The following is a 144,179-nucleotide window of genomic DNA, read 5'->3' as shown; positions in this document are numbered from 1 at the left end:
CAGACAGATATCACACTCCTCAGGAACATGAGAAGCAGGCAGGCACAGGATGCAAACCCTGTGAGGATCCAATTTTGCCTTTTTCCTAGAGCACTCAGGACATTTATCAAATAAGGCAGGCATATTTGATAAAAGAGCAGTCCAACATACCAGAGAAACTTCAACAAAGATGAGAAGAGGCAAAACACGTCGAGTGAACACACTCTAACACTTTAAAAGTGCACAATTAGTAGAAAAATTCCCACAAAAGGAAGAGCTCAATGCTCCAGGGTCCTGCTAGCAGGAGCCGGAAAAAAGAACTGAAAGTGGAGGGAGTTGCTGTGCATTCTGGGTTACCAGGAGAGTTCTGGAAAGTTTCCTTAAAGGCACTGTATCCCTTTTAAGCCACATAATGGCAGCCTATGGGGTCTGTCCTGTCCTTCCTCTCTATCATTCCAAGGATTTGGTGAAGGGGAGAAGTGTTTTCCATGGTGAAACCTGGCAGACAGGTTTAAATGTGATATTGGTGGAATATCCTTTGCATTTCTAGTTGAAGTACTGGACAGTGTAGCCTTGCATGTATAGGCTGCATTATCCGTCTTTAATTTTCTCTTAAGTGTCTATGCACTACTGCAAAGGAGACAGCTTAAGAGATTATTTTTGATTGCTCCGGGGTCCCCGCACATGAGCAGGACTATTCACTAGATTATGACTATACACAGAGATCCCCTACTACAGAACTACCGATTCCATAAATGCAATGTATGTAACACTGAAAACAGTGCACCTCAGCCTTAAGGAATCGCTATTTACCACCAACTTCAAGTTGGTGGTAAGTAGCGATTTCCTTACAAAAAGCACTTTTTTGCTTTTTTTTATGTGCCAAACATCTATGCCCTTAGGGTATGTATGTGCACCACATGTGCACACATGCACATTTCAGGGGTGCAACACGGTGTCCTTTGGACACCCTGGCACCCTTGAAATACTTCCCGCTATTAACGATTCGGTAATACCGAATCGTTAATAGTGAATCTCGTCCCATTCATTCTTTTGGGCCTTCTGGCCCATAGGAATGAATGGCTAGGTATTCCTTGATAACGAATCGGAATTACCGATTCGTCATTAAGGAATATTAAGGAATCGCTAATATTTTAGCGATTCCTTCCTACATTCCATTTACCGAGTCCTTAATAGCGATTCGGTAAAAAGCGCTATTAAGGAATCGGTAAATGGAAGTTACCTACATCTGGCCCTAAGTGATTTGCCCAGAATCACAAAGTTGAGTCAACACCAGGACTAGAACCTGGTTCCCCAGCACCTTAGCTGGCAGCTTTGGCCACAATGCCACATCTCTGCCTAATGAAATAAAAAGAACAAAGAGAACCTTTCCAAAAGAGAGTGGGATTTTAGTAAGGTGGCACCCGGCAGTTGTGATTACATGTTCATTGCAGTGCTTTGATGTGCTGTGGCTGTTCCACTGAGAAACAGCATTTTGTCTGCAATGAGTCCAACTCAGTCCACTTAAGATCCCTTTGGAGTGCGTTGAGAGATTAAAGAATTGTGGCAAGAAGGCACTGAAATAGCCCAGTTTGAATATGGCACATTCAGGCAGCCCACAGTCCACTGTCAATTACTTCAATAAAATGTAATTGATGAAATGTTACATTCCTGTCCAGGTGGGAATCTTGGCAACAGAAAAGACAGGCTACTGGGAACAGAGAGGTGGCCACGGGGATGGCAGATGGGGACTGTGGATGGAAGGCAGTACCTACATGATATTGCCTTATGCCTCTCATTTCATCCCAATTCACGCACTTTGACAATATTCGGCCAGACATTTCAAGTGATGTTTGTGTGCATTGCACTGCCTGAATTTCCCGCCCAAACACACCCTCTTGAAAGGACACAATGTGATCAGCTTAGAAGAATTGGGAAACCAGACTTGGGGAGGAGGGGAAATAGTACCTAAATCATGTCAGGAGCAGCAGACAAGCACAGATTACGTTGGATTAATTTGTGCTTGATCCCTGCCCCAACAGAGACAAACAGGTGTGATTTTTTAACAGGTGTGATGTTTGGCCTGCTCTAGCCAGTTAGGATGCCGCAAAGAAGACTGAAACTAAAGTCAACAAATGGTAAACAACGGGCGGACTCCAAGTCATTCATTGAACACAATAATAGCTTGCGAGCGCATGCAGACTCAAACCTAAACAAGCATTTACAATGCAACGGTCTCGCCTTTGCCAAAGTTAGAGCTATTGGCATTGTGAATGACAATTTATTTATTTATGTGTTGGTTTTGAAAACAGATAAATAAATGGCATTGTCATTTACAATGTCAATAGCTTAATCTCTTGCATATGGCACAGAAAGAACTGAGCGATGAAAGACATCACATAGAAAAGTAGAGCAACAAGTCAAGATAAGGGAACACAGGGCAACCTAATGCATTGCAGGCCTTTAATAAAGCGACACGGCAAACACAGACAACTAATGGGGTCAGTAAAACAACACAAGAGAACATACGACAAGACTTTAAACAAAGCAACACATGGCAAACTAAGACAACACATGACAAAGCAGGGCCCCAAAAGGGAAACAAACAGAAAATAAACCAAAGTAATATATGCCTCACATTTCAGCACAAAAAGCAAGACAATTCCAAACAGGCTAAGACACAAGGCAATCTAACGCAACACACGAAAACTACCTTAACACGAGGTACCCTGAGGTAATTAAAAGCAAACCATGAAATGCAAAGTAGGAAAAATACTTATAAGGTTCCAAAGGCGAGACCTATTGTCTATAGCAATGCTTGTTAGAGTGTGCAGTCGATATGTCTAGTCAGTGTATTTTATGCACCTGCGTTAGTTCACTTGAGGGTTGTAGTTGTCTCGTCTGGAGGTCTTCATTTTTTCTGAGAAATAATGCAGCTTTTACGTGGTTCATGGCAGCAATTTCTACACATTTTACATGCAAAAGTACGAAACTAATTACAGAGGTATGGTTTAGCGGAGCTCGTGGTTGGGATGTGTAGGACTTGGTTAGGTGGCCGACTTTTCTGCATACATTTTGGAAGACAGTTTATACAGACCGACAAATTAATTAGAGCTATGGTTGTACCATGATGCTTGATTCAGAATAAAGTTTAAACATCTTGTTTTCCCGTCCTCACCACCCCCGTGACCGACGGAAGCTTTGAGAGGGAAAGAAATAAATGGTTCAGGGTTGCAGTGTTCATGAGTTGTTGTTTTTTTAAATGTACTACTTCCTGATGTTCCCTAAATCAATAGTTTTGGGAAGTTTGAGGGGACGACACTGATCTAATTATGTAGCGCATTGTATTAAGCAACATTTGAACTCGCTGATGTAAAATTTAAACGTTATAGAAAAGTTCCATTAAAGGATTTGCGCTTTGCAGAAGGCTTTCACTAGTCAACATTGATCTTGTGGCATTGGGCAGATACCCATCAGTAGTATTCTGTGATTCCCCGTTTCCTGGATGTTTAAGTTGGTGTCAGAAATGCTGAGAGTGAATGATGTATTAGTATGTTATGTGAGGGTATAGCTAGGAGACAGACCGTTACATGAAGGATGAAGCTCTGAGGGAACATATCTTCTGTTTCTATAACCTAAGGGCCCATCATGAAATAAAGATCTTAATTGAGTGGCTCTTGTATGAAGATCCTGCCCTCTGACTTAAACGTTTTTGCAACATGCCTGAAACATAAAATACAGTAAAAATCAGTATCCTTTGTGCCCCGGTGTCACTGCACCTGCTGCCCCAAGCCTCGCCTCTGGGTAACACTAGGATTGCAGAGACGGGTCGGGCACCATGCGCCATAGAATTCTAATTCACGCGCACTAAGACACGAGCGCTCAATCGCATCTGCCTTCTACGTGGTTGTCAAGGATCAGCAGAGGCGTCAGTTCTGGATGCTCAAACCGCGCATCTGCTTCCAGCTACAGCCAGAGCACACGACTGCAAATGCCCTGCAGTCCTGTCCGTCAGAAAATAATTTGCAGCAGGATACAGGGTGCAGGGTGCGGGGATAGGACCGCGAGCACGTGCACTTTGCACCAGTACAATAACACTTTGAACGAACGCTTCTCAGGACTAACTAGTGCAAAATCTGCCAGATTCTCCGAATACGCGGAGAATGCAGTGTTGTTGTAGGAGCAGGACACAGTGTTTACTTTGTGCAAGAAAACACTGGTTTAATTTTGGGAATCGGACTTAATTTCTCACCAGACTGATTCCGAGAAAGGGATAGAAAGGCAGAAAAGAGCCGATTAAGAGAAACCCAACATAACAGAAAGTGGGAGATAGTGATGAACGCGAACATGAATTACATATAAAGAGGGAGTTTAGAGAGGTGTACGACAAAGGCATGAGGTGAAATAAAAGAATCACAAGTGTGTACTTATTGTCAGTGGTGTGCAAATCGAGTCGTGATTGGTTGAGTGTTTCAAAGAAGCTTTTCATTTGAACGCTCGGGCACACAGTTTTATTTATTTTGCTTAATATACCAGGTGTGGTTCATGAGCACACAATTTTATTTATTTTGCTTAATATAACAGCTGTGTTTCAGCGCCCTGAATACTCGTGCGACTCTGCTGGCGCTGAATACTGGTGGCGCTGGTGGCTGCGGAGTGACACGACAATGAAAGCTCAGCATACCCTTCTAGGCGCAAAAGGAAGGCCAGGGCCAGGTGCGGTGAGCCAGGGTTATCAGCGGTCCTACATTATTGAAAAGTCAATATTAGATGTCTCACTATTGCCTGCCGCCTAGCCTACCTCTGGAGGCATCCCACTGACTCAACTCCACAGCATCCGCGTGTTCGGTGACTCCCAGGACGAGCCCGGGCCGCCTGCTCGATTTAAGGCAGGCAGTGTCATCGTCAGGCGCAGCTCTTCACAGAATGCTTCCCCGCTAAACACTCACTTCAACCATCCAAGGAGCGCTACTGAGGCTGCAGGCCTCATTAATAATGGATCAATGCCTATCAATAGATTTAGACAACTGGTATTTACGTATCGGTTCTTATTGGAGTCAAGGAACTGCCGTATGCCCCCATCCCTCGTCTAGCGGCTACATAAAAAAAATTAAACAAGCTGTGAGAGTGCACTCTCCCGAACTTCCGGTTTCGGGATGTGCACGCTCACGGCTGTCGTGGGGCAGGACTTGCGTCTTTGCGAGAAGCCCGCGCCCACGGAGTGGATGGCCCAGAGGAGCGGTGGCAGCAGAAGTCAGGAATGGCGGCTGAGGCCGCCGATGCGGTAAGTGGGGCTTGGCGCGCGTGTGTGTGTGTGTGTGTGTCTGATCGTGTGCGAGTGTGTGTGTGCGAGTGTGTGTGTGTGTCTGCGTGTGTGTGTGTCTGCATGTGTGTGTCTGCGTGTGTGTGTGTGTGCGTGCCTTCGGCCGGCCTGCGTAAGCGCGTCCACAGACCTTGGTAGGCTCGTGCACCGCTCTGTCTCCCTTGAGAGACAACTCGGCGACAATAGGTCTCGAGAGCGAGACCTAAAATACAAATGTGTTTATTAAGCAAATGGGGGCATGGAAGGGACAGAAGCAGTGGTCGGACTGATTGGATCTAAGGGGCATGCCATGCCCAATAGTTGCTTAAATTTAAGAAAAACAGTTCCCCTACTTTTTATGAAAAGGCATCCATCCAGTGACAGGTAATTCTGAGAGTTATAGAGCTTCAACCGAAGAGTAAGGTAGGGAGTCTCCTGGGCTGTGAAACCCAGGGAGGGGCGGATGGCAAAACAAGCATTGTTGCCAGGGTGTCTGCTTGCCTGCAAGAAATGTAAATGTGAACAATTTGTTAATCTGCAATTTAAAAGGGTGTCTAGAAACTGCTCAAATATGAATTTACCTTAAATGAATGAAAAGACAAGAGGCATTTGGCAAAGCAGGAACAAGTTGGTTTAATTAAACGCAGCAGTTGGGAGAGTATCGTCAGAGGTGCATCTGAAGACAGTCTCGAGTACAGACATTTTGGCCGCACATATATACAGTTTGCTGGTACCATAAAACAGACATTCTTTGAAAAGCATCATAGTCATAAACAAGTACAACCATCTGATAAAGGGGACACAGATGGCTCTCAACCTCAGGGAGAGCTAGTGTGGGCCAGTCTGTACGTGTCCGGTGTGGTGAGCGCGTGATCACCCCATATGGTGTACATGTTGTGTCCTAAATGGCTGAGCGTTCCTAACTACATGTGGCATCTAACTTTGTGGTATTTTCAGAATGCGCACTTTTCCCCAAATATGTTTTATTGGGGCCAATTTTCTTGGTCCAGTTTGTGGTGTAACTACCTATCTGTGGGATTGATTGGGGTTTTCCCTAGATGATCGCTCATCTTTGGGCTAAGTGTAACCCCACCTATGACCTGTCATTCGATAGGCTTTGGTCGCTGGGCCAGTCTGACCACAAATTTCTGACTAGAAGTTGATGGGGAGGTCATCTCTAAAGAATCGGACAGCAATTATATGAGTTCCTGAGTGCGTGCACTTGTAACATGGCGGTCACTGATATCCTATTTAGTGATATTCTCATTATACTTATAGTCGGTACATCATTATGCGTGCATAAGTTACGGTGTACATCAACATTGGATTTACTGGTATTGACATCACTGTGCCTGCATATTATAGAGTACATTGATATTCCATTTACTGGCATTGACATCATTATGCGTGTATAGATTTCAGTGTAAACCTATATTGCATTTATTGGTACTGCTGTGCATGTATACATTACGGTGTACATTGCTATTGTATTTATTGATCTTAACACTCCCCCCTCTAGTTACATTTTCAACTACATAATTTGCCTTGTACATCATGACAGTCATATTATTTGAAATGGTGTGTAGCTGTGGTATCCGTTATCCCTTCCCTAGCTATTTGCATAAAACCTAGTTTGCGAACTGCGTCTTTACAGCAGGAAACTCCTACCTATAGGAAACCACATAGTAATAGTACAACCATGACAACAGGAAGCAGTGATGTCCATAGCCTGGTCACCAATAGGGGGAGTCAGGCAAAAATATTTGGAGATCAGTCCTGCTCAGGGGCACCCCTCTCCTCCTTCATGTCCATTTGTAGGCAATGCAGTGCTTGGATAGCGAGTGTTCCATTATCGAGTTCATTCCCAGGAATAAAAGTACAACATGAAGCAACGATCTTGGCAAACACCCCTCCCTCCATCATGGTCATCAAGTCCAACACATACCGATGTTGCATCACAATGAGGCATACAGTTCTCAGTTATTCCCTGATAGCATTAAGGTCACGCTCGGTGTCATGAATAATTTCCCACCAGGTAATTTGTAAACAGCGGACTTTTGCTTTTGTTTGAACGGACAAGAAAGGTATGGACCCTCCTGCATTGATTGTCCATGTACTGAGCTCAACCAAAATAATCAGCAGTTCTTCTTCAAGTCTGATGCAACAGAGTGGTTTTCTTGTGTAGCAGATTTTGGAACACCTCGGACAGATCTTCTCTAAGGATGACCGGGGTCAGTGAGTGTATGACTACAAGGGCACAGAGGCCCCACCATCTGGGAAGGAGTTGGGCATAGGCAAAGTTGCCATAGTGGCAGTAAAAATTAATTCGCGTGGAGGTACCACACTGCAGGTCTGGTATGGCCAACATCGCTTCACAGTTGATATTGGTCCCGGGCAGTATCGTCTCTGAAACATAAGGAATACCATGCAAGTTTCCGTACAATTAGGGGTTGTCCCTTGCCTTCCAACCATGTGTACCTATTTATCTTAGTATCCCAGATTTCCTGGAATGGGGTGTCTGAGCTGGAGTTGCAACCCTTGCCATAGGACACTTTTCCCTAGTATTATCGAGGTGGATGGCCCTATACTGGAATTCCATGCAGGGGATCCATTTTTTATTTAAAAAGGCGGCCCTAAATATGTTAAGGGTCATCTGGCAACCACAGAAAGAAGCGGGCGGACTCAATTGCACACTGGAGAGGTGGTTTTGCTACCTCTAAGAACCTCTTTTCTATGAAGTCTGGGGACCAGTGCCCTATCTGCGCATCCCATCGAACTCGGTTTGAATGTCGCTACGTTTAGTACAAAAGGTACGAAGATGTGGGATTGGCCTTGTATCCTGAGATGTTTACTACTGCTTTATGTGGATCTACTCTACTGGGTTGTATCTTTGACCCAATCCTACAGAGCTACAGGTGGATGAGACATTTGGTTTTCTCGGGGGTATCAGTAAGAATATGTAACATGATCTGTTCATGATTTGAGTGCCCATGATGGTCATGTGTTGATACCATGTGTGGTGTAGGAGCGCGCTGTGAAGTGCATGTGGGATGCTAGTGTTGGGGGGAGATGTCTGTCTTCTGGGCATCCAGAGGTGTCTTATATTGGTGAAGAGAGTTAGTTATCAAAAAAACTGCAGTGAAGCCAATTTGTAGTCTGTGCTCTTGAGCAGTTGGCTTGTGGAAGTCCTTTTGTAGGCTGTGATTGAAATTTCTTTTGAAGGCTTCAGCTGAAGAGGTGGGAGCTGCTGCAATGATAGTGCGCATGTGGTTAGATCACCGACCTGTAGGGTAAGAACTGCGCGTTGTTTGTTAGCTTGGAAAAAAAACACACTCTTAAGACAGATTTTATAACAATTCCTGGTTTTCTTTATACTGGTAAATTCTATAGCATTACTGGAGCGTGAAGCTATCTAGCAGGGTGCTGAAGAATGGTGGAAGCACTTTTAGGGAATGGTGAGTTTTAAATTTGAGGGCGTCCTTTAGACCTGCATGGGCTGTGTGCAATTTTGGGAAGCAGCAGACTCTTAATTATTTGGTAGTCTGTCTTTCTCTGGTCTCTGTAGGTAGTGAGCAATGAGGTTCTCTCTAAATGGTGTTGGGTTACACCTTCTTTTTGTAAGGCTTGAGAATTTTGGGCTGTTTCTAGGCAGCTTTGTGTTGGTTCTGGTTGACACCTGTGGTATGGGTGTTGCCTTCCTTTAAACAAAGAATACAGGAGGTGGTCGTAGGGTCTTTCATAAACCCCCATTGGGCTTTGCAGGGAAATGACTGGAATCGCGTTTGTTTGCCATGTTTTCCAACAAGGGTCAGGTGTGCTGCCGAGACTCATTGTGCTCGGCCCAATGTGGGTGGTGTTAATTGACTCAATCGATTATCTGCTACAGACTGGGGTCGTGTGATTTTTTAAAAAACATATTTAATTGATTTTAATCATCATACAAACCAATACAACTTCCACCACAGTTACAGTCGCCAAATATGTCTTCAGGGTTACTCCCAACTAAACCCTCGGATCCCTCCCCCCTTTTGGCGTTTGGTGTGGGCACATTTCAGGAACATTGTTCAGATCATCGTACCAGCTGTACGGACATTGCTCAAGACTTAATGCGCATTCGTAAGTATCACATGTACAGTTCGGACAGTTCAAGTATCCTCCTCCTGCTGGAGCCCCCGCAGCGCCTGCACCAACGTGTCCCAAGCCTTGGCCACATCTAGAGCCTTTTCATTGGCCGTACGCTTAGCCTGTCGAAACCTAATGGAACTTTCGCTACTCGCCCATTTGTATAACTCCGTCCTCCACCTCTTGCTCGACGGCCCTCCCCGTGACTTCCAATGCCAGGTGATTTCCCGCTTTGCTAAGAATAAGCCCAAGTCAATGAATTTACTGGTTACCTTAGTCTTGGGCGTGTGTGGAAACCAATGCAGCAAACACAGTGCCATGTCGAAATCTAATTGTCTATCGGTAATTTCCATTAGGAGCTCCCCTACCTCCGCCCAATATCGTCTTAGAGCTGGACAGTTCCAAAGCATATGTTCTAATTCCACCCCCTGCTCAGAACACCTGGGACACGCTGCGTCACGCACCCGGAAATACCTCCGAATCCTCTCAGGGGTCAAATAAGCCCGGTGTAAGATGAAAAATTGCACTTCCTGGAAGCGCGCGTTCCTACTCCCCTTCCACGTTCTCCTCAGGATGTGACCCCATACCGTGTCTGGTATCGGTTTGCCTATGCTCTCCTCCCATTTGAGTTTAAGGCCGTCTAGTGGGTGGAGTCCCTCGCAACATTCTGGACTGAAGGCAAGTAACCGCCTTGACAGTTCCCGCGGCCATCACAACGTACTGACAGGCCATAGTAGTCGTTGGTTCCACTTGCCCCTTCTGCCAATGCTTTCGAATAGCCGCTGTTACCGCCGCATGAAGCAGAAAGCCTCCTTCAGGGAGATCATATCTCTCCTGTAGAGCACGGAAGGGCAACAGCCCTCCATCCTCATATAGATTCCCCACCATGTGAAGTCCTCGTTGTTCCCATTCCATAAGGGGGGACCAGTCCCCACCGTGCGGTAGATCAGTCAGCATCCCCAATGGGATTTCCGGTGCATACGGTTGCTCCGCCCCAGCTCTGCGCCGACTCCTATTCCAGCTGAGCCGCAGGGTGTTCTCCTCCATCGTCAAGTCTTGTAAATTAAGTTTATTCTGTAGGACTATGTACGAAAGGATATGTCGCTGTATGCCTGCCCCTCGCAATTGGTCAGGACCTGACTGGGGTCGTGTGATTATGTTTCTTTGGGGTTTTGAGGATATCTTTGCCCTTTGCATGTGAGGAACCAGACTCCAGAGAATTTGTCTCGTTTTGGAACTAAAGGAGGACCTCCATTTGGTGCTCAACCCTGAAATTGGTGAGACCAACATAGCCCACCCTAAGTTGGACTTGGGTGAGAGGTCCCAAGTGGCCACTTTTATGCACCAGTCGGGGGGCCTCCCTGCTCCCTTGTCAGATTGTCCTCCAACTGGGGTGTGGTCAGCTAGCCCTTCCCTAGGGGACCAACAGCAGAGGAAGGCCTAGACCCTTATGGGCACTTGGATTGCAGATTCTATTGTGGCCTCCTGATTGACCTAGCATTTGGAAGCTTAAACACCTGTTGTGGATGTAGGTAAGGAAATGTATTTGCACAATGGTGAGAGTCGGATACATCCTGTTGGGTGTTGATCTTGTGCTACTGTGGGTTTGCATGTTGTGATTGTGTAAAGAAGTTTCCTCCCCAAACAGTTACCCCTCCATCCGGCGGCTGTGGCCCCGGCCCTTTCTGGACTCCCGGTCTGCGGTGACTTGCCATGAGCTCAAACAACCTTCTGGACCCTGCTGTGGCAGGGCACTTGCTGCCTGATTACCCTGGGGTTGATTGGAATCTGCAATGGAGTTGCTCTGGGCTTGATTTTGTGAATGGGTATTCAGTGTGGGCTTTCCTGTGATTATGCCTTTTTATTCGTGATATGCTTTTAGGCGTCAATAGCCGGTTCTGTGGTTTTTTCGGTAGCAATAGTGACATTCTCTGGGACCTGCTCGCTTTGTTGTTCTCTGGTGCAGGCACTCCGTCGGATCCCTCTGGGAGTCCTCTTCCAGCCAGATGCCATTTTCAAGCTTGTGGTCACCATGGTCTTGCGGAGGCTGATCTCACCTGCTACTTGGTCATCCCAAGGGGACCCCTGCATGGAGTGGAGTTGGTAGCCTGCTTGCTTTGGGCCCTGGAGCTTTTCCCGTGTGGCAGGTCAGGATACCTACTTGAGGTGTTGCCTTGAGGGTCATGTGTGCTGGACTTCTTCCAGGGGTCATTTGCTGGGATACCGCATTAGACTGCAGGTAGGGTACCTCCAATGAGGGGAATGCGCCGCTCAGGGTTGGGCCACCTTGTCTGTGCCACTTCTCTGCTCAGGGAGTGTTGGGGTGGTGCCAGAGGCTAAAGCAGGCAACCTGGGAGTGTGTGCGATCTGGTTGCTACAGTCATTGTCCCTATGCACCTTGGGCCGGCTCTCCACCTAGCCTTGGGGGGACTCAGTGGGCATGCATGCGTCATGGCTCTGCATCTCCTGATCCTTGTGTACTTTGCATGCTAGCCTGTTGGCCGCTCCCACCAAGAGGTGGTGTGCGCAGCTGGCCCACTGCCGCTCTAACCCGTATAACCCACAACTGTCTCCTTGAAGGGGGCCCAACGGACTGGGATCACCCTGGCAGCGTCCATGTAATATGGGAGCTGGCATGTGCACTAGGGGAATAGGTTTCAGGCTATAGTCCCATTCTCGATGAACATTCTTAGATTAGACAATAGGTCCTGTCCTAATATATTGATCGGAGAGGAAGGATAACACAGCAGTTGTTCCCACACCATGTGTTCTCCTATTCCCAACTCAAGGGGCTCTCTGTAAGGTGGGCCACAGAACCAGAGATTCCCTGGCAGTAATCTTTGATATATGGCCTGCTTCTTACTGCAAGAATGGACTTGCCGCCTCTGTATCCACTAAAAAGTGGTATGGTGTTTTGCCTCGAAACATGATGACTAAAGTGCTCTCCTCAGTGCAGCCCGGCATGGACAATGGGATGAGCTCGGTTTTTAGTGCATGGGTGATCTCTGGCGTGTGCGCCCTTTTTCCCCCCCCAGGTTGATGGGTCCCACTTCGAACTTTTGCCCTCGCTATCGTACCCCAAGGAGCTAGAAACAGTTTTCCAGTTGTCACTAGCTCTCGGTTCATGTGGGTTGCAAGTTGGGGGCACTGCCGTTGTCCCATAGTTCAAGGAGGGCTTCTCATTTAGCCCTCTTCTGACCTGTATACCTGGTCTGCGTGTGTCTTTGTGTGCTGTATGATATTGGTATCAAATGTTCTTCGCCATGGGAAAGCACATGCTTTGGTATGGGTGTGCGACTCACAGCAATGTTTTCCTAATTTTCGGGCCAATGTGGGGAACCTAGCTTGCATATGGTTGAGTGGAGTCTCCAAGATGGATTAGGGAACTCAGTTTAAGGAAGTTACAAACGTTTGATTGTCTTGAGATTTTAAATGATTACAAATTCTACTCTAATTATGGGGAAAACGGAGTACACAGGGTAGTACCAGAAACAATCTACTGGTTAAGAGCTCCAAAAAAACGCATGCATCAAACAACGTTTAACAATTTGACAATGACAAGTAACATGAAATAATAACTAGTTACTAAGTGCAATGATTAGTTCAGAACAATACGAGTTGACTTTTAGCAATGAAACCGTAAATGTGGAATTCTGATTTATAGAAAAAATAGTTATTACTCATGAAACTCATAAACTTAATAACATGACAACATTTAAACATTAAGCACAATCTTCAGAATTTCTACATCAGTAATGCAAAAAATGGAAAAATCTAACTGAGACTAGAAGAGAAAAGATTTGACAGAAAAAATGGTTACTTTGTCCAGAAAACATTAGTCCCCTTCCAGTGCCTACATGCAGAGGAGAGGGATGCTCCTTGTAACACACAAAACTAAGGGAGCTCAACAGTCTGTCAATATCGGCTCGGACGGCCTACCCGGGGACCTGTTCAAACAGGAGCCCAACATCTGGGCCCCCTACCTTGCTGCCCTGTTTAATGGAGTTCTCAGTGGTATGGAAATCCCCAGTACTTGGCTGGGGGCGGAGGTGGTCCCCATATTCAAAAAGGGCTCGCCTCTTCTTCCAGCCAACTACAGACCAATCAGTCTAATCGATGTGTCACAGAAGCTGTTTGGTAGGGTATTGTTGAACCGACTTCAGGATTGGGCAGAAGAGCTGGGTGTTCTAAGCCCGTATCAGGCGGGATTTAGAAAGGGAGTCTCCACAGTGGACCAGGTTTTTCGATTGAATATTATCTACTGGAGGGCAGCGATATTCGAGGGCGGCAGCCTATACACAATTTTTGTGGATCTGCGGGCCGCTTTCGACCTGGTGCCCAGAGGGAAACTTTGGAGTGTTTTGGCTGAGATGGGCGTTCCACCGGACATCCTGATAATCTTGCAGAGATTACACCATAACAACTATGCTCGAGTGAGGTGCGGGAGGTCCGGGGCACTGACGGATAGATTCCCCGTTGACCGAGGGGTTAGGCAGGGTTGTGTGCTGGCACCAACCCTGTTCTGCCTCTTCGTCAACGGGGTAATCGCCCATCTAAATGCCACGGAATACACTGACGCCCCCAAATTGAACGGCAGCAGGGTGCCTGCAATCATGTTTGCAGATGACACCCTGCTGCTGTCCAAAACCCCAATGGGGATACAGAGGATCCTCGATTCATTCGTGTCCTTTTGCACTGACAGGGGCTTAGAAATTAATGCGGCTAAAACCAAGTTTATGGTCCTGAACCCAAAGCAAAACCTGCGGCCGAATCCATTATTGGGAGCCTCACGGCTCGAGAGAGTCTCCACCTTTGAATATCTTGGTGTAACCCTCAATGAAACTATGTCTTGGGGACCACATCAGAGCAGGGCCAACCTCAAACTGGTACAGACCACAGGGGGTATCACGCGGATGAAGAATGGCTCCACACACCGTCCGCTGGGGCCGCTCATCCAGATCTACAAGGCACAGGCCAGGGGCGCTACCATGTATTGTGCGGAACTGTGGGGACATACATCTTGCCGCAGTTTGTCCTTAACTGAGAATAATTTCATCAGGCAGATAGTTGCACTTCCGCCCAGCACCCCACTCCTCCCCCTGAGGCTAGATCTGGGTCTGCGACCAATAGCCGACGAACTAGGTTTGAGACCCATAGCCTTCTGGCGAAGGCTGTGGAGTAGTGAAGAACTTCTTGCCTATAGGGCGGAATTGATGGAGCTATTAACCCACCCGAAAGCGCTATTGATCCCCTGGATAAAATATATCCAGAAATCCTGTATGACCCTGGGGTTTTCTGACCTTTGGTCTAACCCCGCTAATGCCTCACTAAACATCTCAAAGAGAGCTTTGGCCATCGCTTATCATGAACAAAAACTAGCCCTGGCCCTAGATAGCCAGGGTGAAGGGTCACTAACCTCTGTATTTGCGCAAAACAAGGATTCGTACAGGTTGGAAAGGGTTTTAGACGTTATTTTCCCCGTGCTGACCAGGAAGCTGTTTCTCCAATGGAGATATGGCACATTGCCCCTACGATCTTTTACTAGCTCCTGGTCAGCACCCCCTTCCACAAAGCAGTGCCCGGCCTGCGCAGGTGCGGAGGAAAGCGATCTACACGTGGTCCTGTTTTGCCCAGCGTATAGGGCAGCGAGGAAATATTGGCTCCTACCATTGATTAGAAACCTGGGTTGTAGGGAGTATCTCCCAATGTATAGAATTTTAAAAACCGATGCTTCAAGCCTAATTGTGTTTGCAATAGCAAAATTTCTTACCAACGTCTGGTACACTCGCACCCGCATTTTGAAGACGCAGGCTCCCTCCTAATGTTAAGGTCTCCAGTTTTAAATGTAATTTTATTTAGCACGCAAATTTAAGGTCTTAGATTGTATAAGTATGCACTGATTGATTATTTATGTTGATTTTATAGTGTCTTATATATGTTCTATTGTATATCTTTGATGGCCAACGGCCGAAATAAAGATCGAATGAATGAATATCGGCTCGGTGGACAAAAATAGCAACAATCTGTGCAGAGAATAAAAAGGGACTGCTGACGACTATCCGCCCTCCGTGGCCAGACACAAGCTATACCTTACTCACCAAGGTATGTATTTTTCCTTAACATTCGAATTACACCCTATGTCTCACCAAGGGGTAGTACATACAGATTGCCTGATGACTAGCAGTCGAAGTGAAAAAGTCCACCCTTCACTTCTTTCAAGGACCAATCAATGTTAAGAAACAGACAGTCCCTAAAATAACTCCCTAAATAAATAAGATTCAGGTGGTGACCCTATATAACACCAAAGGCTTGGGGTGTGCCTGTTGCGTCAACACTCAATGGTTGAAGCGAAAAAACTGTAGCTACCTTCTGCTTCTATAGAGTCCCAACTAGGGGAAAAGCAAAAGTGCTCTATATGCTTGTCCTAGTTTGTCCCATTCCACAAACTGGGAGTAAGGATCAGATGTAGTCTCTTACTCTGTGACGGCTATCTTCAGACGGACCTCTGGCCTGTGGATTCAGCATAACTACTAATCAATTATGGCCAACGCTTCTCTAACTCGTCCTGGACCATTCCACTAAATAACAAAGCTGGACGGCCTGGCAGGGGACCCCCAGGACCCCCTCCACCGGGGGAAGCCAGCTCTGCTCCTTGCTCATTCTAGGCGGTTTTCCAGCCCATATGAAGTTACCTCAATGCTGCCTGAAGGGTCGTAATCGTGCCAGCCGGGGGTGGGGGAGGGGTATCAATGGCAGAGCCTGAAATAAAAAGAGGATCCTGGGTTAGGTGGTCATTTTTGTGGCCGCAACGCAGCCCAGTAGGGAAAGCGGGTAGTGTTGCCATTGGTCCAGTTCGGATACGACCCACCAATGCCCCATAATTTAGGACGTTTGTCCTTTCTATTTTCCGGCATAACTGGACTCCTAAATAGGGGATGGAGTCAGGCGCCCAGCAGCTTGCGTGGGCTCGCTTTAGTGCCTCCAACTCAGGAGGGGGAATTGTGAAATGGAGAGCCGGAGACTTGTGGAGATTCATACAGAATCCGGACACTCTTACGAATTTGGTTACTTCAGTAAGGAAGGGAGGCAAGCTCCTGACTGGTTTATCTAGCATTACCATAATATCATCTGCATACAGACTGATGCGGTGTTCTTCCCCATGCAAGGCAATCCCACTAATTAGGGGATGGTCTTGCACTGGCTGCGTAAAAGGCTCCATATACAGAGCGAATAAGTGAGGGGAAAGCAGGCAGCTCTGTCTCGTGCCGCTGCGTATAGGAAAGCTCTCTGAGCCCACCCCGTTGACCCTCACCGAAGCAGACGGGCCCCATACCCACTAAAAACCCAAGCTCTAAATCGCTCTGCGAATCCAAAATTAGCCAGTGTCACCTGAGGAGATGGCCAGTGGACCCGATCAAAGGCGTTCTCGGTATCCACTGAGTAACATACTGGAACCCTGCCTACGATGCGCCTTGTCTATAATATGCAGAAGCCTTCTAGTGTTGTCCATGCAGTGAATCTGTGGTAAAAATCCTGCTTGATCGAGGTGAATAAGCCCCTGCATCATTAGATTGAGACAAGCAGCGAAGATGCATGTGAATAGCTTCGAGTTCGCGTTTAGGGGAGATAGCTGGCACAAGACCGCTTGTCCTTTCCAGGCTTCAGGATAACTGTAATGGTCGCTTCAAGCATGGAGGCTGGGAGAAAGCCCAAGTCTGCAATAGCATTAAAGAGCCGGGTGAGGACTAGGGCGAGCTCCGAGCAGAAGACCTTGTAGAACCCAGAGGAAAAGCCGCCTGGGCACAGGGACTTCAATTGCTTCTGCCTCGAGATGGCAGAGATGACTTCTTCCACTCGTATGGGCTCGTCCAGAGAGGACGCTTGGGAGTCAGTCAATTTGGTCACAGGAGAACCATGGAGATAGCTTGCTATGTCCTCAGGGGGGACAGGTTGTTCAGAGTAGAACGTCGAGGTGTCACTTCTCCATTCTGTCAGGAGGGAACAGACTGTGTTGGCTTCGCTGGGCTCCGAGCTAGGTGGCCAAGAGTCTGCCGCTCTTGTTTCCATTCAGGTAGAATGAGGGTTTGAGGTGTAACAGGGCGAATTCCTCCCGGTCCCCTATAGGCCTTCAACATCTGCTGGACAAAACTAACACGTTTTCCAAAAACAACTCATTGACAATTAACTTAAATAAAACAAAAATTATGACAATCAATCATCACAGAAAACGGAATTTTACATGGCAATTGAATGGTCAGAAGTTAGAACAGGTAACCTCCTACAAATACTTAGGCGTCATACTAGACAGCAACGGCTCATTTAAACAACAATTAGGGGCAATCCGGCGGAAGGGCACGACATTCCACCTGTCGATAAAGCCGTTGCAGAAAGCTCTTCCTGACCGGACACTGGGCCCCCTCCTACAGGTAATAAGAGCTCGCCTACAGCCAATGCTCACCTACGGCAGCGGATCTATGCGTGGTAAAGACGCAACGACGCTAGACAACACCATCAGTCGAGCCTACAGGGCAATATTCCATCTGCCCACTTACACCTCGCCCGCTCAAATCCGCCTTGAATTTGGGCTGCAGAAACAATGGGTGGAGAGAAGAGGCGCATACATCAAAAGCTGGCGGAAAATCAGAGACGCAGAGAACGGATCCCTAAACTTCCACCTGTGGACGGAACTATCCATTAGAGAAAACTCACCAGCAAGAAAATATCTAATGGAATCATTGGAGACCCTAGGTCTAACAAGCTTATGGGAGTCAGCAACTGACCCGAAGACTTTTAAAAAAAATGGTATTGAAGGTCCCCAAGATGGTCTCATCCATTGAGGACAAAGCAACTCTTGCTAGGAGAGCACATGGATGGGTGGTACTGGAAGGCTACGTAGCTCTTAAGCCACAACAGTATTTAACAACGGGTCTTACACAGACAACAAAAAATACGTTCCTTAACCCCTTCGACGCTCATGACGAGCTGGGCTCGTCATGAGGTAGCCTCCTCGCACGCTCATGACGAGCCCAGCTCGTCATGAAACATGGGAATGGGTAAATCCCAGCGTACGGGCGGAATTCCGCCCGCACGCATGCGGTTAATATGCGCCTTGGCAATATACCCATAATGCCTCATCTACCACCCTGGAAAAGAGAAAACGTAGCAAACTGCTGCCGACTTTGCTCTACTGGAAAAGAGGACCTGACGCATATAATCTGTATTTGCACAAAACTTCTGGATATAAGACGCTACCTGCTTCGGCCCTTATGGATTCAGAAGGGAATAACAAGCTGCAGGCAGGCTGTGATGCTCTGCTTTGACCCAGGAGAAACTCAGTTAAACTGTGAACAACAAAATTCTTTGACATTGTGGCCAACAGACTAAAAGAAAAAGCGGCCGGGCCAACTGGAAGCACTGCTTAAATTAAAAAAAAAAAACTGTTAGCATCCAGGTGCCCTAATGGACAGCAACAAACCAAAATGCGTTTTATTAATTAACAAGGAGAACTCACCTGTTATTTTAAAAACAAAAATTTTAAATTAGTGATTGTCTTATATGCTTGTTTTAATAATTGTGAGTTTTTATTAACTGTGCAATAAACTTAAACCTTCAAACCTTCCTCCCGGTCAAGGTCCAGGCCGACCAATTGTTTCTGTGCAGCCTCCAGCTGGCGCCAGACCCTGGGGGCACCGGTACAGTGGTGAATACACTCCAGATCCCTAAACATTTCCTGCAGCTCAGCCTGCTTAAGTTTCTTCTGTCTGTTTTCAACTGCTGAAAGAGATATCAACTCCCCTCTAACCACCGCCTTTAATGCGTCCCAAATAACCCAAATATTTGGGAGTGGCACCTCCAGGTTGTCATTGGCTTCCAAATAGTCGCCAATGGCCTTCCTAAGCCGCGCCGTCCCCTCCGGTTTCTGCAACAGGGACTCCCTGAGCCGCCCGGGTCGTTGCACGTACTGCTGTAGGGGATTGCGTATTCAAAGTACTAACGCTGAGTGATCGGAGAGGGCTCTTGGATCTATCTCGGGATGCTCTCTACAAATCTATAAGCCCGGCCTCCTTTAGTCATGCGAGGCCCTCCACTGACAGAGACCCGGAACCCCCCTCCTTATGTACGGAGCGGTCCATATTCTGGTTGAGAACTATATTAAGGTCACCCCCTATCAGGACCAAACGATCCTGCGATGTTAATGTCCCCGCTAGTGCCTTCCGGATAAAGCGCTCCTGCCCTTCATTTGGTGCGTAGAGGGTGCCCAGTGTTAGCGTCTGTGAACCCAGCTGCATTTGGTAAACCAGGAGACGGCCTTTAAGTTCCATCAGTTTAGGGCCAATTGAGCCTCTGAATGTGTGCAAGAGTAAGATAGTCACCCCGGCCACCTTGCACCCTGATGAGAACAGCTGCTGCGGAAAGGATCTAGATTCAAGCCGCTGAGAGTACCCAGCCAGGAGATGGGTCTCCTTTAGGAGGCAGATATGTGCCCCAGTGTGCTCTAGATAAGAGAGGAAAGCCTTGCGTTTCACTGGGTTATTCAGCCCTTTGACGTTCAGGGAGACCACTTTTAAGTACAATGTGTGCCGCAGTTGCAGGCCTGGCAAGCTGAAAGTGCCCCCACTCGACCGTGAGGTATAGCAATTTTCAGGCTTTGGTCCAGGGCTGGAGCGGATAGTCGAGCACATCTGCTCACTCCGCCATCTTGGCCACGCCTCCTAAAATCTATATTTTTTTAAGCCCTTTTTTAAAATCTTAAAACCTTTTTACACATTTTATAGCAGTCTATCTTCTACTGTGTGGAATTAAACTTTAAAATAATGACTTACATATTCAAAGTGCTTCATGTCACAGACTGGGATCTCATAGCACTAAACACAGTTTAGGATCTAGACTGCACCAACGAGGGTTCAATTCTGTGGCTATCTGGTTACTTAGAATTCTGCAGTGCACCAAACAAAGGTTTCATAATGCACAATAGCATATCCCATGGATTAACTCAACTTACATTTATTTTTCATTTAAGGTGTGTTATTTTATATGTAGTTCTTGGAGGTGAAAGACCGAAAAAAGTTATAGAATATGTTGTGTTTTTAGCCACGCCTTTGACCCCACTCACCCTGTTTCCATTTGCATGCAGCATCACAGTTCTATACATTTTATAAATGCTCTTCGACTGCTGGGCAGAATCATAAAGAGGGGAGGGAGGGAAGCAACGCACAAGTTACTACTTGTGTAACGATATATCTGTAAGAGACATTAGTTAGTATTAGATTCCTTACCTTAGAATATCCCCAGGCGTCAGACTGGATCCGGAAATTTTTGCGAAGCAGTACCCTTGCGCGTCGGTAGGCGTCGTCTGCGGCTCCGCATCCGTCATCAGCGTCGTGGGCGCCGTGATGACGTCGTCGGAGTACTTAGACGCCGCCTCCGCGTGCTGACGTCAGTTCTTAGACACAGCTTTTCCGCGCCAGAAACGCAGAGCCATGTTAAAAACCAACACTGGTGCCATTGAAACTAGGGCCCTGAAGGGGACAACCCTAACCCTAGATATTGGTTCGCAGAACGGGGAGGATGGGTGGGTCGGTAAGGAATCTAATACTAACTAATGTCTCTTACAGATATATCGTCACACAAGTAGTAACTTGTGCATCTGAAAGAGACACGTTAGTATTAGATTCCTTACCTTAGAACAGATACCCCAGCAATACCAACCCCGGTGGTGGGTCTACGAACCAATACTTACACCAGAAAGTCCTGGAGGACGGAACGGCCAAAGAAGCCATCCCTCCGGACTTGGCTGTCCAGGCAGTAGTGTCTTGCAAACGTGTGCAGAGATGCCCACGTAGCTGCCTGACAGATGTCTTGTAAGGGCACACCCCTGCCCAGGGCAGTGGTAGTCGCCGTGGCTCGGGTAGAATGAGCCCGCAATCCAGCAGGGGGCTCCTTCCTAGCCAAAGAGTAGCATGCCTGGATACACAAGATGATCCACCGGGAGATGGTCCTCTTGTGCACCGCTTTCCCCTTCTTAGCGCCCACGTAACCAACAAAGAGTTGGTCATCCACCCGGAACTGGCGTGTGCGATCCAGATAAAACGAGAGCGCACGTTTTGGGTACAGACGATGGAGCCGCTCTTCCTCTTTAGAGGGATGCGGAAAGAAGGTAGGCAAGGTGATAGACTGCCCAATGTGGAAGGCCGTGACAACCTTGGGCAGGAAAGATGGTTTGGTACGAAGCACCACTTTGTCCGGATGGACAGAAAGGAAAGGTGGAGTACAAGAAAGAGCCTGGAGCTCACTCACTCTCCTGGCAGAGGTGATGGCAACCAGGAAAGCAGTCTTCAGAGTCAGAAGGCGAAGAGGGCAATTGTGAAGTGGCTCAAAGGGAGCGCACATCAGAAAAGTTAGAACCAGGTTCAAGTCCCACTGAGGCATCACAAACGGAACAGGGGGAAATGTGTGAGTGATGCCTTTAAGAAATCTGTTCACAATAGGGGACTTGAACAAAGAGCCCTGCTGGGCAAGAGAAAGAAGGAAGAGAAGAACCTCTGAAAGAGGGGCAGCAAGAGGATCCACAGCCTTTGCTGTGCACCATGCCACAAATCTGTTCCACCTGCAGGCGTATACCGACTTTGTGGAGGGACGCCTGGCTGCCAGAATGACGTTACAGACTTCAGGAGGCAAGTCAAATGGCCTCAACTGTCGCCGCTCAATCTCCAAGCATTGAGGTGGAGACTGGACAGGTTCGGGTGGAGGACCGTCCCCTGCTGCTGCGACAGAAGGTCCTCCTGAAGAGGCAGACGAACCGGGGGATCGACTGACATACTGAGTAGCTCGGGATACCAGTACCTTCGAGCCCAGTCCGGAGCCACAAGGATGACTTGGGCCCGGTCGCGCCTGATCTTCTTCAGCACTCTGGGCAGAAGTGGTATAGGCGGAAAGGCGTACAACAGACCGCAACTCCACTCGCGACGAAAAGCGTCTCCGAGCGAGTGCTGCCTTGGAAATTCCAACGCGCAGAACAGATGACATTGCGCGTTCTCTTCGGTGGCGAATAGATCTAACCAAGGCTCTCCCCATTGCTGAAAGAGGCCTTGCGCCACTTCCGAGTTCAGACGCCATTCGTGATCCATCATGCAGACGGCTGAGCTCGTCCGCCCTGGCGTTCAGAGAACCCGCCAGGTGTTGAGCCACCAGGGTCACACCCTGGCGTTCCAGCCATTGCCAAAGGCGAAGAGCCTCTTGACAAAGGATCCACGACCCCACACCGCCTTGTTTGTTGCAGTACCACATGGCGGTGGTGTTGTCCATGAACACCTGCACTACACTCCCCCGGACAGAGGGGAGGAATGCCTTCAGTGCCAGACGAATCGCCCTGAGCTCCAACAGGTTGATGTGGAGCCGGGACTCCACCGGAGACCAGAGGCCTCTGATCTCCGCCTCTCCCATGTGGCCTCCCCAGCCCTGGAGGGACGCGTCCGTCACAACTACGTGCTCCGGTTGGGGTAGGGAGAGGGATCTGCCGCTGACCCAATCGCGGTCCGTAAGCCACCACTGCAGCTGTCTCGCAGTGCCCTCCGAGATCAGGACATGGTCGGATTGGTTGCCCTGATGCTGGGCCCACTGAAACTTCAGGTCCCACTGCAGAGCCCGCATCCGCCACCTGGCGTGATGCACCAGCAGGATGCAGGAGGCCATCAGCCCCAGAAGCCGCAGCGTCAACCTGACAGAAACCCGGGATAACGGCTGAAAGATGGGAATCAGAGCCTGAATATCCCGGACCCGCTGCTCGGGTGGACAAACCCAAAACTGCGCCGAGTCTAGAACCGCTCCGATGAAGAGGAGCTTCTGAGAGGGGCACAGGTGTGACTTTGGCACATTGATCGAGAACCCCAGCTGATGCAGGAGGTCTGCCGTAGTCTGGAGGTGGCTGACGACTGTCAGGGGCGAGCCCGCCTTCAACAGCCAGTCATCGAGGTAGGGGAAGACTGAAATCCCCAACCTGCGCAGATGAGCTGCGACCACCGCCATCACCTTTGTGAACACCCGTGGGGCGCTGGTAAGGCCGAAGGGGAGCACGGTAAACTGAAAGTGCTCGTGGCCAACCGTGAACCGCAGGTAGCGCCGGTGGGCCGGCAGGACGGGGATGTGGAAATAAGCGTCCTGCAAGTCCAACGCCACCATCCAGTCTCCTGGATCCAGGGCAGCTAAGACCTGAGCCAGTGTCAGCATCTTGAACTTCTCCTTCCGGAGGAAGCCGTTGACATTCCGTAGGTCCAAGATAGGGCGCAGGCCCCCTTTGCCCTTCTTGGGTACCAGAAAGTAGTGGGAGTAGCAACCACACCCTACTTCTGGCCCAGGAACGCGCTCGATGGCCCCTTTGGCCAAGAGGGCCGTAACTTCCTCCTGCAGAAGTCGCAAGTGATCCCCCGATACACGGTGGTTCTGCGGTGGCATGGTTGGAGGAGTCGCCTCGAAGGGGAGGGAGTAGCCCCTTCAGACGATCTGCAGCACCCACCTGTCCGACGTGACAGTGCGCCAGTGGAGGTGGTGATGGCGAACCCTGCCCCCCACTGGCATCACATGGGCCTGAAAGCACGGACTAGGAGGGTTTTGAGGCGGATGCTGCGGGGGAAGGTGTGGACTGACCTCGCCGCTGCCCACGACCGCCCGGACGGCGGTTCCCACGGCCACCACCGCATTGGGTATTGCCCTGCGGCGCGTGGCTGGCGGCACGTGCGGGCGCACCCCTTCCATGGCCACGAAAGGAGTGATAGGCAGCCGGTTGCTGCCGTTGGCCCGAGAGGCCTAAGGACTTGGCCCTAGCCCTGGAGTCCTTAAAACGCTCAAGCGCATGGTCTGCCTTGTCGTCAAAGAGGCGACGGCCATCGATCGGCATGTCCATGAGCGTGCTCTGGACATCTGCCGAGAAGTTGGCGGACCTCAGCCAGGCGTGGCGTCTGACCGCCACCGTCGTTGCCATTGCTCTACCCAGCGAGTCAGTGGTATCCAGCAAACACCGGATGGAATACTTGGCTGCATCCCGGCCCTCCACAAGGGCTTGGCCGAGTTTGGCCCGTACCTCCAACAGACACTCTGGCAGCACTTCCGCGACCTTATCCCACACAGAGTGGGTGTAACGTCCCAAGAGGCAGGCGGTGTTGGAAGACCGCAGGCCCAAACTAATGGATGAGAAGATCTTCTTCCCATACTGGTCATACCTCTTGGATTCCCGATCCGGCGGGGCCGACGGGAATGCGGTTTGGGAATTGGAGGCCTGGATAACCAGGCTCTCGGGGGTAGGGTGGGAGGACAGAAAACATGGGTCGCCCGGGGCGGGGCGGTGGCGTCTGGCCACGTTCCTATCTACGGGCTAACCCGTAGCGGGCTTGGACCAAGTGCCCAGAAGAACGTCAGTCAAGGCCTCATTAAAGGGCAGCAGAGGCTCGGCCGAGCTTGACTGCGGTTTAAGGACCTCAGTGAGGAGGTTAGTCCTCACGGCCGCGACGGGGAGCTCAAGGTTTAAGGCCTTGGCAGCCCTCATCAGCACCACACTATATGTTGCCCCCTCCTCCGAAGCCACGGTAGGAGGGGAGACAAACCCAGGGTCTGGAGAGGTGTCCAGGCCACTGGCCTCCCCAAGGTCTTCTGTCCAGTCCTCATGAGACTGACACTCCCTGGTCAGAGGGTCCTCAGACCCCTCCCAGTCCTCTCCTTCACCCATCTCCTGAAATTCAGGGTCCTCAACCAATGGGGCCTGTTCATAAAAGTGAAATTCACCCAACGGCGTCTGGAGCGGCGCCCAACGTGTCCGCCCCGACGGCCGAACAGGAACGGAAGTAGAACCGGGGTCGGCGCCGCCCGAGGACGGCGCCGGAGGCGACACCTGAGGGTCCGACGCCGGGGAGGTCGTCAGATCCACCGGCAACGAACCAGATCCCGAAGGAGGACCAGCGGCGTACTGCGGCGCAGGGCCCGAAGGCACCGGCGGCGTCGGAACAACTGGACCCCTCGGCGCCGGGCCCTCGGCGCCGGCGGCGTCGGGATAACAGGGGCCTGCGGCGCCGGGCCCGAAGGCATCGGCGCCGAAGCACCCGACGGCGTCGGGGCCGGAGCCGCCGACCCGCTAGGGCTCCCAGACGGGTCCGCTGGGCCCAGAGGCGCCGCGGAGCTCGTCGGAGGAGAGAGTTTCCTCATGGCCATGAGGAAGCGCTCGACCTCCTCCGGCGTCGCGTCGAGCCCAGGGACCGTAGGGTATGGGGCTGGACGGGGCGCCCGCGACTCCGACGTAGCCGCGTGGGCGGTGTCACCCGAACCCCCGGCCGCATCGCGCGAGCGTCGGGGGGAGTCCGAGGAGCGATGACGCCGCTTGGACTTCTTGTGCCGCTTACCCGACGACGACTTCGACCCGGAGGAGTGCGGCCTACTCTCGGAGCTGTGGAGGCTCCGGCCCGCGACCTGTCCCTCGACCTCCCATGGGATCGGGACCTCTCGCGGCGCGGGACCGACTGCCGGAGTTCGAGTCGCCTACGGGACCGCTCCCGCCTGGCTTTCGAAGAGAGGGCCCGGCAGTCGGAGCAGGCCTTGTCGTCGTGGTCAACGCCCAAACACGCGCGGTGAGGATCCGTGACCGACATCAGCCGGTCGCAATCGTCGCAATGCTTGAAGCCGGGCATCCCTATCGGCACCGTTTCGGAGTCGAGACACTCGAAATAGTAATCAAAAAGGATCAAAAAGTTTAGTCAAAATTGACTAGGGTTACTGCTTTTTCCAGATCTGCGCTTGCTGGCGCGGAAAAAAGAAGAACTGACGTCAGCACGCGGAGGCGGCGTCTAAGTACTCCGACGACGTCATCACGGCGCCCACGACGCCGACGACGGATGCAGAGCCGCAGACGACGCCTACCGACGCGCAAGGGTACTGCTACGCAAAAATTTCCGGATCCAGTCTGACGCCTGGGGATATTCTAAGGTAAGGAATCTAATACCAACGTGTCTCTTTCAGATAAGGATGACACAGATGAGGTGAAGGAAAACAATGAGGAGCCCGCAGGAACACCATAAGAGGAAAAAAGGTAATGCACGAGTTGGATGAAAAAGCATAGAGGTGTGAAAGAGAGAGAGAGAGAGAGAGAGAAACACAGAGCATGACGGAGGGGGGACAGAAACGCGACAGATAGTGGAAATACACATGCAGTCTTTTGCAGCGCTTAAGAAAGGAATGTCCACGCGCATTAACAAATAAGCAACTAATGAAATGAGAGTAATCATGAAGCCAACATATGTTAAGCAACAGGTGGGCAACCTGTTACTTGTGGAGAACAAGCGACAATGGCCATTGGCCCATCAATCTCAGTAACTGAATAAGTGCTTGGTGTATCACCACATCAAACCAGAGGAGATTAATCTCCTCAGAAACATGCTCTGCCCAGGGGACTATTTGGTGCACCTGGATCACAGATTCCTACACGTTTTCTGAAAGGGGTACATTTTTGAATCTGTACTCTGCTCTCCGGCCTTTCATCAGCACCTTGGTGCTTTACAAAACTCCTCCGGCAAGTAATGGAGTACCTCCATGCTAGAAGGATATGTACACTTCATTGTATAATAAGACAATATCCTCTTAATGGATCAATGTCCAAGGAGTACTCAAAGCCATTTGGAAACGTTGGGGACCCTCCTGCAGGATCTGGGTTTTCTCATAAACAAATACAAGTCAGATCTGGAGCCAAAGCAAAGGATGACCTTTCTGGATTTCATGGTAGATTCAATGGAAATGCAGAGGAGTCTCCCAGCCAAGAACAGCACATACTTGCAGTGAACTGAGGAGGCAGCTGACACAGAACCGGAATTCTCAAAAACATCTTGCACTGATCATGAAACTAGTAGTTGATTCATGCAGATTATATTTCCTGGTCAAATGCACTACAGAGCCCTTCAAAGATTGAAAGCAACTAACCTGGGGAAGGGTCTGGTATACTTAAAGGCTCTAGAGTTGTCCAAAGAAGACAATTCAGATATGCAGTGACGGATGGATCACAAAGAACTTGAAGGAGATCCTCGAATTAGCTCCAGATCTGGTATCCGAGTCCAAGGCCAGGAAGTTGGGCTGGGAAGCCAAGAGCAGGGAATCCACCAGTGGAAAGCAGGCAAACACCATATATATTGCCTGTAGATCCTAACTCCTCCTTGGTTGTCAAATATATGACCAGAGACCAGATAAAGTGCTCCGTCCTTCTAACGTTGAACGATATTTAAGCAATGCGGTGCATAAATCACTTGAAGCGGGTCAGTAGGGTGACCCTCGTTTGAAGGCCCTGGAGAAACTAGCCAATGAGTTCTAGCAATTTTGCCTAGATAACCAAGGGTGACGTACTGCACAATACCTTCCAGGACAGCAAAAGAGAGGATAAGAAGTCCAGGTATCTGCAGTACTCCAGTGCATGGAAGCTGGATGCAAGAGTGTTTCAGACCCCTATGGATAGGTGGAGTCAGTCTGTGGTTGATCTGTATCTCTCTAGACTTCCAGCTTCAGTTAGAGACTGGATCTGTGAGCAGTGGCAATGGACAAGTCCATGCACGAGTGGCAGACAGTATACGAGTATGCTTATCCTCAATTTACCATGATTATAAGGGTGATGGCTACGGTGGTGAAGCAGTCCGCAAATCTGGCTTTGATAAGAAATCTGATGGGCTCAAGTGTGATTTCAGATTCTGAGGAAACTTTCTTGGGATTAAACAATCTGTTGTTGCCATCATCAATACCTACTGACAGATCACCACAGAGCTAGCCATTAATTGGTTCTGTAGTGGATGCTACCCTTCATGGCATGGATTATTAAAAGGAACAGCAGGAGCTCTCGTGATTATCCACTTGAATGCTATGGGAATTCCCCTGCTGTGCTGGGATTCCGGGATCCTCATGCTTTCATGACGAGCTGTGCTCGTCATCAGTGTAGCAGCAGGCTACTTCATGACGAGCCCAGCTCGTCATGAGCGTGGAAGGGGTTAAATAAGGGAGCTTCAGAGCTCATACAAACTAGCTGGCCAGAACACAGATATGTTGAGATGTGGATTGGATTACAGATCAGTAAATGTAGGTAGAGCAGCTGGACCCCAGTTAGGAGCAACCTATGATTGGTAAATTGCTTATGAAGATACAGTTATCCCATGTGCCGGACCCCCAACATTCTCAACTGTGCAAGGAAATAAGGTTTTTAACAATTTTATTTCTTGGCACCTCAATGACCAATTGTCCAGAAAGGAGTGTTCAGCAAAACTGGTAATGATTGTGTGTCTTGTTTTGCTGGAGGGAACATTACATGTCTGGCAGGATGTTTACCCCAGATAAGTCACATTTGCAACTGCCAGCAGAACGAAATCCAGTATGCATATGATCTCATCTCGTAGCTTAGTTTAATGTCTGAAAGCTTGTGCATAATGGAGAAGGTTTGCTCTAAGGTGTGTTCAAAAGCTAGTAATCTTTATCAGGAAATCTTATTTCAGCAGTCCACTCTCCCTTCGTTACTAAACTGCTCCGCTGGATGATGGAGAAGGCTAGCATTTATGCTTCTGTTTTTGGGTCTCACTCCTAAAGAGGAACAATGGCGTTTTAGGCCTTCCTACTAGGATGACAACTGGAGGATGCTATGAATGCTACAGGATTGTCCTCTATGACTCTACTTTTATACAGTGCCACTTCAAATTGGTGTTGGGAGTAGCTTGGTTGGATGTTAGCAAGCTTTAAACTTAACACTCATCCTGGGTCCTAACAGTCACTAGATTTCAATTATCCAGAAAAAATCAGAAGCAGGAGTAAAGAGAGACACCTATGTAGGAGCTATCTTCATGTGAAGGAGATGAGTAACAGAAATGCTTTGCACAGCTTAAAGCAATTAAATCATCATCGGTAGAAAGACAACAAAAATGATACACATCTGCGACAAACACTGAAAAAAGAGTAAGGGGATTGTTTATTCATATGTTATATTGGTGAACAGGGCCTTCTGGTTGCTTGTTTAAGGTTACCTAATTTTTTGTGGATCCTGGGCAATTAGGTTAAAAGTGTTTTTTTGTCTACATTACTGTGATGCTGCTGTACAATAAAGCAAAACAAGAAACATGCAATCTCGCCTCCACGTCTTTAATAGAATCGAAACTTTCCTTCATGCAAATTCTGAAATTTGTCATTGTTACACCAAATAAAAAGAAGGTTTTACATGCTTCTTGTATAATCATAATGGCTAGGTTATTGGTCTCTAGCACTCAAAAAAGCACACCAAAAAGTCACGCTGTATTAGAAAAAATAAGATCACCGTTTGTCACACAATCATCATCTTTCAAAACAAGAAAAGGCATACAATTGTAACTTTTTAGACTTGTAGACTAATCCAAAAAAGTTCAAGCAAACATGAGTGTTCAATTGTTTTTGATGTTTGAGAGTAAGCACGCTTTCCCCTACATACAATAGAAAGATTTAAAGAAAGTCAATTTTTTATGCTGTAGAAACATAATTTATAAGCAGTATTTCCAGAACCACAACCTGCGCAAAAGAACCATAACACTATCACAGAGTTGTCTTCAGTCTTGCCTTCAATCTCAGGCTGGGAATTGTTTATCTTATTTGTTCATGTACACAGCTATTAATAACTACAGGGCTTAAAGTGCCATACAGCATGATTTGTGGCTAGTTTCCCATTAGAACAGAGTAGCTCTTGTGGGGAGCAGGGATGGAGGAGTAAAAACAAGCAGTCTTGAAATACAATGGGCAATTAAAAATTTTCCCCATGAAATTTGATGTGGTGCACCTTCACTACCTATACCTTGGGAGGATATGTGGTAAGTTGTATAGCTGAAACAGTTTTGAAAAAACATAGAAACAGTTGTGTAAAAAATGATGCGACTGTAAACAGGAAGATCCACACAAAACCATATTGCTAGCAAGTAGGTTGTAACATATATCCATCAATTACCCTGAATGAGAAGGTGCAATTGAGTGATTTACTTTGTTTAATAGTTTAGACACCAATCAGTAGGAACTAAATCTAACAAATGCAGTGCAATTAATTCCCAAAGATACATTCCCATGTTCTGGCATGGTGGGGGCTACAACAAATTAAATATTAGCCACCGACACTTATCCAAATACAATTTGCAGGAGATGGCGCATGGGTCAGTGTAAATTGGAACTTCTTCTATAAACGCTTTAGCCCTCTATTGCTTCCCAGCATAAAGTTCATAGCCATGACTTTAGACTGTATATTTCAATCAATATCTTAAAACATACTTTTCTTCTTCTGACACACGTTCGATGTCAATAACCAATTCAAACAGATTACCACTTCGGTAAATCCATTCAGCCAATGCAGATACTGGGAGAGTTGCAAATAGACAGCCACCGGGCCTTCCAACTAACTAAGACATCTCTGTGGCAAGAAAAGCACTTGTTACAGTCGGTGTATTTTATCATGGTCCTCAAAAGGATTCAAATTGTGCAAATTGTCCCACCACTGGTAAAGAAAATTTTCAGCAATTAACTTGAACCATGGAGTGATCTGGACTTCACCATGTTTTGCTTTTTCAAAAAGTTCCTGTAGCTCTTCCTTTGTCACATAGCAGTGGCTCTTTATTTCGTTAGGATCAGGATCTAGGGTTACATTTTTTTGAACAAACAGTATATAATCTATTTCATGTTCACCCCAAATTCCATCCGACTGCGCCTTGTAGTGAATTCGGGTAAGGTAGTGAAGTTCTTCAGGTGTCACCTGGAATAACAACATTTACCATTAATAAAGCTGGCCAAATACATTTGATCTCATAAGCATGAACTGGGCATGAATACAGGTAATTTGAGATTCTTTTTTGTTGCAGATAACTTAAGTTCATTCAAGTTTCCTGTAAACAAAAACTCAGGCCAATTACTCATTTCCAGTATAAATAATGTGAGTCAATCAAGATTTTCCAATCCATCAAGGATATTTTGACTACACAGATACTGTCAATCTTAGCAATTAGGTGAGAACGTGTACATTTCAAATAAATTCACGGATCTCTTCAAAACCCTTCATGTCATGTGAGTAATTGAACAAATCCTGATTTTACTCTTTGAATTCAGGTAGTTGCAGTTTTGAATATCCACTTATCTACAAGAGGGGAATGCATGATACAGGACATTGTTACTCAAAGACCAAGCAGAGGTGTAGGCAATACTCATGCCTCCAGTAACTTTAACTCAGCTAACTCAAAAAGTTCAGGTGTATTCTAGTCTGACAATTTATTCGTTGACATGTTTTGAGGCCTGAACATACAGTGTCCCTGTAGGAAGCTGGCTCTGTATATACTATACCAAAGTGAGATATAGTGTGCACAGAGTCCAGTGGAACCCCAAAGGTAGGCAGAGGTAAAATTAGATAGAACCTTAATCTCTATTTATGGTAGTGTGGTCAGGCAGTAAGGCAGTATAAGAGGACAGTGTTAAGCATTTGGTTTACACACTCAGTCAGCAAATGAATTCACACACTCAAAGACTGAATTTCAGACCAATTGTTTTTGTATAAAAAATATTCTTTTAGTTATTTTATTTTTAGAACCAACCAAGCCTGACACAGGTAAGCAATAAATACTTTACAGTAGTAAATGCTGATTGTAAAACAGTTCAATTGCAATTGTAAATGTACTATGGTTTGACTTACAGTATTGTTTCAGAGAAATGCAATCACTTGTAAATACAGTACACAGACTTGAATTAGATTTTCAGCAAAATAGCAGGCAAGTTACTTTTGGATTACTTTTCTTACTCATTACCGTATGCCTGGCTGCAGCACTGGGACATTTCCTGTAAACAGGCGAGTAAATGCGTTTTTGTTAAATCGTACAATTTTAAAGAATTTCTTTAGGTTTCAAAACTCCACACTTGGAAACTTTTTTAGGAAAAAGTGTCAATGTTATCCTATGGAGGAAAATATGGGCATTGGTTTTTAGGTAAGTAATCGGTCTTTGGAGTTGAGGTTCTGGGGTTAGACTCAGGGGTCCCCTAGGGTCTGTGATGCACTCTTGTTACACCCTCAGCAGCACTATGGCGGCCAGGTGCAGAGTGTTGAGGCCCAATGTTATCCAATGGGGAATAGGGGGCCTCCGGTTGGTGGCTGCTGGCAAGCAGGCCATTGGGTTGTGGGAGCAAAGCTCCTGGACTTTAGCTCAGGGCAAATGGGGAAACAAATTAGCACCAAAGGTGCAGCTTCAGCGGCACTAGGGCAGCCGGGTGCTGTTTCGAGGTCGGAAGCCCTGTTTCCAATGAAGAAACTCCGGTTTGCAAAAGCACTGCAGGCAGGGAGACGAAGAACTTTTGGGTTGCGACCACCACTTCGAGAGGTAAGTTAGGGGTTGGTTAGGCACCGTCGGTTTGAGCACAAAAGACCGTGGGTCGTCAGGTGCAGGGGTGCCTTTAGGAGTTGGATTTTCTTACCAGCTCCGGGTCACGGTTAGGGGGGGCCTTCTGGGTTTAGGCTGCAGGCATCAGCTGGAGGCTTAAGGCAGGCCAGGGGTCGCCGGATCTCGGTTCAGGATGGCTGGGGTGACCTCCTCGTGGTGTTTGCCCACTCGAGCTCGGGCAGTGGACAGCGGGTGCAGAGTGGGGCGGATTCGCGGTCTCCAGCTGCTGCCAGAGGTTGCAGTTGAACAAATCCGGTGTTCACATGAGAAGGAGAAGCAGTCTTTGGAAGTGAAGGCAGGCAGGTCCTCCGGGGTTTTTGAGGTTGCTGGCTGCAGGACACACCGAGATTTCGCAGGAGCAGGTTCGAGGGGGAGACAGGCTGGTAGGGCTGGGGCAAAGTCAGTGGTCGTCTTCCTCTTGTTAGCTGCTGCACGGCTGTTCGGTCCTCCTTTTCTTCTTGTTTCTTGTCTGGATCTGAGGAAGCAAGGTTCAGGGGTGCCCCTAAATTCTAAATTTAGGGAGGTTACAGGTAGGTAAAAGGCAGGGCCCAATGGGTCCCTTCCCTGGGGTGGGTACACCCCTATTATGCCACCCTACAGTGGGAGGGGGGCATGTGCCTGTCCCTGGTTGGCCGAGTCCCCACATCTTCAAGATGGCGTGGACTGAGCGTTGTATTTCACCTCACCTCCACCACCTGAGGGGTGGAGTTGGCAGAGGTGGGCATACCTCTCTTCCGCACTTGTTTTTCCCGCCTGTTGTCCCGCCCAAAGTGGGGGTCAAAGCCAGTAGGGATCTGTTGCCGACAGCAGCTATTGGCCTGGGGAAGCTCACAAAGGCAGCAAGCCTTTGAAGCATCCCCTTCGTGAACCCTGCCCATCCAGGGGGGGCGGGGGGGGAGGAGGCTTAGCACCTCTTCCCAGGTTGTGCATTGTTTCAGGCTCCAGAGAGCAGCAGGCTCTCGACCCAAGGGTCCAGAAACATGTCTGGTGGTGGCTGCTGAAAGCAGCCACTCAGCCTGGACACTAGTGGTGGGTTAGTTTCCAGGGGGCATCTTCTAAGTTGCCCTCTGTGTGCATTTTTCATTAAATCCCACACTGGCATCAGTGTGGGTTTAATGTGCTGAGAAATTTGATACCAAACTTCTCAGTTTTCAGTATAGCCATTATGGTGCTGTGGAGTTCGTAATGACAAACTTCCAGCACCATATACTCTTAATGGTAGCACTGCACTTACAATGTCTAAGAATGGACATAGACACTGTAGGGGTACAGGGCTCATGCACCGGTACCCTCACCACTGGTATAGTGCACCCAGCTAGAGGGGTGACTGATCTATGCCAGGGCAGTGGTTTGTAGGCATGGCACACAGGGATGTGTGCCATGTCGACTCTTCACTTTGTTCTGCACCAAAACACGCAGCCTGCAAAGGCAGTGTGTGAGTGTAGTGGTTCAGGACCTCTAAGGGTGGCACAATAAGTGCTGCAGCCCTTAGAGGCCTTCTCTGGTCACAGTGCCCTGGGTACCTCTGGTACCATTTACCAGGGACTGACCTGTGGCCAGAGATGCCAATTGAGTTTGTTTTAGGGAAAGAACACCGGCCCTGGGAACCTGTTTTGCAGGGACCCAGGGCACATGAAGTAAAAGTGCATCAGTAGTCTGGCAAAAAGTGTGGGGTTACTGCAACAGAAACCGACTTTCCTACAGTCCCTAATGCATCTAGCGGTGTTTAAATCAAATATTGCTTCCGATGCAATGTATGCAGTGCGGTTCACATAGAAACAGCTAAAAAACTAGCCACCAACTTTATTTTTATTTATTTATTCAGGTCAGCAAAAAACAATACAGACTTACACAGCATAGATACCAATACTACACAATTTACATATTACAGTGACATTTCACGTATTGACATGTACATCCTACTGTTATCTTTTTAGGTCGAGCAGACGTACTCTCAATGCGTGAGCATTGAGAGTGTCTGCTCGACGACTAATGCTGCCCGTTATTGGGAATGTGGACACCAATCTGACACGAGCGTTTCCTTCGCAGTTTTCACCGCGGGAGCGCCCGCGTCTGACCCGCGCATGCGCAGAGTAACAGCCCTTGCTCACACAGACGCAGGCAGACCCCACCCCTCTGCATGCACGCACGCACACACAGGCGAGCGCATGCACACGCAGGCACACACATACAGGCACACAGACACTCGCTCACACACACACCCCTCCCCCACAGTCACACACACGCACTCCAAGACACATACACGCACGCACATACATGCACAGCCCGCCCGCCCCCGCACCCTCCCCCGCACTCGTGCGCACACATGCTTCCCCCCCCCCCCCCCCACCGCCCCGCTCAGCAACCCACTCACCGGCTTCCTTCGTGCGGCGCTCTCCTCAGCTGCAGGGCCCGGCAGCAGGACTCTTCTTCCCTCCTTCGGCACCGGGGCGCAGGGTAGGCTCCTGCCTGCTCCGGTGCTCCAAACACGGCTCCAATCGCGGCTCTTCCGTGGGAGGCGGGGTAGGCTCCCGCCCTCCTACTTCCTGTTTCCTGTTGTCGCGCCGGCCTGCCTGACTTCCTGGTCGCAGGCCGGCAGAGTGATGGCGGTGATTTGCGGTATTTATTTATTTAGTTACTTATGCATTTTTATATATCGCGGACTTTACCCGAAGGCGGTATTTATTTATTTATGTATTTATGCATTTTTATATAGCGCGGACTTTACCCGAAGGCGGTATTTATTTATTTATGCATTTTTATATAGCGCAGACTTTACCCGAAGGCGGTATTTATTTATTCATGTATTTATGCATTTTTATATAGCGCGGACTTTACCCGAAGGCGTCAGAGCGCTTCACATTAGGAACAGAAATGAAACATAATGAGAAACATTACAAAAGAACAGGTTGCAAAAACATACGTTACTTACATAAGGTAATAGTGACAATTGTGAGCAAACAAAATACATGAGGTAGTAAAAACTATAAGCAACCAAAAATACATGAGGTAGTAAAGGTAATAGTGACAATGGTGAGCAAACAAAATACTTGAGTAAAAATTGTGAGCAACCAAAATACATGAGGTAGTCAAAAGTGCACAAGAGGAAATGAAAGTGACAAGTGTGCAGTTATAAGAGAAAACAGAGTATAATTAGAGGTATAGTCCTGCAATAAGTGCTAGACACTCAGGCTCAGGAACAAGCGTTACATGGGCAAGGTGGCACTTGTGCAAGTATCAAAGGTAAAGACATGTGAGCGGTAGCAGCCGTGTGTTGCAAGGGCAGAGTGGTGTGTGCATGTTACAAAAGGGCACCGAACACCAGTACATGAAAAATACTGCAAAAAGGCAGACCCTCCAATCACAGGCATACACTGGGAAGGCACTTCCATGGTCATGGAAAGTAGAAATTATCAGTAGTGGGAAGTCTTACTCACAAATAGCAAGAGGACGTGAATTACTTTTGGAGGTGTCTCTGGAGGAGGAGAACTTTGAGGTCCCTTTTGAAGGCCTGGGAGGAGGCAGTGGTCCGGAGCTTTTTTTTGTCCTCTCGCGGTTTGTAAATACAAAACATATTGCATTACAAATGCTATAGGTATCACATTTGCGAAAGTTATAACTATTGGCATTGTAAATGACGAAGCTATTAATTTAGGTATTTAAAAAAAAGAAACATAAATAAAAACTTTGCCATTTACAATACCAAAAGCTCAAACTTTCCTAATGCGAGACCTATTGCATTGCAAATGCTTGTTTAAGGATATTACCCAGCTACATCCTTGTAACTACTCACGACCTGTCCCAAGTGTCCTCAGCCTACATGTTTTATGCTCCACCACACCCGTTTTCCACAGCTCCCTTCTCCTCTGTTGTTCCATAGAACCCCCACATTTAAATGTTAATATTGTGCTGTATTATACATTCATCCGTCAGTTTGTGTGGATTGGAGGTATTGTAAAAGTGGTTCCCAAATATCCCTAGGTCTAGAGGCCTGCGGCAATTCTTCTGAGCCACCAACTTTATAAAGCTTTCAAAATATAACCACACAGAACATATTTCCAGCATCAATACAGTTGGGTACTACTATCAAAGGAAATTATGTTCGAAATTGGTTAGAGGCTGTGTTTAAAGTATTTGCGCAACACTTCAAACAGTAAAACAATGAAAAACACCACCAGGTTAGGAAATTAGCTCTGATTTTATGAAATAAAATAAGATTAAAACGCGAAAAATCCAATTAGTAGGACCGGACATATTGATTTTTAAAATATATATGAAAAATAGCACCAAAAAGCACAAAGTGCTATTGGGGAATCAGTTCGTGCCAGACCGGGACAAGGTTACAAGTTCAGGCCGACCACAATGGAGCATGGGCCGGCTACAGGGACCAAGTTAGGCCTGCTAAACAGAGTACCTTAAATCCTCGTTGTGGAGCTTTGAGTGGATCTGCTTCAAGGATGCATTGTGCAGCAGAGGCAGATTCTGAGTTGCAATGAGGCTGCGGTGCGAAACTGTGTTGCGTAGAGAAACCTGTTGGCTTGGCCTGCAAAGTCCAGAGTCAAGGATGCAAGGGGCAGCAGAGGCGATGCGTTGTTTCTGATGAGCAGTGAGGCTGACGTGGACAAGGGATGTCGCGCAGTGGCAATTCTGAAAGCGATGCGTTGGTCTCAAGATGCGGGAGGCAGCGGTGGTGTATGTATTTTGTAACCGGTCCAATTCATGCAGCAGCAGCAATGTGTCAGTTCTGCTCGAGGATGAGCCGCTCAGCCAAGGAGATGAGTCGGTTCTGCGTTGCTCAGCAGAGAAGATGTTCCGCTGGCAAGCACCTTAGGCCTACTTTCAAGGGTCCTGACCTGGGGTGGCACCACTTGGCAAGGTAGACTCACAGCAGCACCGTTTGGCAGGGTAGACTCACAGAGGTGCAGTGGTGGGAAGCATGTTATCTCCCTGAGGCTCCAAATCAGAAGGCCAACCAGCTAGCCCTTGGAGTACCTCTGGGTTCAAGTGATGCAGGTCCAGTCCGTCTCACACAGGTAGGGAAACAACAGGCAGCAGGGCAGCAAGGCAGGTGCTGTGGCAGGGTGGTCGGAAGTCTTTGATGTCCCTGAGACTTTAAAACAGGAGGCAAGTCCTTGGAGTCGCACTCTGGGTTCTGGGGTCAAGAGATGCAGGTCCAGTCCTTCTCATCTAGGCAAAAGGACAGATCAGCACAACAAAGCATGAGTCCAGCAGAGTGGCAGTCATTCAGCAGCAAAGTAGTCCTTCCTGGCAGAGAATCCACAGGTCCAGAAGTGTACTTAAGTGGTGGTGCCTGACGTCCAGTACTTGTACCCAGATGTGCCTTTCGAAGAGGGAGCGACTTCAAAGACATGCCCTTGAAGTGCACAGATGTCTTCCCCCTTCCTGCCCAGACTCACTACAGGGGTAGGTCGCCCATTGTGTGTAGACAGGACACAGCCTATTCAGGTGCAAATGAGGCTGTACCCAGCTCCTCCCTCCCATTTTGCCAGAGATGGCCCATTGAGACGCAACCAAGCTCCCATTGGGTGTGGCTGTCTAGGAGGAATACACAAAGCCCAGCTGCCAACTATACCTAGTCATGTGACCAGAGAGAGGCTACAGGCACCAAATGGCAAAGGCAAGAATATGGCACTTTCTAAAAATGGCATTTTCAGAATTGTAATTTACAATCGGACTTCACCACAAGTTAGGATTTTAAATTAGGATTCCAAAGACACTAAACATGATTCCGTTATATCTTCACATTTGAAATTTACATTTCAAGATGTAATAATGTAATCTCAATATTATCCTATAGGAGATACAGGCCTTGCATCAGTGAAAACGAATTTAAGAGGTTTTTCGCTACCAGGACATGTCCTGCCTTTTAGATACATTGCACCCAGACCTCTGGGTTGTCCAGGGTCCATCTTGGAGGTGATATATATATATATATATATAAAAAGGGAGGGGTTGGGCCTGGCAAAAGGTTTATTTTGCCAGGTTGAAACAGCAGTGTAAACTGCACACAAACAGACTCTGTAATGGGAGGCCTGAGACATTGTTAGAGGGCTACATAAGTGGGTGGCACAAGCAGTGCTGCAGGCAGACTAGTAGAATTTAATGTATAGGCCCTGGGCACATGTAGTGCACTTCACTAGGGACATACACGCAAATTACATATACTAATAGGGTATGAGCAAATATTACCATGTTTTGGGGAAAGAGCACAAGCACTTTAGCACTGGTTAGCTGTGTGCAGAGTCCTAATACTAGAAGAAAGGAGGTCAGAAAAGTGGAGGAAGGCAAAAAAGTTGGTGGGAAGAACACCCTCAGGCTGTTCGGTCTAGCATAAATAAAACACTCTTATTAAAGAATGAATGCCTACATTAGTTTAACTCATGTATGGTTGCAACCTAAACTGCACAGTCCAATTTTCATATTCGTTGCCTTGTTCCCTTTTGTTGTATTGGAACCATGAACAGAAGGAAGTAATTCAAGAATATAATAACAAAGGTGATCCCTCCTGATGGCAGACTCTAGAGGAGGGGACTACTGAAATACACATTACGTTCAAACCACTTAGTTTAAGTATTTACATTTTATGTTTGTACACAAAGCAGATTCCTTTGTAAGTGCATACCCCTCAGACCGTTACTAACTTACGGTTCCAGACATAAAATGATTACTGTTAGAAATGGGGTCTCTAGTTGGCAGAGGTTCGCACCCTGTCCAACCAGGGACCACCACTCTAGTCAAGGTAAGTCAGATCCAATCCCTAAATTAGCCTGTGCTCACCCTCTGGTAGCCTGCCACACAGCAGTCTGGCTTAACTTGAGAGGCAATGTGTAAAGTATTTATGTAACACTTACATTACAGAAACTCACTGAAAACACCTCAAAAGACTCCACCAAGATTTAGAAAAATAGAGAACATTTAGCTGAGTAAAACAAGATCAAAAACGATAAAAATCCTATCTGTCGAACTCGAGATATGAATTTTAAAATAATAAAGGCAAAAACATTGCTTAGAAGTCAATAGCGCTAAAAGGTTACTTGAGTTCGTGCTAGACAGAGATAAATCTGAAAAGTCAAGCCAACTACAATGAAGAGCGTTCCAAACAGGTCCCACCGTAAATTTTACCTCCTCAAGTTGAGCCAAAAGTCCTCTTCACGGGCAGGAGGTTTACCGGGAGCACGGTGAGCAGGGGTGGGGGCTCTGCGCACCCCCCTCCCGTAATACAATCAAAAGGACCCGGGAGGTGTTGGTCCCCAGGGCATAAGAATTCCATAGGAGGGTGGCCCTGCGCACACCCCCTCCTTTAATTTTTTTATGTGACATGCTCCCAGGACATGGCCAACCCAGGAGCTTTTTCCAAAACAAGTGCAGAAGCCTGTCCTTGCCCCCCCCCCACTCCTTGATTCACAGCTCCTCGTGGATTTCAGTGAAAATGCTTTTTTACCCTGCCCCCTTTTCTTTTTAAAGTTTTTTTTATGGGTTTTGGCTGATATAGGCAAATCAAAAAACGCTTTTCCTATGGAAAGCCCGTCCTACCTAGTTACCCACTGGCAAACACTAATAAAAATAAAATATATATGGGGTGGGTGAGGGTTTAAGGTGGCTTAAGGTATCAAGGGTATTTTTAGGATGGGCAAAGGTATTTGGGTGGCAAGGGTACCTTTAGGGTTTAGGGGGCAAGGGTATTTTTAGGGTATATGGAAGGTAAGGGTATTTGGGTGGTAAGAGTTATTTTAGGGTTTAGGGTGGGTGATTGTATTTGGGTGGCAAGGGTATTTTTAGGGCTTAGGGTGGATAAAGGTAGTTGGGTTGCAAGAGTATTTTTAGGGTTTAGGGCGAGTAAATGTATTTGGGTGGTAAGGGTATTTTCAGGGTTTAGAGTGGGCAAAAGTATTTGGGTGGTAAGGGTATTTTAGGGTGGGTAAAGGTATTTGGGTGGCATGGGTATTTTTAGGGTTTAGGGAGGGTAAGGGTATTTGGGTGGCAAGGGCACTTTTAGGGGGTAAGTGTATTTGGGTGGCAAGGGTGTTTTTACGGTTTAGGGTGGGTAGGGGTATTTGGTGGTAGCTTATACTCAGAATTTAGGGGTTGATAAGGTAATATATACATACACACATACATTTATAAATATATATGTGCGCGCGCACACAAATATACATACACACATATACATACTTGTGTGTGTATATGTATATATGTATGTATGTGTATGTATGTGTATATATATATATATATATATATATATATATATATATATATATATATGTGTGTGTGTGTGTGTAAATATATATATACTATTTACAGGCAACTTGTTGTTGGATTTGTGAGCGGCCTGCCTGAGCCGCGGAGGAAAGCCCCATGGCTGCTTACAGCCTGACTGTGACAGCGCCAACCGACGCTGCCGCTCTGGGGACTTGGAGCTGATTTTTGGAGGAACAAGAAAACATCGGGGATTCCGAGTCCTGCAATACACCCCACTTGGTTTTTAATCCCTGAAACACTAGAGTCTCAGCACGATAACTCACTTGAGGAATACCATGCACTACGAGTTCCATAAGGCCAAGGGAGTGGCCACGCCCACAGGGGCGTCACACATCGTTTAAAAGTGCTGCCAGAATAACATCGTGCTGTTGGCTCAGAAGTCCGTTGCCTCTGAAGAAATGCTACCTGCATGAAACGCGTCAGGCTGGACTAGGCTGGACATTATTCCTGTGCTGCAGCACAAGTTCCTCGATGTTTCCCCCATTAAAGATTGATGGCTAAAGAAATTTCAAGACGTGGGCACCTCTATTTACAGGCAACTTGTTGTTGGATTTGTGAGCGGCCTGCCTGAGCCGCAGAGGTAAGCCCCTAGGCTGTTTACAGCCTGCCTGTGACAGCGCCAACCGACGCTGGGGACTTGGAGCTGATTTTTGGAGGAACAAGCAAACATCGGGGATTCCGAGTCCTGCAATACACCCCACTTGGTTCTTAATCCCTGAAACACTAGAGTCTCAGCACGATAACTCACTTGAGGAATACCATGTACTACGAGTTCCATAAGGCCAAGGGGGTGGCCACGCCCACAGGGGCGTCACACATCGTTTAAAAGTGCTGCCAGAATAATGTCGTGCTGTTGTCTCAGAAGTCCGTTGCCTCTGAAGAAATGCTACCTGCATGAAACGCGTCAGGCTGGACTAGGCTGGACATTATTCCTGTGCTGCACCACAAGTTCCTCGATGTTTCCCCCATTAAAGATTGATGGCTAAAGAAATTTCAAGTCGTGGGCACCTATATTTACAGGCAACTTGTTGTTGGATATATATATATATATATATCCACACAACTTCTGTCTCACCGGTGTAACACCACAGAATTACGAACCACCAAGCAGCGCGTAAGTATTCAAGTCAGGTTTATTATCCTTTCCAGGGTCAGTTTTGGCATAACGCGTTTCGGGTATATATATATATATATACATATACATATACATATACATATCTGCTTGTGAACAAGGGCTCCTGAGCCCGAAACGAGTCTATGCTGCCACTTAAAAATTAAAATAAACAATCTTCACCTACCTGATCCTGTGGTCTGTCTTCCTGCTTCGGCGTTCCGAGGACCGGAGGTTGCTGTGGAGTATTACTATATATATATATATATCAACGCGTGTACCAGAAGCGCGTCTCAGGAGCCCCCTCGCTACTTGTGGCTTGGAGAATCTGGACCCAGTCTCGGCTGTCTTCTTTTTCTTCACGGTAGTGAAAATCTCCAAGCCCGCCGGATGTCCATTTGAATTGATGCCGGCTTAATGAGGCATTTTTCCTCCGCCGAGCGGGTTACACTGTTTTCCCGTTCCTGCAACTTTGCCTTTTGGTCTCCGGTTTGCGAGGTTGGGGACGCGAGGCGGCACCTTCATCTTCTTGTGCGTGCCCTTTTCCTGCATCAACCCCCGCCTTTGCTACTCTGGACATTTCCAGCAGCGTCCCTCAGCCACACTTACCTGGGAACAACGAGTGCATCCTGGGTCATGTAGTCCGTGGACTTCTCCGGACCGGCTGGAAACTTCACCTGTGAGGGGCGGAGCCAATAATTTGCACCTATCAGTGTGCGGTGGGGTGTATTTTACTGCAGGACCTTTGGGACTTCCTATCACACACACTGCAGGCGATGATGAAGGCCAATCCAGGCCGAAATGCATTCGCCATTACTTGAAGATTAAAGTGTGTTGCTTCGTCAATCCCCTCTGAGGCTCCCGCTTCTTTCTTTGAAAGGAGGTTTCTTTTGCATATATATATATATATATATATATATATATATATATATATATTGCAGAATTCACCAATGTCACCCTGACCATCGGAAGTAGCCGCAAAATGGTACTAAACCTGTGAAGGCTTTTGGAGTGTTGGGGTAACACTTGGGAAGTTTGCCAAGAGCAGCATTGGAGAAAAATTGGAAGTTGGATACCGGCAAGAGGCACTGTGGGACTTGAAGTCCGGGGATGAAATGGAACTGTGAAACGCCAGGAAGTTAAGGTGAGCAAAATGATACCAATGAGACCTGTGTATTTAACATGATAAAAGAATTAAGAAAGTACTTTAAACCTTAACTGAACGAACTTATTTGATGAAATGCACAGAATAACGGACTGCCTCTTTAAAAATATTGGACGTTAGTCCTTCTTCAATGCCCAAGCCACGTTTGTAATAAACTAACGAACCCACCATTAATTGAAAGCATATGATTAAGAGGGATTCTACCTCGAAACGCGTCATGCTGTTTTTGCCGAAAATAAAGTCCTTTAAAGTACGCTGGTGTGGCCGGTCTCACGTTGCTGGTATCTGCTTGATATATATATATATATATATATATATATATATATATATATATATATCAATCGACTGCTTTGTGCGCTTTGACATTTGCCCACTGCTACGCGCCATGTCAGCAGACACGTTAAGGGGGCGCGTGGAGGCGTCCAGGGGCATGTTTACGGACCCGGCCGGGGGGGTCCGTTTCCAATACCATTCCAATTACTGTGCCAGAAAATAAAAATAAAAACGGAGCCAAGGAACTGTTTAAGCGCCTTGAAAAATGTAGTAAGCGAGAACAGTCCAAATGGTGGGAGTTCACCTCATTAACCGGTTATTTAGATGTGGGGCGGGTGCCGCGAGCACTGCGCATCATGTTAGCTCCCTCCTATGAACAGCCTGATCCACTAATGCTATCTGCCAGGGCGCTCTGCAACTTAGACAATTCTAAACGTTTAATGGCCATACTTGTCCAGTTTGCTGAGAGCGATAGAATTAAGCTCTTGGATGAAATCACTGTAATCGAAGCTGAAATTGACAAACTGCCTCCTTCTCCTGAACTTGATAAATATAGAACAGAAATGAATACACGCCTAAAACGAGAGGAGGATATTATCAAAAGGAGAAAGGCGTATAAATTTCAACGCGACAGACTGGACTACGAAAATGGCCAGATCTTCACATTTGCAAAGAGGTATGACAGCATTAAACAGAGTAAGATCACCAATACTACTGCTGCCGTTAACACTACAGGTACTACAGCAATCCCAGAGCAGATTGAATTGTCCTCATTCTCAGGGGACAGCTCGCAACCTGAAAGTGAGTCTGATACTGAAGCAAGGCGACAACAACGGTCGGGGTTTCGAAAATTCACTCCAGCGCAGGAGTTGGAGTTGGTCCAGCAGGATCGCAAACTAACCCTGCGCTCAGGAACACAGTCAGCCGCTGGCAGCAAGCCAACAGGAACCGTGCAGAGAGGCGGAAAAGTAACAAACACCGCAAACGCAAGAGGAACGCAAAGGAAACAACGCACCAGATGGCAGTGGAACAAAGCGCACCCAGCGCCTCCCCAGGAGTAAATGTCATCCCCCATGCCAACGACAATGCTCATGCAGTCATCAATCTAACTGACATTGTTCTGACCCCAAAGGAGACATCCATTTTGGCGTTAGGATTAACTTATAGTCCTCGTGGCGATTTTGATTATGCCACCACCAAGATTGATGTGTTCAAATTTGTGCGCAAATTGAAACTGCGAAAATATCATGACTCACGCACAACAATGAACTCGCATGCATCCAATAGCACTCAGCCTGTTGCATCTTCCCTGAATACAACTAATGCAACCAATGTAGCGGCCACCTTGGGAGCAGCCTTGACACAAGAATTTTTCGAGCTCCAGGAGGTGGAGTTCCCCTCCCAATCTGACAATCAAGTAGTGCTCGGAGGAGAACCTTACACTGCCTCATGCCCGACACCCTTCAAACCCAAATCAAAATTTTGCCCACTCATGATTAAGGACAATGTGGATTTATTTCATGATAGAGTAACCATGCAATTGAAGGAACTACAGATCAAAAATGCCAACAAAACTAAACGTTACAACTACAGGGACAGTGAATATCACAAATTAATCAAAAAACTTAGTGCAAACAAACACTTGGTGATAAGACAATCGGACAAAGGTGGCAACGTGGTCTTATGGCCACGTAAAATGTATTTAGAAGAAGCCCTAAAACAGCTCAATGATAGGGACTGTTACAAACGCATCACCTTACAAGATGCCCACATGGCTAGAAACGAAATATATTCCAAACTTTCAGCCTGGAGGAGCAAAGGCCTGCTCACTATGGATGAGTTCAAGTTTTTAAAAAAAGATTACCCAGTCACTCCGGTTATCTACTTCATCCCTAAAGTGCACAAGAACTATCAACAGCCACCGGGCAGGCCCATTATCTCTGCTTGTAACAGTTTGTTGGAAAATATGAGTAAATATATCGATTTTTTCCAGCAAGAGTTTGTGAAAGGACTGCCATCCTTTATCCTAGACACCAGTGATTTACTCAGAAGACTCATTGATTTCAGATGGAATTCCAACTATATTCTGGTGTCCATGGATGTCACCTCATTGTACACCAGCATATTCCATAAGGATGGACTTAAAGCGGTGCAACATTTTCTCGGAAAGAGACTGAATTGTTTCCAGGAACATTCGAAAATGTTGTTAGATATGATCTCAATCTGCTTAGAGAACAATGTCTTCTTGTTTGCTAAACAACTATTCCTACAGACCAGGGGAGTGGCAATGGGGGCCTGCTTCTCTCCTAGTTACGCCTGTTTGCACATGGGGTACTGGGAGGAGCAGGTCCTCATGCTTGAACACTGTGCCACTATGAATACCAAAGTGAAATTCTGGTCAAGGTATATTGATGATTTGTTTTTTATATGGGATGGCACTGAGATGGAAGTGAGAGATTTTATCAACAAATTGAATGTCAACAATCTCAATATTAAGTTTACCAGTAATATCAGTGCTGAATCCATTGTGTTCCTTGATGTGGAAATATATGTCCGGGCACGCAGTCTCCACACCAAGTTGTACCGAAAGCCCACAGCGGGCAATACACTGTTGCATGCTGGAAGCCATCATCCAGCACACCTGCTACGAAGCATCCCCTATGGTGAGATGCTTCGTGTCAGGAGAATATGCAGCAGTGAGGAAGAATGCCGGCTGGCACAATTCCAATGTAAGGCCCGATTCCTTCAAAGGGGTTACAAATCTGAAGTTATAGACAGTGCAATTCTGAAAGCTAATAGAATGGACAGAACAGCACTCCTGGGCTCAGGAGTGAAACAGGTGGAACCACCCGTCAATAGATCTCGAGAAGAGACCAGGTTGATCATTGGTTACAGTAATCAACATAACAGTATCCACAAGATAATCAAGGATAATTGGTCACTCTTATCCAATGATCCTGTCTTTGGCCTTGACATGCCCAAATGCCCTAGCATAACTTACCGTAAAGCTAGGTCAATGCAAGACAGCCTGGTGTCTAGCAGCCCTGAGGTGGTAACGGGATCCTGGTTAAATGAAAGCAAGGGTTTCCTGAAATGTTTTATATGTAAAGCTTGCAAAAATGGCATCAGTAAATCTGAAGTGAACACGCCACTTTCTCCGTTTCCGATCAAAATCAAGCAAAAACTGAACTGCAAATCTGGATTTGCAGTTTATGTTTTAGAGTGCCCTTGTGGGCTTAGATATGTGGGCAGTACGAGGCCACAAGTCCACAAGCGTATTTTACAGCACTTGCGAGCGATCAGTAACGTTGATCCTTCATACCCTGTTGCCAGGCACTTTGAAAAATTTCATGGGAAAGATGCTTCCCTGCTTTCGTACTATGTGATAGACTGTGTTCCTCCCCAGAGGAGGGGAGGTGATAGAGAGTCCCTGCTGCATAAATTAGAGACACGCTATATTATTCTATTAGATACCAAGACACCGCAGGGTCTCAACACTGGGGAGGATTGCCACACCTATCTATAGTAACTTTTGATCTTGAGAATTGCACATTGCACTTTAAACATCATACTGTGATTGCTTTTAATATGGCCAGTAATATGAAATTCCAACATGCATCCTGGACCCCTCCTGACCTTGAACGTAACTTTTCTCTTTTTTCACTTTATTGATTCAACAATTTTGCACTTTATCACGGTAGCACTTTTTTGCCATCTTGACATGTTTTGCACTAGTTACGCGTATTTGCACAAGAATCAATTGTACTGTTTACTTTAAATACCAATGCATATCCCATTTGGGTAACTCCCTCACAATCACATATCAACTGCATCATCAGTGTCCCATTTTTCAGATGGGGTGCTGTATTCTGATGAAATGCTCTTTAAATGGCAATGTTTAAATGTTAATATTTATAGCTTTTAACTTTTTTACTCTATTTTAAAGGTTTTTTAGTGAATATTGATAAATTATTGCCATTTCTTGTGTGTATATAGTGATTGACGTACAATGTGGTTCACCACTTTCTGGTTGGAATATGTATTTTACAGATAATGTCCAGAAACTATTGAATCATTTTAAATGTGCATTTTACAGCATTTATGCAGTAATTAACTATGTGGGGGGAAAAATGAGAAATAGTATTTTTTCAGTTTTTATGACATGTGATGGCACTATTGCACTTTAAATAGGTGGTCAGCCCCCGTGACGTTGTCATGTGATCAAGGCTATCTCTAGCCGAAACGCGTCATGGCGGACTGGTGCTGGGCTTAAAAACCTAATAAAATAATATTGCACCACTTTGGGTCTTGCTGGTTCCTGTCTGTTCGTGTGGATGTACTGCTGTGCCTACGGACCTTTTGGAACTTGACATACCTCATATATATATATATATACACACACACACACACAAATCGCTTCGTGAGTGGGAGCCCATGACCCTGCAGGGCAGCCTCGGCAGGCCACAGGAACGAAGCAGCCCGTGAATAAGCAACCAGCATCATAGCAGAATGGCCGAGGCACCGGTTAGGTTTCAGAGAGCATTTATTATGCCTTTGGGCGGGACCACGTACTTAATCATCTCTGACGCGTTTCAGCTTCTTTGCCTTAATCATAGAGGAATTACTGACATCTCAGTTCCATAATGCACCTCACGGTAAGTACAAATCCAAGCACAATGTCTTAGTCTTTCATGGTGCATAATTCAAATAAAAAGGATGCTTTTGTCGTGTCACCACATTACCGTAGCAAATGTCTCTCTTAAACATCACAAGACACAATGAAATATCCGTCTTGGCTCCCTTGCTCCTCTCCTTTCTATCTGGTGAATGTTTGGAAAATCCTGGAGAGGGTCAGTCTCCAGCATTAATATACACAAACAAATCGCTTCGTGAGTGGGAGCCCATGACCCTGCAGGGCAGCCTCGGCAGGACACAGGAACGAAGCAGCCCGTGAATAAGCAAAAAGCATCATAACAGAATGGCCAAGGCACCGGTAGAGTTTCAGAGAGCATTTATTATGCCTTTGGGCGGGACCACGCACTTAATCATCTCTGACGCGTTTCAGCTTCTTCGCCTTAATCATAGAGGAATTACTGGCATCTCAGTTCCATAATGCACCTCACGGTAAGTACAAATCCAAGCACAATGTCTTAGTCTTTCATGGTGCATAATTCAAATAAAAAGGATGCTTTTGTCGTGTCACCACATTACCGTAGCAAATGTCTCTCTTAAACATCACAAGACACGATGAAATATCAGTCTTGGCTCCCTTGCTCCTCTCCTTTCTAAATATATATATATATATATCTATATATATATATATATACGCTTTATACTTACCTGTGAAAAACTAAGATTCTCATTGTAAAGGCACACGTGTACAGGCATATACATGGTAAAACTTTGCGTGGTAAATGCATATGCATGGTAATGGAAATGTTGTAAAGGCATGGATGGTAACGGCATACGTGGTTCACTCATAAATCTGTTCCCAGTCAACCAAGGGGGGAGGGTTACAGGTGGGTGGGGGGTGGTTTGAGGGAGTGGTGCATTCCCTCAGCCGACTAAGTAAGTGTAATATAGTGTACAGGTCAGAGCAAGGCACAACCTGTATCAGAAAGCCAGGCCCAGACAGTATCTTGTCGCTTGACCAAAAATAATCCCAGTTGACACAGTATTTCAGTACCCAAAGACTGGCAGGTCGGAGAGAACTCCACTGTTCAAACCTCAATTTTATCGATTTATTTTTTGTGATGGGGAAACTCCAGACCTCATCCTACAGTTAAATTCCTACTATCCAACATTCCAACACCCTTATCAATGAGAATGGTACCCTTGTTCCTGCCCCATCTGAAAAGTCCACCCGCACCTATGGGGTACCATATTTATTGTGAAAACCATAGGAATGCAGTGTTATACATTCGAGAACTTTCCATCAGAGAAATGTAGGGAGATTTTGTTCTCGATATTTGCTGGACAATCTATGTAAGAAAAATTTGTGAGATCACCACAAGACATACCACTTTGAACTTCCCCCAGGTGTCTGGGTTTTATAAATATCTTGGGCTGGCAGCTTTCCCTTGGTGATGTACAACCCGGACCAAGTGTTGAGACTACACACATCAAAAATTCATAGCAGTTTTCTTGGCTTTTCCATGGTTGCGTTTTGGGCATATCCTGCCCAAAGTCAAGAAGTCCACTTCCAGGAATGGGCTCCCATTTTTATTGGAACAAGTATAGCAATGCCAGGTGGCAGGACGTTTGCCATTTCCAACAGATTCCAGGACTTTCCTTCTTAGAAATGTGAGGATATTCTTATTTGTGAAGCTAATTTTGTCACCTGCAGGACATTCTGAGTTAGCAGAAATAATGGCACCTGAGCAATCGCACTGATCAGATCTCACCTACGTTTATCCTTTTCAGAAATGTCTGGAGTGGAAGGGTTCCCCCAACTGCCAGATGACCCAAACGCCCAAATAAGGCTCCAATCTGCATCCGAAAGGAATGCTTTTTGAAAAGGACAGTCCTTTTTTCCAGGCTTTCCTATCCTGGGCATTATACCCTCCCACTCACATATGGTACCATTTTTTGTTTTATCACAATTTGATGTTATTCTTAACAAGTATAAAGGCTCTGGGCTCCTCGGAGTCTCTACTTTTTTTGTAAAAGTTGGAGTTGGTAGGTCTGTGTGGATGCCAGCAAACCCCAGGACAAAATACGGGAGGCAATCAGAAAAGTTTACCTTTATTAAATATTATTTAATCCATTCACATGGTCGCATTTGTAAATTTTACCTGTCCTGTGCAAATGGCCCACCCACATATATTGACACTATTTTTTATTGGGATGAAGTGTGGGAACCTAGAATGGTAAGAAATGGATCTTTTGACAACCTCTGTATTGTTGGCTTCCAATTGCAAGTCAGTGTGCACAAACAAAGTTGAAAATTGGGGTGGGGGACCCTTAATCACTTGGCCTAATGCTTAATCCAAAATTCAGAGTAGTGCTAACAACATCTAAGTAATAGATGGTCAGTATTTAATGACTAATTACTGTATGCCACACCACTTTGATACTTCTGGGTATCCTGCGATTTTGGATAACTGACATACTATATGAATCACTGCAACAGGGAAAAGTCAGATGGGGGGTAGCAGTTATCACGTTTATAATCTGCTTTCAATGTAAAAATGAACAAATTAAAACAACTTTGCTCATTTCTCTTTTTTCATTGTACTTTCACAAAATTTTTATTTCAATAATTACCTTCTTTAGGAAAAACTTGAACAATCTACACAAATAGTCCCTTGCTAAATTCAGGATTATTCCTAGTTTTCACAAATATGTAGCATTTCTGTTCATCTAAGGGTTACACACTGGTTTCCCACACCAAGTGCACAAAGCAAGAAACCGTAAAATAAGGACATACTGACAACCACTTTGCAAACTGCACAAACTTATTTTTTTTAAATTTGTTTTACAGTGTTTCTTTTCTGTGATCTAGGGAGATGGCAATTGTAGCACAACAAACCTCTTCTTGAAGCCATTTGTAGAATAGAAGAGATTTTCTTACGCAGCAATTGCTACCCCCCTTTAAAAAAAAATTAAATTGGCACGCTCTAAGGTAAATCCCAAAACGTGGGTATCTTTCTATACCCCTATATCTGTGGAAAAAAGGACATTTGTCCTGTATAGCTTTTGTAGAGAACAATGTTATGAAGGCTTAACTGCAAACTGGCCCAAATACCAAACCTGGCACAAGCAAAGGCAATAGGTTGCCAAAGCTAATATGCCTAGTTTGAAACTGAAAATGCAAACCTGACCTATAACTTGTCTCATTTATACTGCATGCTGAGGCCCAGTAATTTTTTTCTGCACCCCATGAAGACACAAGATTTAAATAAATAAATAGATAAGGTTAAAAAAAAAAAAGCTAAATATGGCATCCGCCTGCTCTCAGTTTTGAAAAACTGCAATCTGTACTTGGAGCAGACTGCAGAGCCATAATTAGAAATACTACTCTCCAACCAGGCATAAGTCCTTGCTCTAGTATGAAGCAATATCCTACTTAGGCTATTGCCATAGAACCTGGATTCAGACACTAGGTTTTTGCAGCAGTACCTTTAAGCTGTTACATGAGGTCCATGGAGTCAGACAAAAATCATTTTTAAGCAGGTTGCAGTACCTTAGGTCAGTGGTTCTTAACCTTTTGGCACATGTGGACTACTACTTAAATCCAGGGACCGTGTGTAAGCAATAACTATGATTTGAACCATAAAACAATATAGGGAAATACAGAAAAACGTTCTATATCAAACCATTCAAATAAAATATTTTGTAATTTCTGGAATCACAAACACACAAAAATATAAATATCAGAAGTTAAATTTTAAATGGGAAGGATGGAGCTTTTCAATATTTGGTTTCATTTCTAAAAGACAATGTGATGCTAGACTTATCACTTTATCCTCTTTGTTCTTAATGCATGCCCGTTTTGTCGGCACAAGTCAGTGCTAAATTTGAGGTTACCAATGGTCAATATTACATTCGGTTTGCTGTACTTGTTCTGCTCCCGGGAATCAAACTAAATATACTGACATAACTTTTAGCCTCCAATTTCGAATTTACAGATCTCTTACAGACATGCAGTTCATTTTTACGTTTGTTTTTATGTATGCAGACTTTATTATTCTGCTAAAATTGAATTTTCTAAACGGATGTGGGCCCCTTGAGAAGATGTTCTCAGACCCCAGGTTTAGAACCACTTGCTTAAGACATTATAAGAGGTGGCAGGAGCCACAACAGAAATCCTAGTTTCAGTGACAGCGTGGAATACCGTGGGGTACTAATGGAGATCGCTATAGCTTGACACAAGTCCTTGCTGTAATTTTTGCTCTAGAACCTACAGCAATTACCAAAGGACCTACAGACGTTCACCGCTGCCATTTCAATTTCAGGATACCAGAGAACTATGAACAGAAGTCCAAGAATGCCCTTAGTTGAAAGTAGAAACAATGACAAAAAAGTTCTGTGTTTTTATTTTCAGCAAGACAGATCAAGGAAAGTGTGTGACTGCTACATACATTTTCCTATTTACTTTCACTAGTCAAATCATTTTTGCTTGCTTTCCAATTCCTAAATAAAAACGCCAATGCGGGGTTATGACAATAGGGATACTCAAACATTTAAATGCAGCTTCTATGTCTTGTGGAAGAAGTGTTTTTAACACTGATGGGTAATAACATGCATGTAGATGTCGAAATAAGCCTAATTGTGCATCTGAAACAGCAAACTGTTGTATTGTTTTCTTATCCAAGTGACTGTTGACCTCAGAAGACAACAATGCTATGGTAACTGTGAACGTTGGGATGGTGTGCACTGAGGCAGTTGTAGTCCTGGCAACTGACGCCACCTGTGAAGAGTAGTGATGTGGAAAAAACAGAGGAGCTCTTCCAGGCACACAAACGGGATATACATACAATTGAGGCAGGGGAATGGTGCAAACGTGAAAGGATTTCATGCTGTATTGAGAATGGAGATCATGAAGTCAATGGGGAATGGATGAATGTGAAAGCCTCTCACGCATGTTAAGATGATGAAGTGAGTGGGCAGGGAACATGGGAGACAACAAGAAAGTCAAGGGAGTGGAGGGATGGGAACAGTGTGAAGGCAGGGAATGAGAGCACCAAAGGTCAGGAGCAAGGGAATACGAAAGCCTCGAGAGGGCAGGGTGCAAAAGTGTCCAAGACTAATTCTTGAGGTCTCATCAACAAAACCTAATGAGGATATTAACGGCACAAGTTAACTTTCCGTAAAATGCCAGGGGCTTGATAGACAGTGCGTCTAAACAATGGAAAACCATTAAAAACAGAGCCAATTGCTGAAAGGTGTTGCTGCACACAAAGCCCACTCACTCGGCTCTACTTCTTATATGTACCTCTTATTAGGTCTCGGCTAGACAGCGCTTGCTCGGTCTCGAAGAGACATGCTGTATCTACTTTGTGGGCTTCAGCCCGCCAATAGGATTCACATTTTCTGGCTCCATCATCGCTCTACTATTCTTTCTCCCCATTTTTCCATGGCACGCATTTTGTCATGCCTTGTCCTGTATTTCCTCCTCCCAGAGAACAGGGACCAAGTACACTATCCTTCATTTTATGGCCATAAGAACTTATTTTTTCTTGGGCTTCAGAGCCCTCCTCAGGAACGCTGGTGCTTTCAGTCGCTCTGAGCACAGTTTTTCTCTTTCTTATCCTGTCCTGCTTTTCATTCGTTATGTAAATGGTGAAAAGGTAACAAGAGTAGGCGGAATTCAAGTGTCTCTCTGCCTTGCTCATCACTTGGTCGAAGTTGGGCAGCAGCCACATGGCATCGATTGCGTGTTGTAGGGCATTGGCGCACATTGTGCTGCTCATGGTCTCCAGCTGATCTTCACTGCCACTTGTTCAAAAGCCTCCTTCATTCTGTGCAAGGACTAGTAAGGTTAGAAGTCATCTTTGAAAAAGGTCAGGTTACAAGATGGCAAACTGAGCCAAGACAAAGCCTAAGCCTAACGCACACCTAGCTGCCATCTTGGAGAGGTGCTACTTTCCATGCATTATGACAAACCGATGTAGTTAATGCAATTTGTAAAGAAAAAAATCCACATTTACATACAGCTACATATCTTTTTCAGATTTTCAACTACCAATCGTCAATGAAAGCATTTAATTGAGTAACTATTATACGCTTACTTCTCTAATAGAACTACAGTCGGAGATAGCCACTCAGAGGGAGAGAGAGAGATAAGCTGTCGCTGAACTCAGCAAGGTGCTGCATGTCTGTCTGCATTGTGTAGCAGTTCCAGTTACGTCGGAACATTTGCAATCATTCTTTATTACTCCCCTGTGATGCCACTGAGGTGGGTCTTTGCAGATCCTGAAGTTTGACAATCTTACCTGCGACGGGGCTGTCGCTCCTTCCTGTAGAGCCTGCCCGTTATGTAGATAGATGGGAATATGAAATATGAGCTTGATCACTATGAAATATGAGCTTGATCAAAATTTAGACAAAACACAAACTAAGATGCCATCTTGAAATTGTAGTGTAGTTCCTATATTCCCAATAGGCTCTGCGCATTGGAATAATATATCCTATAGGTTAGACGTAGGACAGAGGTCGACTAGGTCTCTATCGGATATATTAGACTTAATTGCGAGTACCAGCTAGCTCAGAGGTCACTAGAAACTTACTCGAATTCACAAGAAGGGATTAGTTTCTGACAACCGCATAAACATGACAACTTTGTTTCCCGAGATAAAAACGTATCTTCAGAGTCGTGGAAACAATAGATAGTTATTTCACTCAGTCAATCGTGCATGCTTCGTTTCACCAGAGGTGCAGAGAAATAGAGAGACGGGCGTTTTCAATAAAAACTATTTATTGAACAGTCTTCTTTCTCATGCATAAGAAATGAGTATTATTTTATATTATTTTATATAAACAGTATTATTTTATAATACTCTTCGTACTGTACGCATTGTACTTTTCAACCAGTATTACGATTGTAGCTACAATCGTAATACTGGTTGAAAAGTACAATGCATACAGTACGAAGAGTATTATAAAATAATACTGTAAAAGCATGATATGGTTTCTAAGCCATAAAAGACATAGAATATATACATTAATAAATAAAGACTAAAAGTTCTCAACTGGTGCTTCTAAAATACGCCAACCCCGGTGTACCTAACCTAGGTCTAGTACAAGGGAAGAAGTAAGTGAGGTGTAGCTTAAGTTTAGTATTCTTTGCCAAGAATCTATCCAAGAATTCTCTAAGGGTCTAATCAGCTCCGTACCTTGGTTTAGAATGAAGGAGGTCTTGTATCTCTCTCTCAGGACTCGATTTCCCAGCAACCCGCAAGGGTAGCCTGGAAACACTGGAGCTGGATTTCTCGGCCAGAGAAAGGACAGAGTCTCTCAGTGCGTCTGCTGGAGGGTCGGCTTCCTTCTGCACTTGCTGCGGCAAACTGTGTCGTGTAGGTAGATAGTCGAACTGCTCCAAACCACCGTGTGTTTGCCTGGGCAAGTGTGGGCATATTTATAGCTTGAAGGTGCAGAGTTTGACGTAAGGTTGGACATAATAACGTCATCAAAGACTCAGTTCTTTGAAAACTCCATGATTTCTTGGCTAAATTAATATTCAAGCAAGGGGAAGCCCCTGACTGCTGAAGGCGGGTTTTTCCAAGAAATCATTGTGGATTTTCAGAACTAGTGGAAGTAGCCATGCCGTATTTGGACTGCATGGGTTAAGTCTAAATATGGTTATGATTTCTATGCCTATATAAAGGATAGGGTGATTTATACCTATATATGGGCATGAATCAGGAAAATTACACTAGGGTCCTAAATTCATATACAACAAAATGACGCCCCTTTCCATTAATTACAAAAGAAACCTACATAGTTAATGTAATTATCAATGGACATAAACACCAGAAGCTTACAGTGGAAGGTTATGTAGCAAATATATATAAAAAAGATGTATAGTGACAAGTTTTAATGCACAGTTCCTTGACGTTCTTTCCTAATTAGCAGTCGACCATGAACACTGCGACTACTGTAAATTCTTAAAGTGGCGCGATGTTGAAGATGGCCACCTCATTTTATTTAATGGGAAGCCATAGCAGTTCAACATATGCTACAGTCTTGTACGGTCTACATCCATATTTTGAAGTTTCTATTCTCCACTGTCAGTCATTTCTATACTCAACTGTCATGCACTGTGGGCAGCTCTTTGTCCTCCTGGAGTTTGCAATGTTACCAAAAGCGGGGCTTTCTCGGTTTCCTGAGCTTGCATTCAGGTGATGTCGGAGGAGAGTGTGGAGGATGGTAGTTGTGTCCTTGTGCCTGAGGGTATGAACGTGGAGGCTGCAGAGAGCCGTTTGGCCAAGGACCGAGTCCATCAGTGTGATGAGTTTGCAGCAAACACAAGCTGTGACTAGGCTGCGGCTCAGTGTTACCTGGCTGTAAACAACTGGCACATGGAAAAACGTGCACACTCCTAACTCTGGCAGCCAAATAATCTTATTGAAGATCCTCCAATTATTTTCCTCCTTTTTTAGTGAAACAAAAAGTAATATTTCTCAACATTTTGTTACTTCATTGCAAAACCTATTCCCTTGCATCTTGGCAGCATTTATTATATAAAACGTTGCTGAACAGCTTACTTTGACGGATACGTTGTCGTATTATTGGTGCTAGTGGTTGTCATGCAATCCTGTGCCCATTTGTATTCATACCGACAATTTGTTTTGTCTGTTGCAAGTCTACGTTTGCTAGACACAAACACACCTCCTAGCTTAACTATAGTCCACGTCACTATTCTTGAGCACGTAAAGTTGGCATGAAACCTACCAATTTCTGTTGTGGTGTTTGTCCAAAAGATGCTATGACAAATTAAAAATAGGTGTCTGAACCCTGTGTTTATTTTTAGGTCACGGCAGTGGCTGTCGTACGCAGAATGTCAGGTGCGCTTTCATCAGATGTGTATTGGGGGTGCTTGTGGAGAGCAGGTTGAAAGCTTTGCCAACCCATAGGGAGGGTGGTTGGGCTTGCAGTTGTTTCGCTGCCGCTGATTCTTTTCCACCCCACTTCTTCTCATGGCTCCATTTTTCTCATGGCTCAGTTCTTCCATGGCTTCCTCCTCGCTCCCATGGGTGTTGTATTCCTGCTTCTTCTTGCTTACACTTCCAATTAGGAAAGTTTCGAAGGTTCCATGTTATATAGCAGTCCCAAGTATAAAAAATAGAAACAGCACTTATCCATTGCGGCATGCGAAATTATTGTAATATATGTGCTCGCCTTTGTCAAAGCCTGCATGCTAATGGTGGATTCCCCGCCTCATCGCCCCTTTCACTGACTCTGTAAGTAGGCACTCCGTGTCGAGACTGATTGGCTATGCCAATGCTCGTTTTAAGTATTGGTAACATTAGCACTGAGAGACAGCTAAAGCGTTCTGTAGTGAGGCAAAAAACCCACTCTCTCAAACTGCACTTTTTTGTAATCTTGGTTTTTAAAAATGGTGTAAATCAACCATGATGTTGCTGCAATTGGGTATGGCTAAAGTTCCCAACATGTGGGGAAACCCAAAACGCAATGCAAATTCGACCTTGATAAAACCTGTGGGGAAAAAAGTTATGAAGGCTTAAGTGCAAAATGTGCGATATGCTCAAAAAAGGGCTCGTCATTCGGGGAAAATATTTCAGTAAGGAGGTTAAGATCTGAAGCAATCCTCTCCGAATTTTGCTTACACAAATATTTAGGAGAGACTCTTTAATTAGTGAAAAACCACAGGCTATGATATCCATTTGTAGAGTGAAACGAATCACACTCTTCGGGAACCATTGCCATAGATCCAGAATAGCCAAGACCACACAATTATGCCAAGGTTTCGTTTTAAAAAATAGTTATTACAAATAGTTTTAAAATGGTATTCCTAATGCAAGTTTTTCCGATATCTCCAAGTCCAAGATTTATTTTTAAGTACTTCCAGGAAAGGATCCGTTTTAGAATATGCACCTCTTCATTTAGTTGATTAGGACCTCAGTAATTCCTTCCATTTCTAAACAAAATAAATGGCAATTTTTGTAGTACATCAGGCCCTTGTTTCGTACCGATCAGATAAATGGTCCAAGTGGTTGTGAACACCTATTAGACAAGATCAGTGTTAAGGGGCAAATAATTACTATGGCATTTACAGAAATGCTCCAGTTATGGAAGTTCTTTGACGTCTGCTACACCTACCAAACTAAAGGCATGGCATCAAGCGGCAGCTGTTCAGTGCCCCAGACGTACAGGCTGGATACATATAGGATGCATATTTTTGCTAGAGACACAAGCTTCAGGAATTCTGGGCAATGACATTTGAATTGATTAGTGTAGTATTGGGTCACGTAATAGAGATTAACCTGGAAGCGTATAAGGCTTTGCAGGATACATTAATAATCACCTGAAAATGGAAAGACAAAGATCAATCTGTTTTTGAGGACTGGCAGAATCAACTGTTTGAATATTTTCTCAGTGCCAAAACATTCTATGTTTTATTTTTTATGCTATTTCTTTGTTTTTCTTTTTGCACTTCTTTTCCAACATCTCCGATTTGTCCATCTCCCATTTTAAAACCAAAAACACACACCACAAGCATCCAACTCTGAATTCTCGATTTGATTACTGCATAAGAAACCAGACTAATCCTGAAAGCTTTTAGCAATATTCTTCAATAAAATAGCATAAAATTGGATCTTTTTCTGAGTCAGTGACTGAAACCACAATTCCCCTAACACCACATGGGTCTGAGAATGGAAGCCTCTTTCAGAAGATGAAATAAACCAATGTGGATGCTTACAATGTACACTTATCTTGGCAGCGAGACTGGGCATACTGATATAATTAGTTGGCCTACAGTATAATGGATAGGTGTAAAATATTAGGAAGATAATCTGGTGGATAAAATGAGAATATTCAAAAGAAAGGAGAGTTCTCTGTGTGTTGTGTAGTCCTATATTTGAAGCCTAAGATGATAACGCTTTAGCAGTATCTCTGTTGTGTACACCATGATGACCACTATCCCTGTGAAATTGTTCTGAAGAGGGCGGGTGGTGAAGGGAAGGGAGGATATTCTTTATCTTGCATCATGGAAAACTCAATCAAAGGTCTCTGGGGGTGGGGGGGGGGAGAGACAACCCTTCAAGTGCTGGATTGTAAAGAAGCCCGGCCCTTTGATCTGGTCAACAAGATATATTAGGCATCTAACCACTGCCAGGTCAAGAATGTATCGGTTTATGCTGAGAAAGGTTGTTATGAGAAGAGGCACAAGACTAGATAGAGTGCCTGCTATCTGTAATTTTATGTTTCATAGCGATGAAACCTGTGAACCAAGTAAGGATTGACCGTGTTCTATTTGAGATACTTGAAACTATTCATGTTTAAGAATGGCCTGGCGGTTTCAGTTTACATTAACCAAGCTGGGGGCAAGAATTGCATACTTTCAATGTAATATCAAGGCTCAGGATACATTTATGTCAGTCTGAAACTCTGAACATCTTCCTATCTAAACTGGAGGCTGCATTATGATGTTGGTGCAGTCCCATCAACAAACAAAAAATCAGTAGGACATTTGGTCATCAACATTACTGCCAACTATAACTATTAGTAAAAATAAATGCAGTTACCCTACAGCTCTTTCAGTAGATCTGAAGAGTTGAGACAGGTGTACAATGTTTGGGAATGGCAAACTGTCGCAATGAATAAGGACATCCTCCCTGGGCAGTATTTCTTTAGGTGTTACCCAATTTTAACTGTGAATACAGGCTTAAAGATCATTCAAATGTGCATCTGAGGGAAAAGGATTGAAAGGGGTGTCTAGAGATTCTGACGTGATCAACTGAGGAGGACTATGAACTGGCCTAGCTGAATATTAAAATTCACTTTTAGGGATCAGAGCTCTTCAGAATAATTTCAATGGAGGAAACATTGATCAGAGCAACATTGGCTTTATAAAATCAATCAGCTGGATACAAGGTCAACTTTATATGGAAGATCGGGTTCTCCAATAAGAAGAATATCTGCCAATAATATACTGGTGTCCCACAGTCAGACTTCTCTTGAGTATATGGGATTCAGTGAGGATGGTTACAGTTTACATGCACTCCTTTGCATGGAAAAGGGAAAAACATGTACATGAAGCAAAAAGGGATTACCAAGATTGGGATAAGGGTAAACATCCCTATTTTATGAATGTTCATACCATATCAAGAAATCCATTGAGCAGTATAAAAAGATCTTTCAGTTGGAGAGAAGGAATTCGGTACGATCATGATGAGGCATTTAAAAATGTATTCAGAGAGTCAGATAGTGGTAACCATATAACTAAACAGATCTATCAAAATGTTCAAAGAAAAGAAAACTTTGCCCCGCAGGGGCTTAATTCTTTCTTCTAAAAATTATTAAAACTTTTTAATGATACAAATAAGTGCTTTACATGAGGGTAATGCAACAGGGAGCTACAGACAATTATGAGAAAGCATGGATGAATTGTATTTGTAGAGATTAAAAGGGATGACTGGGCCCATTTGAAGCGCTACTAGATGCAAGTGGTTCAAAGACACACAAGCAGCCATAAGAATGGAATCGCAGAACTTTCCTAAGTCTTGGGATGACTTTCTAGGCAGTTTTCTAATGGGTCGATGATGCAATGTATCTATCCGTTGATCATGAATTGTACGTAGGCAAATGATGTATTCTCTAAGGAGAAGTAGCACACTTCAAACCTACATAAGCAGTATACCCGAGTGTGGAAAACAAACAGAAAACTATATAGCTAAGCAGTTCACCTATGTCGCTGTGACTGCGGTCACTTGTACTCTCTTAGTTTCTGCTAGACGAGAGTTTGCTGAAACATGAAGGGCTACTCTAGAAATGAGACAAGACTGAGTTAAACTTTTAGCAGGTTATGACTAATCAGGCAACCTATTAATGGCAATTCAGTAGACTGCTCTGATTAGTCTGCAAAGTTAATGCTTCCTATAGTAACAGTAAATTGGTAGACTTACAGACACTGCACAGCATTGTGCAACAGGTGGGATCATCATGCATGCTGATCAGTCAACCATTGAAAAGTAAATGTTTTTAACAGGCTACAGGACGTGCTTGAAACCCCAAGGGAAAATGTTAAAACATCATCATTTACTTGCCCTTTTCTTCTAATCAAAATATGAAAAATGAATTTCTGATTAACATGTTACTTAGTTGTAGCATTGCTACTTCATAGGAGGAAAACAAAAACCCTTTGTAATGTGTATGTGTTTATACAAATACAGCCAGAAAAAAGAGACTAAAGTTAATGCTATTAGATGTAGCTTACAAAAATAGGGAGTACTTCAATACAGGAAGAATGAATATTCACCTGTTCCATAGGTATTCCCAATTCTGCTTTCAAACGCCGCTGTGCTGCACGTCTGACGCCTATGGCACTGGGCTCCTCCAACTCTTCTGGATTATGTAGTGGGTGACTGCAACAGGTATTGGTGAAACAACCTGTCAAAAAATTCATGAAATCAAATACTCGCTTTCATCATCGGCATTAGAGATGGGTTGAGGAAAGACATTGTGAATGGACTCAGCCAGTATGAAAAACCAAAATACTGCGTTCTGAAATATTCCAGGAAGTTGAAGGGGGGGCAGATTCCTAGCAGATACTGCTGGGAGAAGCAGCAATGTAGTTCAGCTCCTTACATCAGACACCATCAGTTCAGCTCCTTACATCAGACACCATCTACCGCTGGTTTCCAAGGAGAAAGAGCCTCAGAGAGAAATCTGCATTTGTTGCCAAAAAGTTTTTACTACTACCCAGAAGCAAGGTATGTTCTACTTCTCTCTTTGGCCTTTGTGCAACTGTTTTAGTTGCTGGGCTTAAAGAAGACCAGGATCACCTTCTCTAACCATAGGTAAACCCCTCATTTGTAGAAGCTTCAGGTAAGCTTTTGGATATCCTGCAGCCCTTTTCTATGCACAAAACACAACCTTGCAGCAAACAACTCACAAATATGGCCCCTTGATGCACATGCACCTACATTTATTTGATTGGGCTTCCACTCTACAGCTGAGCGCTCAGCAAAAAAGCCCACCTCACTGTGGATCTGTATTTCAAAGGCAAGTGACTTTGGGCCTCACATAAATATGGATTGTGTGAAACACCTCACATATCAGACAGAGTGGACCTTTGGCTGTTGTGGCTCAGTGGGCTAAATGGAGTCAATCCAGAAGTATGTGTATGACTTCAATGTTTAAATCCTAGCCAATTCACTCAGGCCCTCATCCTTCTGAGGTTGATAAAATGAGTACCCTTTAGATGGATTACAATAACAATCTGAGCCTGTAACACATACAGCGTCCTGGGGGCGCAATAGGTCGGGGCACCGCAGTATTACATAAGGGCCAGAAACGCCTGTGTGGACCATTTTGCAATATATATAGTGCTGGCACCATCTTAAAGGTGTATTTCCCTCATTTGCTTTAGGGGAGTGCTAGATGCAAATGAGGGGAATGCATTGAATCAACATGCCACCATATTATGTACACAGGCACTGAATCAACAAGGTTTCAGGAGTCGCACTGACTGTGCAACACAAAGAAGTAGGGCACAGTCATTGCACCCCCCCCCCCCGAGCTACCCATGAACGTAGAGGAAAAGGGTTCCCATAGACCTCCGCCCCCAAAACATTTCTTTAAACCTCTGCTCCGTCATGTGCTGCCCTCGAGGGCAACGCATTGTATGTAACAGAGTGCACTGTACCTGTTTGCCATTGGGGTACCTTGGTAAACAGGGAGGGTGCACCCGAAGGTTAAAACACTCCCTGTCAGCTGCATGACTCCACAAGAGCTTAACGTGCACTTTACCAATACAAATTATTTTAAACTATATCCCAAAAATTCACAATGTATATAGGGTAAATCATGAAAAGTAGCAGAACACTATTTGCAATACAAAAGCAAACAATGTCATTGGCTATCTTTCACTCTGTTTAGAGCACCATGTTTAAGAGAACCAAAAGGTACAATAAAGAGTCATCTTTCTCTATCCATTACCAAATTCTACCACGTCTTATGTTCAGACAGGATAAGCATGTACAGCCACACTGTGAGCAAGGAGAATTCGATTTCCTGAAGGGGATCTCGTTTCATGAACAAGCACAAGGTGTTATGCACATGCCTGGAGTTACTAGAAATAATAAGTTGATGGGTATTTTGACAGCAGTACATTGGACATATTTAATGAGCATTACGAATTAACAAAGTATGCAGCAATATTAAAATCGCTGCTTTCTGGAGTACCCAAAATGTCAATTTTTCTTAAATGTGTTCCTCCATTCTGACCGTCTTCCTACTGTCTGGCAGTGTTCCTAAACACCATTAAAAGTGAAAATTGCGACAAAAATGTTTGTTTCCGGCTCTGCATAGAGACCAATACTTCTCATCCAAGAGCAAGAGATAGACCAAACCAGGCCTGAGACTTTGATTGCATTACTCTTGTTTTCTTTCCCTCCTTGGATCTTTCCCCTTCTTTTCTTCTCTTTACCCCCCCCCCCCCCCCCGATCCTTCCCCACCCTCTGCTTTCCTTACCATTTCGTTCATTTGTTACTTTGTTACGGTCCTTGTCATGTTTTAGATATTGGGGCCTAGTTAGGGTTTTTGGGCAGGGTGGGTGACAGACCTTTCCCACCCCTGTCCACAACACCGAGAGAGAGACTCTACAGGAGCGTGTGATGGGGTGGAAGGGGAAGGTGGGGGGGAGGTAGGGTACGGGTTTCAATTGGTTGCACAGTTGATGTTTTTCAGGTATCAGTCCCGGCCGAAAGCAACGGTTTTACATGCAAACATGTCCTAACACAGCTATCTAATCAGGCTGCGACACCCTGCGGCGATAGACCAGCACTGTTCCTTAGTACTAAACACTAATGCTAGATTCTGAACCTCCCTTTACTATACTAACCTGGAACGTGAATGGCCTTGGGAACAAAATCAAGAGAGGGCTAGTGACATCCTTCATTAAGCGCAGGTACCCTGACGTGGTGATGCTGCAGAAAACTCAGCTTAGGGGTAGCAAATGTGGGTTCCTGGCACGGGGGGGCTTATACGGTATTGGCGCACCTGGGCTACACCTTTGGTTCCCAGGGCGTAACTATCCTCATTAAAAAAAAATCTCCCCCCTTTCATATACATCAAACATGGTTAGATCCTCAGGGCACATATGCTGGAGTGACAGGGAGATGGGCAGACGAACAGTAACTTTTGTCTCCATCTACACACTGCCCAAACTTCAAGCTCGCACACTAGACAAGCTAACAGAGATCTTGCTAGAGACACCAGACTCCCTACACGTCATAGGAGGAGACTTCAACAAGGTTATGCATGAGTCCACAGACTGGACGGGAGGACACGCTCAAGCACCTCATTTCTCACTGATCAGGCGTCTCACTGAGACCCTAGGGCTGATGGACGTTTGGAGGCATTTGCATCCGGAAGGGAGACAATACTCTTCTTATTCTGGAGCGCCCAAAGTTTACTGCAGACTTGACTATGTGTTCCTACCGAAAGGAGAAGTACGAGACATATACGACGCCCAATACCAAGCGAGGGGCCTATCAGACCACTTGCCACTGTACGTACAAATAGGAGAGACAGCGGAACCAGAACACAGGTTGCGCTTAAACGCGTGGGGCCTCCAAAATGGCTCTCTACTGAAAGGCATTAGAGCGGACACTGCGGTCTTCTTTGCCGAAAATGGGGGGGTCCGTCCAATCTGGGGTGGTCCTATAGGAGGCCTACAAGGCCGTATTGCGAGATAGAGCCCAGAACCGCATAGCATGGGTCAAGAGAAAGGATAGAGAGGAGTTGACTCGGTTAGAAGCCCTGTTCCTAACCATGGAAGACCGAAATGTGCCACATTCCGATCCCCAGCTCTCGAGACAACTGAGTGACACTCAGCGTCAATATAAAGACCTAGCAACCTAAGCGGCTAAAGCTCAGGCCCCAGCGACCCTGCACAAACTTTATGATGTGGGTGACAAATCTGAAAAGCTCATGGCCTGGCTTGGCCGCAAGGCATTGGATACCCGATGGGAGACTGTATAGTAGACCCACGGGGAGTGCTGCAGATCTTGCGTAGTTTTGCGTCTTATTACGCGGACTTCTATAAGGCCCGCCACTTACAGGCTCACCAAGACATAACTGCCTACTTACAAACCGTAGATACCCCGGTACTGGACGATGTGGACAGGACGGGCTGGATGCGGAAATCACAATGGAGGAAATCAAGACAGCCATAGCCCAGTTGCATCCCAGAAAGACACCAGGCCCCAATGGTCTACCGGCAGAACTCGATAAAAAATGGGCGGACCTGTTCGGTCCACACTTTCTAACCCTTTTTAAAGACGCAACTGCAGACAGGGTTCTCCCACTGTACTTACGAATGGCTACAATTATACCTATCCATAAGCCAGGGAAACCTAAGAATAAATGCAATTCTTATTGCCCGATTTCCTTGCTTAACACGGGAGGTGAAGATTCTATCAAATTTCTTGGCTTCCAGATTACGTCAACTGACCACGGCCCTGGTACACCAGGATCAGTCAGGGTTCTTGCCAGGTCGGGCTACTAGACTGAACCTACGGAGGACACAACTGGATGATGGAGGTCAAGGGATGGGACATTCCGCACCTGATGCTATCCCTGGACACAGAAAAAGAGTTTGATGCAGTCCACTGGCCCTTTCTAGAAGCCACCCTGATTAAATTTGGACTAGGCCCTAATTTCAGGAAGTGGGTTGGACTTATGTATAAGGACCACAGGGCCAGTGTCCGGGTACACAACAGAACATCAGAAGACTTCCCCATAGGGAGGGGCAAGAGGCAGGACTGCCCACTTTCACCACTCTTATTTGCCCTCACGATAGAGATGTTTGCCTGCCAGGTGCGTCAACATCCGGGGATAAAAGGCTTTTCAATCACCCCAGATAACGATTTCCTTGTATGCCGATGACATACTCCAATACATTACTCATCCAGACACAACTATACCCAACCTGTTCCACACTATAGATCACTATGGTCAACACTCGGGATACACCATCAATTGGCATAAATCTGTAATCTACAGTCCGGACACATTGCATACATGGCCTGCCCTCCCAGGAGATCTACAGATTGCGGACACAGGGTTTACTTATCTGGGGATTAATCATACCACAGACAAAAACCTCTGCTATAGAAGAAACATTCAACGCATACTCACAAACTTTAAAGAGAATGCACAGCGTTGGAAACGTCTCCCCCTTACAATCCAGGGCAGAGTGTCCATGTTCAAAAAGATTGCGTTACCCCAAATTCTATACGCCCTGCTAAACACACATTTTCCCTTCCCACAGTCACTTTTCCGGGAAGTAGCTGCAGAACTATACTCCTTTCTTTGGTTGGGGAACAGCCCAGGATTGAGCTTCATACTTTACAGCGCAATCAGTACAATGGGGGAATCTCCCTGCCGGATATAGAAGCCTACTACTGGGCAGAGCACTTAACCCCTATTAATGACTGGATACGTACACCAGGGACACACCCTACATATAGGCTAGAAAGGGCAACCCTGAGCAGTTGCACGTTCCTCCACTATTTATATGGTGGTAGTGGTGTGGGAAAGCGTCTCCCGGCCACTCAGGTTACAGTTGGCCATTGGATAGGGCAATAAACCAACTAAAGAGACACCCTTGTGGCAATGAACATGGCTGAAGGAATTACATAAATTGAAGGAATTTGGAGGTTGGGACAATATCGGTATTTCCAAATTAGAGGATATCCTTTGCAAGGGATCGCTGAAACGTTTTGGAGTCCTTAAGACCGAATATTCACGACACCCATCCCAATTCCTGAAATACGCACAGCTTAGGCACGCTTGGTTGGCTGAGAAAATAGACAACTCCCCATTACCGGACTTTGCACCACTAGAGGGGAGGCTGCTCCAAGAATGCATCATAACTAAAGCTGTACCACTAATGTATAAAACCCTGAATAACAACGCTTCAGATAGACTGGGAAAGTTGAGGGCAACCTGGGAGGGTAACCTAGGTGCGCTTGAAAATATAGACTAGGAAGCTGCTTTGATGTTCCCTAGGGAGGTGGCGATCAAATCCAGACTACACCTCATACAGTATAAAATACTGCATAGAATATACTTCGATAGAGTCAGACGACACAGGTGAGCAGAGGATCCCAGATGTCGGAGGTGTGGGTATAGAGAGTGCGACTTTTATCATACCATCTGGGACTGCGCACAGATACAAGTCTACTGGGAAAAGATAACGAGGGAATTAGGCAAAATATGGAACACCACGATACCCCTAGACCCCAAACTTATACTGTTGGGTATTTCCTACGATATGGACCTAGGCAGACCCCAGTTAATTTTTCTGGCTCTAGCACTGGAAGTAGCCAAGCGAGAGGTGGCAAGGAAGTGGGGAGCTGCACACACGCCACGGATGCGAGAATGGAAGGGGGATGGACATGTATATGGCCGCTGAAAGGGTCACCTACAAAGCATGGGGTTGCCCCAGGAAATTTTCGAAAGGTGTGGGGTAATTGGATAAGATATTATGGTTTTGATCTACTAGGGGATGATTCCCAACTGGATCCTTCTGGGCTAGCCCACCCAGACACCTTACCAGCTCAACCAGAGGCCTAGGGAGGGGAATGGTTCCAAGGCATTGTTTCCCCTGCAGGTTTTCGGGAGCGAAATAAGGGTGCGTTTGTAATGTTAATTCCCATAGGAACTTTTAGTCACAGCTACAGCCCAAACCTCTGAACAGACTTTCACCAAATATGCCAGGAAGTAGATGTTGGTTTAAGGAAGTGCATTTGGCCTATTTAGTGTCAATCTGTTCAAAAGTGCCAGAGAAATTTAAGCTGAAAATTCTAGTGATACCTCTGGTCATAAAGCCTTCGTGAAAACGAGCTCGTTCAGGGAAATGCACTGCACTGATGCACTGCACTGATTGGCTGCCAACACTTCATCCAGGAAGTGTTGGCAGCCATCTTGTGACATGGTTCAACGAGTCACAGAAAATACGTTAAAAAATCTTTTTTTAAATGGGGTAGTGTAGAAACACCCTGATCCTCTAGGCCTCTAGGGTGTCCCACAGGGAGCCCAAGGCACAAAAAGCATTATTCAAAAAAATTAATTTAAAAAAAATGAATTCGGCGAGAGTTGCGACTCAGGGCGAAAATGAAAAAACGTGTGCTCCCGCGCTTCGTTTGATTTAGGCCCCAGTGGGCCAGGTCCCAGGGGCATTATTAAAATGATGGGGGGCCCACACGGGCCCCGAGGACTGTCACCTCCCTGGGGCCATGTTAATAAATACATGTGGGGGTTCCAGCCCTACCATGCAGCCTAGGGACTGCCACCTCCCCAGAGCTATGCCTAAAAATAATGCGTGGTGGGGCTACAGCCCCCCCACACAGCCACAGGAACCGCCACCTCCTTGGTGCTTATTCACAGAAATTCAGGGGGCCACGGGGACCACCACCTTTCTCGGGCATGAATGATGTTGGAGGAGGCCCCCTCCTGGAGCACTACTTGACCCAGGGGACCACTATCTGCCAGGGCCGGCTCCAGCAATGTCTCCGGGTGCCCACCCCCGGGACATTGCAGTTTTCTATGGCTTGGCGGGAGCACCTGGAAGCAAGAACAGTGAAAAGTCGTCTTGCTTCCATGAAGTGGAGCAGTACTGCTTTTGGACAGAGGGAGCTACATGTTTGCAGTTCCATTTGTCCAGAAGCAATGCAAACTCCTGCAGAAGTCGGCAGGGTGGGTAGGCAGGGACTCCAGGGGCCTTGAGGCTCCCCCGCAGTCCCAAACGAGAGGCCATGCCCCAGGAGATCGGGTCCCCAGGGCAATATCGGCCCAGGGAGGGGGGCCACGTAGCTCCCCTACTAATTTTCTTTTTTTTTAAACCAAAGGCCTTGCCTAGGGCATGGGTGTTCCCGGGGACGAAATAGGTCTGGTGAGGGGTGCCATGCAGCCCCCTCCCTTTAAAAAAAAAGAAAATGAATAAAATCCTGGCCCCGGGGATGAAGTAACCGGGGCCGAAATAGGCCTGGGGAGGGGGAGACCGCGCACCCACCCTCTCTTGCGGAACTTTCACTTTCTGGCACGCTTCTGGTTGGGGAATGAATTCCACTTTACTCCTGAGGGTCTCAGAAGTAAAGTACACGGGAGTGGGTGTGTGAGTGGCTATATGGAGGACTGATTGGGTGTGAGAGTACTGGTATAGGTCCCTATCCAAATAAAAAAAAGTACTGAGTGGCGGTTGGGCTCCTTGACCCTGGGCTGTGAACAAAGCCATAACTACCTGGGCGCATGGCTCAGTGAGACCGGCCGCCCCCTGCTCCATCTACAAAAACTGCGGCAGAAAGGGAAGATGGTCACACGCGCCCTTTGCAAACTATATGCCATCTCAGATAACCCTACAACCATGGCAATACAAAGGATATTGAGGGACAAATTATTCCTGTCACTTAATTATGCGCAACAGGCAATTCCGGGAATGTTCGCCCAAGACCTCGCAAAAAGACACTGCGTATAAAAAAACATTCCGCTTGCCCGCCTGTACAAGAAACACCTTGATCTGCCTCAAACTAGACTTCATTCAGCAATAACTAGATAGAGGGGCTGGCCACCCAGGCAAAATATTACCTGACAACTGTGGCTCTCAAGAACTCCATGAGGAGTCTTAGCAAATGCATTTTTTTTTTAAAAACGAGCAACCCTTGGTTGGACAACCTTTCTACTGCCAAAGGATTCCTAAAACTAGTGACAGAGAGCTGGGAATCAAGCCTAATCAACTATGCAACTATCAAACCAGCAACAAAATAAAGGCAATTGAGCTCCCGCTCTCATACTTTCATGAAACCCTGTGGCTCCCTCAAATTTTACACACTCACAAGCCCCACCTCATGCAGGCTGTGGGGAGACAAGCGCCCAACTGGATTTTAGCAGCAAGACTACACCCGCTCCCCTGAAATGAACTATATCCATCTTGGAAAGCACTGCCGAACATTACAGAATGTCATGTATGCAACTACAAAAGAGAGTCCCCGTACATATTTTGTTATGCTGCCCGGCCTTGTGGCAAGCCTGCTCAATATACCTCAGACGCATACTTCTCCAACTGGGCAGCCACACCGCAAAGGAGGCTGTCTGCCAGGTCTTCTCTGGATATTATGAAGAACTGAGCATCAATTTTTTATCAATCATTTTAATTACAAAGTTAACATGGGCCGTTCACTCATCTCCTTGACTACCTGGGTTTAACATTAGGGGTTTTTAACTTTTAATTCTTATGACTCCCACCTTTTGCTATATGTTTTTTATTTTTGTATATTGTAATGGTTTTAAGTAATTACACTATAAAAATTCATTCAAACTGGTATAGGTCTGTGAATGGGTATGTCAGTAGATGTACAGGTGTGTGAGTGGGCGTACAAGAGGTTTTAAGGGGTGAGCAGGTGTGTAAATGGTTCTTTGGATGTCGTCTTCAGTGACGTTATTTGAGATGTAATCAGTGATGTCACAGACCATGTCATGAATGATGTAATATGCAAGGTCATAAGCAGTGCATTGCAGGGGCGCAAGTTATAGTTCGCTAACTGCTGAATTTCTCTGGCTTTGTATGAGTAAAATCTGACCCTAACTATAACGTCCATATACCCGTTGTTTTTTTCAGTAAAAAAAAAAAAATTATAATAATATTTATATTTGGCTCGGTTTCCTCTTACAACGGTAAAAGAATGGGCCGCACTCCGTAACTTTTCAGAATTCTTCACAAGTTTATTTGTGGATTTAAAAAAAAAAAACAGGACGTGTTTCGGCATTGCGCCTTTTTCCACTGTTTGCACCAAACCGCTGTTAAATCATGTGTGAATTGTAGTTCTTCTCTTATGTTGATTTACTAGAGGATGTGACATTATTTTGAATCATGTGTAACTTTATTTAACTAAAAGTTCAACATTTGGTGCAAACAACAGTGGAAAAAGGCGCGATGCTGAAACGTGTCCACAAATAAACTTGTGAAGAATTCTGAAAAGTTACGGAGTGCGGCCCATTCTTTTACCGTTGTAAGAGGAAACCGAGCCAAATTTATCACACGGGTTCCATCACCGCGTTTACGGACACGCACCAGTTCCGGAGTGCAGCACAGCGGTTTTTGGGTGGAACCTGGAGCGAAGCTGATATCCCCATTGCACCGCCGATTGGAACATATTGCCGGATATTTGGAGGAAGAAGCAGACTGAAGACCGAGGATCGGTGAGTCGGAGGACTGACAGGTCCCCGGTTTTTCTTTCTGTATCCAACGTAGCGCATATCATTGATGCATATTTAAGCACACTATCGGCTGGAACGAGTAACTCAAACACACAGAATAATTTGCACCACTAAAGGCAAAAAGTGAATGCCAAGTTACACAAACGAAATCAAGCGAAACTAAGTAAAATTGAACAGTATGTACTCAGACCAAGCACGCCGTGATGCAGCGGATGATATTTTTTGTACTGATACAGCACAAGGCGCAGCAGCTAGCAGTACAGAGCCTCATGTTCAAAGCCCCCTCAAAACATTATTCACGCAGCTAGAGAGATTATTTGAGCGCGAGATTCGAAAATGGTGGGAAGCAACCTCGCTTCAGAAGTATCTGGAAGTACAACGTATCCCACGCTGGCTCAGTGTTTACACGGTACCCGCATATGAAAATCCAGACCCTCAATTATTGGATGAATGGGCAAGCTATACAGCGGAGATGTCCGGCGGTATGCTTAAGATTCTGATTAAATTCGCGTCGAGTAATAGGGCAAAATGCCAGAAAGATATAGAAGGATTGGAAGCCCTAATCACGCAGGACCCAGACACTACACAGGGTGATGATTTACGCGAAGCCATGAAAAAACGACTACTGGCATATGAGGATAAAATCAAAAAACGTAAACAAACTAAATTTCAAAGAGATGCACGCGATTATGCACAAGGACGCATTCTGACCTTCGCGTGCAAATTTGATGCCCCAAGAAAAGTCCTTAGAAGTGGAGCAACTAAGACAACTGCCCCAGAGGTAGTCGCATCAGAATCGGAAGCAACAGACAGTGAACAATCCGGCGATGAAAGAATAGCAGTGCAAGGAACAACTGCCACTCAGTCCCATTTTCGCGAGGAGTTTCAATTAATGCGCCAATCTCATCAAAGAGGGGCCAAAAGGAAACCCCTGGAAACAAGACAAGTACAAAGACAAGACAGACGCGACGAGGTGGCTTCAACATCAGGCAATCAAGGCATAGCTACCCGAACCAGAAGCACAATTTTTACCACGACACCATTGAATCATGTAAATTCATCTGAATTCTTGAAAGAATGCAGTCCAATGTGAATTAGAATTGATGACTGTAGACCAGCCAATTATGGATCATTTAATTAATTTTTCAATGAAAAAATATTTTTTGCCCAATAAATTAGGATGTGAAAAAACATTCCAAGATATCTTTTGTAAATAGTGTAATGTGGTTGCTAATTGTAATTTCAATTCAGTTTAATCATGTATTATCTAATGAAATTTAATTTACTGGATTGACGATTTGGTGTTCGATGAAATTTTGCTTGGATTCAAATTGGTACATTGCCCATCCAGGGCTTAATAATTTGCTGTTTTTCTTAAAGATTGTAAATAGGAGTTGTAGACAATTAATACAATACACTCCAAGATGGCCACTGTTAAATCATGTGGGAATTGCAGCCCTTCTCTTATGTTGATTTACTAGAGGATGTGACATCATGTGTAACTTTAACTAAAGGTTCAACATTTGGTGCAAACAACAGTGGAAAACAGCGCGATGCCGAAACGCGTCCTGTTTTCTGTTTATACTCCACAAATAAACTTGTGAAGAATTCTGAAAAGTTACGGAGTGCGGCCCATTCTTTTACCGTTGTAAGAGGAAACAGAGACAAATTTATCACGCGGGTTCCATCACCGCGTTTTACGGACACGCACCAGTTCCGGAGTGCAGCACGGCGTTTTTGGGTGGAACCTATAGCGAAAATTATATATAAGTTGGGGGATTAACTCCCCTTGAATACTGAGGGTCCCTGGGGTGCAACTAGCCCACCAGCTACCTCCAGTAAGCACAACAGAGCTGCGTTGCAGAGAGGTGTAAAAATGGGCTAATCGCGCCAGGGGGCGCTTTTGCAGAGTGATGCTGGTAGGGGGTGTGGCCTCAGACGCAATGCTGGTCTTTTTCTTCTTTTTTAGGTTTAAGAAGGGGGGCTGTGTGGCCCCCCTTCTTTTCTAATATTTTTGCCCTGGGGACCCCATCCCAAGGGCCTGCCCCCTAATTTTTTTTTTATTAAAAAATTCTAGAAGGGAGGGGGCGTGGCTAGTGACTAGCGAAAATGGGCGCAGCCTAAGAGAGCTCCGGGGACCGCCGCGATAATCCCGGTAATCCTTTAATTTCTCCTGATCCCCACACAGTAAAAACGAACTGCAGAAGCACCGCAAGACCTCCGGTGGCAGCAGTGAAAGTTTGGGCAAAAAGCGAGCAGCCGGCACACTTGGCGGCCGGGGGGCGGAGCTGCGGCCTGGGTCCTCCACTGAAGCCGGGACCCACATTGATTACGGGGCCCGCCCGCGGGCATTGAAAGAGCAGCGGACCACACTCCTGGCCTAGGGTGTGAGTTGAGAACAGACGCCCCGCAGTGAGGACACATTCTGGTATGAAGCAGACAGCCGGAGGAGTGCGGGAGAACACATTGCGAATAGAGTCACTAATCGACGGAGAGCCCCGGGAAAGAAAGTGTGGGCCTCTGACAACTTGGCACCGGCGGCCTAGCAAGACACAGGGCCAGACATAGAATGTGGGCATCGGCTTGGGGTGGCGATTAAGTGCGGGCACCCCCCAGCGAGGATACATCCTTGGGTTGCTTAGACAGCAGGTGGAGTGCGGGGGAGGCTGTGATCACACCGCGTATAGGGAGCGCCACAGGGGAAAAGAGCGTTGGCGTAGGACACCTCAGCACCAGCAGCATATCGCGCCACAGGACCAGACATAAAACGTGGGCATTGGCAGACCCACGGAGATACGAGGTACCGGGCAACTTGGGCACCATGAACATTACCCCCTCAAAGTTGGCATACATGGGGGTGGTGGCATGCAATAAAAGTGCGCACAGAGAAATAATGGCCTGCTGAGGAAGCGACACAGCCCCCGAACATATCACAGCAGGGCTGGGGGAATGGTATCGCCCGACGCCCGAACCATGTTGATGTTTATGTTGGGCAAGAAGATTTAATGTCTATTTTGTCCAACGGACAAGTAGACATTAAATCGCTCAAGTAATATCCGATCTGTGGCCACTCTGTGGCTCACAGCCAATAACAAATGGTGACAGAAACTCAGAGAACCTTTGGAGGCCTCTGCTCAACATGAGCACCGGACCGTGCTCCCCTCCCCGCGTCCGTGCTCCCCTCCCCGCGTCGCCATCATGTCAATAGGCACAGGAACAATCCGTGCCCCTTGCCCCTTTTAAACATTAATTGAGCGCTGTCTGCAACTCCGCATTGCAACCCCCAGAGTTAACATTGGCCTTTGGCTGCACCTTCCCATTCGCCACCACTGAGGAATGGAGTAAGTGCCAGCCGCATTGAGGGTCAGCCGTGCACTGGCCCGAGCCTCCCACCATTACTTCGAATAATCTGTGCTTTGAACAGAGCACCAAGATGGAGACGTGCAAGAAACTTGGCGGTGAGTTTCAGAGGCCGGTAGGGAGGCCAGGATTGTGAGGATTCATGCTCCTGAACAATGTAGGTGTCTACTGTGAGTCTGCTTGAGTGTTACATAGGTCTGTTCTGCCGTAGGCGTATGTGCCACCCGTAAGTGTGGGAGACTTTGTGTGTCACTTTTTTGTCTGTTAACTGTGACTTCAAATGTCCGGTATTTATAGAATGCGCCATTGACACATTTTGCTAGTTTTTCGACGGTTTTCAGGAGACGCTGGCAGGTCAACTGAAAGGTCAACTCGTTTCATCAGGATCATAAATCGCTAAAGAGAAATTCAGGATTAGACTGTTTTTTCCGAAATGCTGTTAACATTTTTGTCACTTTGAGCAATAATACTGTTCTTTTCTGGATGGGTCTATTATGAATTTCAATGAAAGAAATTAGACCAGTTTGGTATATTTACTGTTTAAATTAGATGTTCTAAGTAGTAACGCAGCAATGTGCTTTTTCTTTTCCTTTTTTCTCTCTTCTGATTTTTCTTCAAACACCGTGTAGGGGGTGGGGGTGGGCCCGTCGAAGAGCATGTTGCTCAAGAAAACAAAGAGGGTTCCCCAGGGTGGGATGGGGGGGTAGTCGGGTCACGGGGGGGTTGCAGTGTGGAAAAAAAAACCACAAAAAAAAACATGTCCTTATCGCAACGAATTGTACAAGAAATACTTACGCCAAGCAACTTTTTTTATTATATTGTTCAGTCAGGTGCTGGAGTAAGAGGGGGGAGGAGTTCATAAATATGGTGCAGGGTGATATAGGTTTTTTATCTTGGAATGTTAACGGGCTTAGATGTATCCGACGTAGAAGATTGATATTTAAATATCTGGAGCAGTCAGAAGCTAAAGTGATCTTGCTCCAGGAAACACATCTGACATCTGTAGAAGCTAAAGAGGCCTTTGGGAGAGTCAGATGGATTGATGCTTCTTGCTATTCAGATCAATCCGCCACTAACAAAGGGGTGGCGATATTAATTAAGGGCGGCTGTGGCGGCTCAATAAAATCATTCTTAACTGATCATTCAGGTAGATGGGTGCAAGCTCTGATTAACATCAGGGGGAGGGATCTTACTGTGGTTTCATTTTATGGCCCCAATATAGATGATCTGGTATATATACATAAGGTCCAGGACAACCTGTCAGGAGTCCGTTCAATGTTACTTATAGGAGGAGATTTTAATGTCCTTCTTGACCCTAGGCAAGATCGTTCTAACCATCGTCTGGTGGTAGTGGCTCCAAAGACGCGACATGCGATGAAGAACATGATTTCAGACCTGGGACTAATAGATGCATGGAGAGCGAAAAATGGCCTGGTCCCAGGCCATACTTATTATAGTAAAAAACATGGCCACACTTCAAGATTAGACTACATCTTATTAGATCGAGAAGGCTTGGAGTCAATGAAGGACATGGATATTTTACCTAGTGTATTATCTGATCATGCACCTATTCTGGTTACATTCAATATAGGAGGTGACAGGCCGAAAGTAAATTCTAGATGGACTCTTAAGCGAGGGGCCCTATATGATCAGGATGTTGTCTCTAGGATAGATTCTTCCTCTGTCAGTTTCTTCTCTGATAATTTAGGATCGACATCCCCTGAATTTGTATGGGACGCCTACAAGGCGTTTGTCCGCGGCCAATTTCATAGTGCAATAAGCTCCAGTAACAGGAAAGAGGCTGCTAAATTTAAAACAATAGAGGACAAGATCTCCTCTTTAGAAACACTGAGAATTAACCTAAATGCGGAAGACGCTCCCCGAATCTCATCTGAAATTGATCTTCTCCGCCAGGAATATCGGGGGCTTCTAGACCAGAAGGTAAAGGCTCAATGGGCCTCTTACTCTATGGAGAACTATGAATATGGAGAAAGAGCAGGCGCAGTGCTGGCAGGGAAAATAAGAGCAGACCGAGTTAAGAACAACATCAATAGGCTGATCATAGATGAACAGGGCACGACATCATGTCTGCAGATAGAGATGGAAAAATGCTTTTTTTCACATTTCTCGGAACTATATAAAGAGGAGCCATCCAGCAGTTCAGTAAATGCTATGCGTTGGTTGGAAGACAAGTATCTACCAAACCTATCGGAGGAGGGTCGTACCCTGCTGGATAGTCAATTTACAGAAGAGGAGATCAAATTACAAATTAATAAAATTAAAAAAAATAAAGCAGCCGGACCTGACGCTCTACCGGGCGAGGTCTATAAAATATTCATAGATTTATTAGCACCTAGACTGTGTGAATTGTTTAACTTTATTTATAGCCCACATGGTAAAATCCCACCCTCTTGGAAAGAGTCCACCATCGTTTTGCTATTAAAACCAGGTAAAGATCCCCTCAGGACGGAGTCTTATAGGCCAATCTCCCTGCTAAACGCCGATTATAAGATCTTTACTGGTGTGTTGGCAGGGAGACTGGCCAGGCTGGCTCCGTCCCTGATTAATCCAGACCAAAAAGGTTTTATTACGGGAAGGCACATTCACGAGCTGACTCTCCAACTCATAGGCTGTATAGATCTTGCGGTGACGCGGTCAGAGCCATTGGCGGTGGCTGCCTATGATGCCGCCAAGGCGTTTGATCGCGTCAATTGGGGATTTCTGTGGGATGTGCTTAAAACTATGAGGTTCGGGGGGGGATCTTCATTAACACCCTCAGGAGTTGTTATGAGGGAGCCTCAGCAGCAATACTGCTGAATGGCTTGTTGTCTCCTCGACTTAATGTGGGGTGGGGGACTAGACAGGGGTGCCCTATATCGCCCCTTTTGTTCGATATATACATTGAGCCCCTGGCACAGGCACTCCGATTGGATAACAGGGTCACTCCTTTTAGAATAAATGATTATTCTTCCCAACTGGCCCTTTATGCGGATGATTTAATGATTTACACCAGCAATCCGGCGGAGGTATTCCCCAGAGTAGAGGAGATCATGCTGGAATATGGACAGTATTCTGGTTACTTAATAAACAATACTAAAACTGAGGAGTAGATAACTGGGACGGCCCGCAAAGTAACCAGTTCAGATATTTAGGAGTTCTAATTACCTCCGACCTTAAGGATATTGCAAAGGTCAACCTGACGAAGGTTATGAAGGATATTTGTTTGTTGTTTTTGAAGTGGCAGAATATCCCTTTGACGATATACGGCCGGGTTAATCTGGTTAAAATGGTTATTTTGCCCAAACTAACATATATATTCAATGCTATACCTGTAACCTTTCAAAATAAAGTTCTGGCGAATATTCAGGGGAAGATAGGTAGCTTCATCTGGGCAAACAAGAACGCTCGGTTCTCATGGAAAAAACTTAAAGGAGTCTGTTGAAGGGAGGAATGGCACTGCCGGATGTTCTTTGGTATTCTTTCTCCTTCCAATTAAAAAACATTCGTACCCTCTTAACCGTTCCAGATGATTCTCATTGGGGTCGGATATTAAAGGCGATGCAAGACTTAGAAGGGGGAGGTCCGGGTTTTTTGTATAAATATGGGTCTCCAAGATTCTTCAAAAAGTCCGTCTAAAGGTTTTAAGATCTGCTTTGACGTTGTGGTGCAGACTGAAGCGATGTTGGGGTATAAAATACTATTCAGACCTGGCCCCCATCTGGGATTCCCCTGGCACGCCACTATGCCTAAAAGACAGTCTTTCCCAAGCTGTTAGAAGCGCAGGTGTAGTCACCTGGTCAGATCTTGTCACGGCGGAGGGTGTTCTTCCATGGGAAGTTCTGCGGGCTAAGATTGGGGACTCTTTTTCCCGTTTCAAATTCATCCAACTCCGCTCCTGGTACGATACAGAGAAAGATAATATAGGGGGTAATTGGGAAATCGAGGCAGCTCTCCTGTCGGTGTCAGGAAGAAAGAGGTAGCCCTCTGGTATAGTGAATTGTTGAATTCGGAAGTCACCACAGTCACCCCTCTAAACCAGGTTTGGAGTGCATCTGTCTTTGAGGCCCCTGCCGCTGAGCTCTATGAAAGATCTCTTAAATTTCTATATAGGTATGTTAAGTCGGCCTCACTGAAAAAGAATCACTATTATGTATTAAATAGGTTGTATTTTACGCCAAAAAAATAGCTACGTTTGTTTCCCCCCCCCCCACCCCCCCCCTTTGTGTCCAAGGTGTGATTCAGTAGAAGCCGATGATATACACATGTTCTATGATTGCCCGGTAATCGGCCCCTTTTGGACAAAAGTGGGAGAGACACTTGATAATGTTTTAAAAACAAATATTGGTTTGAACGGGGTGAGGGTAATGTTTGGTCTAGACTTGGAAACTACTAATGAGCTCAGTGAGGAACAGATAGCATTAGCCTTCACTCTAATTATCATCGCCCGTAGAGAAATCTGCATGTTATGGAAAGATCCAGCCCCCCCACTACATGATAAGTGGCTACAGTCTGTTCTTAAAACTGCACGGCTAGAGTTGGGGGCCATACGTAATAGAAATACCATAGTTTGGCTCCCATTGTGGGAATGGGCACTCGAGCTGAGGCTGGTATCCGATTCCGTGTTTGTCCAATGATTACACCGGGCCCCGGGATAAAGGGGTAGCCAGGACGGCTTCGGGTGCAGCAAGGACCCCGACCCAGGGCGCACAAGAGAGAAATAAAAAAAAGGGTTGCTGGTGTCTTTCTTTTGCAAGTACCAAAGGTGAGATGAGGACAAAAAAAAACAACAAAAAAAACAACATTTTTGACACTGGACTACATACCTTGCCAGTGCAACGGAAGTCATCATCAAAAGGATGTTCTTGGTCTTTACTGTTGTGTGGGTGAGATGAGATGTGTGGGTCGTGTATGAGGAATTGGTGATGTGTAAAGTGTATTTTTATTATTAGACGGGGTTCTGGGTGATATTGATTTAAGACTTGGTTACCTCAGTCTGGTGGTGGGCTTAGGGGCACACGGCAGAAAAAAGGTCTGTGCATTTCCCATGGTCATGAAATACCGGAAATCTGAATGCCCCAGAAAAGCTGCACATAAAGGAGCAGGAAAACATCGCTATAATGCTACGAACTTTCAGCATTCAGCAGTAAGAGTCTGCGGAGGGGGAGGATGGGGGAAGAGGGCTTTACATTCCTGTCATTTCGCCCTCTGCCCTTTGTAATTTGCTCCGGTGCCGTCCTCATTCTAGGGATGTAGGTTACTTTCTTTTGTTGTCATCTCCTCCCCTTAAGTATGTGTGGCCCTGTGCTCATAGATCTGCCCCCCTTGGCACTCTTTACATTGCTGAATGGTCAAAGGATATACAACAAGCTCCATGTTGTGCTGCAAGCACGAAAGTTAGTTTACACAGTGCCTACACTTCCCAGCTGTCTCTGACACGGAGGCTGAAGCTGCCAGGGCATGCATTGCAGTTTCACTTAAATTGCCTGCCTCTGATTACCTTGTGCATCAGACACTGGCGGTATTTGAAATGTAAGTGCAGATGCACAGCCACTGTAATTATCTAGTGCTGCAACAGAGTATTAGCCCCTCAACCCAATTGCTTCTGCACCCATTAAAACAAATATGAAGCTGATGCACACATGTGCAAGGATTTTTCTGCCAGTTCCTAATGACTTTGTCTTCGTCTTAACTGAAAAGAAATGCTGTGCCCTGACCCTGGGCCCTTTCGACATTAGAATGTAGTAGCTGATAAAGAGCTGGGCTAGTGGTGGGATGGTAAGAGACATTCTATGGTGTGTGACAGAAGAACACACACCAGTAAGATAGCACAGCCTGTGAGTGTACATTTGAAGACCTTTACACCTCTTATGGTTAGGGCTAGGGGGCAGGGAGAGATGGGCGTGTGACATGTTGGCATTTGTGCAGTGCGTTGGTCCGTGCTCTAAACATGGTTTGATGTACCCCTGCTCCCTTCCTCCTACATTTTGTGGTACTTCAGGGAAGTACTAGATGTGAATTAGTCTGCAGAAGGGTTTAGATGATGGTCACAGACCACAATGACAGAGAAAATAAAAACGAGTAGTGGCACTTTTGGATGTTTGTTGAGCTGAACAGTTAATATTGGATTTAGACATCCTTGTAGCTGAAGCATAAATAATCTTAATTCGTCAAATTTACCTCGAATATCCATCAGCCCAGGAAAGGGGTTTCAACTCTACTGTGACTGAGCCCAGGTGTCCTTGCTAGGTGTGACATGGAATGCGGAATTCTTTCTAGTGACTCACTACCCCTCCATCTGAATGATCCTGATCCCTATATGTCTAGATTCACTGTTTCTTTAACTTAGCTGTCCTTCCCTTTGCTGTGAGAAGGGAATATGCTGCTATATAAGAATGTGTGTTATATGTTCTACATAACGTTTATTCTGAGTTAGACAAATGTGTACATCTACTCAAGAGTTGCATCTGTTCATGTCAGTGAAGCTTACGTTGCTGCTTCCGCCATTACTACACCAGTACTGCGCACGAGAACCTTGTACTGATACTGCCAGTTTTGTATATGATCCTTGTGTGGGAGAAGAATGTGTAGATGTTGCCTTGCATCCACCATAATATAACCACATTACACCTCCCCAGGAGTGTAAAAGAAGAAATCTATTTAACTTCCCCATTAAAAGTATAGAAACCCTGAAAAGAATTGTGGATATGTTCTCAGTGAAACACAGTACCTCTGCTACGTGATTTTGCTGCCCCATGAAGAGTTTATAAGCCCGGCCAGGAAGTACAGTTATTTTCACACACACATGTTTATCAGAACATCTTACATATTTTTGAAGCTGGAGAGCTATGAGTTGGCCCTACCAAGGAGAAATCCCTTCTGTCATACAGGTTCATATTCCGACTCACTCGGCCCGAAAGGCAGCAAGAAATGTAGTCAATTACCAGCCTGCACTTTGCCTTTAGGTACAATTTCTTTACATATGAAAATCTGTCACAGACAAACTTGCTGATATATGGGTGCAGTGCACAATGACATCTTCACACATGCTATATAAGTAGCCAGTTCAACATATGCATGTAAGTATGCATCACCATTCACTGCACAATTGTACTGGGATTTAAACTATGAATTGCACATATGTTGCACTGATTGCAGTGCAGGTTCTCTGTGTGCAGACCTAGCTTAGTGATTTAGGGAGTAGGTAGGGCAATCAGATATTTACAGAGGGCAAGTAGAATTCTGTAACATTTTGTCCCTTGGCCAAGTAGATTTAAAAAAAAATTCCACACCCCTGCACAGACAGCGTGAATTAGGCATCACTGGGCCAGCACTGACCACCCCTTGTAGACACCTGTGGGCAGCTCGGCAGGGAAAGGGAGGCACATCATCCTAGTGGGGAAGTAGCAAGGCGCCCTGGACGGAATCTAACGGGCACCCACCCTAGCATTGTTGGAACAAGGACAGCGACTGGTCTAGCCGGCCTCCCTCCCCTCACCCTCGACACTGAGTTATATAGGCTGCTAGGGCGAGCTTGGCCCGTGCCGTTTTCGGCCCATCATGGCTGGTGGAGGACGGTACAGAGCAACCGTATAGATAAATACACACCGCCAAGGAAGCGCTTGAGGCGAAGTCTGCTGCCAACAAACAGTCCGCAGGCGGAGCAACCGAAAGAGGGCACCCTACATGACGTGATGTCCGCACTACAACTAATGCAAAACTCTATTGGCACCATATCCTGTGACATAACTCTACACCTAGCCAACATCTCCAAAATGAGCACGAGAGTGGCAGAGGTTGAAGCTACTAAGACAACCTTATCGACAGACACAGCCACCTTGCAGTGCCAAGTACAACAACTGGAAGCTACAAGACAGATAGCTGAGAAGCTGGACGATCAAGAAGGGAGATCGCGGCGCAATAACGTCCGCCTGGTAGGTGTACCAGAAAGTGTCAGGGGGCCGGCCTTAGATCTCGTCGTGGAGGAGCTGATCCAATCCCAACTGCAACCACAGGGACTTTCAAAATTTCTTCTCGGTGGAGGGGGCCCACCGTGTGCCGGGTGGGCAACCACGGCCGGGAGCACCCCCGCGGCCTATCCTTGCACGCATATTTAACTTCTGAGACCGGGATGCGATCTTGCAGGCGGCTCGGGTCAGCCCCCCTCTTACGGATCGATAACAGTGAGGTGACATTGTATCCGGACTATACAGCCGCAGTAACTAAACAACTGCGGAATTTAACGGAAGTCAAGGGAGCTCCGTAGCAGGGAACTAAAATATGCAATGCTCTTTCCGGCAAAGTTAAGAGTCGAAGCAGAAGGTAAGAGCTGTTTTTTTACATTAGCGGAGGAGGCACAAGATTGGTTGGAGGGCTGGCGCCCTGCCAAGGGACATAACAGACGGGAGGCCGGAAGAAGGCAGCAACCCTCGCAAGCTGCTCACCGAGGAGAGTCTGATGGATCACCTGTGCAGCGCACAGAAGCAGGACACGAGAATGGAGCAGAATGACGCCTTGTGGAGACTACCTCTGCGATGCAAGAGACTGCCTGGAAGTTGCTGGACCACCGGACTACTCCTTTACAGAGGATCGGAGCCTGCCCACTGACATGCCTACTGGCTGCAAAGCAGAGACGAGACCATTGATACTGCGGACTGAACGCAACAAATAATGGACTCAATTAGCGGGATGATTGGTGAACATTGCGCCCCAGATGGGAAGGACTGCAAGTCAAAAATCGTATTACTGTTTCGGGGTGATGCGGTGGGCCACTGAGCAGCTCTCCACCCCTCACGCAAGTACACAGTTATGGGGTTCAAGCACTCTGCTAAGTTGGGGAGGTGGGTAATTCTAAATCCGCTGGGCAGGGAGGGGGGTGGAGGGATGGGATCAGTTAATTGCACAGCTATTGGGTATGTTTCAAGTTTTTTGTTATAAGATTAACCGAAGTATTTCTCTAGGGTATAGCATGGCATGCAGATTTGAAATAGCTCAGGATAACTCCGCTACAACCAATGACTATGGCATTTACACACCAAGGTGACAGGGACGGAACCAGACAAGCGCTGACCAGCCCAGCGACAGGACCTCCCACTGACTGATTTCATGGAACGTAAATGGGTTGGAGGACCAGATTAAGCATGGGCTAGTATTACAATATCTTAAACGAAAGGCTCCAGCAGCGGTGCTCCTCCAAGAGACCCATTTACAGGGGACGACAGTCAAAGCTTTGGACCGATGGGGCTTCCGGATGGGGGTACACTCGGAGTTCACTTCGGGCTCGAAGGGAGTGGGAATTCTTGTAAACAAGCGGTGTCCCTTAATAGTGACCGGGTCCCAACATGATGAATAGGGCAGGTTTTCTGAACTCTCATTCCAATGGGATGGCAGGCAATACAATATGGTGTCAGTATATATACCGCCAACGTTGCACCAGGTTGCCTTCCCGGATCTCGGTAGGTTCCTGCTCACGCTTCCCCAGCGTGAACTGATTGTGGGAGGGGATTTTAATGCCACTATGAACGCAGAAATTGACCGACAGCCCCAAGAACCACGAGTAGTTCCACTCACAAACTCCGAGACTTTGTGGACTCGCTAGTCCTACTTGACATATGGAGAACTAGACACCCAGAAGATAGACAATTAAAATTTCATTCAGGAGTGCACAATAGCCTATCCAGACTTGACAAAATTTTTACCCTAGCCACAGGGATACTCGGTCTAGTGGAGGTCAGACACTTGCCCAGGGGCATTTAGGACCACTCCCCAATCCTGATCACATATACTCCGTATACCCAGCAAAATCAGAAGCTGTTCCCGATCCGCCCAGGGACCTCAAGGATCGTAAGATAAGTAAAGCCCTTATTAAGGCGACGAAATGCTACTTCACAGAAAACCACCACTCGGTTTCATCCCCCACTACACTATGGGAGGCATATAAGACGGTGCTCAGAGGTCATGCTATCTCCCTAATTACGGGTCATAAGCGAGAGTCACAGAAACACATTGACGAACCGGAGCTAGAGGTAGCACAGGCAGAAGCGACCCTGGCAATAACCACGACCGAGGCGGTCGCACATAGATTGCACTTAGCACAGCAGGAATATAAGACGTTCGCGCGTGAAGAGGCCGCCACTAGACTGACCAAGACACAGCACACGGTTTATGAACAGGGAGATAAAGCAGGTCGATTACTGGCCTGGTTAGGACAGAAGGAAAGAACACACAATTGGATAGCTTCGATAAGATCCACAGATGGAGACCTAGTAACTACGCCGCATAAAATTACTGAAGTTCTTGCACGACACTACAAGACAATTTATACTCCGCTGGCCACTGCAACGGTGGACGAGAACATAGCATTCATTCAAGATATATGCATGCCCGCGCTGGATGCAGAGGCTATAGAGGCCCTAGAGAGCGAGATCACCCCGGAGGAACTCACACAATCCATTAGGGCACTACATCCGGGTAAGGTGTTGGGTCCCAACGGGATCCCGATTGAGTTTTATAAGCAGGCCGCCCCACAGCTTGTGCCACACTTACTAGCCATGTACAGGGAGAGTCTAGAAAGAGGAATTTTGCCTACATACCAGAGGCTTGCCACCATAGTGGCGGTACATAAGCCCGGTAAGCCGCCTCATGAGTCCACATCCTATAGACCAATTTCCCTCCTTAATGCAGAGGCCAAAATATTGGCCAAGGCACTAGCGACTAGGCTGCAACCACACTTGGCGGCGGGGATTCACCCAGACCAGTTTGGCTGTATGCCCCACCGCAACACAGCGCTAAATCTCAGAAGGCTACACGGTGTAATGAAACGTAAGATAATTTCAAGGAAGGAGCGTCTTATTCATAAAAAAGTCTTGGGTTCAAACGCTGTGTTCCAAAATTTTATTGTTGCAAAGTTCATTCAATATCAGCAACAGAAGTTTTGTTCCAATAAACACAAAAAGTCCAATTCAATCCAAATCAATGCAATGCAAATAACTCATAACAGCCAACGTGTTTCGTCCGGGATAGACATCTTGAGGGCTCGCAATAACTGTACTCAATCAATGATGCGGTGGACTCTACTAAGTACTAAGATCCAATGTATCAACTCCTACCCGCTCAGGCGATAATTCTCAGTGATGACTTCTTATTCTACTCAGGCCTGGATAAAGTAACTTGTGTAACTTTCATATTCAAATCTCTAAAGTAAAGCGTTCAATATTCATCACCACAACATTTTTGAATAGTAACCATTTGCCTTCTATCTGAGCAAAATTCCTTTAAGCAAGATCCAGAACGGGTATGATTACATCCACTGCGTTCTATTGTTATTTAATACATTGATTTTCTCCCTGTGCTCGTCGGGTCACCTTAACTGTTATATACGTAGTTCTATTGTAATGGAATGTAAATCGACCATTGCAGAGGACGCAGCTGTACTATCCCTAGATGCGCCAATGGCCTTAGACTTGGTAGAGTGGCCTTTTCTTTTTGCAATACTTAGGCGTATGGGGTTCGGACCCAAGTTCTGTGCGTGGGTCTAGCTACTATATACGGAGCCAGTGGCACGGGTAGTAGTGAACAGCCATTTGTCGACAGAGGGACACGGCAAGGCTTTCCTTTGTCGCCACTCCTATTCGCAATAGTCCTTGAACCACTGGCGGCATGGATTAGGCAAGACCTGACAATACGAGGGATGAAATGGGCTGACGGATGGGAAGACCGCATCTAGCTATACGCGGACGATATATTACTGTACTTAACATCTCTGGCGCGATCCGTCAATTGCCTCTTAGACATTTGTGCGGCCTATGGGCGGGTATTGGGATATACCATTAATTGGGAGAAGTAGCTTCTATATGTTCTGCATGGCCCTCCTCCACGACTCCCGCGGGGCTGTACGCTCCAAATAGTCACGGATGGGTTTAAATACCTCAGGATATTTATCACACACGACCGCACACAGTTCACGGAACAGAATCTGGCACAACCCCTATCGTGATTAAATAATGATCTCAAACACTGGCGCACATTGCCTCTGACGCTACTTGGGAGGGCCGCCCTCTTTAAGATGATGGCACTCCCACGGTTCCTGTACAGCAAAACACACCATTCCCTATTCCCGCGGCCTACTACGCGCCGATTAATGCGGAAGTGACGACCTTGCTATGGGGCGGAAAGGCACCCCACATAGCCCTACATAAAATAACTAGAAGCTGGTGCGATGGAGGAATAGCTCTCCCAGGCATCAAGGTATATTACTGGGCATCCCAGCTCGTAGCTATTTATCAATGGCTCCACATCCCCCAAGAGGATCCAGCGTTTAGATTAGACAGGCACTTACTAGCTCCATCAGGGATCATGGGGGGCACAACAAGAAAAAGAAGAGACAACATAACAGGTCCAACGTCACATGCAATACGTATATGGTTTGAGGCACTGAGGGCCTTGGGCTGGAATGATGTAGTGACATTTGCGACGCCTTTATGGGACACAAAACAGCTCGGGATGCTGGGCAACACCAAGGGGTTCCGCAATTGGGACCTAATAGGTATATCCACAGTGGGAGACCTGTGGCAGAAGGGGGAAATGGTTACTTTTGCCCATTTGCAAGCCACCTACGGCTTAGCGCAGACAGAACAATTTCGATATTTGCAAATTAAGCATGCACTCCAATCCCTATTACCGCCAGGGACAAGAACTGAAGAATCTTCACCGCTAGAGGATAGACTCTTAACGGATCACTTGCACACAAAAGCGATCTCACTGACCTACCGTAAGATAATTAACAATTACTCGGATCCCACGGCAACGCTGAAGGTTACATGGGAGCCGGATCTAGGAAACATCGAGGAGGCTGATTGGCAGGAAGCGCATGCGTCTCCCAGAGAGGTAGCAGTCCCATCGAGACTAAAGCTAGTGCAGCTTAAAATTCTAGACCGCACATATTACAAGAGGACGCTTCTTCACAAAATTCACCGCGCGGACACACCACTCTGCCTTAGACAATGCGGGGAGGCAGGTACATTCTTCCATACTATCTGGCAGTGTCCCAGGGTCGTTTCTTATTGGGTGGCGGTGATGCGAACACTCTCACAGGTCACACATGTCACAGCATTGCCAGAACCGAGGTGCTGCTTGCTCAATATCTGGGAGCCCGCAGATCTCACTGGGATGGCCCAAGACTGGGTGACATTAGGCATGACAATAGCAAAACGTAACATCGTGCAACGCTGGGGATCCAGGGATGGCCCTACCCTCAGCCTATGGTGTAAGGATACGGATATGGCAATGATGGCGGAAAAATCAGTATATACCCATCGAGGATGTCCGAAGAAATGGGCACGGATTTGGGGAGGCTGGAACAGCTATAGAGGGGATATATGTGATCCACCCCAGGTGGAGGACTCCGAATCAGATGCTAGCATATGAAAAAGAGCGGTCAATAGGTCCATGTCGAATGTATGGGTATCGGGAGCAAGGGATACACAGATTGAAGATAATGCCTAGTACTCTATTTCTGACATATTGTAAAAAGAGCGTAAACAGAAAATGGAAATGTTTATTTGGATGCCATGCAGACATGTTCTGTTATCTATGCAATGCCATACGAAATGTTCAATAAAAATTGTTTTAAAAAAAATTCTGGAAGAAGGCTGCGTGGCCCCCCTTCAGAGGCCATGCTCTGCCCTGGGGACCCCATCCCCCGGGGGCTGCCTTTTTATAAAAAAAAATATTTTTTAATGAAAATACATTTTTGGGAGGGGTGCGCGTGGCCCCCCTCCCGTGCCACTTGTAGCCCCGGGGACCCCATCCCCCGGGGCTGGCCCTCTTTGTTGGGGACCGTGGGGGGGTCCCCAATCCCCCACGGTCCCAGCGGCTCCCCGCATCCTGCGGGAGCCAGCATTGCTTTTCCACACGGGGAGCAACTAACATGCAGCTCACCCTGTGGAAAAGCAATATGCTTGCTATTTGGAAAAGAGAGCAGGTTTCCTGCTCTCTCTTCCAAATAGCAAAGCAGTTTGCTATGACAGGGTGGGAGCCGCAAGGCTCCCGCCCTGCCATAGCAAACTACAGTGTCCCGGGGGTGTGCACCCCGGGACACTGTAGGAGCCGGCCCTGGCAGTCCCCAGGGCCATCAATGGCTCCAGGAGGGGGGCCGCGCGGTCCCCCTCCCACCATCTGCAAAGCCCCGAGGGTGGTGGTCCACCGGGCTGGGGGGGGTCCGTCACGGACCCTCCTAATGTAAATATTTAGTGCCCCGGGGAGGTGGCGCTCCCCGGGATGTGTGGGGGGGCTTGAGCCCCCCCCACACAGGGTACAAAGATTTTTTTTTAAAAGCCTGTGTGCCCCCCACAATTATTCAAACTTTGTCCCCAGGGGTGGCGGTCCCCAGGGCAGTGTGGGGGAGATTGGGCCCCCCCACAAGTGTTTCAAAGTCCCCGGGGCAGTGAGGGGGAGAGTGGACCCCCCCCACAAATTTTTCAAAATGCCCCCGGGATTTGGCCCCCCCGGGGGCTAATTAGCATTGAAGCGCGGGAGCCCATGCTTCGTTTTTTTCCATCGGCAGGATCCACGCATCCTGCGAGGCTTGTGCCGATTTTTGGGGGGTTTTTTTATACAGTTTTTTGGGACCTTGAACAGGCCTAGAGGTTCAGGGTGTTTCTACCCTGCCCCCTTTTCGCGTTTTGTGCGTTTGTTTTATAGGTTCAAGATGGCTGCCAGCACTTCCTGATATGGAGTGTTGACAGCCAATTAGAATACAGCTCATGCACGGCAGGGTGCGCTTAGGGTGCACGGATCCAACGCGGCCATAGATATATATGTACTTTTAAATGTCATTTTCTCAGGAACTACTGCAAGGATTTACATCATTTAAGCAAAAGGCACGAGTCTGAACTGAGGACTACCTCTTTGCCAAATTTGGTGTAATTCCGTTCAGCAGTTCGGGCTGTAGCTGCGTCAAAAGGTCCCTATGGAAAATTGCATGGGCAAAAACAGGTTTTGGGACCCCCCCCCCCTTTTTTTCTCAGCCCCCGCTTCACCCCAAGACTTTCAGGATAGGAGCGGACCGGAGCGCCCCACCAAGTTTGAAAATTTTGCGTAGATTCATCGACCAGCGCCAAAGTTAATCCAGATAGAATGTTGCGGATTTCCTATGGCCTAACTAGAACTACCTACTGGCGACTGCCAGTAGGTAGGTAGGAAACTAACTAACTAACTCTCACACACACACTTTCATTTCTTTGATTCTTATTTGTCAGCTGCCCTAGGTTTCCTTCCAATTCTTGTCTTGGTCCCTCCCTGAAGCATGTGTCCTTGCACAGCTTTTTTTTTGTGGGAGCTTTTTTAAAATGTATGTTTAATCACTGTACCACAGTGTGTCTTTTGTGCCGTTATTTTGATACTTGCCCCCTCTGTGTTGCCCAGATCCACCGGTGTCAGTCTACTTGTCCCCATGCCCTCCTTTATACCACTGTCTGTGTGCTTGGCCCGCCCCCTGCACAGTACATGGTTCTGGCAATATTTTTTCAGTGGCCCTCACCAAGAATGTAGCTTTAAAAGTAGAACTCATTGGCATAAATGTTGGTAAACTGTGCTTGGTCTATGCAGTTAACTTCCTCCACCTGCCCCGTTCCCTAGCAGTCAGCTTGTGTGGTTCTTTTCTATCTAGTACAGGTAATCTGGTCGTGGTTTAATGCTACCCGAGTAGAATTACTTACACTTACACACACACACACACACACACACACACACACACACACAGACACTTACACACACACACACAAAGTTTCTTCCGCTTTATGCAGTTCAAACCTATACATATATACAAGATCAGCTGAATGTTCTACACTGACCTGGAAAAGTGATCTTAGCATCTGACCTTTGTTGCAGCAATAGTTTATTTTCAGTGTTAAACAGGAAAACACTGAAGGCTCGGTGCAATAAACCTGAAAAACAAAGAAGATTCATAAAGTTATTTACATGTTTTAAGACATTAGTGTAGGCATGTAAATGTTTGGTTGGTTTTCAATTTAAATAAGGTGGAAGACATCATTGGAAAGCAGGAATCTAGATATAATTCAAATCATGTCCCATATTCCAATCTCTAGTGTTCCACTGCTGGGAGACTTACCTAGTAGAAAGAAGCTCAAATTCTTCAATTTACATTATTTACAGTCTCTGCTTATTATCTATAGATAAAGGTTGGCCTAAATGATGAACTCTCACAACATGGCTGTAGCAACAAAAGGTCAATGATCTGGCAAAGGCCATTTATTCATTAGGACACAAATCATAGTCTTCGTTCTCCTTTGAGCTGTTTTATAAAGTATTTAGGTAGCTCCAAAGTGCAGCAGGGTCTTTAAAAAGAAATTGTTTACTTTAGCAGGAATTTCTCAGTTGAACACCGTACACAGACCAGTTGTTTCATAGATTTACATTATACATTTAAATTGATAGGCAAAATGAAAATTTGCTCTCAATGAACAATATTTTGGAAATGTGCTGAAGAAAAGATCTGAGCTCAACGACGCATTTTCATTACATCTAGGCCTAGGAATCAGTGCACCTCCTTAATCAAACTGAGAAGGCACCTACAAAGTTATGATCATCTGTAGGAGAAAGTTCACTGTACATTATTACTGAATGTGTTTGTCAACAACCTAACATCCTGTGGGGCAAGTACATGCCACTTTACGGTCACCATCGAGTTCCACCCTATGAGGGGTGCCCTACTCCACAGATGGACGTAAACAAGTGCTGTAACAATGGAGCACATATATGCCTACCAAAGTACATCAGGCCATGAAAAATAAAAAATAAATTACCCACACCTGCAGTTCTAATGACTTGAAAAATCTATGTGCCTAACTTCTTCGTTATCACTTACGAGAATACCTTCAAATATGTGAGTTCTGTAGGTCTGCTGTATAAAAAACCTTTATATGATTTAATAGGCTAAATGTTTGCTCCATGTAGAACACACATCTAGTCCACATATTGGGTATACATGACCCCTGGCTTGCCTCTCAGGTCACTAATTCCACTATCATTCGGGTGGAGGCAGGAATAGCTCAGTTCATATTTAAAAACTCACTTTAATAAATATATGACTAAAATAGGATGTGACAGCACAATGTCATTTATAGACAGAGGTTTTCCATTGAAACTGCCACAAACTTTTTCCATTGCTCATAAAACTTTATAGCATACAAACGATAGCTTGAGAAAATTATGGTTCGGCAAATATTTATCATTTGCAAATCAACAAGTTAAAAAAATATGATTTTGTTGAGCCTATTAAAATCCTTGCTGCCATCTCACTTCAGAATTACAAAAGAGTGCTTACCCAGCTACTAAAATATATTTTGAAATATTTGTACAGTTCATTTACAATTGGTTTAAATGTTGTGTGCCCAACACGATTGTCAGGCAGTTCACTTTACAAAATCCTCCAACTTTGCAGTTAGAAAAAGGAAAGTAAACACCAATCACCAGAATAAAACAATCAGCAGTTTGTAAGAAGACATAAGCTGGCATTTGACCTCGGTCTTTGAAGCATAGCAAATGTGGCAAAACAAAATCAAGATTTAAAGCCCTCTTTATTGCTCGTTCACTTTCTGAATGAACAGAACACATATTCTTTGCCAGCTCAAGCTTTCTCGCTAGACCCGGCCAGTAGACCCTAAAAGTAGCTAGCCCCCATAGCAGTGCAAACCTAGCCAAAAGGCAGTGCAGCACTGAACATATATACCTCAAAGACAAGCACAAAGTCAACAAGTGAATGAAGAGGTATTTGGTTTGTGGATGGTATGATGTGGTCTTCTTTACAGAGGTGATTCTTCAATTCTTAATTAAATTGAAGCAACTTTGGGGCGGTCCCGATGGGCTATGGGAATGTTGTCCTAAATTCTGGGTGCACAGATAGAAAAGGTAAAATGCCTTCTTTTTTTCTTATTTTACATTACGTAGTCCGCAGACCGATTGTGTCTTGGCTGCGGGTTTGTCAAAAACCACCATATGGTGAGCTTGTCTGCAAGATAAGTGGGGCGCTGGTTGTGATGGCTTTGTAAATGATGCAGCAGGTTTTGAAGATGGTGTGTGCAGGCAAGGGAAGTGAATAGAGTTCCATCAGGATGGGGGTGATGTGATCATATTTCTTTAGGCCCTGAATGAGACATGCTGTGCAGTGTGGAAAGTCCTTGAGGGGTGCCAGTATGGAATCTGGGGGACCATGGAGTGAGGCATTACCACCATCCAGATGCAAGAGTATGAGGGTTTGAGAAGCATGTCTGAATTTGCTTTCAGGTAGAAATGATTTCACTTTCTTTAGAAAAGAGAGCTGGTACCAGGCCACCTTAGTGTTTTGGCAAGGTTTTCCTTGTGGGTGAGATTGACTTGGAATTCAGGGTAACACTTGAGGTTGGAAGCCGCCATAGTTCAAGTCATTGAGCTATATTTGTGAGGTTTCTTGTTTGTTATACTTGGCAAATAACAGGAAATCTTTCTTGGTTTGGTGGAGCTCAAGTAGGCGCTGGTCTGGGTGATGTACATGCAGTATTTGAGGCACTGGATGTCTGAAGCAGAGGAGACTTTCAAGAAGAACTGTGTATCCTTGGAATACTGACAACTCTTGATGCTGTTATCTGCAAGTACAGCACCAACTATCTCCATTTTGAAGTTTAAGACAGGAAACAGTATGGAAGCTTGAAAGACCCAGAGGGTAATAGGGATCTTGTGGGACCTGGAGGTGCACATGTGAACAAAATGGCGTAAGTTGGAAATGAAGGAGAACTAGTGGAAGGGCATTGCTTGTGAATCCCATTTGAAACTCTATTGTAAGTAGAATTCGCTCTCACCTTAAAAAACTGACTACTATGTCCATCAACTCAGGCCAGGTTCCCAAGAAATGGAAACACTATGGGGCTCCCCATACGCAACAAACACACGCTAGACCCCTCCATCCTGGATAATCTCAGACCCATCAGTTTGGTCTACCTTTCTGCGCTAAAGTTCTCGAAAAACACTTGAATAATTTGCTAACTGGTTTCATTGAGCCAACAACGTGCTCCACTCCTTCCCATCTAGTTTCAGGGCTAATCAGTCTACCGAGTCCACCCTACTCCATTCAGGAGGAACTCTCAAACAGAACGCTGACAAAGGTCAGACCTCTGCAGGGATGTGGAATTTTTAAAAAAGTCTACTTGTCCAGGGGACTAAAAGCAACAGAAAACTACTTGTCCTGTAAAAAGATCAGCTTGTCCCAGCTGTTGCCTAAATGGATTTGCTGGTCTCTGGGTGCTAAACCTATTGGTTCTTTGTTCTCACACACCATAGGCTTAAGCATCCCCATACACCTGACACAGACTTATGAGTTCCTTCCCTCAACTCTTACAGTATAGCATAAATTACCTTCACCCTCTATTTTTTTAACACACCATGCTTCCCCCCTGCTCTCCCACAACAACCTGCATGTTCCCTTTTGTCTATTCTCTCACAATGCAGTCTTCCATTTTTGCTTCACTATTCCACAATGGAGGCTCAATTCCTTTTATTGCCACTTTCTCATCACAGGTCCAAGCTTGCTTATGGTATCCACTCGGTCACCAGCAGCGCCATTCTCCATTTGCTTCCAATCTTTCACCACAGGCTGGCTCCAGAACTCTTGCTATATCAGTCACCTACCTTTAGCTACATACCAATTTTTCTTCCAATTTCTAACCATTAGCAGGCTCTCTTCTTTCTGCACACACCAGATGCCCGTTCCCATTCATTCTCCAGCATACTGGCTCAAAATCACCCTTTTGTTTCGTGGCAACTGTTCCTGCTCCCTTACCACCTACTCACAGACCTTAGGATGCTTAGAACTCCTTTTTCAACATGTGATTTGAGCTGTGCTTGCCAGTGGTAAGACTTCTTCACAAAGTGGAATGCAGTCAGAGGGGAAAACACTTGCATCCCAACGACCTACTATTGCACTGGAAAGAACGCCAAAAAGTAATTTTTCAATAGTCATCTGAAGTGGTAATAGCCACCGTGATAATGCTCCAAAATAAGTTGCTCTTTTTTTGGCACTAGACTAAGTGGGAGCAAAGTAGACAGTGTTTTGGTGTCTTGGACTTGATAAACAAATAGCAATAATTTACTTCATTTTTTCCAACAACATGGGTTTGAGAAAAATTGCCCATGGTAGTTGCTGATACAGTTAAAACGAAAAGTTGTATGAAGCTGTAGGTGCAGGATTTTTTTTAACAATATAAAGGACATTATCCTGACTGCAGTTGGAAATGGAAAAGGCATGCAAATGTTGCGGCTATAACATTTTCTGATAGTCACAATACCCGCCATCAGTCATGACACATTAATGTAGATTAACGACTGAGAAAGAACACTCCACTCTGTGCCAGATTAGCATTTGGAAACCGTGCATAAGATTTATTTTTTGTGTGCACATTTAACTGTAACACAGTTAACTGTAACACGAATTAGCATACTCTTAAATAGACCTGTAAAAAATGTACTTCCTTTTTAGTTGTGATTCCACAGGTTGAACTGGAATTTACCCTGCATGTAAAAATGTGTCAGGTGCACTTTTGGCAGTCCTTGATTCTTGCATCCTCGGTTTACAGTGTAAGGCAGAGGTCTTCAATCTTTTGGATGCAGAGACCCCTCTGTCGACATTTTCAGGTGTGAGGACCCCCTCATGAACAAAATTTCCAAATCTTTAGGCAGAATCTGCACATGCATCAAACTCCAGCTCTGGTCCAGGCAGCAAAACAAGTTTTGGTCCCAGAGCAGGAGTGGGCAAAAAGCCTGGATTCATGGCTTGGCCAGTGGCGCAGGATAACAAACGGTTTCCTAAGCCTACATACTCAGGGGCAGATTTACAAGCCCCCTGTGCCACCACTACATCACTTTTTGTGACGTATTGGTGGCGCAGGGGGCCCCTCCATATTTACAAGGAGAGGAAAAGCCACCCTCCGTGACTTTTCCTCTCCTCGTAAGTACGGCCCCTTCACATGCAGCACTGTGCGTGGAAGAGGAGTTCCATGGGTGTTGCTGTGGGTGTTCCCACACAACACCCATTGAACAAGACACATCTCCATATTTACAAGAAATCGTAAATCAGGAGATGCGTGTGAATGCTACGCCACTGAGGCGCAACGAGGAGAAATGCTTACGTGTCTCCTCATTTTTCCTCTTTCAATGCGGGCTGCATTCTACAGCAAACATTGAAAGAGGAAAATGTCTGTAATGATTGTATTTGTGCAGGAAGGTGCCCCTTCCTGCACAAAAACAATCTCCCCAAGACGCAGACTTCCTTGCACCATGGTGCAAGGGTGCCTGCGCCGGCGCATGGCTGAAGCTTGTGCGCCAGCGCAGGGGAAGGACAGAGATGCGACATATTCTTGTAAATATGTTGCATCTCTCTGCTTTCCAAACTAACAGACATGACTTGCTGCACCATGCTGTGTTACTGGTTGTAAATCTGCCCGAAAGTGCTTTAAAATCTTTACAACTCCATCACATCCACAGGAGCAAATTCTCACTAGTGCCGAGATGCAATGGGACTTGTATATAATGTTTTTATAAGATAAATTATTCTTATAATAGAAATTGGCAAAAGTGAAAAACATTTTGGGGCAGATTTACAAGCCACTTTTGCGTCACTTTTAACATGGAAAAAGTGACGCAAAAGTGGCGCAATGGGCTTGGAAATCCACCCCTTGGTGTACAGAAAAAAACCTTTTAAGATGTATGAATGTCTTTTCTGTTCTTGGTTAATTTCATTTGTTGCTGACCTGTGACATTCTTAACTTCCTGGAGTTTTATTCACAGCTGCTGCGTGATAAAACTGTTTAAATGTAAGGAATAGGCAGAGTGGGGGCCCAGGAGGTAATGAGCCCCCTGTGCGGCGGGTAGGGGTGAGTTAACGGCATTGTGCGTGTAGCCCAGTACTGGAATAGCATGAGGTTTGAGGCGCATTAGAAGAGCCACGAGTGAGGCCCAATCCACGAACTGAAGGGCTTCTACGGGGCGGGGTTGGGGTGCACGGGAAGAGATGTTTCTCTAGGTACCGTGATAGTACCGGTCCAATGTTGTGCCGCAGTAGGGATGCATGCGACTTCTGCCCGCTTTCGGCACCACTCTGGAAATAGGGGCAGCGAGCCGACACAGCAGGGTCCCGGCCAGTGAACTCATCAGAGCCCGAAGCCATGGAGACTGGCGTGAAGCAGCAGCGGAGGCCGCAGACGCCGACCTTCCTTCCTTCCAGTGCCTTCCCGGCCCCATTGCACTCTATTGGTCGAGATCGGGCGAGGCAGCTACGGAGTGGTGTACGAGGCGCAGGCCCAGCGCTCTGGGTCCCGGGTGGCAGTGAAACGCATCTGTTGCGACGCACCCGAGAACAGCATGGGGAGAGAAGCGGAATGCCCAGGTAGGCGTTGAGGCAGCTATCGGAGGGCGACGGCAGACACAAAAACGGGCGAGACATGCAGGACAATCATTTTTATATACCGACACCCCCGGACTCTGAAATCGACGCTGCCTGTCTCCAAAATGGCACCTGCAGAGGACATAATGCCTCCTGATAACTCCGGGCCATCTCAACAGCCAGTCCCTCGCCAAGGAATCTTTTCCTATGCTGCGTCCCCCCTCTGACTCTATTCCATGGAATCCTGCTCTGGATTCTTGACTTTCCTGACTTTTGTGCTTCCCGCCTGAGATGGTCTCCGTCTATACCCACCACGAGGACCCACCATTTTGTCTGACCTTTGTTCCCTTCCTTCTTCCATCAGCACTCCTCCTGATGACCCTTGAACGTTTTTCTCTTTTTGCTGGGGGGCTTTAAATATATATGTAAATATGTATTATATAATTATCCAAGCCTAATTGCTGTTAAAATTTAATCCTGTGTGAATTTACTATTTGTTTATATAGAACTCTAACCACTAGTATATGTAGTAGACTTTTGTACTTACTATCATTCCTATGTGATTTTAGAGTTTATCTGTTTGTATCTCTTCCTTGAGTGACTTTACACCTTGTACATTTGCAATTTGTTTCTGTTTGCATCTCTTATGTAACTCATGTAATCCAAAGTCCTTATGTAACGCAACTGGTTCTTTTGTAAAGCGCTCTGACACCTTCGGGTAATGTTCGCGCTATATAAAATCGCATTAAATAAGTAAATAAAAAAACTGAAAAAAAATAAAGCCGGTGTAACCAGTTTACAAAGGCATGTAAATATGCAAATGGTCTTTAAAGACCTGTCAAAATATCGGGTGTGCCGGAGATAAGACTCCAGATACTGCCCAGCACACAGTAGCCGGAGCTGCACTGCAGCGGCCCCGGCTGAGACACAGACTAGGTGGAAGGAGGGGCTGAAGCCCTTGTAGCTCTACGGGCCTGGGCAGAAGTTTGACTGGGAATGCACGACCCCCTTTGTAACACTCCACGCCCCCCCCCCCCCCCCCTACATGCCCCCCCCCCCCGTGGTCGCGCCCCACAGTTTGAAGACCCCTTGTGTAAGGCAAGACAGGGGTCGGAGCTGTAGTCAATATGGAAACTCACTTGGCACGCTGCTAACAATCGCAAGGCAGACATCTGGGTTTCCCTTGGCAGACTTGGTTAGCTAATGACAAAGCAGTGACGGTGGCAATTGAAGACTGACGGAGTCCGTTCCTTCCAGCCCTAGAACAATCCCGTTTTACTCTGTATTACATCAACAAATCTTTCATATTGCCTCCACTACTTTCATTTTTTCTTGCACCAATGCTTCACGATCTTCAGAAGCCTTGCAGACTCCTAAAAGCACAGCCCACCCACCAGAGGTGAAGGTGTGCAATAAAGAACTGCTTTACACTGGCTCAGTGGGAATAAATAAAAATCAGTATTTGGATCTTTGAAAGTGAGAAGAGTCAACGGTGTCGTGTGTAACGTCCTTGTGTTTCTTCAGTGCTCTTGTGTGTCCACTGCGCCCTGGGCTCTCTGATTTTTTTGTGAGAAAGGGAGCTACCCCATAAGACTACCCTCAGTACGTTTCGCAAATGTGGAAAAACATTTTTAAACAAAATAGGTAACCTGCACCCCAAAGGAAAGACAAGCATTGGAAATGCAATAGGTCTCGCAGCATTAGAGTTAGTGCTTTTAGAATTGTTTATGGGTTTTTTTTGTAAATCTTTAGCATTTTTGTTTCCTGTAGCCAATGCTAAAGAATTATAAATAGAAAAAGCCATAAACAAATCTAAAAGCTCTAACTCAAATGCTCCGAGACCTATTGCACTGTGTGAGGGTGAGGGGTTGAGGGTGAGTGAGGGTGAGTGAGGGTGAGTGAGGGGTTGAGGGTGAGTGAGGGTGAGTGAGGGGTTGAGGGTGAGTGAGGGTGAGTGAGGGTGAGGGTGAGTGAGGGTGAGTGAGGGTGAGTGAGAGTGAGGGTGAGTGAGGGTGAGTGAGAGTGAGGGTGAGTGAGGGTGAGTGAGGGTGAGGGTGAGTGAGGGTGAGTGAGGGTGAGTGAGGGTGAGTGAGGGTGAGTGAGGGTGAGTGAGGGTGAGTGAGGGTGAGTGAGGGTGAGTGAGGGTGAGTGAGGGTGAGTGAGGGTGAGTGAGGGTGAGTGAGGGTGAGTGAGGGTGAGTGAGGGTGAGTGAGGGTGAGTGAGGGTGAGTGAGGGTGAGTGAGGGTGAGTGAGGGTGAGTGAGGGTGAGTGAGGGTGAGTGAGGGTGAGTGAGGGTGAGTGAGGGTGAGTGAGGGTGGGTGAGGGTGGGTGAGGGTGGGTGAGGGTGGGTGAGGGTGGGTGAGGGTGGGTGAGGGTGGGTGAGGGTGGGTGAGGGTGGGTGAGGGTGGGTGAGGGTGGGTGAGTGTGAGTGAGTTAGGGTGAGGGGTTGAGGGTGGGTGAGGGTGAGGGGTTGAGGGTGAGTGAGGATGAGTGAGGGTGAGTGAGGGGTTGAGGGTGAGTGAGGGTGAGTGAGGGTGAGTGAGGGTGAAGAGTGGTATACAATTACAATAGGGTGTGGCTACACCCAATGTTTAGCCCAGGTACCACCTTGCGGGCCTAGCAGCAGTGCGCATGGAGGACTGCATTGCCCCCAGCGCGATGGTTCATATGGCAGCAGGAGTGGATTGAGAGGCGAGACCTAACAAGCTGTAGGACGGACATTGCTCACTTAACTAAATACCATGTATCCCATCCAACAATTCCCAATGTTCACGTCCCGAGCCTGCATCCGGAATGCCAAACTAGACCCCTGGGTGCCTGGTTATTCAGAGGGTACCACCTGGCTGCAGGGCCTGGTAACACCATGTTACCAAATGACCCCACTGTTTCCAATTCCTTCTCATGCATACTCAAACTGGAACTTACCTCTCTGTGCGTAGTGCAGGATTTTAGGAGAAGTTTATTTTAAAGTGTACACACATAGCCCCACAGACTCATTACCCAGACCTCGCCAATTCAGTTCTTAAGGCAGACATGCAACGAACACTTCTAATGAGTTCTTAATTTGTACCGGTGGTTGCAGAGCCGGGCTATATTTTATCTCGTCAGACTTTGGCCCAGAGCAAGCGAGAGAAAGCCAGAGAATGGGAAATAACGAGGCGGAGAAACATAGTAGAAAAAAACGGTGACTCGGACACCCCGGTGTTCGGCAACGCCTGCGCCGAGCTCCTTTCGAGAAACGTTAGACACCTGGACCTATGTATTCATGTGCACAGCATTTGGGCCCTTAGCCCTACTGCGAGCACTCTAGCTTTCATTGAGACGGGGGCGAGGCTAGCGTCCTGCATTTCGCAAAAAAACATGAGCACCTACACTTTTACAGGGTGAACAGAAGATGACGAACTGACTAGGGTTTGCGATCAGTTTACAGCAGAAACGAGCTGAAAGCGGTGAAAATTGCTTTCAATTTCTATTATTGTTCATGTTCTGCAGACAATTTGGACTGGCCTAGTGTAATAGTTTAAATTGTTCTCATGGATATAAAATGAGAGTGAAATATACCTAACAAAAAAGTTAACAAATGTATTCTTGTACTCGAATCCTGCTACTCCATTTTGTTTACGGCACTGCGCGCACCTGAATAAGGGGGGGGGGGGGGCGACAGTTCTAATGACCTACTTACGCCTGATTTGGTGAAACTCGAGGACTGCTTCGTATAAGGTACGAACCTGTGCAGGGCATGCTGAAGCTTGGGGTTACCCCGTGGCCGATTGTGCGCGTTGCTGGAAGTAGCGACCAAGTAGAGGCGTCTCTACACTTCCTGCCAAGCAATAAAGGGTCAGGCATTACCTGCTCCAGTTTCCCGGATCCACGCCTGCCGGCCTCATCCAGTCCGTATTTTTTTTTTATTTACGCTCTACATCTGGTTTTCCCTATAATCTTATGACATGAGTACTACAAGTTCCAGAATGCAAAGCAAAATAAAGGCCGAGGCGAGTGACTCGGTAACTCACCTTCGCAGTGGAAATGAATCTCCACCTTTGAAAACTTACTGAAAAGTAGAACTCTATTAACGCTCACATTGGCCTTTGGCTCTTAACGCAGTCAGCAATAACTATATGACCTCAGGAGAATGAACATATTAATACGAGGACCGCCGGAGTGCTCAACGGACCTTACTGAGGTGAAAGCTTCGGTTCAGAACGGTTTTATAGGATGAACGCACCGTAATATATAAGATTATATGGTGCATGTCAACTTGGCATCACGAGCCAACAAACACATCGTGGTTTGGCAGTATCGAACACCTGCTGTACCCTTACAAGATACTGAGACACTCGCAGCAAGCAAATGTATAGGTTCGGGAATATAATGCTAGAACTGCGTACACTAGAACAGTCATCAGTTTTTATTAGCACACACGTTTACCCGCAAAAGAAAAGTTAAATTAGAAAGTCGGAGGGTCCGTAAACTTACTCAAGAATTTTAAGAAACAGCACTTTTAAATAGGGGGGGGGGGGCAGAGAACGGCAAAGATCTTTCTAGCAGAAAAAAACGGTCCAGCAAAACATTTAAAGCAGAACTTTTTGTAAAAGAAAAATATCCATACATTACATGATCCAGATAGCAAACTCACCTGGGGGAGAATCTTCTAACAAGCTCGGCATTGCGTGGCGGGAGGGGGCGGGGGGAACGTCGGAGGGGGGGAGGAGAAGTCTGGGCAGGCAGGATGACTCAGGGGAGGGGGCGGAGCGGGGCAGAGCGGCATGTGGGTGTGAAGAAGCCGGCCCTTTGAAGTGAAGCTAAGCTTCACTTCAAAAGGTGTCGGAGGAATGCGGGCGGCTGTGCACGCGCTTTTAAGCTCAATGCACATGCGCATTGAGCTTAAAAGTCACGGGCACTGCAAGGAATCGCCACGATTCCTTGCAAGTTAGATAAAGTCTGGATGAGCCCCTATAGTCTCGCTTGCTCGATGCGCATCGACAGGCGAGACCTAAAAAACTAGTGGTACACTTTCTTAGCAACAGGCAGTTTAACCCTCTGCGCTGCCTTAGGATCAAACTTTCCACTAGAGAAACCTCCGGTCTCTTTCCAGGAAGCGGATTTATCACGGGACTTCTCTTGACATTTGAATTGATGTCTGGAAGTTGCTGGGGGCCAGGAACGAGGCAGCAGGTGCTAAAATTATCACATTTTCAAAAAGGACGCCCTCACCCCATGTCAACGCCCGGTGCATTCACTGGCCCTGGTCGGACCCTCAAGCCAGAGTGCATCAATGAATTCCAACATATTGCTGCAGAAGGAATAAAATGAAAGGGCGCTAAACTGTAGTCACGGTCATCCTACACTCTCATAAACGGAGTCTAACCTTTGGGAGGGACATGAATTGTTATGTGCAAAAATAACAATTTTAAGGATACAGGATTAAGGATACTGCGCTAACAAAGGGAGAGGAGTTGGCCTAACGGCTAAGGCGCTCGACCTCGGTTCGAGTCTCGGTAACAACGCCAAAACCTCCTGTGATTCTGGGCAAATCACTTAATCTCCCCGTGCCTAAAAATGAAAGTGTGTGTCCTCATGTAAAAAAACAAAAAAAAAACGTAACTTGTGCTATGTAAAGCGCTCTGATACCCGATTCTGTTCGGGTCTAGTTCGCGCTATATAAAACTCTATATAAAAAAAAATGACCATAGCTCTGCAACGCCCCACAGACGCCAAAGGCCACGCACAAGAGAACTACTATCTATCCCGTAAACCTTAAAACATACATCACCGAAAACCACCCAGTCAGCAATCCTTAAATTGCTCGCACTTAGTCTTCGTAAACTGCTTTCCAGCTAATTTCCCTATTATTGACTTTTTCCTTTTGTAATTCATAAATTTACAGAAAGACAGCTCAAAACAATACACCCTTGCCCCACCCACCCCCACCACTGGTTACCTCGTATGCTCAGTATTCCACCCAGTCCACCGTCCTGTCGCACCTCAAAAAAAACGGCCACCCACTCTGAATGTTCCAAGTAAATGGTCCCTGGGTTGGATTAAAATGAAACATTTGTCCCATGCCGAGGAGGAGAGCAGCAGCGAGTGCACAGAGGGAGGTGGACGACTGGGAAATAAATGGAAAAACTCGAGGCAGTGGCATGCACCAGAGTAACGGCCCGTCGGGCAACAAGAATTCAAGGCAGTCGAATTTGCCATTAAGGCTTGAGACCACTGCAGCTTGTTTCCAATACTCTGTTGTCTCCGGGCCGATCGATCGGCAGTCTCTCTTCCAGGCCCTTGGTCAGGCTGGGTAGAGTTTAATCTTATTTCGGATCCCCCAGTCCTGCAGCTTTAGTGGGCCCTCTGCTTCAGCGCTGCGCCCCGCGTTTTATGCTGCCTCAGTCATGCTCCAATAGCAGCGATGAGACCCCGCGCTTTCTGCAGCCACAAGCTACATAACATTTGACTCGGTCCGTCACAGCAGGCGCACCAGTTCTAATTTCAGTGCGATCTGCAAGCGGAGTAAAATAGAACACTTTTGAACACTAGCAGTGCCATATGGCGGGCACTATGGCAGTACTTATTTTTAGGTCCCATGGGGCAACAGGGTCAGAGCTGATTTGCATAAAGCCATTATCTGACCCAGGGTGGTGTGGAGTGCAAAAAAACGATGGATTTGGGCCCAGATCTTTGGACTGGGGGAGTGTGTGACATTGATCCACATTCAGTCCATCACTTGTTGTTTTTTGCAATTGCCGCCCTAAGTGCGCTGGGGATGCCCAGACGTGGGTCCCAGGCACTCCACACCACTTGGAGTCAAGCTAGCCGGGCTGAAGAGAGGTGTTACCTCGAAACCGGTCCGGTCCTCGGATGCTTGATTCCGGTCTGGGAAAGATATGGCTGTTGTAGTTCGGACTGGACTGTTCCCATGGGGCAACAGGGTCAGAGCTGATTTGCATAAAGCCATTATCTGACCCAGGGTGGTGTGGAGTGCAAAAAAACGATGGATTTGGGCCCAGATCTTTGGACTGGGGGAGTGTGTGACATTGATCCACATTCAGTCCATCACTTGTTGTTTTTTGCAATTGCCGCCCTAAGTGCGCTGGGGATGCCCAGACGTGGGTCCCAGGCACTCCACACCACTTGGAGTCAAGCTAGCCGGGCTGAAGAGAGGTGTTACCTCGAAACCGGTCCGGTCCTCGGATGCTTGATTCCGGTCTGGGAAAGATATGGCTGTTGTAGTTCGGACTGGACTGTTCCCATGGGGCAACAGGGTCAGAGCTGATTTGCATAAAGCCATTATCTGACCCAGGGTGGTGTGGAGTGCAAAAAAACGATGGATTTGGGCCCAGATCTTTGGACTGGGGGAGTGTGTGACATTGATCCACATTCAGTCCATCACTTGTTGTTTTTTGCAATTGCCGCCCTAAGTGCGCTGGGGATGCCCAGACGTGGGTCCCAGGCACTCCACACCACTTGGAGTCAAGCTAGCCGGGCTGAAGAGAGGTGTTACCTCGAAACCGGTCCGGTCCTCGGATGCTTGATTCCGGTCTGGGAAAGATATGGCTGTTGTAGTTCGGACTGGACTGTTCCCATGGGGCAACAGGGTCAGAGCTGATTTGCATAAAGCCATTATCTGACCCAGGGTGGTGTGGAGTGCAAAAAAACGATGGATTTGGGCCCAGATCTTTGGACTGGGGGAGTGTGTGACATTGATCCACATTCAGTCCATCACTTGTTGTTTTTTGCAATTGCCGCCCTAAGTGCGCTGGGGATGCCCAGACGTGGGTCCCAGGCACTCCACACCACTTGGAGTCAAGCTAGCCGGGCTGAAGAGAGGTGTTACCTCGAAACCGGTCCGGTCCTCGGATGCTTGATTCCGGTCTGGGAAAGATATGGCTGGACTGGACTGTTCCCATGGGGCAACAGGGTCAGAGCTGATTTGCATAAAGCCATTATCTGACCCAGGGTGGTGTGGAGTGCAAAAAAACGATGGATTTGGGCCCAGATCTTTGGACTGGGGGAGTGTGTGACATTGATCCACATTCAGTCCATCACTTGTTGTTTTTTGCATATGGCGGGCACTATGGCAGTACTTATTTTTAGGTCGAGGACCGTCCCCCACTGCGTAGCAGTGGGAGGAGTCTGAAGAATTTATGTTACTTAGAGGGGGCTCGCAACCCGCCCCTCTTCTCCATCGGATGGCTTCCTAAACGGAGGCCAGGCATTGGAGGAGACTGGCGTCACTCAGTTGAAGCCCCGTCTCTTTCGGATTCGGGGGCGTGTTTTTTGCCTTCTTTCTACTTGTGACGTCATCCGTCACTCAGGAAAAAAAACACGCCCTCGAAACGGAAAACTTTCGGCAGCCATTTCTGCCCGACCGCGTCTGGCCCTTGCATCTCCGCCGCCGCCTGCCAGAGAACTGCAGTGTGCGCTGTCTGCCGGTTTTATTTATTTAATTCACCGGGAGCCTACACCGGATTGCCGCCGCGAGTCGTTCTCGTGTCCCCCCCGCCCCCCTCCCGGGGCGCCGCGCAGCCTGCGACGACCCGGAAGTGCTTCAGTACAAAACCGGAAGCGGACGGGAGCCCACCCCGTGCTCCGGTGAGGGAAGGAGAAGAGAAGAAGCCCGCAGCCAGTGCCTCCCACGGGGCTCCCAGGAGTGAGGGAGAGCCCCGTAGTCTCACCGGCGAGTGCCTTCTGCCCCCTGATTGTGCCGCTTTCCTTCCCCTCCTGCCCGACCTGAACTGTGCTGCGTCATCCCCCTCCCACCCGCGTCCGTGTTGCATCTCTGTGCCGCTAAGAAAACGCATGCCATTAAAGGCAACAGTTAGTACCTCGCTTCCAACACGCCACCCTCCTCGCAGTCCTGGCATCCGTATTTACCACCACTAGTGCCCACAATGGCACGCGGTCCTCGTCACCAAATACCCACCGCTTTTCTGCTTTTATTCTGCATGTGGCGTGCCTCAATGACTCCATCCTCACTCTGTAATCTGCCTTGAACCGGGGATAATTATTAGCTTTTCGTCACGTCTCATCAAGCTTAAATGCCATTCTACCTGCCACTAAACTTTAGACAGCAGCGATGCCAAAGCGGGGCTGCGGCTGTTGCCTTCTTTTAATGAGCCGATTCTGTCGCCCGAACGTGAATATCACAAATGCAGAACTAATTATTCTCCGGCATCTTCTAAAGGGGAACACGTCCCTTGCAGGGACTTTCACAAGTGGAGAAATCAAGACAGACCTCTCCTCACATCCACCGCTCCAGGAGATGTTCACTTTTCTTTCAGAAAAATGCTGAGGCCTTGCTTTCTTCCGCTGGCCTTCCACGCTCAGCGCTGCAGGAGAGAACTGCTTTCTGCTGAAGCCTGCACCGGCACTGGGGAGATTTGAATGTGTGTGGCACGCACGGAGAAGATAGAGTTAACTAGCTCCCCCGCCCCCTCCTTCCATCCCAGCTATGAGTGAAAGGGTGAAAAGTACTTGTTGGCTACTGTCAAATGCATAGCACTACCCCTTACCTCTCTAACTAGCTTTAACAAAGAGTGGCGGCTGCTCCATATGGGCGTTTGGGCGCCGCCTCACTGCTCTCTCGCAGTGCGAGAAGCAGAAATATAAAATGGTAAAAACTACCATTTTATGTTTCTGCTTCTCGCACTGCGAGAAAGCAGATGTGCCTAGTTGGGGGCGGGAGAGTGGGCCGTCCTGTTCGAGGGCAGGGGCTTGCACACGGTTGTGGGTATTGACTGTTCGGTCGGCCGTCACCGCCATCAAATTCCCTATTGTAGTGCCCTGGAAAACAATCATCAGCCCAAGATCACAACTTGTTGAGCAACGCCGAGACCACACCCATTCCTCGCTCCTACGTCGGCAGCTCCCAGCTTAGCCCTCGCCGCACACCCCAGGTACCCTGCTCACACAGCTCTACCTGTCTCACAGAACTGCTCATAAGGAAACCCACTTCACGAGCACTCCTGCCACGCACCGAGGCACTTTGCACCCGGCTTTACATGCTCCAAAACACTGCTGTCACATGGCAACTTACTGCCCGGGCACTCCCGCCACACACCCGAAACACTCTACACACACATTTGACTCCATGACGCTTGTGTCGTGCACATGTAGTATCCATGCCATGCACTCTCCACATGGAACCATCCGAAAGTTGAATGTGCACCACACGCCCAATTAATCCATACAAAAAATGTTGTGCACAACAGCTTCCAAGTCCTCTGCACAAATGTGTACATCCCGAGCTCTCCACACGCCCCCAGGTCCTCCTCACATGCACGCATGCATTCCAAATGCTGTACGCCTGGAAAGGCACCCCTCAAAGATTGCACATGAAGCCCCTCGTTTCAAGCACTGCGCACCTGGAGTCACACTTCCCACCCATCCTGCACAGCCACACACCCCGCACCCTCCCCCGTGGCACTCCGACTCCCCCACCCCCACAAACCCACAATGCCTCCCATCTTCCCCTCGACACGATCGCCTTCATCACACACCTCCAAACAACCTCCCCGTCACTCGCGTCGCCCCCCTCCCATCTATAAACCTCGCGAGCCTCCGCGGCCAGCTCCTCTGCAACGCCCCTCAACCTCATTCCGTCTCCTCATTCCTGCACCCACTCGAAGATCCATGCAACGACAATGCCACTCCCCATGTGCACCTGAACGCCGCACCACCCTAAATTTGCAAACACACCGTTTATGCTGCCCCCCCCCACCGACCCTCCACTTGGTAGACACATCAACAACACACCCATCCATCCCTGCTGCATGCGTGCTAGTAAGTGCATCTTGGCATATGGCGGCTCTCAGAATAGCATCTCTACTGTTTGATGATCCAAGCAGTAAGGTGTGTAAGTTCTCAGAAGGCAACTGTCTGGATGTGTATTGTATGTTTACTGCAGGAAACAAGACTCTGTTCAACTGCTTAATATTTAAAGCCATTATAGGCATGACCCAGCTATCTTTTGAAACATCCATTCACGATGAGCAACAAATGCTTAGCCATTCAGAACATCCTTCTTCCAAACTTCTGTGCGATTCACTGAATGCCTGGGCACGTAATCCACTGGGCCCGGCTTCAACATGATCTACGTGGAGTCTCCTCGATTGATGACTGCTCTGAAAGTCCACCTGCTATGACAGTGTGATACCAACCAAAGATATCCAGGTCCTTTCTTTCATCATTGTTTTCTTTGCGTTGCCAAGAAACTCACTACCATTATTATTTGCTAGTTGGAAGTATTCTACTCATTATGTGCATTTTTGTTCATGTTATTGTCATCACTCGCCAACCTCTTTGAATGCATCCATCCATGGGGATATTGACCAGGTACCTTCATCCTGTTGCCATTCAGTGTTATCTAAAGAAAACGTTCTGATAGGAATTTAGTGAATTTATAAAGGGATGCTTAATCGATGTTACAAACAAACCGGACAGAAACACTTATCAGAGGTCAGTGACTGAATAAATCTCAGTTTTACGAAATATTACCTTTCATTCACAGTTAAAATGGCAATCTACATTTGTCTGTCATTCATGTTAGAAATTAATTCAGCTTGGACAAGATGGCGGCGCGTGGCTGACGCGGCAGACACGGCCCCTATCTCCCCCCAAGGTTGAAGAATGTTGGTCATTCCCTGCCTGAAATCTAGGAAAACACGATTGTAAATGACAATACCATTTATTTACGTTTAAAAAAAAAAAAAAATGGAAAAAAAAATGTCATGAGCAATGCCAATAGCTCTACCTTTAATAATGCAGAGACCATTGCATTGTAAATGCTTGTTTTACTTTACCTGAATGTATTTTCTTGCGTCGGCCACGAACAACAGCTTGCCGAGACGGAGTGACGTTTCACTCCCTCAGCCAATCACTGCCCAGAGCCCAGCTGCTAGCCAATCAGAGGCCTCCAAAGGCTCCCGTCAAGCTTTTCTGGTTGGCTGTGAGCCCCAGAGTGCCCGCAGCCTGATCTATTTATGTGATTTAATGTCTACTAGTCCCTCGGCCAAAATAGACATTAAATCTTCATGCCCATCGATAAAAACTGCATGGTTCGGGCGATATTCTTCTCCCACCACTGCTCTGCCTCGATACTGATGGACCTAAGCGCAGCTTTCCACACAGTCGCAATGGCCTCCTAATCCAGAGGCTGTGGGAGTGCGGGGTCAGTGGCAAGGTGCTCAAATGGGTTAAATCCTTTCTTCAGGATCGTACCTTCCAGGTTGCCCTAAAACCCTGTGCATATGAGATCTTTACTCTGCCACAGGGAATCCCACAGGGCTCTATTCGGAGTTCCACTCTGTTCAACTTATATATTAGCCCCTTAGCAGAAAGTGACAGACACAAGATACAATTAGTGTTGTATGCCGATGACACTCAATTAATTGTCACACACTCAGAATCCGAAGGTGCTCTAGTGAATCAATCCAAATCCAGCTTGTCAGCGGTCGCAACTTGGACGGCAGACAGCTGTCTGAAAGTGAGCGCTAATAAAACGGAATTCCTGAAAGTAGGTAGAGCTCCCTCGATCTGGACTTCGGCCTGGTCTCCAGACCCCATTGGCTAGCTCCCGGAACCCAAACACAAAAATCTAGGAGTGTGGTTCGACTCCAAACTCACCTTTGAAAATCAGATCAGCAGCACTACTGGTAAATGTTTTGGCACCTTGAAGGCCCTGAGGAAAATCATGGAGTTAATCTCATTGGAATCACAGAAAACCAATGTCCATGCTCTCATAACCTCACAGCTAGACTATTGTAATGTCCTGTACCTGGGTGCTACCAAGGGCAGTTTGAATACTCTTTAAAGAGTACAAAATATAGCAGCTCGACTAGTACTCAATCTTCTTAGAAGATCTTCTGCCTCGGTAGCACTAACCCAACTTCCCTGGCTCTCAGTAGCAAAAAGAATCAAGTTCAAAGCCATGTGCTTTTGTCGTAGAATTCTTCATCAGCAAGGTCATAAATATCTTCGCGCCTTGATCCAACCTTATGTCCCTGTTTGTGCTCTCAGATCTTCCACAGCGAAACTAGCCAGAATGCCCAAGCCATAAAAGGCCAGACTAGGGGTTCGCTGCTTCTCCTTTCTGGCTTCAAAAATCTGGAACTCTCTCCCACATGATCTGAGGGCATAATCACCTGAGGAAATCTTCAGAACAAAACTGAAAACCTGGTTATTCCGTTCCGCCTAAATCCTGTCACTCCCACTACTTTTCTATGTCTGCCTAAACGGGTCAGCAATATCAGGAGGTAGGTGTCATCTCCGTCTGTGTTAAGGAGGGCATGGTCTACACGCTCTCTCCTGGGAAGGTGGTAATTTCAACTACAGTTGAGCAAATGCAGACTGTGCACTATCATCTCCTTGTGTCCTGCCCTGGAAATCAAACTTTTTTTGTTTATGTCTAAAACTTGTAAAACATCTCTGGAGACTCAGCTTGATGAAATGTCTTTATAAAACACCAATATCTGAATGTACATTCCTTAAACAGGATTTCCTACTCAATGCTGGAGGCCAGTGTGGCCTGCTTCTTAGCACCACTTGAGCAAGCATCCATGCAATATATCTTACAGTGGGATTGGACCCCGCCCATTGCTTAACATAAATTGGCATTAAGTACAAGGTCATATGCTTGATTCTTATTTGATTGCCTTCCTCTTTTTGAGTTTGTCCCGCCCATGGAGCACAGCCTCTTTACTATATTTTTCACTGGATGGCTTGTAATTCTTCCACTGCGCTCATTCAGGAAACTACTTTATGTTTCCTTCAGCAGTCCAGGAGAGGCACAGGTTGTCTAGCTCTATCTCTCACGTGTACAGCTTCTTTACATCCCCATCCCAAGAATGCTCTGTGTTGGTCCCTAGAAGCTGATCCATTTCTTTCTCTGGAGCCCCTTATCTTTTCAGTTGAATATTATTTGTACCACCCTACCACCCAGGATCAATCTCAAGTGCCTCAGTTGCTTTCTCACTGCCTGCCCATTGCTTCCTTCCCATTCTCTCAGGTACTCTCCTGTTGCCACCCCAGCACCCTCAATCCTTTAATTATTTTACGTTTTTGGGATACCTCTGCCATTCGATGGCGAGCCTTACACAAAAATCACATCAGAGTGAGGAGGAGGCCAGAAAAGATTATGAGGAGGGAGTTATTTGCTTCCCAATTCTGCAAGTTTGGGCAAAATGTTTTTCAGTAAAAAGTTATTCTTATTGCCGCTAGGAGAATGTTGAAAATATCTATGGGTCTGAGCCAGCTTTTGAAATGGAAGCCTTAACAATTTCTCCAAGTGAAAAATATTAGGTCTACCCCCTTTACAAAGGTGAGCTGCTGATATATATATATATATACGCATTAGTTGAAAACTCCTGGGATAATTATGTGCCTAACATTACTATGAAAAGGTGTTTCAAGACCATGAAGGTATAATCAAAATAGATATAAACTGGCTAAGAGGGAGGCAGCTGGGGCATCAAACAGATGGGCATGCAGGAAACTGAAAATGGAGGACTTTGCGTAGTTATGATGGTTTATACCAATGATAATTTTCAGTGTATGGAGTCTAAACAAGAACTAGAGCCTTGTCGAAGTAAACAAGTCTCAACTAAAGCCAGTTATGAATCACTACATATATGAAATTTCATTACTAAAAATAAATCCTGAAAGTGTTTCTCACCATCAATTGAAGACAATTCTCAGAATAAAAATCGTCTAAGACTTAAACTCCTTAAAGGAGTTAGTGAAAAATAAATTGTACCTTCAACACAAACAAACCTCAACAGTTGTGCTCTGTTTAGATCTCAAACCTAAAACTGAAACAAGTAATTTACTTTAAATCTATAAATGATGATCACATAGTTCAAGTCATTCAACAAATCAAATAAGCTTGCTGTTAACGTTTAAAAATAAAATATATTGTAGACTCCTAAACATGAGGTTATGCAAACACGAAAGTGTTATAAATTAGGAATATGAATATGTTAAAGCTATAACAAACCATTGTTAATGTTCGCATTCAGATGGCAATTTTTCTTGGTATCGGCACCAATCTTCTTATCGTTTTCATCAATAAGAATGCACATCTCTGCAAGAAGTTGCACCTGCTGCTCATCAAGTTTATCTGTGTTTATTTCCGGCATGGCTGCTGTACGTGTAGTACTGCATAAAACAAAGCAAAAAAAAAAATGAATTATAAAAACGTTACTTGTTAAGTGCCATAATTGCCATCATTTTCTAAGGGCAGATCTTTCACACTAGAACGATCAAACCTACAAAACAAATGAAAAAATTAATTTCCTAAGACTGAAATGAAACATTGGAGGCAAATTGTCTGATGTTGGAGTTCAAATGCACAAGTGGACTTGCTCATCGGCAAATGAAAAAGTTGGGTTAGCCTGAATGAAACTTAGCGGCCCTTGAGATCATTTGGTCTGCATTTAGTAAAATAGTCTAGGCAGGATATTTTCACTCTTTGATACAATGGCTATGTTCTTCCGTGCATCTACGTAGATGCATTACCTTTTCTCACCTCAACTTTCGGTTGCTTCCTTCTTTTTAACCCCATTATGGAAAGGACTCTAATATGATATAACATTACTGACATACTATCGTTTTAGGAATTTGTTTTGCCACAAATTTACTTTTCGGTTAATAAAGTTTTACTTTGAAGAAAGACCTTTTAGATACATTTATGAAAAATGAAATAGATACAAGTATTGTGTGTATGCCCCAAACAAGCTTTTCAGGTCATGGGCAAAGAGCTCCATTTGGCAGCACTAGAGACAGGACTGGCACTCACCATTACCCTTCAGTTGTGGGTTTCAAAGGAAAAACAACTCAGTAGTCACAGCCATAGCCACGTGTGTCTGGGGCTAAGAAAATTAACGGTGGGAACAAATTAACAGTCATCAATCTTTGCTTCACTGGAAGAACAACATCTTTGCAACAATAGACCACAATGACAGGAATGCACCAGCAACATTGACCAAAATGCACTGGGGCTACTGAGTCAGGTTTTACATGACACCCACAGCTAAAGGCTAGTGGTGTATGCCGGATGAAGTTTTTGTTTTTTGCATGAAATTGTTACTGGGTGGCCATCTTCCAGGCATCTATTGCCCTGAGCACTACCTCTGCCTGAAGGCAGAGAGGTGGTTCCGCCATTCTTCAGGGATATCCCTAAAACGTTTTGCTTTTTCTCCTCCTGGTTTTTGGAGATTCTCTATTCGTGGTCTTAGAACTCTGGGCACTTTCCCACTGTAATGCAATGTGAAGGTGCATGCGCCCTTCCTACCCATAAAAGGAAGTGGTGCTTTCTTGATTGGTTTAGATGTTGTACCTGGAAGTGCCCTGTAAAAAGTAAAACTAAATACCCAGGGTAGGTTCGGCACTGGATAATGGAGGGATGCAGTACTGATCGTGCCACCCACCAGAATAACCTTTCAAGCATTTATGAAGGACTGGCATTGCAGGCCTGTGGGTGCGCTGATGCGCCTATGCTCATGTTGGCATTTATAACTTAATAGCCAACCCTGAGTGGGCATTCCACTACCACTAGAGCTCCTCTAGGGTAAGCCCTGAGGGATGGAACAAGTGGTAGACAAAAGGCACGGCAGGTAGACATGGGTGTTCCCTGCCCAGTTAGTAAAGAACAAAAGTGTGGGTTTTCCCTACCTCGGAGGTCGGCTCTCCCCAAGGGACAACACCACGGTTTTGCTGATTCTCTTTTAGTGACCTTAAGGCTGTAGGCGCTTTCCTACTGTAAATGCAGTGTGAGTGTGTGTGCGCCCTTTCTACTTCCCACTGGCCAATCCTGAGGGGACCGTTCACTACCACTAGGGCACGCCTGGGGTAAGTCTTAAGGGGTGAAACAAGTGGTAGGTGAAAGGCAGGGCAGGCACACGTGTTCCCAGCCCTGGTTGTGAAGAATATCCATGTGTGTTTTCACTACCTACGAGGTTTGCTGTTCCCATACATCAACATGGGGGAATCGTTGAAATTACTTCACGCAGCAATAGTGACTTACCATGGGGCAGGCCTTTTAATGGCTGCTATCTTTGGTTTCACAAAGACAAATCCTCTCCTATGGTAAAGCGGGATTTGCCATTAATAGCTTAGAAACGCCACTTCTAGAAAGTGGGCATTTCTCTGCTCTAAAACTCTGTGTGCCTTTTAGTTTCACTCCAGTCCACACTGGTGGCTGGGGAGCACATCTGTGCACTCCCCAGAGAGGGCATGCAACTGAAACAACAGATCGCTGCCATTTGAGGGCCTGGCTGGATAGATTAGAGGGAGAGGTTTAGACACTTGGTCTCTGGGAAGCCAGATCATGGCCCCTACTAAAGATCAACATCTGCATTCCATGGCCCTATGGCAGACAGGACTGAAATTTAGGGGAGACATCTGTGACTCAAAGGGAAACCCTCTGAACAACCCCAAATTCAAAGGCACGCTACAGTATAACTACTGGTGCCATACTTCAGCAGGGTGGTGGGACGTGGGACCGGGGATCCTGGACCTTCATGGTGCACACTGCCAGAGGACGCGGTTGTGCACAAGGAGGATTACTGCCATTGGAAGGGACCATGCACCCTTCCCAAATAGGTGCTGGCCTGGGCCGACTACCTGCTGCTGTGTGGCACCCTGAAGTGTGCTCTCCAAGGGCTTGTTGACTTGCCCCCTCTACCCTTAAGGAGGTCTCAGGGACATCAAGGACCTCCCACGAGGGACCCACATCATCTACTCGTGACACCTGGAGAGCAGTGCCCATATCATTTGTTGGTACTCAACTGGTAGTGTGGCGTGAGCCTGGAACTAAGTATTGTGTCTGGAGACCGGATTGGGTAGTGTGGAGCCCCCAAATTACTGTCTGCATCTAAGGAGTGTGGCCCCTGCATCGTAGGGCCTCAACATGCATAACTGTCGGTGGTGAGCGGATTCACCGGTTGCAGGACCCCGCATGGCCCGCTTCGATCATGCCGCATATCTCTCGTGCAACACGCCAACTGCATGTTCACTGTGTGCGGTGTGCGATTCACAGGTGGGGACCCTAAGGTTAGGGCGTATCCGTAGTAGTGCCTCAATCTACCTCAGCAAAACCAAAGGGGATGATGGACGGAGTGTTGAACATTGCAAGCACTCACCCCCAGTCAACAGATCTGGGTTTGATCCATCACCGTTCTTTAGCCCACTCTGCCATCCCACTTCAGACATGGCCATATGCAAATCAGTCTGACCCTGTGTCTCATGGGAACAGTCCAGCCCTAACTGCCAAGCCATGTCTTCCCTGGACCGCAAACAAGCATCCTGGGACCGGTTTCGGGTTCATAACCTCATCAGCCAGGCTATCTTGAATCCAGTGGCAAAGTGAGCAAGGGACCCACGCCTGGGAATACCCTGCCAACTTAGGGCGAACAAAGCAAAACCAAAGGGGATGATGGACGTAGTGTTGAACATTGCAAGCACTCACCCCTAGTCAACAGATCTGGGTTTAATCCATTATCATTCTTTAGCTCATTCCGCCAGCCCAGTTCAGACATGGCCATACGCAAATCAGTCTGACCCTGTGCCTCATGGGAACAGTCCAGCCCGAACTGCCAGATCATTTGACTGGGGGTGAGTGCTTGCAATGTTCAACACTCCCTCCATCATCCCCTTTGGTTTTGCTTTGTTCGCCCTACGTTGTCAGGGTATGCCCAGACGAGGGTCCCTTGCTCACTTTGGCACTGGATTCAAGCTAGCCTGGCGGATTATGGCTGATTAGCCAGAAACTGGCCCCAGGATGCTTGTTTCCGGTCCAGGGAAGACATGGCTTGGCAGTTTTGCATATGGCCATGTCTGAACTGGGGTGGCGGAGTGAGCTAAAGAACGAGATCAGTTGACTGGGAGTAAGTGCTTGCAATGTTCAACACTCCGTCCATCATCCCCTTTGGTTTTGCTTCAATCTACCTCATGACGCACTGCTGAACTTGTGCCTGGATGTGTAGCGGGAATTATCTGGTACGACCTATATCAACACGCACCAGACGTTGTACCTCATTTTAAGAGAGGTGTGGAATTTCCAACTGTTCATTGTGTGTGACCGGAACTGCCTTATGCGACTCGTATCAACCGCGCACCAGACGTTGTGCCTCATTTCCAGAGATGAGCAGTGGTGCAGATTTGCGTTCAGTTGTGCCCGGATAGCCTGGGTTCCTCTTTGGGCGACGTGTGTCCGACGGAGTTTCTCCTTCTTCCGAGATGTTCCCCTGCTTCTTCCCCCATGGTCAATAGTTACTTTGGTGCCCTCAGGGCTGCGGACCAACTGTCCTCTCCTCCCCCAGCCTGACAACTGTGTTGCCAGACAATATTACCCGGATGGTACCTGGGTGGTGAGAGTAATTGACTGGGCTATGGAGCACTTCCAAGAGTGATCAGAAGTGGGTCAAGAGACTGCGTGACCCATCACTGGCCTTCACAGAACTGAGCTGGTGTCGCAAGGCACAGTTTGGAATCCTTTGACTGAACGACTATCGCCCTCAGCCCGCTTCTGCTCCGCATACCGTGGATGAACTTTCTGAGTAGCGGCAAAACCTCCATTTGTCGACTGCAGCCTAACTAGCCCCGCTACCTAACCCCACCTTCTTCCCTGGTACCCTTACCAAGTGGGACTCTGCACGTTCAGCCTAGAATCAGAGGGGCAGGTTGTCTTTATCTACAGCCTGTGAGTGTAGGGTAGTCATGGTTGGCTGAATGGTGGAGGAGGGCTTGGGACACCGGATCTGCATGTACATCATCAACTGACCTGCGAGGGAGGGGGAGGCGGGGTCATCGCGCTTATAGCACTGCCTCTCCCCCCGCGGTGCGGGAAACTTTATTGCACCCTTCCTTGCTGCCACCCTTGCCTACCTTCATAGCGGGACACTGCTGCTGCCAAGAATGGACCCCCTGGAGGACTGAGGGCTGTAAGGGCGCGCTGCTGACTTTAAGCTACCGGCTACACTCTGGGGAGGACTACTACCCCCAGAGTGCAACACTCACCAGCTGCCGCGAGCGAGTGGGAGGCGGGGTCATCGCGCTTATAGCTCTGCCTCTCCCCCCGCGGTGCGGGACGCGTGCGGGACAAAACGCGGACGAAACCCGGCCCAAGGGCGGGCCGGTCAAGAGACCGGAGGAGGCTGGGCCACGGTATTGACAATCTCTATATTGTAATTAGTAAAAACTGTACCAGTAGTTCTTTGTACATATTGTGCCCTCGTACCCACTAGACTGTGATAGATTGTATATAGATAAGTGACCATACCGCGGCAACTTGGTAATAATTGTTAACACACCGATATCCTCTAGGGTTTTAAATATAAAAAAAAGAATAGAGAATGAATACGCGAAAATCCTTTACGGGCCAAGGGGTAGTTGGGACCCTCGATGCCTTTTTGCAAAGGGCTGAGTCAGTCCTAAGGCATCAAATTATCTTAACTGAGCATAGGCTATCATTTGAGCCTCAAGTAGGCCCCATGCGTCCACTGATAATAGGCCCAGAAGCATCAGTTCCCACCTTGAGTGAAATGACAAAAGCTGCTCCAGATAAGGAAGCATCATTGCCGATATCACCCCATGGAGAGGATAGGATACCGATCCAGACGCCAATAGTCCATCTTGTGCCCGCACGGGAAGTATCTGACCAGGCCTCAATAAATAAACCTAATGTGCAAACGAGAGGCCAAAAAAATGAAGATCAGTCAGGGTAAGGGCCCAGTACCGCTATCAAAAAAAAAAAAAAAACGTGGACAAGGCCCTAATATGCACAAAAACTCTCATTATAGGCAAAATAATACAGGGACAGAGCGAGAAAATGCAAGTCTAGTAAAAACTCCAGCGGTCAAGGCAAGCACAGGGAGTAATTTTGCTGTAGGGGAACCAGAGGAAACAACTAAGACACCTTTCTGGGATAAATTAGAGGGCATGCTTTCTTATCTAATTAGACCAGTGATAACTAATTTGTCCACCCTAGAAGAAAGGCTACAAAGTCTTGAGAGGGCGGTTAAACGCTTATTGGAGCTCCCACAACCAGTCCCGCAGTTACCCCGTGATTTAGAGCTTACTACCAACAACACTCTGTGCCTGTCTAACCAAAGCACGCAGCATCACACCAACCCAGTTAACACTGCCCCACAAGTGAGGCCTATAGTTAACCTACAATGCGAAACAGGCCTATTGGTTCCTAGTATGCAAAGGACCAAAACGACCCAGGCAGGTCCCACCACACAGGCAAACCAGGCAAGCTCAATCAGGCCTGAATCTAGGAAGCAAACCAGGGGGCTTAATAGCAAACCGGAAGTCAACTATCTATCAGAGCTGACCTCTTTACATCTTACCCCCGAGGCCACACCTTTCACTTGTATTAACTAATGTACCACCTCTACAACAGGGAGCGTTCGAGCACTAGTCCTCCTTGAAAAATAAGGCACTGCACGCACTTTCTATCAAGACGGGTCACACAAATGCTTTATTTTTAGAATTCAAAAGGGCCCGCCGAATCCCCTGGGTAGGCCCCGCACATAAAAGACTGTCAGGCGATTGTGTAGTGCTTACCTTTAAATCACCGGAACTGGTTAGAAGTATTCTTCACCAGGCCAGTTGCCATATGGAGAGAAAAGTGGGGATGGGGGTAGTTCCTTTAGGTTTCTTTTACCAACCGCCCCTAAGGTATGAGCAGATATCCCTATCTGATAACAGTAGAAACAACACATATCGTAGATTTGGTATTCCAACTTTCAGTTTTTATGAGCCCCTTTATAGTTTGGACAGAGTAGATTGACTGGCTTCCCCCTCAGGCAAAACTGTAGGCATGAGGGAAATACAAAATAGCACTTCACAGGAGATTAACTACATTCTGGGTATCGCATGGAAAGAGGAATTAATAAGCGCTCCAAGTTCCAGACAGGATCAGGGATGTGCAAATTGTGGGGTAGGGGGGAGATGTCGGGGCCTGGTACATCAGATGGAGCAGGAGCCAGACTTATCGGGGATATCCAAACCATCCATCTTGGATCCACCTAAAGTAGTAGGGCCGTCTAGTAATACGCCCTTGGCAACACCAGATCCCACAATCTGTACAGTGGTGGATCACCTTAATGTAGTAGGGCTGCCTTGTAATATGTCACTGGTAACACTAGATCCCACAAGACACAGCGGTGTCTTGGAACATCGCTGGGCTACGCCCTAAGGTCCAAAACCCAGTTTGGGAGGCCTTTGTGGAGAATATAGAAATCTTACGTTTGCAGGAGACCAGGGCAACTGTGCCAATACACTTAAACTGCTATAAGACATTCAATACCCCGGCAGTGAAAGGCCTGGGAGGGAGGCCCAAGGGAGGGATTTCGACATATATTTCAAATAAGATCACCTTCCACCAGGGGGGTAACCATTTTCACGTGGTTGAGCTAGTTCCTTCTGCAACCCACTGTATTCTCTTGATTAACTTGTATAATAGCACCAAGTATAATGACCTTGTAACAGTAGTAACAGGTATAATGACCACAATAACTAAAATCTCGGATGGGAATAGCAGAGACATAATGACCTTGCTGATGGGTGATTTTAACTGTGGATTATGCAATAATGCAGATAATAGATTGTGTGGTACTTATAACAATGAGGATAGCTGTACACACTTCGCTCATTCTAAGACGGGGGATATATTTAATGATGTCATCTTAAAATTAGATCTGGCATTTGCTAATGAGCTCTTAAATCCCCCAGTAGGTTTCCAGCCCACATTTAATGGAAGTGGCCATGCCACCACAATCGATTTTATATTGATTTCAGCTACACGTGCCCATGTGATACGATCTAGTATGGTTGGGGAAGTCGCCCTAAGCGATCATTTCCCCCTTCTACTAAAATTTATCACAAGCAAGTGTATTCAGAATAAACAACTTAAATACCCGCATGCAGGGAATGGTAGAAGTGAAATCAGTAAATGGACTTTCACTAAAGTGGTCTAAGGTCGACCCAAATCTGCTAACTAGAAATGTTTTAGAGAAGTGTAGGGTAGAGATAGAAACCTGCCTAAGTGATGACACCCATGATATAACTATAGTGAACTGCTCTGTAGAAATTACCAGGGTAGTCAGAAATGTAATCACAGTACAGCTTAAAAATAGGCCGAAACATTGTGGATGGTTTAATTTAAGGTGTTCCAGGGCATACTCCAACCTAAAAAATTTACTGCATACCAAGCCAAGATCGCTGCCCAATATCACACAAGCCAGACTAGATTGCAAGCGGGCTATTAAAGAAAGAAAACAATCCCTCCATAATGAGGCATGGGACTCTCTACGTAATGCAGCAGAGCTGAAAGACAGTACAACCATTTGGAAGGTAGTGAGAACCCCTTTCTTAGCCCCTAGCACAGGTCCCTCAGTGGAGATCGCGATTACGGAAGAAGTATGGATTGCCCATTTTTCCAAATTATACAATGACCAGGTGGATTTAGGCAGCTATCCGGAAGTTCGGACACCAAATGACTGGGAAAACACTGACCTAGGAATCGCCCTGGAGGAGGTAATTCGGGCTCTGGAGCAAAGTGCAGGTGGAAAAGCACCAGGGCCTGATGGGGCACCTGTTGACCTGTACAAACATAATGTCACCTTGTGGGGGCCCATACTAACCCAGGTCTTTAATGCCAGTATAAGGTCCACTCTCCCCCCCCCACTTGGGCAAAATCTATAATTATACCAATTTTTAAAAAGGGTAATCGCGAAGACCCGGGCTGCTATCGACCTATCTCCCTCCTAGATTCCACGGTTAAGGTACTAGGGAGGATTATTTTGGAGCGATTAACAGTTTGGGCTGATGAAAAGACGATTTTATTTTGATCTACAGTACGGGTTACGCGATGGCCTGGGTACCATCGAGCAGTCCTTAAACCTCACCTTATTGATAGGCAAGTATACAAGAGCAAAAAAGGGCAGCCTTTACCTGGCCTTCGTCGACCTCACCGCAGCCTTTGATTCAGTAAAGCACAACAGGCTGTGGGAGGTCCTCGAAGGGGTAGGGGTTGATCCACAAATAATCACGCTCCTACGCCCACTATATACGGACGCATCAGTGAGCGTCCGTTTTGGACAGAAGGGAGAATGCACTGAAGATTTCCCTATCAGGAGAGGGGTCAGACAAGGTTGTGTGCTGGCCCCCTTCCTTTTTAACCTTTACATAAATGGGCTCGAAGGTGTATTGTTGTCCCAGGGCAAAAGATTTTCCTCAAGTGGGTAGCCGATCGATTCCCGCACTTCTTTACGTAGACAATGCCGTATTGATGGCTTGTACTCAAAACGGCCTCCAGATAGCCCTGGATATTTTTAGTACATTTATGGGTGATCTTGGTCGCCAAACTAATATAACCAAGACGTATGTCATGAGGTGTAAGCAGGGGTTGTAGAAGACCCGTGAAACGTTCATCGACGGGAAAAAGAGATCATCCACAAAAAATTTCTCAAACCTAGGTGTATGTTTTAAATACAATGACACCAGGGCCCCGCCATATCTGAGAATTAACAGCCTTCGCTAGATCAACTGCGGCACTATCAAACTTCGCAAAGAAGTTGGGTAGGAAACCGCCATCAGAGCTGTTACACATATATAAAGTCAAGTGTATTTCTATGGCCATTTATGGAGCCGGGTTGTGGGGCTTTGTCGATATCAATCCTTTGCAAAAGATTGAAAATGCCTTTATAAAGTATATTCTCTCTGTCCCCCCAGCACTTCCACCTTTATCTGTCACAAGGAGTTGGCTCTCCATCATAAAGCAGATCTGGCACAACTAGAGCCAATCCTCTTGTGGCATACAATCTGGTGCAAGGATCAGACGGAGCTGAACAGACAGATTTGAAAAGATATCCTAAAGCTGGATGGGGTCTACCGAATCCCCTGGATTAAATACGTATATGACTTTATGAATGATTTGGGCCACCGTGAATACTTTACCACTCCATCGTCATTTATTTATTTCTTTTATTTATTTAAATAGTTTTATATAGCGCTGGCTAGACCCAGAGGTATCAGAGCGCTTTACATGAGGTTAAACAAAATTACAAGATTACATCAGTTTCAATTTACAACAGTAGCTAGAAAAACAATTACAAGAGCATAGAGAACGAGATAAGTGAAGTGTAGAGGGGAAGGGGGTATGGGTAAAGGGTTGGAGGGAGATACAGCAGAAAGACTGCCCAAAGTCCGGCTGGGTAGGTGACGGTCGAGGGGGAGTCTCAAAACCCATCTCCTCTATAGCTATCAGGTAGCTCCACTGGGCTTTGGCTAAATAGCTAGGTCTCAAGGGAAACATTAAAAGAACATGGAGGGCAAAATAATGGAGCGTAGAGGGGAGGGTGAGAAAAGGGAGGAAAGACGAAAAGAAGTCTGTCTAAAGGCCGACTGGGGAGGTGACGACCAAGGAGGGAGTCCATGGCCCATCTACCCTATAGCTAAACCAGGTAGCTCCATCGGGCATCAGACAAAATAGTTCAGTTACAAAACATTGAGATAGGAGAGAAGGAGAGACATAGATAGAGGGAGGATGCGGGAAGAGATGACGGGAGAGATGAAAGGAAGTCTAGCTAAAGACCGACTGGGTAGGTGACGTCCAAGGGGGGGAATCCCCGACCTTTCTCCCCTATAGCTAAACCAGGTAGCTCCATCTGGCATCATGCAAAATAGCTAGATCTCAAATGACAAGGGAAAATTCACGGGTAGGCAGGGTGGGGACTAGGGCCAGGACAAGGGGAGGACAGAGGTCAGTAGCAGGCAAGTGGAGAGGAGTAGAGCAGGGAGGAAAGAAAGAATTGCAGATGTTCGCATAAGGGTAGGCGCAGTCCTGGACGGGCAGAGTAAGTCAAAGTTCAGCGGGGGGGGGGGGGGGGGGGGGTAGAGAAGTCATCATTTTCGGCCATGATGGGGCCAGGCATCCTTGGACCCTGTTCCATATGGAGTGTGTCAGGAGCAGCGGAGCTTTTCAGGGATGGGGCGCCCATTAGTTGTTAAGAACGGCAACAAAGAACACCAATGATGATTATTACAAGAAAGACACTAAAAAACGAGGGATTGCAGTTGTTAGAAGCCACAAGATTATATGAAGAATCTGCAACTAAAATAACAGTGAGAAATCATCAGTTATTACGTACTACCTTAGGAATGGAGCCCTATTTATCTTATGTACCTGGAACTTTTGATAGATTTTTCCTTACCAGGCTAAGACTGGGCATTATTTATAGGCGGAGGACGTTGTCAAAGATGAACGACTCGTCTTGTACTCTACCGCTGTGCCCCAGCGATAACACCTCTACCCAATCTACAAAGCACTTAGTCCTAGTCTATAAATTTTATCAGGAGCATAGGAAAGTTTGGATTATACCAGTTTTAAGAAAACTTGGGGTTAGACGGTGCCATGAAGCAATGATCCAGCTTCAATTGCTAGAGAATGAGCATATAGCATGGAGGGTAGCCCAGTTCTTAAAAGCTGCATTTTACCATAGGAAAAGTATTATTTTAATGGAATAGTATTATAAAAATTTACTCCATTGTGTTTTTTACTTGTAAATAATATGTTGTGTTTTTAAGTTATGTGCTTTTATGACTGTTTTATATAGCAGCCGAATAAAGCTTTCCTAGAATTACACCGTGCAGCGGTGTTGCTTTACACGTTGATTCCCTGCCAAAGGAATACTCAGTTTGACATTAATTTTACCCATGGGTGTTGGAGGGGGTGTGAAGTAGAATATTTCCCAAGTGTGCATATTACTGATGTCATTTTAACTCAGTTGGGGCCTAGTTCTATCAGTGATATTTCCAAATGTGATTTATGCCCAGAAATACAGGATGTTCATGTTGTGTTCATGTGTGTATTGAATACAAACTTTATGCACATACAGCATGTGTGAAGTCTCTTTTGTGACGCTCAGTGTATTTATTGTGTGTGAGTGCTGTGCCAATGCTTTACACATTACAACTGAGATGAACTGACTGCTCACTGCCAAGCTACCCAAGGGTTAGCGTAGGTAACACACTGTGTGCAATCACTCACCCCTGATGGGAGTGGTAGGTTCTGCCTGGCTAGGGCCTCGCCTCAGCCAACCAGAACCTGCCAGTTCCAACAATGTTCATTGTAGTAACATGTTGTTTAATAACAGTTAAGGAGACACTGGTCTTTAAGTGTTATACGGTAAACAAGTTTGGTACTCACTACCTGTTATGCTCCATTGAAGACCTCATAAAGAGCGAGAAGTTTTTACGGTAAAGTAATGAATAGTTATGAAGCTTTGCTTCACCGGAACAAATGTACCTTTGCAAAGATGGATCACAATGGCCACAATGCTCTGGAGTGTTTTAAGGGGGTCCTGAGCCCCGCAAATGGCTCTCCTTGTATGGGCCACTTCAAACCCCATCACGCCATGCACCCGGAGCCTTAAACGCATGGACACATCCAAATGGGATGGGGCTGCCTCCAGACAGGCGCGTAAAGCACTGTCGGCTTTCCTGCTGCTTGCAAAGTCCTGGAGTGTTTTAAAAGGGTCCTCATCCCGCAACCTGCTCTGCTTGTTGGGGGTCTTCAAATCCCATCGTCTCATGCGCCCAGAGACGCCAACACATGGATGCATCCAAAGGGTGCAGGCTGCCACTTAAAGCCCTGTGTGCTTGCCCGGTTGAGTCTTGTTGGCTTTCCCGCTGTGCAGGACTTGCCCGAGGAAGCCATTTCACACCAGGTAGAGGCAGGACCATCCTTTTAGTATCATCACTGGATACCGTGAAGCCCCACCAATTTTAGTAACAATAGATCGCTGCGCATAGAGGTATGCTCACTATTTCTGGGTTCGGTCCTGCTAAATACCCTTTTGGTGACTTCAACTAGATTGTGACCTGGTTAACTGCATGGCCCAAGAGCGAGGACTGAGGCGTATGGAGAGACAATAAAAATTGTGGTCCAAACTGGGGTTGCAATTAAAACATGAAAGTTTGTTGCATCTTTAGCTGAGGTTTTGACGTGATTTTAATTGTTTTTTTCACTGCATCATCCAGTTGTGGTGGGGGGTGCGGATGCATGCCACTGTTTAGATTTACTGTTGCATCTTCTGAGCAGCGTATGGGAAAAAGGAGGGCTACTGCCGTAAAGCCACCTGTCGCCCTTTCAAATTTCCAGCATCGAGGTATTCCTGGCATGGCTGTGGGGGGTAGTATCAAAGGAGATGAAGCTGGCAGAACGAAGGCTGTCTCTAACAGAGGATGGCCCTCCTTTTGTTCCCCTAGTCTCCCCGATGTTCCCATTGTGTTCTCAGAGCGCCGTGCCACCATTGCAATCAGTCTGTTGGAGGGTGACCCGGATGGAACCTCAGTGGCGATAGCCTTGCCTTTAATAATGGATGCCTCAGATGGACACACCCAGGTGCTTACTAGATCAAATCCAATCATAAGCTCTAGATGCAAGCAAAGGAAGTGTGCGGTAGTCCCAAAACAGGGATGCAATTTAGATAATTTGGGTGTGCAGGCAGCCAATGTTATGCTCCTCTCACCTTTCAGACCACCCCCCGGATGCCCACTTGTGCAAGTTAAATGCAGTTTTGAGTGATAAAATCGATCCAATTATGTTAAAGCTACTATTGATTGAATCCAGAGTATTGAGGATTTTGGACCAAATGAAAAATCTTGCAGACCCATTGTTTGGACAAAGTACCTCATCTTGTGGTGTGCCCAATAAGATCTGTTCAGCCCAGCCACAGAGACCTTTAGAGCATTTTAGCAAACCAGTTCCCTTTCCCCAATCTCCTCAGCCTGTTAGGGTGTCACCTGATGTCCCTTCTGCCACTTCTGGGCCCCAGCTCCCATCGCAGGGTCCCGACTTTAGGTAGTGGCCCATTCTTCATCCCCAAAACAAGGACGGTGATTAATTTGCCGCCTGAAGTGACATCATACGTTGTAGTCTTAGGAAATGTTCCCTGCCTGAATCCTTTGAGGATCTGAAAAATAAAGTGGTTAACTGGTTTAACTTGCATTCTAACTTAAGTGATCCATTGATCTATTAGCATGGTGCAAAGGGTAAACTGGTTGAGCTCTGAAGTCAAGAGGTCAGCAGGGACTGTGTTGTGCTAAACTTTAATAAGCTTAATATTGCTGCACATGTTTTGACTACCTTAGGCACATTTAGATCCTCCAGACCATCTAACATTCAGGCCCTTCCCCTTGGTTTTTTCCAATAAGCCAGAAACAGTTTGCCAACCTTTGTTGAAAAAGGTTTGGCTGGTGCAGGTCTCTCGAGTAGACCTTCACATGCCTCACTGGTGTCCACAGCTTTGTGTAGAACAAACAGATTTGCTCCCCTGGGTAACCTTGTGATTGACTTGCCCTCCCCAATGTATCCCTCCCTGCCACCTTGTGTAGAACTTAACGTTTGGCTATTCTGATGTGCAGGACCTGATGCTGCTATCCTGGAAGATCGTGGGTTTGTCCGCTAAGTTTTATGATCGTTATTGGGTGCAATTTGTCAGGACATATCAGGTAATTTGTCTGCAACAAGAAACCTGGGAAGATATATATATATATAGGAGAATAAAAATCTATTTTTCTCCTTCGGCGGCTTCAGTGGCAGAGGGCTGAAGTGGGACTGATCGGTTATGTGCCCTAAAATGTAGGCTACGGCCTGACTTCCAATTTGTATCTCATCTCCATGACTGGTTTGATTGTGAGTTTAAATGACAAAATATAAATAAAAATAGTTTAAAGTGGGACTGATCATTTTTTCTCAGTGGAATTATGTGGGAATGTTAAGGATCAATCATGGGACTCACATTTGTTGCAAGTGTTGAAGTTAACTTTCCCACCTCACTGGCATTAAGTAATTTTTATAATGCAAAAGATTGGGCGGAGGGGGGGATCTAACCTCTCCAATTTACGCTCCGCCATTGAAACTCAGGCGAGCATGGTTTTAGGATGGAAAAAGTTGTATCAGTGGGTGATTTCAACTGCCATTTCTATGATTGCCCTTTAGATCTAACCAATAGCAAGCCTAAACGGATGCTGGTAGAAGGGCTTCATAGGCTCATACAAGAGAGCTTAGAGTTAAATAAAATGTTAAGTACTCATAACCTATTTTTGCTATGGAGAAGTTAGTGAAGTCCGCCAATCTATGTATTTTGACAACATTTAGAGGGAGGGGTTGTGTTTCTTTAGTAGATTTTATTTTTGTGTCAGCTCCTTTTTTTTGCTCATCTCTAATTTTAATATAGTTTGCAGCCCTTTAAGAGATCTCAACCCCCTGTCATTAGCCACTGGTGGATTAAATGGTGGTGTTAGTACTCTGGCTGAGGCACAAGGTGTGCTCTCTCTCTGATAAATGTAGGAGGCTTAGATGGTCTCAGGCAGTTTAAGTGTCTCTTTTTTCAGGGTGTGGGCAAGAGATTGCTACTTCTCTGGATTTGTGCTCCTTTACTGGGGCTATTTTGTCAGCATTTGCTGGTATAGCACAGAAGGTGTCAGCACTACTGAAGGTGTCGGTGTTAATACTAGGTCGCAGGAACCAAAATGGTTAGACAGTAATTGCTCTAAGGCCCTCCGCCAACTGAACGTAGCTTTAAAGCAGGTACCCAGAGATAGGGATCGTGTTGCCTTCTGTTGAAGAGGATACAAGTAGGCACTTGCCAATTGCAAACATATCTTATGCAAGAGCGCGTGGGATGAATTAGTTCAAGCTTGTGAAACCAAAGATACCTCTTTGTTTTGAAGGGTGATAAACAAGCCTGGCTACGCTGAAGTAACAGGCCCGGACATATGCCATCATATCTCTGTGCAACAGTGGAAAGAGAATTTCTGAAGGGGTATATAATTTAGGGCTCAGTGGAGGCAAGGAGGATTAGGGTGGATGAGCGGGTGTAGTGCTAATCTGGCGTTCAGGTTGGATGAAGTACCCATGGCATTCGGACTTTATTTCATAATAAGGCCTCAGGATCTTAAGGGGTACCACCCGATTTGTTTTTGGAGGACATTGAGAGCTGGGGTCCAGCCTTGACCCTGGTCCTAAATGTTGCTGTGAGGAAGGGTGAAACACCCTCATGGACCCGGTTTTTAAGAGGCGGGACAAGGATAATCCCCAGTGCTGTTGGACAATATCAATGATTGATGCAGTAGTGATGGTAATTTTTTGGGGTGGGGGGGGGGGGGTATACATTCAAATAGGCTGATGTTGTAGGCATATGAGAACGATATATTTTCTGAGATTCAATATGGCTTTAGGTCGGGCAGGTAGACAACGGATCAATGTCTGAACTTAGATCTAATCATAAGTAAGTACACGGTTGCCGGCCCTAATTACTTTATTTGGCATTTATGGACAATGTCCTCTTTTGACAGAGATAATTGTAGGAAAGTGTGGGGCCTGCTTCTTGCAATGGTGGTGGATCCAGATATCGTGTTTCTCTTATCAGATCTACATGCTCACACCTCGGCCTTGATGTGGTACTCTCAGGGCGCGGATTGTACCCAGTCCTTCAGAACTAGTAGGAGAGTTTGCCAGGAATGTATCACGGTTTTCTGATATCTTGGAGTGCTGTTAGATGCAAACTAAAAACGGGCCTCAAAAAATCATAAAAATGTTACTAGACATGCAGGTATAGTGACTTACATAATCTACTCAACCTATTTGTAATGCTCTTGAACCTTAAACTGGTTTCAAATGAAGTGACGTTTGACCTCTTTCCTTGAACAGACAGCAAATGTTTCAAGATAAACACAAGATTTAAAGGCATCTTTATTGCTCATTCACTTTCTTAATGAACAGAACACTGGTTACTTTTCAGCCTAAGTTTACTCGCCAGATGGGACTAGTAGGTGCTAAAATAGCTCGACCTGATAAAATTTTACTCGCAATTGCGAGTGGGCCAGTAGATTTTTCAAGGCCTGAAAATTGGAAGCCCTAGACTATGGGGAGGAAAAGTGAGCTTGTTAGGGGCACGGGTGCAGGGGCTAATTTTGCCCAGAGGTTGAGATCTAGGCCCCCCCAGCATTATAGTTAAGATGTATCAAGTTAAATGTGTCTCCAGGGCCTTACATGGCAGGGAGGTATGGGGATACACGAAAACCGACACCATCTAGACTGCGGCAAATATGTTTTTAAGACACATGTTACAGGTCTCCAAATGTACTCTAGTTTTCTCTAACCGCGATGGGCTAGGAATAAAATATATCGGAGACACAATTGCTTTTAGACCTTTGCCATGTTGAATCACGATCTGGACCGGGGGGGGGGACTCAGTTTAGATTTTATAGATTTACAGAGCGCGTGGCTACCCAAGGGCTACCCAGCGCTGAGAGATTCCACTGCACAAAGGCTAGAGATAGATTAGTGATACGGCTTGAACAGACATGTTTTGATCTCCTTCCGGAAGGCTGCTTCCGATGTCAGTGCACGAGATTCACGTGGTAGTGCGTTCCATAACTTGGGTGCAAGGGGAGAGAATGATCTACCTCTCCATCTGGCTCTTCTGATTCGTATGGTTTTTATTAGTCGTTCGGAGCCGGATCTTAGGCTTCTACTTGGAACGCAAAGGGTCAACAGGTTTCTAATCTAACTTGGGAGCTTATTGTGTAGAGCTCTGTGAGTCATAGCGAGTGCCTTGAATTTGATTCCTCCACCGGAAGCCAGTGTAGTGCTTTTAGATGCTTCCTAGCTGACAATCGGGTAGGGGCCTTGCACAGTAGCCTTGCTGCAGCATTCTGGACCACCTGGAGTCGGTTAATCACGAACTTGGGAGCCCCCAAGAAAAGTGAATTACCGTAGACGAGGCGTGATGTGACCAGGGAATGGACCACTGTCTTTCTGAGCTCTAAAGAAATACGCTCTAGTATTTTGCGGAGGATTCGGAGTAGTCCAAAGCATATGCCTGTCAGTTTCTTGGCTTGAGTTGCCATTGTTAGGTCCTTGTCGAGCCAGAATCCCAAATTTTAGATCGGTTCCTTTGGCGTGGGTGGGTGGGTTACCCAGGCTTTTGGTCCAACTGATAGATGGCCTGGGGGCTTCCTTGTTACCGAGAACCATTAGTTCCGTTTTGTCCCCATTCAATTTTAGACAGCCGTTTGTCATCCAGCCCATCACTCTTTCCATACTGGGAGCTAAGCTTCCGGCGTCCCCGGTGGTTCTGGGATCGAGGGAGATCACCAACTGGGTTTCATCAGCATAGGCTATGATGAAGACATCAAACTCTTGGACAATCTGTGACAGTGGCTTCATGTAGACATTAAACAGTGTGGGACTCAGTGAGGAGCCCTGAGGCACCCCACAGGTCAAAGGCATTGTTCTGGAAAGGAGATCCCTTTCCATAACTTGGAAGGTTCTTCCTTCCAGAAACGAAGCTAGCCACTTAAGAGTCTTACCTTGGACACCAATGGCCCTCAGTCTATTTCGTAAGTTATGGTGGTCCACCTATGAACAGGAAGATTCTTTATGATCGTTTGTCCCTTGATCGTGTGCATAAAATTCCTTAGATTGCTAATGTGAAGGCAGCTTTTATTAGCCTGGGCAGGGAGGATATATTTTATAAACCCTAATCCCTGTGCCCTCTGGACATGAAAAGGGTGAGGGCCCAGTTTTTGGGAACGCAAATTCTTACAAAGAGAACAGACAGAGCTGATGAAACCGAAGGTGCAGGCCATATGCTTTTAAAAACAGTGCAGGCTATAGAGCCATATTTATCCATTGTAACTAATGAGAGGGACAGATTTCTTGAGGCCAGATTCAGATTTAATCTGTTGCACCATCCTCTAGTATCACCCAGTGGATGGAGCCCACCTAGCACTTTGGGCCCTGCAGCTGCGACAATATTTCTCCGCATTACACCCTACATTTTTAGATGTTTTCTAAATATTTCAGTGGGACCAGAAGATCATTTATTGTTCTGTTACTGAAATCCTTGAATTTTACGCAAGCTTGTCTGGTTCTTATGTTCCTTCAGCTCCTACCAATATACATGTTATATTTGCTGTTGCCTGCTTTCTAACAACTGCGTTGAGAACTAGGCACTCCAGACTCGACTAATTCTGTTGCTGCTATTAGGGGGATTTTAATATTAGGATTGTTACTTTTTATTGGGGGTCTTTTACTTGCAGTTTTTATAATTTTTATGGTTCTTATTTATATTGATTGCGAGCGATTTTTACTTTTCGGTTATGCATGCATCATGTTATTATGCTCTTTTTATGGTTATAATTATAACCGAATAAAGATTTAGGATGATGATGTCGACCGGAATGCACTGGGAGGTCTACTGAGGAATGTTTAACTTGAAACCCACAGCTTAAGTCTATTGGTGTGTGCCAGTCCTGTTGCGAGTGCTGCCTAAAGACCGTTTAAGATGTTGGTATGTAAACATGGAGCATCGCAGGTCCAAATATCCCAGCTGTCTGACAGCACGTTTATAACAGCAGCAAAGACTGTAAAATAGAGCTATAAAATAAATAAATGTAACCACCCTCTCCACATTACTAAGGCTACTCCTAATAAGAGTTTGAAAAATGTCCATTTATTGAGAGGGATGCAGACAAGAAAACATATTGGAAAAGTAAGCAACTTGCATCTGTGTTTTTAATAACTAATCTATAAACTATGCACAGTACGTTGTCGACAGATGGAATTAACTGAACAACGTCAAAAGGACTGATCTTTGAGCGAACATTAAATCTAAGTGGAATTTTAAATTATAGCAACGAATCAAAATTTCTGGAATAAGGGTAGATTGTTCTGTTCTTTAAGTAACGTTCAGCTTTAGCCAGAAAATATGAAGATTCAACCCGTTTCTAATTATGAGCAACAGAATCAAAACAAACATCTTTCGTAGCAGCAGCTTCCCGCCGAGCTCTATTGAAACAAGTTTACATTGCACTAAGCGGCTTCTATCCATGATTTTTAGCTTGACTAATAGGGTCTGGTATTTCATGGTAATGGTTTAACTTAATACGGAATAGTTAAACTTAATAAACCTCAAGGAAAATACTCAAGTACAAACAAAATTAGAACCGTAGATAAACAACATTCTGCACGAAAGTGTAAATCTCTCCTTGACAACCTGCACCCTTATGAGCCTACCCACTTACCTTAAAGTTGAATGACAAACAGCGGCTGCACCGGTAGGCACACGCACTATTGACAGGACAGTTCCCTCCTTGACGCCAGACCAGAGTGTAGCGTTGCTCGTCGTCATTGCGCACACGCACCGCTTTAGTCCCGCCCCCAATAACCCGCGCAACATCTTCAGATTGACGCCTTCGACCAATCAGGCATCACGATCGACCCATCACCAGATTGGGCGATCCACCTCTTCAACTCAAACTACTGCTTGCTATTTAATGTAACGAGGCGAACGCTTGTGTGAACAACGAAGTCCCACCTCGGGAACTCGTACGAGTCGTTGTCCCAGCCCGGTATATGACAGCCCCACCTATAGGAAGCACTGACCTTCAGAGCCACGCCCATCTCCTGCTAGCCGTCTCTCATATAACAGTAGCAGCGACGCCCCCCTGTTCCTGTTCTTCGAACTTAATTGCGCAGGCGCAGTATGCATGGCTCCCATTGGCTGGCCTGTGTCCGTGACCGGTTGAGGGATATGGTTAGAGGAAGGCACGTCAATTTCGGTTTTACGTGGTTAGAGGCATTTGGTTAGTTAAAGCTAGTTTATTTTCTTCCTTAAGCGGTCCCCGGTTAGGACGAAGTCGAGACTATTTACGATCAGGGTTATTTTATAGTATAAATTACATGGTATTTTGGGGGATCCGCTCTGTTTATTTCAGTGCATAAACATTATATCCCGTGTCAACTCGCAGGTGTTACTTCGACTGTTGTGCGTTCCAGGTGGAGGTGGACGATCCACTGAAAGGTCGAGCCTGAAAGCCTGCCGCTGGCTGTGCTTGATGTCGTCTTAGAACATCAAGCCTAAAATCAGCCTGGGCGATGTTGCTTAGTGGCCAGAGCTGTCGCATATCGGCATGGGGAACCATGACCCATATGAACGAAACTTCCACTTTGCATTTCCTAAATAGCGAACCTTAAGAAAGCACTATTTAGGAAATGCAAATTGCACTGTACAAAATTTGCGATTTCCTGATAACGATTCTTGTGAATTCTCAATCGCAAATTTGGAAATGCAATACCAGTAGTCCCTATGGGACTTAGGGCCCCACCATTAACTATCCTGTAAATGAAATATGTGCTCGTGTAAAGTGCTCCAATGCCCTCGGGGAAAGTACGCGCTAGACAGCACTGTTAAACTGCATTTTGGGTGCTTTTTAGGTCTCGCCTACGCAGTGCGCATACGCTGTCTAGGAGGACCTTTAGCCATCGTTCTGCTCTTTTTCGAAGCACATACTCGTGCTTGTGGCTGCTTCCACCTTGCGGGAGCGAGCAGGGGCGCGCCACAAGCACAAGTATGTGCTTTGAAAAAGAGCAGACCGCGCGCACGCAAACAGCTGCTGCTTCTTAGCACGATCGCTTTCACTTTTGCGGCTGCGTCGCTTTCACAGCTACATTCCTGACATTCTTTTTCAATTAGCTCAGTCGCTTTAACTGTCGCGGTCTTCTATTCCTTTCTCTCCAGACACTATCTCCTTCCCTGCTTCGTCTCTTGTTTCCTCCTCCCTCCCTCTTTTAATATCATTCTCTCCCCTTCCCAGTCCTCTCCCCACCCGCCCTGCTCTCCGTTTCCTTTCATGGAATATTAGCAAAAAGCACGAATGGCAGAAGCCCACATTACGAGCTCCCGCCTCTATAAAAGGCCTGAAATACCGAAGCTCCGTATGTTGGTACATTTCTGAATCCCTTTCTTGCACTCCGAGTTGCTTCTAAATTACAAACAGCTTGGCTATTTTCTGCCGGCAGCACCCCAGCCCCCAACGCCACTCGTCATTCCTGGCTTGTACTCTGCATCACAAGCAGCTGTGATTTCCAACCTATGAAAGGAATTTGCAAGTAGACGCCTTGACAGACACCTCAGAGCTGTCTGGGAGCCTTTTACCCATCCAATGCCTTGCCATCTCTGCCCCAGTGGATTGTGGGAAATAAACACCAGGAGAAATTAGGGCCACCTGTGTCACAGAGGCCTTTCCAGCCCGGTTTAATTTTATTTTTCAATTTTCATATCTTTTGCTCACCGATGGATCTGAAACTCCTTAATTCAAGCAGCCATATTATGCAAGAGCAAAAGGTGACAGACACGCTAATAATGAATCTGCTTTTTAGCATTTGCGCATGCGAGTTAGTGCATGTGCATCTTCATCGCAGGAGAGGTGGGAGTGTTTGTTTGTGTCCCAATACCCAAAACTTTAAAGTTAAAATGGCCGACTGGTAGCAGCTCCTCGCGCTGGGATCCCGATACAGGGAATGTCCCGTTTAGTGCCAGCATCTTGACCGGATTTCTAACACCAGATTTGTAACAGGATTCCTACAACATTTAGAAGAATTTCTACTCCTTTTGGGATTGGGCCCTACCGGGTCCGTACCGCAGAGCTTGTACCTGCACAGGAACTTCGAGCCGCCACATTCTCCCCCTGCATTCGGCAATCGGCTGCTGGCTCTGACCCCCTCAATACGGCTACCGTCATCCATCTCTACAACACTAAAGAATCTCACCTCCATTGGGTCTGAACCCTTACCTGGTCCGTACCGCGGAGCGAGTGCCAGCCATCGAGCCGCCGCATCTGCCCCCTGCAATCGACATTCAGCAGCAGGCCCCATCTCCAATTTGGCTCAATCTGTCTCAATTAAGCCTCCCTCCGATCCCCCTGATGCTGAACTCCTTGCCTGCAGTGGCCCGAGGCCTTGTGCCCGTGATCTGCCCACTGCTAGCGGCTCTGGTTTACGGTGGAACAGAGGGCCAGGACTAGCCTGCTCATACTCCCGCGCACCATCGACCGCTCCAAGCCTGCCGATCCTTTAAACCGATTCTCCAACCTGCGGCCAGATCGGAGCTCTGCGCCAAATCCGGATCTTCCATCACGCCCGGCACGATGCTCGCCCGCCATTGTTGGTCCTGAACTCAGATGCGGCCACAGAATCGCCACAGAATCGCATGCCCTGCCAGAAACATGGAACAATCGGGAGAATAGCGCGCTCTCGCTTCACGGATCCTCCTTCATGCCCGGCATGATGCTCGCCCGCCACTGTTGGACCTGAACTCAGATGCGGCCACAGAATCGCCTGCCCTGCCAGAAACACGGAACAATCGGGAGAATAGCGCGCTCTCGCTTCACTGCTCCGCCCCCAAAGAAAATCCCGCATCTACAGCAGTGCTCCTTGTTTGATGATCGCCCACGGTGCCTATCTGCAGGCAGAGCTACACATTTGCCTGCTACATAAGTGCATCGACAGTAGGATCTTCAGAGCCCCCATGAGCTCCCATGAAGATACTGTCTGCCGTGTTCTCCTATTTTACAATGCTCCTTGTCATTTTTAGTTTTGACTGATCTCCTGCTCCCTGTCCTATTTTTGAGCATCCCCAGAAGCAACATTCCTTTTGCTGCACCCCAAAATGGCGGTGTTTAGAAAACACCCCCATTAGTATCTTTGTTTTTGCCTTTCAAAATGGCTGTGGCTGTGTTTTAAAAAAAAAAAACATTAGTATCTTTGCCTCTCAAAATGGCTGTGGCCATAAACCTCAACTACCATCTCACCTCCCCCTTCCACTGACCATCACTCAGCCCTGCTAAAATCATTGTCCTGCTGGGAGCACTAAAACTGTTAAAGGACTTGCAACCCAAATCAATCGAAACTGAAATAGGGCTAGAATACCGGCACAGGTCTACTCGCCCTTTTCTACAACTTCTACCCTATTCATCACGATAGAAAGAGGACTTATCTCCTCATCCCACCAAAGATATAGAAATCAAGATAGGACATCGCCTCCTCACCCCTATCATGGATATAGACAAAGGACTATACCACCACTCTCCTACACCCTAAGATGTCCTACAACTCTACCCTACGCATCACGATAGAAACAGGACTTATCTCCTCATCCCAACTGTTAGAAATGGGACTTCTGGCTGGCTGAGGCTTGCGCCAAAGCCAGGCAGAAACCAACACTCAAGTCAGGGCAAGGGAACTACTCCTCAGAATAACCCCTGCTCACCCTTTTAGGTAGTGTGGCGCGAGCAGACCAGGCTAAACTTCGGGGCGCTACAGTTAAGCATTTATGACTACACACAGCAAATCCAATGATCCCCCCACAAATGGACACCAGGCGGTATTTCTATAAAAAATACGTACTTTATGTAAAATATATATATATATATATGTATGCAGGCAAATTAGTACACGACCTTCTATAACGTTTCTTAGCTTGGGCCACATGATATCAAATATTGGCAAGTGTTCTTTTTGGTTGCAAGTTACTCTTGGTAGTCCTTGTTACTTGTAAACGATAATTTTAAGTTCCAGGTACAGTTCTAAGCTATTGGGGCCATGGTCGTGAGGGCGGGAGGCTTTGGTGCGCTTCTGGGCGCGTCGTACGGCCTGTTGAACGGGCCTCGCCGATCCTCACGCTTTAGGCGGTGCGCCGCGTACAGTACGTCGCTTTCCACTACTGGGTACGCCTCGCACCGCTCTAGTGCGACTCGCACTGAGAGGCGAACAGGAGCTTCAGAAGCCCGGGTACGCGCCTCACCCTGTCAGCGCACAAGCGGACAGGCAGGAGCGTACTCGGCGAACAGGCCCGAACGTACCGATGCAGGTCTCAGTGTAGGAGACCCCGGGGAAAACAGAACGATGCGGGCCCCGAGCCCGGTGCGGACAATAGATGGAGCGTACCTTCGAAACGTGGAACAAGGATTCAGTCGTCCCTCGATGCAGGGGGACGGATCAGGCTCTTGGTGCGCTTCGTAGCGCAGACGTACCTTGGGGTCAGGAGAGTAGCAGGAGGATTCCGAAGGTGGGGCGCGGCACGGGGGCCTCCAGCACGGTCCGTACTAGGGGCGGATTCCTTCGTTGTGCTGCGCGGCCTCTCCACAGGTCAGAGGGCACAGCGGGGCGGCCGGGTGCGTTCGCAGTGCACGGGCGGCTGTCCAAGGATTCCGGCGGGAGGGGGGAAGACAAGAACTCCAGGCACTCCAGTAACGAGCAGGGGCAGAGGAGCAGGCGGCCTGACCCGAGGGGCAGAGAGCGGCTCTTTGGCAGAGCGACGCTCTCAACGGGTAAAAGTGCGAGCCTCTCCCGAGTGCCACAACTCTAGGAGGGGGCGAGGGGGGCGCAGTCTTGCCTCCGGCGGGAGGAAACACACGGCTCACTTGCAGACGAGCCAAGGCACAGAGAACCCACTAGTCCTGGGGTTCAGTTCAGGGGGCAAGCTCAATCAAGCCCTTGGAGATAGTTTAGAGCACAAGCCAGCAAAGTCCTTCTCTGATCTTTTCCTCTTCTTTCTCAGCAAGGCAAACTTCAGGCCAGTCCTTCCAGCTTCTTCTTCTTCCTTCTAGTTGGGCAGAGGTTCGTTGTGGTAAAATTTAGTTTCTTGGGAGCAGGGCTCCTTCTTTTATACAGCAGTTCTTTTGTCCTGGCAGGCCAGGGGGGCCTTTGCATAGTTCCTTTCAGCCCCCGAGTACTTTGTTGTGTAGACTCTGCCTTCTGCTTTCAGTGTGTGGGGCAGGGCCATCAGACGCTCCGCAGGAGGTGGAGCCGGCCGTAGTACAGTCAGGAGCATTCTGATGACAGTCTTCCCTCTTCCTCTTCCTGGCCAGGTGTCGGGCTGAGTCATCAGTCGCTCCCCAGGAGGTGGAGCAAGCATTGTGGTGGCAGAGTACAGCCCTATTCAGAGTCCAGGGCCACTCCCACCATCCACCTAGGTGTACTCCTTGCATTCACCACCTGTCATCCCCCAGCCCTGTCACTCACACAACCCAGACAGCAGCCACACATCCTAGTAGAGGCGGGCTGAAATGGTTAGGCAAGCATATGCTAACTTTCTAAAAGTAGCATTTGCAAACACCGGATATTACAATAAACTTTACTAAAAGAAGTATTTTATTATTCTTAGTTCAGGCATACTAGACTTGACCTACCATGTTCCCTGAGCCTGCTGGGATTATAGGGTGCAATAATTCCAGCAGCCCATCCTGGCCTATGAGAACAGGTAGCCTTACAATAGTGAAAAACAAAAATGGCTGTAATTCACTATTAGGACATGCCACACACATCAGGGCTTGTCCTACCTTATGCTTGCAATGCACCCTGCCCTAGGGCCTACCATAGGGGTGACTCACATGAAGTAAAGGGAAGGTTTAGGGGCTGGCAAGTGTGTGCACTTGCCCAGCCAGCATGACAGTACCAGACTGCTCGTAGGTTCTGCAATAGCAGACCCTAGACACATTTTAAAAGGCTGCTTCTGTGGGTGGCGCAACCAGCGTTGCAGGCCCACTAGCAGTATTTGTATTTACAAGCCCTGGCACTCCTGGTGCACTTTACTGGGGACTGACAGTAAACCAAATAAGCCAATCTTGGAATCCAGTCATATATATACTTTTCACAGGGAGAGCATATGCACTTTAGCACTGGTCAGCAGTGGTAAAGTGCCCAGAGTCATTAAACCAACAAAAACAGGTCAGAGAGAATATTGGAGGAAGGCAAAAAGTTCAGGGATGGCCCTGCAGAAAGGGCCAAGTCCACCACAACCCCCATCCAGCCAAAACGCAGGGTAGACCAATCACTACCTTGATGGGCTTCCCTGCTTAGGGCGAAAGAACATGGACCTGGCCCGCAACAGCAGGGGCATATTCCAGTTCTACGCCAATCTGAACCTATTTCAAATCCTCTGTCCATACTCTCAGGGTCCACCAAGCCAATCCATGGGGCACCCTTCTCTTCCTCTGTGGACACCAGCTGTGCAGCATCTAAGCTTAATCTCCTCCTTGGGGCTATGTACCCTCCCACCTGGAGTGGCATCCCCTTCCAGAATCGTCAGGGCACATGTGGCAGGTGACCTGCACAATTCGCCCACCAGTTCAGGGGTGCTATCCTGCAACTGGGGTACCAGGTCTGGGTGGACACCCTGCACCTGGGCCTCTATCCCAGGGTCTAAACCCTCTAGTTGAACCGGGGTCAGAGGCGAGGACTCCCTCCCACTGCACCCCCTTCCAGACGGTTGTACCTTCCCACCTGGAGTGGCACACCAAAAAGACAGACTGGTAGGGACACTGATTACAGTGGTCCCACCCTCCAGGTCAGACAGCCTTTGAACCTGGCTTCCCAACTCAGGGACCCAACCCTGCAGTTGAACACTCACCTGGCGCACCAGGACTTCCTTGGGAGCACGCATGCCCCCCTGAGGGTAACACATACTTCCTGTGTTGTGTGACCGTCTGCCTGGCATCGATCTCCCGTCCCCTGTCCATCTGACAGTGCGCAAAGATCCCCCAGGACAGAAGTGGTGTCACCATGATCACTTCCTGGGGACGCAGCCCTTCTAGCTGGCCCCTGACCCACTGGTTCTTCCACTGGGGACTCTCTCCCCCTCTCACCCCTCCATCTGGATCTACACCCCCCCCAACTGGAGCGGTACTGCCAGATACCAGAACAACTTGAGCTCTACTTACAGAGTCTCCACGTTCTCTAGCCCCTGGGAGATCCTTCTCAAATGGCCTACAAGTACAGCCTAGGCCCGACCTGATGTTTATTTTATTTATTTCAAAGGTTTTATACAGCGCTACTGGACCCAAGAGTATCAGAGCACTTTACAAGGATGGTGAACATAATGAGATAAAATTAACAATTAAGCGAAAAAGAGTTACAGTATGATAATGCATTCAACAGGGCTAAGGGGGCAAAGAAACGGAGAGATAAAATTAAGTGGAAAATGAATAATTAAAAGTTAGGAGAGAGAGGGGGTGAAGAGAGGGGGAGTGAGAGAATGAAGGGATTGAGAGGGGGTGGGAAGAGGAGTGGACAAGGGAAGAGAAAGGAGTGAACATGATCAGAGTCAGTAACATTAGATATCCCAATACTTGTTGAGAAGAAGTACTTTGAGTTCCTTTTTGAAGAGAGGGTAAGAGGGATTGCAGCGAAGATCCTTAGGGAGAGAGTTCCAAATTGTAGGAGCGTTACCAGAGAACGCACGGGATTGGGTCTTTTGACATTTGAGCCTGGGTGGGATCAAGACAAGGGAGTTTGTGCTCCTCAGGGACCTGGAGCAACCTGCTTTGTGTAGTTTTGTTGTAAGGTAAGAAGGGGTGTTTTGGTGAAGAGCTTTGTGAGTGATGCAGGTAATCTTGTAGGTGAATTTTCCTTCTATTGGAAGCCAATTGAGATTTTTGAGGACGGGGGAGATGTGATCAAATGTTTTACAATCAGAGAGGAGTCTCGCAGCTAGATTGAGGACAGATTTCATCGGTGCAAGATGTATTTTAGGGGTGCCAGCCAAAGTGGCATTGCCATAGTCAATCCTGGAAAGGACAAGCGATTGGACAACAAGTTTGAAATCGTCTGCTGGAATAAATGGTTTAAGTTTCTTGAGGTGGAGAAGATGATGATGATAAAAATTTATAATGCGCATAAACAATAACCCGCAGGTATCAAGGCGCCTAACAATACAATCAAAATTGAAAGAGACGTCCTTACATATAGGCTTGTCGAAAGAAGCGAGTTTTTAGGGCAGTGCGAAAATTCTGTAAAGATGGAAGGGATCTCATATCAAGCGGAAGATCATTCCACCATTTGGGGGCTAGCGTGGAAAAAGCCCTGCCACCCCATTTAGCTCTTCGTACACGGGGGGCTTTAAGAAGCAATTTCCCGGAGGAACGCAAGCTCCTACCAGGGGTATAGTGGGAAATGATAGACCCGATACCTGTGTCGCTATTTTTAGCGATGGCTCTGTAGGTCATACATAGGACTTTGAACCGGATTCGGAGTTCTACCGGTAACCAATGCAGCGATTTCCTGGCCGCAGTGGCTGAGGAGCGTCTGGGAACATCCAGGACAAATCTGGCTATGGCGTTTTGGACTACCTGTAAGCGCTGTAGGTGGCTCCGGTTTAGCCCAGCATACAGCGCATTACAGTAGTCCAAACGAGAGCCAATCAGTGCAACAGCTATTTGCTTTCTTGCCTGCAAGGAAAGATATTTCCTGATCCTTCGCAGGGTGTGGATCAAGCCCCAACAGGTGGAGACAGTTCTACTCACCTGAATGCCCATATCAAGGGCTGGATCTAGCATCACCCCAAGATTCTTAGCAGATGTTGTGGGTGAGGGACATATTCCTAGTGAGTCAGGCCACCAATTGGTTGACCAGATGTTTTCTTTCCCCCCGAACACCAACACCTCAGTCTTCTCCCCATTCAGTTTAAGAGAGTTCTGAATCATCCAGTGACCAACCGCCTCCATACAAGATCTAAACTTGGAGGCGGTAAGCACATCAGAATGGGGGAGAGAGACGAGTATTTGGGTGTCGTCTGCATAAGAAACTACCTCCATCCCGAAAGATCTTATTAGCCTGGCTAGTGGGGTCACATAGATGTTGAAAAGGGTCCTTGAGGGACCCCACACAGCACTGGTCGGGATGGAGATAGGAACTCCCCCAACTTGACTCTTTGTTCCCTCCCAATGAGGAAGGAGATCAAAAGATCCAAGGCTGCACTCCTCACCCCCACCTCCCTCAGGCGGGATGTAAGCACTGATGGGGAGAGGGTATCGAAAGCCGCTGTTAGATCTAGCAGGACCAGGAGGGTGGTCTGGCCCCCATCTACTGTCGTGCGGATCTTATCAAGCACGATGGTGAGGGCTGACTCGGTGCTGTGTTCCCTCCTGAATCCATGCTGGGAGGAGTCCAGACATCCCGAGCTTTCCACAAAATTAGCGAGATGCTTGTTAAGATGTGCCTTAAGCATCTTCGCTGGGGCAGGAAGCAACGAGATGGGGCGAAAGTTTTTTAGGACCTCCGGATCAAGGGATGCCTTCTTTAACAGGGGTTTGACTACCGCCTTCTTCCACTCCATAGGGAAAATACCATCTCTGATAGCTAGATTCATTATTTCTAGCAGCGGTGGTAAGAGAGTCTCCCTACACTGCTTGATAATTTTCAGTGGGCAGGTATCCAGGGGAGATCCAGATTTGATCTTATTGAGCAGGATCTCCAGATCTTGTAAGGCCAACGGAGGAAAGGAGTCCAAGGTGCACAGTGGGGAGATGTCTGTAGTAGTCATATTCATCTCAACCCGAGTGATAGATGCACTGACACAGACTCTTTGTTCCTCGAGAGCCAAATGGATATCCTGTATTTTGGTGTGGAAAAAGGAGGCAATCCTGTCACACAGGTCCTGCGAAGGAATAACAGGATCAGGGGCTTGCAAGTTGACTAGGGAGTCAACAGTTTTAAAAAGCTCCTTCGGCGAGGAAAGCGAGGTGGTCAGGGTTACAAAGTAATCTTGTTTGGCCCGTATAATCTCAGCTTTATATTTCCTAACAAGGAGTTTATGAGCTTCCTTGTTCTTGAGGTCCCAGCTGGCGTGCCAGAGCCTCTCCTTTCGTCTCACTTCTTGCCTAAGAAGTCTGAGGGAGTCAGAAAACCAGGGGGTGGATGGTCTCTTTCTGGCTCGGCGGCGGACCTGTACTGGGGCCAGTTTGTTTAAGGCCTCAGTAGTGACCTGTTCGAAATGGCCAACTGCAGTCTGTACGCTGTCCAGGCTAGTGACAGAAAGGCTTGCAGCCCAGGGCGCAAAGGAGTCACTGCTAAGATTCCTAAAATTTCTAGCAGTTTCCACAACATGATTCCCTCTTTTACAGGAGTCCAACCTATGGTATTCCAGAATAAAAGGAACCGCCAGATGGTCAGACCAGGATAGGTGCATCGGATCCTTGATGGTTAGCCGAGAGTCATTAGAGAAGAAGCCATCCAGAGTATGGCCTGCACGATGGGTCGCTCCGCTAACTCGTTGCTTGAGTCCACAGGACTCCAGAGCCTCGATAAGGCATGATGTATCAGGTAGATCATGTTGTTCTAAGTGATAATTAAAATCACCTAGGATGGAAAAGTTTTGTTGGCCAAAATAGGGTTCCAGAGCCTGGAGAAGGTTGTGCGTGAAATGAGTTCTCGAACCAGGTGGTCGATATACTAAGATCCCATTAAAAAAGGGACATTGCGCTTCCTTTATTGTAAAGTGGAGTGCTTGAGAGCTATCCGGGAAGTCGGGTATAGGTACAAAATGGCATTGCAAGTGGTCTTTGTAAAGGATCGCTAACCCCCCTCCCACTCGACCCTGTCTATCGAGTCTGACCAGACAGTACCCTTCTGGGACCGCCTCAATTAGGTCAGGGTCAGAAGAATCCTTAGCCCATGTTTCCGTAATAAATACTATAGTAGGCGTTTTCTCCAGTACCAGCTCTTTAAACATTATTTTATTCTTAACAAGAGAGCGGGCATTAAGCAAGATGCCCTCTACTCTTACTATCTTATGGCTGGAAATGGCGGGGCGACCAGAGGGTGAATTTCTAGGGACAGAAATGGGAAACCTACGCATGGGAAAGCAGCCGCAATGGAGGGGGAAAAGAAGATCATCCGGCTCATATGAATGCGAACATCGCAGTCGGTGCGGTTTCAGGCCCAGCAGTTGCTGATGAGAATAACTATAAAGGGCGGGAGGAGCGTCGTCGGAGTCCAGAGTCCAGTCGTCCAGCGCGTCCTCAGCGCGGACGGGCGCAGACGGGCTGGACTCTGGCGTGACTCCGGCGTCACTGCGGCGCACACGCTGCGCGTATACGCTGCGCGTCATATCCTGCTGTCTATGTAGGGCTCTAGTCAGACCACGTGTCTGCTTCAGCCAATGGCTGAATAGCGCTAGTGACCCACCCAAGATGGCGT

General features: G+C 46.6%; 1 protein-coding gene across 3 annotated transcripts; it reads right to left on the bottom strand.

Moving 5' to 3' along the window:
• Window positions 1–29,523: 29,523 nt before the first annotated feature.
• On the bottom strand, window positions 29,524–132,904 carry IDI1 (isopentenyl-diphosphate delta isomerase 1). 3 transcript variants are annotated; one of them, XM_078663300.1, is made up of 5 exons: window positions 132,810–132,904; window positions 112,341–112,501; window positions 90,774–90,866; window positions 61,600–61,730; window positions 29,524–31,160 (listed from the first exon to the last, which is right to left on the bottom strand). In XM_078663300.1, the coding sequence occupies exons 2-5, from the start codon at window positions 112,480–112,482 to the stop codon at window positions 30,843–30,845; spliced, it is 684 nt and encodes a 227-aa protein (XP_078519426.1). In that variant the 5' UTR covers window positions 112,483–112,501; window positions 132,810–132,904; the 3' UTR covers window positions 29,524–30,842. The 3 variants fall into 3 exon arrangements, with proteins under 3 accessions (XP_078519426.1, XP_078519424.1, XP_078519425.1); XM_078663298.1 differs by having other exon boundaries at window positions 132,449–132,819; XM_078663299.1 differs by lacking the exon at window positions 132,810–132,904 and adding an exon at window positions 126,158–126,322.
• Window positions 132,905–144,179: the final 11,275 nt, after the last annotated feature.

Source organism: Lissotriton helveticus, chromosome 10 (assembly GCF_964261635.1).
Source record: "Lissotriton helveticus chromosome 10, aLisHel1.1, whole genome shotgun sequence".
NCBI lineage: Eukaryota > Metazoa > Chordata > Amphibia > Caudata > Salamandridae > Lissotriton > Lissotriton helveticus.
This window is presented reverse-complemented; position numbering and strand designations above follow the sequence as displayed.

Coding starts and splice junctions, on each gene's coding strand:
- IDI1 (XM_078663298.1), bottom strand. CDS start 132,603: ATGTTGCGCGGGTTATTGGGGGCGGGACTAAAGCGGTGCGTGTGCGCA. Junction 112,502..132,448: donor GTTTGTCATTCAACTTTAAG/GTAAGTGGGTAG, acceptor TGTTTTATGCAG/TACTACACGTACAGCAGCCA. Junction 31,161..61,599: donor TGGGAATACCTATGGAACAG/GTGAATATTCAT, acceptor TTGTTATTCCAG/GTGACACCTGAAGAACTTCA.